General features: G+C 42.7%; 11 protein-coding genes and 1 long non-coding RNA gene across 21 annotated transcripts in view; 3 read left to right on the top strand and 9 right to left on the bottom strand.

Annotated features, from left to right (window-relative positions):
- The window catches only part of LOC128603201 (uncharacterized), a 9,284-nt gene extending 8,698 nt beyond the window's left edge, over nucleotides 1-586 (top strand). For all 4 annotated transcript variants that reach the window (XM_053617467.1, XM_053617469.1, XM_053617468.1 and 1 more), the window contains 2 exons: nucleotides 1-17; nucleotides 290-586. The exon at nucleotides 1-17 is cut by the window's left edge and continues 19 nt beyond it. In XM_053617467.1, coding sequence (XP_053473442.1) covers nucleotides 1-17; nucleotides 290-534 — 262 coding nt within the window. In that variant the 3' untranslated portion in view covers nucleotides 535-586. The remainder of the gene's footprint in view (nucleotides 18-289) is intronic.
- Nucleotides 587-2,704: 2,118 nt separating this feature from the next.
- LOC128603827 (immunoglobulin lambda-1 light chain) lies at nucleotides 2,705-5,488 on the bottom strand. Its single transcript, XM_053618552.1, has 4 exons — nucleotides 5,239-5,488; nucleotides 4,821-5,146; nucleotides 3,890-3,944; nucleotides 2,705-3,410 (listed from the first exon to the last, which is right to left on the bottom strand). The coding sequence occupies exons 1-4, from the start codon at nucleotides 5,276-5,278 to the stop codon at nucleotides 3,088-3,090; spliced, it is 744 nt and encodes a 247-aa protein (XP_053474527.1). The 5' UTR covers nucleotides 5,279-5,488; the 3' UTR covers nucleotides 2,705-3,087.
- An 8,869-nt stretch (nucleotides 5,489-14,357) lies between these two features.
- On the top strand, nucleotides 14,358-19,296 carry ckma (creatine kinase, muscle a). The gene is made up of 8 exons (XM_053618022.1): nucleotides 14,358-14,500; nucleotides 16,263-16,471; nucleotides 16,732-16,886; nucleotides 17,190-17,322; nucleotides 17,664-17,835; nucleotides 18,012-18,135; nucleotides 18,330-18,519; nucleotides 18,815-19,296. The coding sequence occupies exons 2-8, from the start codon at nucleotides 16,279-16,281 to the stop codon at nucleotides 18,991-18,993; spliced, it is 1,146 nt and encodes a 381-aa protein (XP_053473997.1). The 5' UTR covers nucleotides 14,358-14,500; nucleotides 16,263-16,278; the 3' UTR covers nucleotides 18,994-19,296.
- Nucleotides 19,297-19,936: 640 nt separating this feature from the next.
- mark4a (MAP/microtubule affinity-regulating kinase 4a) lies at nucleotides 19,937-41,616 on the bottom strand. 5 transcript variants are annotated; one of them, XM_053618020.1, is made up of 19 exons: nucleotides 39,262-40,283; nucleotides 38,719-38,898; nucleotides 37,422-37,541; nucleotides 36,095-36,289; nucleotides 34,557-34,610; nucleotides 29,837-29,885; nucleotides 29,348-29,413; nucleotides 29,115-29,185; nucleotides 28,916-28,972; nucleotides 28,276-28,512; nucleotides 28,004-28,123; nucleotides 27,797-27,896; nucleotides 27,354-27,484; nucleotides 27,050-27,257; nucleotides 26,326-26,537; nucleotides 25,848-25,951; nucleotides 25,480-25,761; nucleotides 24,332-24,376; nucleotides 19,937-24,092 (listed from the first exon to the last, which is right to left on the bottom strand). In XM_053618020.1, the coding sequence occupies exons 6-19, from the start codon at nucleotides 29,862-29,864 to the stop codon at nucleotides 23,819-23,821; spliced, it is 1,935 nt and encodes a 644-aa protein (XP_053473995.1). In that variant the 5' UTR covers nucleotides 29,865-29,885; nucleotides 34,557-34,610; nucleotides 36,095-36,289; nucleotides 37,422-37,541; nucleotides 38,719-38,898; nucleotides 39,262-40,283; the 3' UTR covers nucleotides 19,937-23,818. The 5 variants fall into 5 exon arrangements, with proteins under 5 accessions (XP_053473995.1, XP_053473996.1, XP_053473994.1 ...); XM_053618021.1 differs by lacking the exons at nucleotides 37,422-37,541; nucleotides 38,719-38,898; nucleotides 39,262-40,283 and adding exons at nucleotides 24,828-24,914; nucleotides 40,688-41,616 and having other exon boundaries at nucleotides 27,375-27,484; XM_053618019.1 differs by having other exon boundaries at nucleotides 38,719-40,283.
- A 243-nt stretch (nucleotides 41,617-41,859) lies between these two features.
- LOC128603947 (uncharacterized) lies at nucleotides 41,860-47,321 on the top strand. Its single transcript, XR_008385110.1, has 4 exons — nucleotides 41,860-43,803; nucleotides 43,885-46,313; nucleotides 46,430-46,477; nucleotides 46,575-47,321. It is a non-coding gene; the product is annotated as an uncharacterized LOC128603947 (long non-coding RNA).
- Nucleotides 47,322-56,245: 8,924 nt separating this feature from the next.
- On the bottom strand, nucleotides 56,246-71,909 carry exoc3l2a (exocyst complex component 3-like 2a). 2 transcript variants are annotated; one of them, XM_053618334.1, is made up of 13 exons: nucleotides 71,541-71,909; nucleotides 66,525-67,094; nucleotides 64,674-64,888; nucleotides 62,251-63,070; nucleotides 61,765-61,879; nucleotides 61,344-61,454; nucleotides 60,708-60,808; nucleotides 60,512-60,622; nucleotides 60,205-60,340; nucleotides 59,982-60,104; nucleotides 59,283-59,438; nucleotides 58,628-58,749; nucleotides 56,246-57,039 (listed from the first exon to the last, which is right to left on the bottom strand). In XM_053618334.1, exons 2-13 carry the CDS (start codon nucleotides 67,040-67,042, stop codon nucleotides 56,730-56,732), a joined length of 2,838 nt encoding a protein of 945 aa, XP_053474309.1. In that variant the 5' UTR covers nucleotides 67,043-67,094; nucleotides 71,541-71,909; the 3' UTR covers nucleotides 56,246-56,729. The 2 variants fall into 2 exon arrangements, with proteins under 2 accessions (XP_053474309.1, XP_053474310.1); XM_053618335.1 differs by having other exon boundaries at nucleotides 66,525-67,065.
- Nucleotides 71,910-73,530: 1,621 nt separating this feature from the next.
- Nucleotides 73,531-81,195, bottom strand: ppp1r14aa (protein phosphatase 1, regulatory (inhibitor) subunit 14Aa). Its single transcript, XM_053618578.1, has 4 exons — nucleotides 80,964-81,195; nucleotides 75,680-75,760; nucleotides 75,557-75,589; nucleotides 73,531-74,791 (listed from the first exon to the last, which is right to left on the bottom strand). Exons 1-4 carry the CDS (start codon nucleotides 81,147-81,149, stop codon nucleotides 74,618-74,620), a joined length of 474 nt encoding a protein of 157 aa, XP_053474553.1. The 5' UTR covers nucleotides 81,150-81,195; the 3' UTR covers nucleotides 73,531-74,617.
- Nucleotides 81,196-81,639: 444 nt separating this feature from the next.
- Nucleotides 81,640-91,018, bottom strand: dlb (deltaB). Its single transcript, XM_053618620.1, has 7 exons — nucleotides 89,982-91,018; nucleotides 89,562-89,801; nucleotides 88,556-88,622; nucleotides 88,194-88,451; nucleotides 86,784-87,145; nucleotides 84,141-84,357; nucleotides 81,640-84,000 (listed from the first exon to the last, which is right to left on the bottom strand). The coding sequence occupies exons 1-7, from the start codon at nucleotides 90,036-90,038 to the stop codon at nucleotides 83,315-83,317; spliced, it is 1,887 nt and encodes a 628-aa protein (XP_053474595.1). The 5' UTR covers nucleotides 90,039-91,018; the 3' UTR covers nucleotides 81,640-83,314.
- Nucleotides 91,019-95,369: 4,351 nt separating this feature from the next.
- On the bottom strand, nucleotides 95,370-103,719 carry zgc:153990 (uncharacterized protein LOC768125 homolog). Of its 2 annotated transcripts, XM_053618134.1 has the most exons (7): nucleotides 103,578-103,719; nucleotides 101,682-101,863; nucleotides 100,695-101,147; nucleotides 98,681-100,583; nucleotides 98,067-98,140; nucleotides 97,575-97,638; nucleotides 95,370-96,078 (listed from the first exon to the last, which is right to left on the bottom strand). In XM_053618134.1, exons 2-4 carry the CDS (start codon nucleotides 101,812-101,814, stop codon nucleotides 100,168-100,170), a joined length of 1,002 nt encoding a protein of 333 aa, XP_053474109.1. In that variant the 5' UTR covers nucleotides 101,815-101,863; nucleotides 103,578-103,719; the 3' UTR covers nucleotides 95,370-96,078; nucleotides 97,575-97,638; nucleotides 98,067-98,140; nucleotides 98,681-100,167. The 2 variants fall into 2 exon arrangements, with proteins under 2 accessions (XP_053474109.1, XP_053474110.1); XM_053618135.1 differs by lacking the exons at nucleotides 95,370-96,078; nucleotides 97,575-97,638; nucleotides 98,067-98,140; nucleotides 101,682-101,863; nucleotides 103,578-103,719 and adding an exon at nucleotides 101,398-101,464 and having other exon boundaries at nucleotides 98,701-100,583.
- A 1,066-nt stretch (nucleotides 103,720-104,785) lies between these two features.
- On the bottom strand, nucleotides 104,786-112,116 carry capns1a (calpain, small subunit 1 a). Its single transcript, XM_053618137.1, has 11 exons — nucleotides 112,034-112,116; nucleotides 110,703-110,773; nucleotides 110,302-110,338; nucleotides 108,917-109,009; nucleotides 108,772-108,829; nucleotides 108,366-108,430; nucleotides 108,140-108,208; nucleotides 106,229-106,307; nucleotides 105,963-106,079; nucleotides 105,344-105,402; nucleotides 104,786-105,160 (listed from the first exon to the last, which is right to left on the bottom strand). The coding sequence occupies exons 2-11, from the start codon at nucleotides 110,747-110,749 to the stop codon at nucleotides 105,134-105,136; spliced, it is 651 nt and encodes a 216-aa protein (XP_053474112.1). The 5' UTR covers nucleotides 110,750-110,773; nucleotides 112,034-112,116; the 3' UTR covers nucleotides 104,786-105,133.
- A 183-nt stretch (nucleotides 112,117-112,299) lies between these two features.
- On the bottom strand, nucleotides 112,300-116,890 carry alkbh6 (alkB homolog 6). Its single transcript, XM_053618136.1, has 6 exons — nucleotides 116,285-116,890; nucleotides 116,126-116,194; nucleotides 115,951-116,011; nucleotides 115,097-115,248; nucleotides 114,348-114,446; nucleotides 112,300-113,692 (listed from the first exon to the last, which is right to left on the bottom strand). Exons 1-6 carry the CDS (start codon nucleotides 116,336-116,338, stop codon nucleotides 113,423-113,425), a joined length of 705 nt encoding a protein of 234 aa, XP_053474111.1. The 5' UTR covers nucleotides 116,339-116,890; the 3' UTR covers nucleotides 112,300-113,422.
- A 12,672-nt stretch (nucleotides 116,891-129,562) lies between these two features.
- Nucleotides 129,563-132,500, bottom strand: part of nova1 (NOVA alternative splicing regulator 1) — a 29,426-nt gene continuing 26,488 nt past the window's right edge. The window contains exon 4 of the mRNA XM_053618072.1: nucleotides 129,563-132,272. Within this exon, the coding sequence (XP_053474047.1) occupies nucleotides 131,253-132,272 (1,020 nt within the window). The 3' untranslated portion in view covers nucleotides 129,563-131,252. The remainder of the gene's footprint in view (nucleotides 132,273-132,500) is intronic.

Here is a 132,500-nt window from a genome sequence, read left to right as displayed (position 1 = left end):
AAACACGGATACAGCAGGTAAGCCCGTCTGAATGAATTATCTGCTGGAACGAATACATACAATGTATTCAGAACTATTTCCTAACACGGACAAATGCAAACATTTTGGTTATTTAATTTTGTCTAGGAAAACCTAATGTTATATTAATCATTATATAAAATATTCCTACAAACCGAACGATTTACTGTAAATGTTAGCGGTGTGTGTTTGAAATACAGGGCCTTACAGGTTCATCATCCAATTAGACAGTTTAATGTTTACAGTCATTCGATGATCATTTGTATTTCAGGTGCTGACTTTGTGGACAAACACAGAGAAACGCTGATTCAGAGAGTTCCTTCAGTAATTGAGATCGCAGACGTTCTAAAAGGCAAGAAAATGATTAGTGATGAAATGTACTATAAGATCGAGACCAAGGAAATACAACAAGAACAAATGAGAGAGCTGTACAGATGTCTCACCTCAACAGCTGTGAAAGCAGAATTCTATAAAATTCTTCAAGAGAAACGTCAGTATATATTGGAGGATCTGTAACGGGTCAGGCTTAGTGAATGTTTAACTGAGTAACTCACACGCAGAAATCATAGCAGAAATTTTATATATATATATATATATATATATATATATATATATATATATATATATATATATATATATATATATTACATGTTTCATTGTTATAATTGTGTTTTTCGGTTGTATTACTGTGAAGGTTATATCAAAATAAAATCTTCTAACCATGTTTTCAAATCATTTCTGAATATCATTTGTGCCATGATATAATAAAACTTCCATTTCTTATTATTTGCGAATATTTCATTTAAACTCTAGATTTAGACCATGCAGTTTAGGTATACAGTATTTAGCTGTATTGTAACCAGTTGCTGGTTGAGAAGATAGAGGAACTGGTGTGTGTAAACAGAAGCTGTCAGAGCGCTGCCCACACCCGCATATGAACAATATTTGCATTTCTACTGCTTAGTATTGGGTCCTTCCGTCTTGGTGAAGAAAGGACTCAGGTTTTTCTTGTTGTTGTTGTTTTTCTTTCTGTTGCAAACCAAAATGATTGCTGTGGCCTGGAAGCAACACGGTACCATAGAGGATTAACCACAGCGTACACTGATTCTTGAATTTGTCATTTTTATAGAAGACTATCTACCAGTAGATGGCGCTGAACTCATTTGCAAAACAAAAAGAAAGTAAAGAAAGAACACACAGTTTAAATTGTTCTTCCTCAACAAGAGTAGCGAGAGAGTCGGGTAGGAATAATTTGTGCATTATTTCCAGCAATCTTATATCTATTCAATGCCTTTCATTTTCACAATCTGTTTTTACAGCAATTTACAGTATTATAGTTTATCTGAACTGCATTTCCAACGTTAATGCCCATTCTACATAAAAATCTTTTCATTCTCATGGTGCTTTTATTCATGGTGCTAATTCGATACTTGTACTACTGTACCTTCAGTATCTCTTTTACCCGGATACAGTCTACCTTTGGACCTTAGCCTGCTGATAGATCCAGCTTGGTCTGAAAGTCTAGCTGATAAAACTCAGGCCGAGCTGATCAAGCTGGTAGACGAGCTTGTTTTCTTTATTACTCAACTATATCCATCAATAAAGATTTGGGACTTTCTAATTGCCTTACTGTTGTGTTCTTTTCCTAAAAGTACATGTCTACCATGTCATTCATTCACAAACTATTTCCTTTTCCACCAGCAAACCTGTTCTACCAATCTGAGCCACTCAGCCTCTGTTTTTGTGCTGTACTGTAAAGTCCTGTACAGTAATGAGAAGTCATTGTTTTGCCAGCAGTCCATCGGCTTGTCCCATGATGCATTCTTTCCATCAGCATTATTTTTACTACATTAAAAAAAAAAAAAAAAATGTCACAGGACTGGTTTGACGTTTCATGTCTTCTTTACTCGTGCTCCAGCTCTACCTGTTCTGTCATCACGGCTTGTACTCAGTGATGCATCATGGTCATAATGTCTTGGACTGGACTTATTTACAACATTACTCTCATGGACAGGTTATTTATATTGAATTATTATTATCCGTGTATGTTATTTTCTCTCTGTTATTTTTAGCAGTCTACTGGAATGTTCATTTTATGGTCTCAAGAGCTATTGAGCTATAGTACACGTATGATATATGTCCCCTTTTCTGACATAGACATTTTTTCTGTCTTGTGACACTTCATTCACCCAGTACGTCATGGAACATTTACAGATTGTTATAGCTATATACAAAAAATGAGGACACTATGCATTTTTGAACATCTGCACACATCTACATAGGTTGGGGGAGGGGGGGGCACGTCAATGTTCAGTCTGGCCAACATGACAATAGAGTAAGTGTAACGTAACTCATTACCTAAGATAAGTTTGAACCTCTTGATTTAGATGGAATTTTTTAATGCATTGATGCATTCTTCCACTCAGAGAGAAGTGAAAGAGAGAAACCACATCATTTACATGGAGCTGAAATGACAGATCGGGGGCCAGCAGGTGTATCCTGAGTGAGAGACGACGTCCACACACTGATTAGGACTCGGAGTCGTCTCTTGGGGACAATTTCCACGTCAGTGCTCCTCTCTCTCTCTCTCTCTCTCTCTCTCTCTCTCTCTCTATATATATATATATATATATATATATATATATATATATATATATATACACCTTATTGCTGCTGTGTGCAGGTTTTCATTTCAATACTTTCTGTTCAGAATTTCTAGATGTTCACTGAAATGTCTGTGAAGTCACTAAATCTTCAGCAGGTTCCACATTAGTGTGAGCACGAACCCTGAATCTGATCCGTTCCTGCTGTAATTATCTGTTTTTGGTCTTTTTGATGTGATGTCTGTAAAATTCTCCCCCAGTTTGGACAATCATGGACAAGCGGAATTCTTTTTGCTGTTATGCACTTTATTAAACTTCGACTTATTTCTCAAACACAAAAAGCAAAACGATTGCATCATCAGGACATTATAGTCTCAATAACAAGGAATTATTTTCTACAGGTTAAACTACAGGTCTCAGTAAGATTTGCAACTGAACAACAAACATGTAAAAGCTGTAATCGGGTTCATTCGCTGCATTCAGACTTCTTGATCCTCACCGACGCGGCTTTTCCTCCAGCAGACACTTCACATGCTATGACTTTGTCATTTTCCCACTCGGAGCTGTCGATGGTCAAATAGCTGCTCAGTGTGAATTTCTTATTGGCTTGCTGCTGTGCAGAGCCGGTGATGACTCCACTGGTGACCGAGTTCTCGTTCACGAGCCAACGCACATCAGCAAAACCACCGGCCAGGTCGCTGGCCAAACACACTAGAGTGGCTTTGTTAGATTTCAGCTCTTCACTGGACGGAGGGAGAACGGTCAGAACAGGATCCGGGAGAGCAGCGTCTGAATCCACACACAGCGGGAGATATTCATTACACAAAATAACACTAATCTAATGTGCAGATAGGAATGGAATACAGTTTTAAATGAACGTTGGAACGTTTCCGTTATGAACGAAGCATTAAATCTGTCTGTATGGCAGAATATCAGAAAACAAAACTAATGTAAACACTAGAATGGATTTATACTTTGTGTTTTGAGAGATTCCATATAAAAGCTCTGAAATAACATTTAATTATTTCAATCAATTTCAAGCAAATTACACATCAAGAAAATAACTAAACAATCCTCTGTCTCTTCTGTTACACGTACAAAATATTCCAAACGGACCGAGACACAAACGAATAAAACAGATGAAATGTGTGTAAATAAGTTCCTCAAACTGGATAAAGAAATAAAAGTTGATGCTAGAACATGCCGTGTGAATCTGAAGCAGTGGAGAAGTCTAGTGTAGGAAAAAAGAGCTGAGAAGTTTTACTTACCGCTGACGATCAGCTTTGTTCCTTGGCCGAATACCACAGCGATTCGTTCAGCGTCCTCACCCGTACAAAAACCTCCTCAGATACAGAAGTGAAAGCAGAAGAACTGAAACGTCCTCCAGACTTCAGCTCAATCTTCTACTGTCTACGATCAGCACACACTCCTTTAAGATCCCATTCCAGTGTCAGTGAATCACACGTCTCTGTTCTACACGCTTCTGTTCACACGTCCTGTTAGGAGAATCAGAGCACATCATCAAACCTTTACTGGAGAATCAAGAAACATGAACAAGAACAAAAAAGAAGAAGATCCACATCCAGGAGATCTTCAGCTCTCATCGTTCCCTAACACAGACTGAGGATCTCCTTCTGGACAGCAGTGGCCTGTGACCATGGATTTCGGTGGTGCAGGACGACACTGATAACGACATAACCCCAAACTAGAATAATTCTGTAATAAGCAGTTGAGAGTGAATAAGACATGAACTTGACTTGAAGAAACTAACTGTACAATTCCATTAGCTGAGCAAAACATAACTTAAATAAAATTATATCTATTTGGCCATTCTGAAGAGTTCATTAGTATTTCAATGGAATTTAAAATGTATGGAGTTGTGAATGAGGACTTCATGAAGATGAACATTTGTTGAAAGTCTGATATACAGTATATGGTGGGGTTCTGCCTCTCCTGCCCCTATGGACGAGCTGCGACTGTTCACATTGTCGTCACTTATCTGTGTCACTAATCCCAAAAATCCCAAAAAAAAGTGTCTTCAGTGAACATCAAGTGAGTTTCCACTTCAGTTCCAGTGATTTGAAGTTCAGGTTTTTGTTGTTTCTCGTGTTGTGTGAAAGCAGAAGTGAGTGTGAGCAGTGAGGAGGTTTATGTCATGGTGTATACCTTATATATATATATGGTGTATAGCTGTGATACGTACTCTTTAGCAGAGGTGTCATATGTGTTACAGTAATACACTGCCGAGTCTCCCACCTCCACATTACTGATCACAAAATTGCAGTCTGATAGAGATGAACATCTTGATGTAAATTTAGGAGACGAGAAACCAGATACATATTTAGGAGAGCTCCAGGCCTTATGATTTCTTAACACATTCTGAGGAACTCCTCCAGGAACCTGTTTGTACCAGCGTGTACCCCAATGAAGGACAGTCCCCACATTACAGTCCATGATGGCCATCTGTCCTCGAGTCAGCGTGAGAACAGGAGGCTTCTGCGTCACCACAGTCACACCACTGACACCTGGAATAAAAACAGCACACATGTTACATGGCTTCATGCTCACATTAGATGGAGTTGAAATGCTGATGAGCTCCAGAGTTGTGAAATCCTACATGAGAGAGCAGTGAGGAGAGAGCAGAGCGCTGGCAGCATGGTGTCCGTGTGTGATGGGACTCTCGTGCTGAGTGAAGAGACGAGCAGCGTGAGGAGCAGATAAAGGAGAGACTGCAGGGACGTGCTATAAGAGAGACAGGAGGAGGGGCAGAGGGAGGAGACGCTCAACAACACACACCACAGCTGACGATCTCCACAGTGGTGTACTCCATACTGAACCCTCACCTTACTGTCATTATTAACACACCATCAACACTCTGATACACACCCTCTTCTTAAAAAGACTCTTCTTTAATGATCTGATCTTAAAGTAATTGTTCCAATCACACACTTTCTGTAAATGATTAAAGTCAGTAACATGCAGAACGTGTCCCTCTACATTTCAGAGAAGAAGCTCATCATTTACATAAAGTTAAAATGTCAGCGTGAGGACCAGCAGGTGTATCCTGAGTGTGTTTCTCCATCCGTGATGTACGATGAGTCAGTGTGAGTTCAACTATAGAGACTGACAGGACCATACAGTTCAGTGTCTGATCTGGACCAGGGGACGGACGGATGTTGATCCTCACATAGGGATGAATCACCTTGGATGAACAGCATTCAGTTTTGCTGGGATTAAGGTTCAGCTGATGAGATGTCTGCCAGACATGCTGAGATCTTAGCAGGAACAAGAGGGTCTGACGGAGGGAAGGAGAGGATGAGTTGAGTGTCGTCTGCATAACATTGGTATGAAAACCCGTGTGAGGATATGACCTCACCAAAAGATTGAGTATAGAGGGAGAACAGAAGAGGACCAAATACTGAGTCTTGTGGGACACCAGTGCAGAATCTGCGGGGAGCAGATGTAGACGTTTCCTCCCTTGTGTGTGGGAGGGCACCTGTTGTATGTCAAGGAGAAGGAATGCGAAAGAGGGAGAAAGCAAGAGGACTGGAGCTGGTTAGATGGGAGGTTGAAGTCTCCAAGGACAGTATGAGGGATGCGGTCAGTATGGAAAAGACAGAGGAGCATGTACATTTCTTAAGGGAGGTCACCTAGGGGACCAGGAGGGTGGTAGATGACAATGATGAGAAGGTTGATAGGGGAGGTAACTGTAACTGCATGGAATTCAAAGGTTGAGATGTTGAGATGAGACAGGGAGAGAGGTGTGAAGCTCCATCTCTGATACAACAGCAGTCCTGTACCACCACCCCTGCCAGTTTCTCCTGGAGTATGAGAGAAAACATAAACAGAGGCTAGAACAGCCAGTGTGGCTGAGTTCTGTAGAGGTATCCAGGTCTCTGTTAGTGCCAGAAAGTCAAGAGAGTAATGCGAAGCTAAAGCTGAGATCAAATCAGCCTTCTTTACAGCAGATTGGCAATTCTAGAGCCCACCTTCCACTACTGTTTGAGACTGAGACCAGAGAGGAGGGTCGATGAGGTTACTGGTAAATTTAAGATAGAACAACTTAAAGCAAACTTAATATCTACAAAAAATCATTAGAATGGATGGACAGTGGAAAGTCTGGCATTGGGGACAGAGAGCTCAGAAGGTAGTGTCTATGCAGATCTGATGTTAGAATATCTCACTGATCAGTTGGTACATTTCCCTCCAGGTATTTCCAATTTTATCAAACTTAAAGGTTACAATAATTTCAGACATCTTGTGCATAAGTTGAAGTCACTATGCAGTCATTGAACAGTTTAACAAATGGGAACCACACCGTACTTTTATGACAGGATGAGGCTACAACCTGGACAAATCATCCCAGGGTCCTAAATGGACTATAAAAACAAGACCCTCTGTCTGGCAGAGGAGTTCAAGAAGGTGTGGTAAGGATGATCAAAAAGCTGGGAATTGAACAGACCAGATGACTGATCTGCAGATATGTGTGTGTACATTGTTCATCATGAAATAAGGAATCAAATAATACCAGATATGTTCTGGTAAGGAATATATATTTCTTTTGAATTAAAATGACCAAATATAATGTACATGGTCTCTCTGATCCACATTCCTGATCACATTATTCTGAACAGTCCAGTTCCAAAGTACTGACACATCTTGTAAATCCACTAAATCCATTTGTCCAGAGATTGTGGAGAAAGCCTTCTGATTCAGTGTTCAAACTTCTTCAGTGGAGATCACAGTGAAGCAGTGTGGCCTGGAATCCTGGTGTTGTAAATGTCTGTTGGTCTGTTATATGGCAGATAACTTTAAGTTACTTCAAACATCTCATGGATTTTCTTTCTGGTAGTTTATGATCACAGCAGGTACTGTATCTGTAAGTAGGTGCGACTAATCACACAAATCAGAGGAGATCTTTGGTAAAGCTCTCATATGTGGATTACCTGATCATACTGAGATCATTACAGCCAAAGAACTGAACGGAGAACGTGGATGGAATCATGAACCATCTGTGACTGTTTTCATAAATGTGGAATAAAAGGTCATACCGTATCTGTGATCTTTAAATGTGAAGAATTCAAAGTGTCTTCAGTGAATCAAGTGAGTTTCCACTTCAGTTCCAGTGATTTGAAGTTCAGGTTTTTGTTGTTTCTCGTGTTGTGTGAAAGCTGAAGTGAGTGTGAGCAGTGAGGAGGTTTTTGTCATGGTGTATATCACTGTGATGCGTTCTCTTTAGCAGACCTGTCCCATGTCAAACAGTAATACACTGCCGAGTCTCCCACCTCCACATTACTGATAATCAGTTTGTAATCTGATTTAGAGGAGGATGTTGATGTGAATTTAGCAGATGAGAAACCAGATCTATAGGAAGGAGATCTCCAGCCATTTTGATAGAATAAAACATGCTGAGAAATTCTTCCAGGAACCTGTTTGAACCAGTCTGCACCACTATCAGTGACAGTTCCCAGATTACAGTCCATGGTGGCCGTCTGTCCTCGAGTCAGCGTGAGAACAGGAGGCTTCTGCGTCACCACAGTCACACCACTGACACCTGGAATAGAAACAGCACACATGTTACATGGCTTCATGCTCACATTAGATGGAGTTGAAATGCTGATGAGCTCCAGAGTTGTGAAATCCTACATGAGAGAGCAGTGAGGAGAGAGCAGAGCGCTGGCAGCATGGTGTCCGTGTGTGATGGGACTCTCGTGCCGAGTGAAGAGACGAGCAGCGTGAGGAGCAGATAAAGGAGAGACTGCAGGGACGTGCTATAAGAGAGACAGGAGGAGGGGCAGAGGGAGGAGACGCTCCACAACACACACCACAGCTGACCCACTACATTACTGTCATGTGCTATAGAATCCACGTCTTTACATCTTTACATCTTTACACCGAGTTATTTACAATCAAAGTTATCATGTTGTATCTATTTCAGTATTTCTTGTTGATAGGCTACTCCTGCTTTTTGTAATTCACAGCTATATGATCTCTTTAGAGAAATTTAGTCACTCAGTCACTTGGGAACATTTCCTCAACTTTATTTCTTAAATCACTGCCCTATATTCCCATGTCGATGCTGTATATTAATGACGTGCACTTTCATGTATCAGTCTGTAAATACACCATGAACTCACCACATATATCAGAATACTCTGTGCAAAATTATTATAATCAGAGTTTAGTTTGATTTAAATGGATTTCCATTAGAATGATTTTTTTCACCTAGAAGGACTTTTTTTAACGCATTAACATACAGAGTTCTCAGAAGTGAAAGCGAGAAACCACATCATTTACATGGAGCTAAAATGACACATCGGGGACTAGCAGGTGTATCCGGATTGAGAGAGAACGTCCACCCTAGAACACAAAAAAAAAAAAGTTGAACCACCTCTGCTATAGGGATCATGGAGTCATGACAGGAAGTGTCTCATTTTGTCTTCTCCATTCCTGGAACAATGCTGCCCCTAAGTGGTGCCTGATGGAATTCCGAAGGCTGTTTTGATATTTCTGATGATGGAGGCAGGCATTGGATGGACTGGCACCCTGTCCAGGGTGTACCCTGCCTTGTGCCTGATGCTCCCTGGTATAGGCTCCAGGTTCCCCGTGACCCTGAAAAGTAGTAAGCGGTAGAAGATGGATGGATGGATGGATGGATGGATGGAGGCAGGCATTCTCCAACAGTTTACACTACAGATACACACACACACATCCCTTCACACTGTTACACACATCCACTCTTACTGCACACCATGTTACACTGTTACACACAAATCCACCCTTGAATACTTGATTCTGATTGGTCAGAAGGCTGCGTTTTAATACGTTATCGTTCCTATAGTAATAGCTCATTCACGGGGAATTGTGCAGCACAAGCTCCAAATAATAGATGAAAAAAATGTGTGTGGTGATGTATATTGTATTATGAAAGGAGTCTCCAGTGTCAGCACCCACATTCAATTTACGCTTTTCGGGTTTCATACGTATCAAGCTGTGTTTTTTGCTTTGTTATCTTCTTCTTCTTCTTCTTCTTCTTCTTCTTCAAGAGAGAGAGAGAGAGAGAGAGAGAGAGAGAGAGAGAAATAAAACGAGGGCCATACTGTAAAAATAGTTCACATCTACTGTAAAAATAGTTCACATTTCGCTGCTTCGGATCCAAATTCAAATTCTCGAACCTTACTGTACACCCAAAAACCCCCAATTTGCTTCAGTATACAGTAGATTCAAGGGCCAGCTCTAGTGTATTAGCACTGCACACCATTGCACGCCACATGTTCCACAGTGCTGTTTGGGTGACCTCTCCTATCCTCTCACTCACACACACACACACACACACACACACATACACCTCCATACCTACATGCAGCGGGAGAATCCCAGAGCAATGCTCAGTGTTAGGATTAGAAAATTGTACGAAGCATTTACACCGACGCTGTCTGCTCTTCCAAAGGCCACGGGTATTATTAGCATTCACAGTTGGAGAGCGCTCCGCTCTCACATTACTCACACCATGTTCTCTTGCACGCCCACACGCGCACACACACACACACACACTTCATCTAGAAGTCTCCTTTCCACTTCCTCCTTCTAAAACTGTGTGTGTGTGTATTCCGTTCCCGTCTGAAGTATTCCCCAGTCACTATCAACTCTTAAACAGTCTTCAGAGACGCATTTGTTTCCCTGTTCGCTGATGGCACACGCCTTAGCACCATTTTCACAATTACACACACCGGTCTTGAAGATGCAGCAAAGTAATGAAAAGGCGCATTATTAAATAACATAACAGCAATGTTTGATTAAAGGCTCCTGTATTTTTTTTTTGGGGGGGGGGCCGCTTCCACTCATGATTATGATTTGGGCTGCAGATTCAGTTGAAGTAACATGTAGCTGAGACTTTGGGGCCTTGGAACATAACACCCTAAGAACGGGTTAGTCCTGAAATTACACAGATATAACACGATGCGCTAGACAAAATAAGGCCCTGGGTAAAAGGAGCCCTGGAGTCATTGGGTCCTAGAAGCATTGGGTTGGTCACAAAATGACAAAAAGCAAACATAAGGTGGTAGGAATATAGAGAAATTCATCATTTTTAATAATGCAATCCATTACTCTCTCTCTCTCTCTCTCTCTCTCTCCTGGGTTGTGTAAGTGTCTTAGCACATAATTTGGCAGGAGATACAGTGCTGTTAAATTAATACAGTCTCTAATTCAGGGAGAGAAAGCTAGCCGGCGTTACATAACCCACACAGATCAGATGCTGTGTCACACCACAACGCTCGGACATTCAAATTTATTATCTACATGCATTGGTGTATTAAATTGTCCTCTTTTTAAAAACAACAACAACAACAACAACAAAACTTTTGGCCATATAGAAATGGCGTTTGAGTGGATGAACTGAATCTGGTGTGTAGGTGAAGGGGGAGAAGGCTAAATTATGTAGCCATGTTGTACATATCATATTATCAGTATTTTTAGTGTGCACAATTGTCAATTTTTAGGCGAGTGAGTTATAAAACAGTGCTCAGCTCATACTGTGGTGAAACAACAGCAGCTCACTGAGCTCTACAGACACGTTAAAAACGTTTCAGTAAATCGAGAAAGAGGTCGTTTGTGTGTGTGTGAGAGAGAGAGAGAGAGAGAGGAGAAAGTAAGACACGGAGAGTGAAAGCGTTAAAGGTTGGACATTGACTTGATTAACTTTCTACGCAGGCTGTAGAATCAGGACGAGTAGAGAACAGCTGCGTGTGATTGTGCACGAGCGACATGAGCTGACTCTTTGAACCGACTCTTTTGGGAATCGTTTTTTTTTTTTTTTTTTTTTTTTGGAAAAGCATCCCGAGAAATGAATTAATACACACTTTTTAAAATGTATTTTATTTATTTAATTTTTTTTAGCACAGAATAACGATGTAGGTTAACATTAAGCACGATAATACCAACGCAGGAATGAACAGTGTTAGGGATGACGTTGCAAATATATACCATCTTCATGTTTTTACATTATAATGTAGTAATAATAATAATAATAATAATAATAATAATAATAATAATAATAATAAAACTCTAAGATTTCACCGAACAATTTAATAGGCAAGGACCAACAACTGTCTTCATGTTTGAAGAACGCAATGGCAATGAGCTGAAAGAGTCAAATCTGTGTCGCTAAGCAAGTGAATCCGTTTTCTCCCCAGCCGCCATGTTGGTCATTGTGCGTCATGACGTCATGACGCAAATGCTATAAAAATAACTAGAGGTCAATGGTTTACACAGCGATTATTCCAACGTTTAACAATCATTCGCCTCAGTTCTCTGCACTGACAATGTATTCGAATTGTCATGATTCATTATTATATATATTATTATTTATTACTTTTATTTTTATTCTGGTTGAGAGATGTTGGGTGATGTTATCACAGTCAAGTAAATATTAAAGCGTATCAAACGTGTCTTTGAGGAAATAGTAGATGAATTTATAGTTCATAGTTTTATTTCATGTCTTTATTTAATATAACATCGAAGCACATGAATACTCTGTAGACGAATTACACAACTAGCTCACTCACTCTCACGACCTAGCTAACATCAGCAAGTGACCTGACAAGCTTCACATAATTAAAAAATTGTGATAATGTTTATTGATTATTTTAAATAATACACGTAAAATGTTTCATTTTAGGATGTTCAGAGACAAAGTAGGAGATTTCAGCCTTTTGGAACACACATAAAACCTCCGCTGACTTTCTAGCCAGAATTACTAGCATAAAGTTGAGCTGTGCAGCTTTCACTGCTGCATGACAAGGCAGATTTAGATTACTATTATTATTTTTTTTTAAATTAGAGGTGAAATAACACACACATTCCTAAACCATGGGGTTCCAATACTAGGATTTGTGTGAGAAATGATCTTCACCTACATACACATTCACGCCCACCTAAGCTACATGTATATACAGACACCTGTGTGTGTGATCTGAGCCAGCAAGCTATTCACAGATAAAAGGAATCAGGAGCTTTATGAGTGTGTGTGTGTGTAAGAGTGAGAGATATATATTAACAGCTGTTTTGATTTGGTACATATTCTAGACTGCCATGGCAGCTGCCCCAGTATCAGCTGACCATCTCTTAGCCTGGCAGATTGACGCATCCCTACCCTCTTTTTCCATCTCCATCTCCTGCTCTCTCTTTCTCACCAGCACTTAGCTGAAGTCACCATCTCCGTAGCAAGCAAAGCAAACATTCCTCTCATATCCTGTTCACTACTTAGCACTAATCAGTTGAGTTAAACCAGGCCTTCTCTTTCGATGTAATATCAATTTTAAGGTAACGCAATTAACATTTTGAAGGTAATATAAAATAGTGCAAAAGTGAGAAAATTGAAAACGACACTGTTATATACACTAGTCTATGGAATAATATACTTCTCGCTAGCAGCACTATGGTATTAACATCAAAAAAGCTTTCCAAGCATCCTCTGTCTAAGTGTGCCTCTTCAGCCAGGTAGACAAACACGCAGTCTTCCCGAGCTGCCTTCTTTCTATTTATTTATTTATTTCAAGAAAAAAAAAATCTTTATCCTTTTTTGGCCTCTGAATAAAAACTAAATGTTAGCAACACGAACAAACCTAAAAAAAAAAAAAAAAAAAAAAAGCAGCATCAAGGCTGGCTAGTTACTGTAGCTAGCTAACATTTGTTTTAAAATAACAACAACAATAAAATCATGAACAGAATCCATGAGTGTCTTCATAATTATGTCAACTGGAGATGCTAGTTGAGAAGTTAAAACTACAGAGCTCCAAACCTTGGCAGCCTCATAGCTAGTTCGATCCATGACTGCCATTCTCTTGCCACCAAATAATGCCTCACTTCCAGCTATTGTTCCCTATTTTGAATCACATAATGTGCTCAATTAAAGTTTTGCATGGAAAATGATCTTGAGCCAGAGCAAGATGACTCAGGCCTATAGCATGAATGCCCAGACGAATGTCTCGAACACATGCAGTTTTTTAAGAAAAGTAGAAATCCGAGTTATTCATTTTTTTTAGAAGCCCTTAGGACTCGACATTAGATTTTTGCAAAAAAAAAAAAACAGGAATATGGAAATTTTTTCTCACATTTCACCAGATTCTGCTTCATCAGCTTTCAGTTTTAGGATCTTCATGGATGGATGACCTTACAGATTTATAACCATATGCCTGTGCAATATAAATCAAGTGAAATACACCCTCCTCCTCCTCCTCAAAGTACTTGCATACACACACACTGTGGTTAGCACACCTTCACAATCCTACCACATAGCTATACATCTTCAGAAATATGCTGTTTTTTACAGAACGCTCTATGTTTAATATATTAATATATGATTTTTTTTTCCATCCAAATGTTCAACACTGTACAATTCAAGAGTTACATTTCATTTTAATATACAAAAATTCCAATGAGAAGATAATGCAGTGATAGGCTCGGTTCATTCTTTTTCAAGGTCTTTGCTGGACGTGAGCGCTGCTGCGTTCCCTGGCACACATGGCAAAACTCTCACTCAGCCTTTTTAGCCTTCATAACCCCCCCAACTTTCAATCCTCCAGGCTTATATGGAAACCTATATATGGGGGAGGAGGAGGGGCTCTACGAGAGAGGGCCAGGCCACAGCTGCCACCCCATCTCAGATGACGGAAATGTAAATGCAGGACCTGTTTCGTAAGCTAAACTGGGTATCAGAGATGTGCCCTGTCCAATCGCAGTCCATCACGCTCTAAAATGGACCTCTGGAGTAAGCAGTATATAAAGCTGAACTGAACCCTTCTCTGCTGGGTGACCCCTATTTCGGCTTTGGTGAACAGGAACTGATCCCAAGGACTGTTTTGTTGATTCGTGCACAGGTAACGAAATCGAGAAGCATTTCACGTAACACCTGCATTCTGATAAGCAGAAGAGACTGTATTGCTGACCTAAGACAGGTCCTTGTAGGACCCCACGATTGCTCAGTGGTTGGATGCATAGGACTGACTTTTGTAAACTGCATATAATTTTCCCAAATGTTAGCATAAAATATTAGCAGAGATCATGCTTAATGCATGGATACATAGAGCAAATATGGTTAATCTATTTTATTATTATTTTTCTTCAAGAATGCACTGCAAACATGTTTGATTGTATATGATTTAGACATCCTTGACAAAATTGGTGCAGCTGGTGCATTTACTGAGTTTTCTGCTGAGCAGTTGTTCAGTCATGTCGTAGCTGACGAGGTGAAGTTTGACATGATGGCATGGACAGATGCATGTGTATTCATGAAGTGTGCTGACATGTGATCAGATTTCTGCTGTCCTCACAGTAGTATTCATTTTATCCATAACTGCCAAAAATGATCTTGAATCGGGATGATAAATATAGACCCGAGGGACTTGCCTACAACTGGTCTCAACAGGTCTCTTGCTTCAGCTATTTTTAGTCTGTGGTCATGTGCTGGTCGTATCAGAGAGGGCTGTGACACCGGTGTCACTCTACTTTATAAGATGGCTGGATACAATGGACAGGAGCAGTGGTCACCAGCACTGCTCCTGGAGATCTACCTTTCAGGAGAGTTCACTTTGCTTGTCCAGATCATAAATCCGCTTAATTAGCGGGATCAGCTGTGTTCAAATTCTGCAGGAAGGTAGATGCCCAGGAGCATGGTTGGTGACTACAGGTCTGGAGGTCCAAGAACAGTTTAAGAGGAATAACTAGTTCATAATTGGATGTTTTGGATTGATTTAACCATAACATAACAGATTACATAATGAACTCTGGACAGGAACCAACCGATTATGTGATTATTATTATCTACAGTTATGTAAGAATCCTGGCAAATGTTTAGACTCAAGGGAATGAAAAGGAACTCTTCTCATCTAAATCCCTTCAGGATACAGATCAGGTGTTAGATCCCTCTGGGCTTAAGTTTAGTCTTGGCTACTGCCTACAAAATCTGCAAGGGTGCAAATATATGTAGCATTGCTAATTCCTGTCACACATTTTAATAAGTATATGATAAATACGTGCATGTCGACAAGTAGGAGGCAACAGAGAGTATATATTTGTGAGCGATATGGGATAGAAAATTTCTCCTTGGCATGACTGAAGGTAATGTGAAGGTAACGTGAAGCTAAAGGAAAGGGGGTACGATCACCAAAATAAACACTTCTACATATAGACCCTGGAATGACCTCCCTTTACCGGCCATATCAGACATATGATATGACAGCTGAGGAGTGAAAGTCCTGCAGGTTAGCAGGGTCACCAGAATACCAAAGAACTTTGCAGCTGTCGTTATATATGTCCTGCTTGACTGGTGAAACACCATCCAGATCTTGTGACAGTCACTAATAGAGTCCAATTGGTTCTGAGTTAATACTAATTGACAAAAAAAATTGCATTCAGTAGTTTAAGCTGATAAAAAGTCACTGATATAGTGTAAAAATCAACACATTACATAAGATGAATCCATAAATTACTGGGGGGTAAGATAAAAAACAAAAAAAACAAAACAGGTCTAAAGAAAGTTGTATTTAATACTAAGCCTTGAGGACTATATCTGAAAACTGATAATGACTACATCACTTCTAACCTAACTAGTGTCATACCCACTTTATTCTCCTCCTACAGTGTCAGAAACGCAATCATGCCTTTCGGAAACACCCACAACAACTTCAAGCTGAACTACTCAGCTGATGAGGAGTATCCTGACCTTATCAAGCACAACAACCACATGGCCAAGGTGCTGACCAAGGAGGTTTATGCTAAGCTGAGGGACAAGCAGACCCCTACTGGCTTCACTTTGGATGACGCCATCCAGACTGGTGTGGACAATCCTGGTGAGTAAGGCTTTGTAACACTTATTCAATTTCACTGCACTTGAGACCTCTGAATTGGCTAGCAAATTGGCTGAATTGGCTACCTTGTTCAAACTTTTCCATTTGGTTGTCAGTGCATTAGTGTTCATCAGCTCCATGTGTCTCCACACAATGAACCCATAATTGTAGAAACATTTTAGACAGAGAGGTCCTTAGATTCCATTGACTTCCTAACACCAGTGTGCTAGGCATTGTTCTGATTGGTGCATGACTTCTTCCAGGTCACCCCTTCATCATGACTGTTGGCTGTGTAGCTGGTGATGAGGAATCCTATGAGGTGTTCAAGGACCTCTTCGACCCAGTCATCTGCGACCGCCATGGTGGATACAAGCCCACCGACAAGCACAAGACTGACCTGAACTTCGAGAATCTGAAGGTGAGCTCAAGAGGGACAAACCAAAGAAACTTTTAGGGTTCTAGTATTATGAAGTAATGAAACCAGAACCCAAGGGTACATGATCTTTTATATGTTACTAAGTGGTGGTTCACATGAACTAGCCAAGTAATGGCACATTGGTAAAGCTCAACCCAATGGCTCAAACTGGGGTCATTAGACTTAAGTATCAGTGATCTGCAGTGCATCTGCACTTGTCATTGTAAATCAACCTTGTCGCAGAACATATTAGACTCGTACATGCGTATACAAGTCTAAATAAAGACCAACTTTGGCTCTTCACAGGGTGGTGATGACCTGGACCCCAACTACGTCCTGAGCAGCAGAGTCCGTACCGGACGCAGCATCAAGGGATACGCTCTGCCCCCCCACAACAGCCGTGCTGAACGCAGAGCTGTGGAGAAGCTGTCTGTTGAAGGTGTGCCTCCAGTGCAAGCATAAATACATAAACATACTTCATCATAGGGCTCTAAATGACTCATTTTTGAGTGAAGACCACACCATCAACTGAATGACATGAAGAGTGATTGTGGATTTGTAAAAAAGTAGGAATAACTCTGAGAACTTGAGTTGAAGTTCTGGGAGGCTTCTGCTTTGTGAAAGAGAGACTGCCCCATTCTACACAACCCCCACACTCACACCCCCAAATGTCATTAAATTCAATGTTAGAGTACATTGTATAACTACCTGCCACTGTAATTGTTATATACACGTCTATATGTATAAATATCAAGTAACAATAGTAATGTTTTCCCCCAGCTCTGAACAGCCTGGATGGCGAGTTCAAGGGCAAGTACTACCCTCTGAAGTCCATGAGTGATGCCGAGCAGGAGCAGCTGATCGCTGACCACTTCCTGTTTGACAAGCCGGTCTCCCCCCTGCTGCTGGCTGCTGGTATGGCCCGCGACTGGCCTGACGCCAGAGGCATCTGGTGAGTTGGAGAAATGTCTAGGCATAGGGTATAGGGTACAGGATTATGGAGTTCAGTACAGGGAATAGGGTAACAAGATAGAGGATAGTGGTAAAGGATATAGGCTATAAATGATTAGAGATGTTTGGCCAGTCTTCTTAGTAGTGATTCGGGACACTGTTTTTTCCCTGCTTCAGGCACAACGATGAGAAGACCTTCCTGGTCTGGGTGAACGAGGAGGACCACCTCCGTGTCATCTCCATGCAGAAGGGTGGCAACATGAAAGAGGTCTTCAGGCGTTTCTGTGTTGGCCTGAACAAAGTACGTGCCACACACATACATATCCACTGCAATGCACTGATACTTACCAGCATTTTCCCCCATTTCAACCATTGTATGATACACTCCAAACTGGCTTGGTGGTTAAGATGAATGAAACATTCATACTTTTAAGATTTACCACGTTTTTCACGCATCCTGAGACCATTCTTGCTGTGTTTTCTTTCCAATGCCAGATTGAGGACGTGTTCAAGAAGCACAACCACGGCTTCATGTGGAATGAGCACCTGGGCTACATCCTCACTTGCCCCTCCAACCTGGGCACTGGCCTGCGTGGTGGTGTCCACGTAAAACTGCCCAAACTCAGCGTGCACCCCAAATTCGAGGAGATCCTGGGCAGACTGCGCCTGCAGAAGCGTGGCACAGGCACGTTAACCCACATTAATAAACACAGAACCCAAACGGCCATGTTACAGTGTTGGATGAGATAAGAATAACACCGGCGCTAGTGTCTTTCTTACGAGAATGGTTAGCTGAAAAGTTATATTTAGACCATTTCCCATTTACCTCAAATGTAGTAAATCAGCCAAGTTTAATTTTTTTTTAATTTTTATTAAGTTGTGGTGTAGTGTGCCTCAGTGTTATAATGATAAAGGTTTGAAGTTGTAAAATGGAAACATCTTACTGAAAATAAAACCAGTCTATTGCATTTCCTCCTCAGGTGGCGTGGACACCGCCTCCGTGGGTGGAGTGTTCGACATCTCCAACGCCGACCGTATCGGCTCTTCTGAGGTAGAGCAAGTGCAGTGCGTCGTGGATGGCGTCAAGCTCATGATCGAGATGGAGAAGAAGCTGGAGAAAGGCGAGGCCATCGACAGCATGATCCCCGCCCAGAAGTAAAGAAGCAAACTCCTGTTTCCTTTCCTTTTTTACACCAGTACATCATGCGGGCAGCACGCGGAGTGTCCTACTGCACTATGAGAGACTGCTTGACCCGGTCCTTTTCTCCTTTTGCTCTTCTTTTCCCGCTTCTTTCTTTCTTTCTTGACATCCGGTTCGTCTCTGCTGTCATCTTGGGATCAGATTCCTGGCGCTGGTGCAAAAACGCCTAGCGTCTCAGTTTCGCCTCAATTTGAACTTTGGTTGTAAAAAGTCAAATCAGTCAAATTGTGAATCAATAAAAGTGTACCCCATAAAACATAACCTGTCTGTCTTGTTCTTAACCATCGCTTCTACAGCCCAGTGTCTACGCCATCTATTGGTGTGGATACGCCATACAAGAAGTGTATTCTACGCCATCTATTGGTGTGGATACGCCATCCAAGAAGTGTATTCTACGCCATCTATTGGTGTGGATACACCATACAAGAAGTGTATTCTACGCCATCTATTGGTGTGGATACACCATACAAGAAGTGTATTCTACGCCATCTATTGGTGTGGATACACCATCCAAGAAGTGTATTCTACACCATCTATTGGTCCACACCTAAAGTTCACATCGCACTACCAAGAACTAGAGTAAAGGAGAAAAAAAAAAGTCCACAGGACACTTTGGATAGTTGTCTCAGTTCTAATAGAGTTTTCTGGAATAATAAACATCAGCTGATTACAAAATTTCACGTATAATAATGAGAATACATAATCAGAGTAATCGTTGATTCGGTAAGGGTTTTTCTTTCGGTAAGGAGATGTACTTAACGTTCATGGAAGGAGTCTCCAAGTCAAGACAAACCGGTCACCGAAGACACAAATGAAAAAACGTATAACTTTGACAAGTCTCGCTTGCTCTGCAATCCCGCAGTCGCTTTGCAAGAATAAATGCAAACTCAGACGCACAAGGGTCTCAACATCGGTGAAGTTTTATTTCTCTCCAGATCGTTTTTTTTTGTTTCCATTTCTCTCACTTTGGCCAGAGGCGCACAGACTTCTGGGGAACAGAAAAAAAAAGAAAGAGGAAAAAAAAAAAAGAAAAGAAAACCAAACCACAATCTCATTGCAAACTGCCTGAATCTCTTCTTTTTATCTTCTCCGTCTCCGTTTCTCCCGTCATATTGCATATTAGAATAATGCTTTATGAGAAATGCCATGCCGTCTCAGCACACACTCACACACACACTCACACAGCTCTCTCTCTCTCTCTCTCTGGTTGTTCATGCTCGCACACATGCACACACAGACGCATGCATGCACACACTCGCACCCCTGCAAACCCTATTCCGCAGACACACGCTAGCTCTCTCGTTGTCTTTCTAAAATGACTTTCCAATCTCCAATATTCCCTTTTCCCCCCCTCTCTCTTTCTCTCTCTCTGTCTTTCTCTCTTTCAGTGTCATGCAGGACTGCAGGTTACTTTTTTGTTTTGTTTTTTAATCTTCACCACACACAGAAGGTTCTGGAGAGCTAGCAGAGGATTTCTGCACTAGCTAGAAATTAACCTGGAGGTCTAAGATAAATACTATAGTCATATTAATATCGTCGTTATCGTTATCTTCGTATTTATACGCAGTCAGGGTCTGACTGATATAAACCTTGTATTTTCTTCTTTTTTTCTTTTTCTTCCCAAGATAATTATCCTAGAAAATAAATTAAGTAAGTACCTGTGCAAATATCCACAAATTGAAGTGTTCACATTTAAGACAGTAGTGCCCCCTGGTGGCAGGACCGTAGGATGCAGCTGATTCAAGTCAAAGCGAGTGAGTGAGTGAGCGAGTGAGTGCAGGGAGGTCTAAACACACACATTTAACAGATAACGACCCCGGGCTGTCCGGATCCGACCAGACCGAAGGCTTCTTTGCACACCACTTGGGTTTTCGACACCGAAAGCGTCTCCGCTACAGGAGTCCAATCACAGAGTGGACAGGACGATGACCCGAGGAGTTTCAGCGAGCGAGAATGGGTGCTTTTTTGTTCTGTTTGTTTTTTCTCTCTCCATTTTTTTCTTGCGCTCACATCGAATGCAATGTTCCAGAACGCAGATGTGAAAAACAAACAAACAAAAAAAAAAACGGAAGGATGGAAAGAACGAGTCGATCGATCGTGGCCGACGGAAAAGCTTACATATGGCACACGGTTTGGATCAAAGGTGCAGTTTGTAATTTTTTTCTAGAACACACTAAGGTCATTTCAACCTTAGAATCACTGCATTCTGCAATGTTGCCATGCGACTAATCACACTAGTTTATTCGTTAATGTTTAGGGCTGGTTGTTTTTCTGGCCCAGAAATAGGCTCCACCCTAAACCGAAGCTCAGCTTGAAGCATAACCCGGTGGGGCTGGTTGAAGGGAAAGAAAGGCTTGTCAAGGCTTTCATTGCAAATGCAGTTCACCTTACAGGTAGGAGACGATGCTGAAAACTACAAACTGCTCCTTTAACCGTTAGAGCTGCGGAGGCGGCAGGTTTCTCAGGCTGTGTTAAGGGTTCAACTCACGAGCACCATTTGTAAGGAAACGAGGCGAGTGTATCCTGACTCGTCATTTTCGTTCTGTGTTTGATTTGCTACAAGAAAACAAGAGGTATTTATCTGAATTATGGTCTACTTCCTCAAATGGGCGGGGTCTATTTGGTTCTGGCTCTTCTTCGGGTTGTTGCGTGGAATTCTGAACCTGATGCTGGACTTTGGTTGGGTTGAGTCTGGCTTGTTGGCGCAGAGGGAACCATGTAGTGCTGGGAAAAACGGGACGTTCCCATTTTAATGCTACACTCTGATCCGCTGACAACGACAAGAATGTTCATCATGGAAGGATAGCACTTCTTCCTTCTTTGTATTGGCAGGTTTCCCCCACAGGAACCTTTTCAGGAAGCCAGTAAGTGTATCAGGGAACTTTAGGGGCGTTTAAGGCCAGATAGCTCTCATGCCTTTTCAGTTCCTGTTCTAGAGTAGCCACTTTTGGGGCGGGGCTTACTGAATCAAGGTATGCTAACACATACTATGAAGTCGCCAGTAGGAGTTTCTACTACTGGTCGCCATAGTAACATTTATCATCATTCCAACATTAACTACCATTCCACTTTTGACAAACAAACCAGCTTTACTGCCATTAAAATGAAATTCTGTAGGGAGAGCGTTTGTATATAAAATTCACCAGTGTATACGTGCATCACTTCCTATGAGATGAAGGAGAAGCGCTCTTTGTTCATCTACCTGCCAACTGTCCGGGTCCATGAAACTATTCGGACTCGCACGGCACGGCACTCCCTTTGGTAGTCGCTGCACCACTTCGCTCCAAATTTGCATAAAGTGAAACTTTTCTCAACATTGTAGCGTCTCTGGACACGCCCCAATCTAGTCGCCAACAACCGCCGTCACTCACATCGCCGGAAGTCGACACCTCTTATCGAAAACAAATGGTCTCCGGTCCCTTTTGCCACTGTGCGTGTGAAATTCTTCATTTAAAAGCTGCATTAAGGGTAACATCGTATTCCTGCAACAACCTGCTTTAACAGCCATCGCACCGCACCACACCACACCACTCCGGAACTTTCCACATTGATGATGGTTTCTGTAGCGCGGACATTACGTAGGACAGGAACGTGTCCAGGAACCCTAGAGTTCTAATTCAGGAGAAAAGATTCCAGTGGAAATACCCCTTAAGTAAGCGATCAAATTGAGTCGAATTTCTAGAACCAAGCGCACCTTCCTTCTAGGCATGTCTGTTCAGCAAAGAACCGATGACACAACCCGATCCACCACCAGTGGGTGTTTCACTGCAAAGGCAATGAAACCGGAGAGGGAATTCTCAATGAATTGTTATTCCATGAGCTGTTCTGGAAAAAAGAAAAAAAAAGGGGGGGGGGGTAATCAACCAATCACATACTGTTTGAGCAGTGGAAAGGCTTTACAGTTGTACGTTTGTCTTTTAATGTCCTTGTAACATCAACATTGATCAGGTTTGAATATTTCGTTCGGTAATTTGTTAATGTTACTCAAAACGTCACGTTTGTGTAACGTTGTATATAACGTCAGCCAGCGAAGTTAATATTATTATCATTAATATGGCGCTTTACATTGCTGGAAAATTTAGTAAAATTGTTTTCTCCTACTAAATGAAACGATTAGAACCGCACTATGTAACAAATTAGCACCAGAACCGCTAAGCACATCAGAAATATTTCAGTATATCGTGTTTCAGGGTGGAGGTTCCTTTGACTTATCCAGCGGAACTCGGAGTATCAATCTGTGATCGGCTGAAGTAAAGGAATACGCCCGCAACACGCCTGCCGCTCGTGTGAGAAAGTTTGTGATCCTGGTCAGTCTTAGGGCAGATGTCGAATAAATGTTTAATTAGAAATGGGTTTTGTTTCTTGTTTTTTTGGTAGAAAGCTTTCGTGGGCAGAGGAAACAAAATAAGGGATGAGATGAAAAGTGCCCGGGCAACGAAATGTACAAACGAAATACAGCTCGAGAACAAACGAGGAAGCAGAATGACGCTGAGAATAGAATCGAAGTGTTTCATGAGTGGAACGAGATTTAAAAATACTACTCTGGAATCAATCCAGGTCCCGTGGATGAGGTTGCTTAGAGGAGGTGTGTGTGTGTGTGTGTACATTTGCACTGTTTTTGCACATCTGCGTGTCTCTGGATGTGCGTATCAGCTGGAGGGGGTGGGGGGAGGGCGTGGGGAGGGCGGTTTCCAGTTTATGCAGCCGGAAGTGGGTGGAGTCAAGTCGGTTCAGGACGGAGGTGGAAAGACGTGCCGCCGGTCCAGGCCCCTCCCCCATCCGCTCAGAGCTCCACCCCTTTGTAGATCCGAGATGCGATGTGAGTGAATGCTAGTGGAGCCTCCCAGAGGCGTGCGTGGTGCACGCTCAGCTGACACACCTCCCCCTGGAACGTGACCTTTGACCCCGGCGGCTCGTGGCTGCAGCCGCACCCCCTTGCTGCATCGCACACGGCCAGTACCAACTCGGCGGGAGCGCGTGGGGGGCGGGGCCTCACATCCCAGCCCCCTCCCCCGAGCCAGGGCTCGGCCTCTTTCTGATTCCCAAATAGATGGCAACTGGGGGAGAAAGAGAGACAGACAGACAGACACAGATAAACAGATTATTCATCCGTCTTTGTTCGGCTGTTCCGTGCAGCGTTCACTGTCTCGGGAAACGTAAATTAGTGAAAGCTTTTACACACACAAAAAAACACAAGTGTAAGAATAAAAGCATAATTTTATTTTTAAATAATGAATTTTCTATTCCTCTTCTTCTTCTTATTATTATTATGAACTCATGTGGCGGCGAGGCTCACCCTGAGAGCGAAGATCGGCTGACTCTCTCAGATTCATTTGCGACCCTGAAAAACCAAAAGGACACATTTAAGAATCGTGAACAATCCTCGCTGGGTCAGGAACGCACCGTGCCACAGGACTCGGGACAAAACCAGCCGCAATGCAGCGTCACGCCAGAGCGAAACGGGACGCGCGCGCACACACACACACACACACACACACACACACACACACACACATGTTTGTCTTCCTTCATCTTAGTAAAGGAAACCTTTCAGCTCTTTTAATTAGAAAAAATAATTAAAAATGTTTAAAGACCAGACAAACTTCCCAAAAGGCCATGTAACCCCCCCCACCCCCACCCACACATAAATCCAAACGCATGCACTGCTGTCTATGCACGCACACACACATGCACACACACACACACACACAGAAAGAGAGAAAGAGAGGTATGCTAGAGACAGACGGGCAGGCAGATGCGCAGGCAGACAGGAGAGAGCGAGACACAGGAACTTACTAACTGTTTTGGATCCCTGTGGAAGAGTGCAACCCGATACTGACTTATTAGAACCCTGCCTCTTAGAGGGGTCGAAATTGACCCTGAGAGAGAGAGAGAGAGAGATGTTAAAAAAGGAAAGAGAAGCAGAGACAGGAAGACAGAAGGAGCAGTAGGCTTTGAGGGATCGGAGCAGCAGCACTATAGACTAGCAGAGTGTTTTAGTGTAGAGTTCACACACACACACACACACAGCAAACACAATACTTTCCAGCACTGAAATGCTAGATAACGTACACACTTTTCCAGCGCTGCACCTTTCAGAAAGTACAAACAATCAGAGAAAAGAAAAAACATCCAACGTCACGACAACGATCAGTCACTATTTATTTATTTATTTATTTAACGTTTCCGCTGGCTCGGATCACGTCGGACCGCGGAAACAGAGCAGAGCACGTGAACGTAGCTTAGATGTAGCTAATGCGCTTAGCATACTGTACTGTAATTGTGAGAATAAACAGACGACGCAAAAATACGTGGACTTCGACTGTGACAATTCCAGTGGAGAAGTCACTGCTGCAACGGGAAGACAGAACGACAGCGGAAACAAATCGGCGTTTCTCTCAGGTACCATGGTAAATTATGAATAAATGTGTGTGTGTAGCGCACCTGCGTGTGAGTTTGGAGGTGATCTTGCTGAACAGGTTGGCCGTGGCGCGGGAGCGGCCGTGCGCCGGCAGCGTGGTGTCGTGGCTGAGCGTGGGCGAGGTGGGCGGCGGCCCGTAGGCGGAAGGCACGCGCTCTCGAATCTGCCCGCCGTGGAACGTGCTGCGTATGGTGGAGCCTCGTGTCAGCCTACACCGATCCGCCGTGGACGAGGAGGACGACGCGCCCGCTCCGGAAATACTGAGAGTGGAGGGAGAGGCGGGGGGGAGACGGTGGGAGAGAGAGCTGCACACAGAGAGAGAGAGAGAGAGATTACTTTATAGTGTTTTATTGTTCATGTCAAACGCTAAAATAGTGTGTGTGTGCATCACCTGTTCTCCTTGCCGTTCTGCAGTAGAGACTGCCGGTCCGTGCTGGGCCGATCTGTACACACGTATGTGTTCCTGCGTGCCATCGTACTGCCTGGGATGTTATTCTACACACACACACACACACACACACACACACACACACGCAGATTGTATCCAAGTTCACGTGTCTAGACTATGTGATTTACTCGTACAGAGTCGCAGGGACAACAGCAACATCTTCATCCGCCTCCCGCTTCGACCCCCCCCGTTTGATTGACAGCTTAGTTCCTACTACTTTTCTGTCCCTCGAAATGAAGCATGTCACTTTCTTTATTTCAACGTCACTCTATACACACAATAACAAGGAGATTTTCAGACGGCGTACAGGTTTACAAATAAAAACAAAAACAACAACAATCGACGACTGGAACGCCGCCATCTTTCTGACCCTAACCCCTCTCTCTCTCTCTCCCTGTCATTCCATCTCTGTCTGGCTTACGGTGGTGGCGGTTATGTCTTTCCGCCGCTCGGGGATCTCGGCTTTGTTTGGGTTGTTGGCCGTGCTGACCATGGGGCTGGAGGGCGGGAGGCTGCGGCTGCCCATCACACTGCAGCTGGCCTTGCGCGGGGGCATGCGGCTCTCGCGCAGCTCGCGGTCGGCCCCGCCCGTCGGACTGCGCTTAGGGTGCATCACCGGCATGCTTGGACCACCTGAAACACACACACACACACACACAGGTTCGAGCGATTAAAGTCTCTTGTAATTCACAGAAAGGAGTTTGTGAGTCAGGTGTTGTATGTAAACCACTGTGTGTGTGTGTGTGTGTGTGTGTGTGTGTGTGTGTGTGTCCTGCACTTTGCCTATTAATTACAGTCACTTCCAAAAGTTTTGGCACTCCCTTAAGAAAACAGTTTCACATAAAATATTCTAGAAAATACGGCGTTTGTTTTTTTCCCCACTCTGCATCTCCGTTTCGCCTTTTACCAAACGTACGTCCTCATCAACAATTTAATAATAATTTTCAAACCGCCAATTTTTGCATAAATTATCGAAAGAACCTTTTTAGGCTAAAAAAGAAATATATAAAAAAATATTGTGAGTTCAAAACATCACTACTTGTGATTTTTAAGGAAGGGTGCCAATAATTCCGGATTAAACATGAGTTGGGTTGAGTTAGGTGCGTTGGAGGACTGGGTTTGGGCGGGAGGGGCGCGTCTCTTACAGAAGTCGCTGTGCCGTCGCTGGCGGTGGTAGGTGGAGGCGCTGCGCTGCGTCTTGCTGTGAGAGGACGAAGAGGAGGACGAAGAAGCGGCAGCGGCCGTGGCGGCGGCGGCGGCGGTGGACGAGTGTTTGTTGGTTCCGTTGGCGACGGGGCTCGGCCTCACTCTCGGCAACGTCATGCTGCCACTCACGCGTGACTCCGCCCCATCCTGCGAACACAACCACAGACGGTAAGAAGAAAGAAGACACTAATGCTAAAACAGTGCTGGGAATCTAGTCTATAGTGTGCGTCTGAGCGTAAGTACGTGAGCGTCTGGTTGTTTAACCTCGGTCTTCAGGCCCAGCAGAAGGTACGTCGCGGTGACTTCGTTATATTTCTGATTGAGTAACGCGTCTTTGATGTTGTCTGTGGTGAAACCCATCCCGACCATCACCTCTGCAGAGAGAAAGAGAGAAGCAAAGAGGTTAAAGTGGCCGTAAATCCCTCGTCCACCGACTGAATCCCTCTTTCACACCCATACTGACTCTTAGAGATATTTGCTCTTCTATGGCCAGCGTATGGTCACAAAAACACATGCTCACATCTTCACAATGTCTACTTTCGGAGCAAACACGAACGTGAAAACAACCTCAGCCCAGCGGGGGGTTGCTGAGGCACCTCAAAATCATCCTGAACATCCTCTAGTGTGGCTCAGGTGTTAGTCTTCTCACTCTCTCTGTGTGTGTGTATGTGTGTGTGTGAGCTCACCAATGCGGCTCGGGTCACTGTAGTCCTCCGCCGGCTCCACGTGAGGCTTCAGATCGTCGCCTTCGTACCCTGTGTTCATCCACTTGTCCTTCATCACTTGCTGTGGAGTGACAGATAAGGGGTCCAAGCACTGAGCTGAAGGTAACCAGGATACTTGAACTCTTTGTGTGTGTGTGTGTGTGTGTGTGTGTGTGTGCACACGTGTACCTCCAGTGTGCACCGCTTGCTGGGGTTGAGCACGAGAAACCTGCGCAGAATCCCCTCACAGTCAGTGGACATGTAGAAGGGCACTCGATACTTCCCTCGGAGCACACGCTCACGCAGCTCCTGCAACACACACACACACACACACACAACAGAGCGCAGGGAGTTCTACAACCCGTTAGCAAAGGGTGGAAGGGAGCTCGGGAAAGAGTGTACGCAGATTTGCGAAGTGGGTCACAAGGAAGAACGGGGAAAATTAGGACTTGACCCCTGACCTTGAGGTTCTGTCCGTCGAAGGGCAACGAGCCGCTAACCAGCGTGTACAGGATGACCCCCAGACTCCAAATGTCCACCTCGGGCCCGTCGTATTTCTTGCCCTGGAAGAGCTCGGGCGCGGCGTAGGGCGGGCTGCCGCAGAACGTGTCCAGCTTGTTCCCCAACGTGAACTCGTTACTGAAGCCGAAATCCGCTATCTTTATGTTGGAGTCGGCGTCCAGCAGCAGGTTCTCCGCCTGCGCAGAGAGAGAGAGAGAGAGAGAGAGAGAGAGAAGCAGAAGGTGGCCAGAAAGTGAAATACTGAGTAAAATGAAAAGTAATTAGAGTGAAAGAGAGAAAAAAAAAAACTTAAAATGTTAAGTATATTATAACTGAGCTAGGCGTTGTTTTTAGCTAGCTCGTTAGATCCTTGTCGCATTAGCTGATACTAGCCATCTGTTTAAACGCAGTATCGTGTTAGCTGAGCTGCGGTACAGTACGCACACCTCGCTAAGTAAACCCCGCAGGCATGTTTTAGAGCTAGCTAGCTAATGTTACGTTAACGATCTTTCACAGCAGCCTTGTTAAAGCCTAGTTCAGCAAGCCAGCTAGCGTTATGCAAACTAGCCGACCGCACGTTCTCGTAAGCTAGTAGCTTACCTTCAGGTCCCTGTGAACGATGTTCTTCTGGTGACAGTAATGAACAGCCGAGACGATCTGCACACAAAAATACGAAACCAGGTCAGCGATGTGGAGTTCTGGATTCCGATTGGTCGCAGGACGTTATTTAAAGAACCACACGTCACATTAGGAACGTGCGGAAACCAGCAGCGGACGTGAAGGTCGAGCGCAGACTCACCTGTCTGAATTTGGCTCTCGCCTCGACCTCCTTCATTCTCCCATGAGACACCAGGTAGTCAAACACCTCGCCTAATGAAACAAGTCTGTTTTAATATCATCGACACTATCACGACACATTATGAAGATTATAATCCCCCGAAAGCTCTCCCCAGCGAGCACACGGACAGTGACAGGAAATAGAGACCAGAAAAGCATAGTGTTGAAGGTGTAAAATGTTTCTGATGGACTTACCTCCGCTAGCATACTCCATGACTAGATAAAGCGTTTTTTCTGTCTCGATCACCTCAAACAGTTGCACTGAAATATATACATATATATATATATATATATATATATAATATAATATAATATAATATAATACACCAATATTAACCTTTATATTAAAGTAGCACAAAAACTCAATTAAAGGAAAAATCTTCAAACTCAGATCACAACAGACAAACAGACAGACAGACAGGTAGACAGGTAGACAGATAGGCAGGCAGGCAGACAGTTAGATAGATAGAAAAATAGATAGATAGAGAGACAGACAGACAGTTAGATAGAGAGAGAGAGAGACAGTTAGATAGAGAGAGATAGATAGACACAGACAGACAGACAAATACAAATAGATGTTTAGATGTGTGTGTGCGTAAGTATGTCAGTTACACAATGAGCTTATGCACTAATCAAAGTAAGTGTGTGTGTGTGTGTGTGTGTGTGTGTGTGTGTGTGTGTTACCGATGTTGGGGTGACGAAGAGCCTTCATGATCCGCACCTCACGAAATAGCTGCAAAAAAATGACAGGAACATGGTGAGAACACACACACACACACACACACACACACATATATATATGCATACACACACACATACATACATACATACAGACTGACTGATACGCACACACACACACACTGACTGATACACACACACACACACACACACACACACACACATACACACACATACACACACATACACACACATACACACACATACACACAAAGTCACACTCAAGGAAGAAAACAGGAACATGAGGCTCTATTAGCATGGGTGCCCTACACAACTGCACTTTAGCTGTTTTACACACACACACACACACACACACACACACACACACGAACACATTCTGTTCCACTCCTCCTCTTTCCTCCTCTCTTATCCTCAGGCAGGATCCTATAGATCGGCCCTGTTGCCATGGAAACCCCTGTGAGGAGACCGAGTGCTGGTCCAGCTGAGCCGGGGGGGATGATGGGATACGTGCGCAGCAGTCAGGAAGCCACAACACAAACACGGTGGGAACTAACCTACCAGCTACGCCACGCTTCAGCAGTCAGTTAGCGTAGCTTTAATTAAATGGTTCCTGCTCCCGAAGGATTCTGGGAAATGTAGTTAACAATTCGCTGCTTGGTTAATAATATCTCAGCTGCGCCCCAGACAGCGAATATAACAGAGGCCACGCCTACTTCAATGTGACTGACAAACAAAAAAGGAAACACCTCCCACTCTGAGACTGACAGGCACGGTAAAAACCTGCCTCACATCGTAACCATAGTAACGGCAAAGCTAAGCGCAGGTAGCTCTGTTTTAAACCCATAAGCTACACAAATAGAAACAGGACTAAATATAATAAAACCACAAACTGTGTGTTACTACATACCTATGTGGAGGGATTTATTTAGGAATGTGACTGAGTGACACATTTGTGATTTATAAATCAGTCCGCTGAGGTAAATTAGCTCGCTAGTTACCTCACACATCATTCGTAGCTTTTATAGCGTATGTATGTAAAAGAAACACACACACACACACACACACACACACACAATAGTTATCTATGTTACACCTTTGATTTGACTATGATTTATTAACAATATGAAAAAGATTAACCACTACATGTTTTCACATTTTCTGCTTCTCTATCAAGTAAGATTGCTAACCACCGTTAGCAAGGTAGCTAGCTAGGAATGTTGGCTGAGGTGATATCTGGATGCTTCTTTGAGCATTATCTCTTACTCATACACCAAAATGACGCAGGCAGAAACAGTTCCACTCCAGAGAAATGCGGTATGTGGTTAAGAGATTAATGGCGTGTGAATAAGAACAGGCGGAGGGGGAATAATCAGGGTCTCGTGTTTGTTAAATTATTCGTCTAAATGTAAGCCGACGTTGTTTGCGTAACGAAATACCGTTCAGGAACGGCCGTCGCCATTCAGTCATAAACAATTCAGCAGCTCAGGATGTTCTGCCGAGAGTAAAGATATTGTTTAATTAATAATTCACTCATCATTTGATGGATTAGCCTTGCTTATTCATTTCAGAAGCTGCAGCCTCACAGCAGTCAGATCACAGCGGCCATCTTGGTTTCAGTGCTACACGCCAATATGCTAATCTGCACCAACTAATCTATAGGCCTGCATATCAATGTATCAGCAAAAATACATGACGTGGTTACAGAAGTGCGGTGTGTGTGTGTGTGTGTGTGTGTGTGTGTGTGTGTGTGTGTGCTACACAGGGCTCAGATTGAGACACTGGGGGGTGGGGGGGTAGGAGGTGGGGTTAGTTGGGGCCTGTGGAGGACCGCAGCTGTCGACCTCGACATCTCCAACACGCACACACACACACACACACACATGCAAGGCCACCATATTGGTCCTTCCTCGACACACTCCCAGTGCATCAGTAACTTGAACACAAAAAGGAACATCTGAAAAATAACCGCTAGTTCTGCTAGAAGGGGGTTTCTTCAAAACGACAACATTCTTGTACAAGTGCTAACTGATATCTTCTGTACACTTTTCTGGCCACGAGCTTCAGAATGCTGAAGGAAGCAATCTGATTGGCTCTCAGCACTTCCTGCTTCGATCGGAACGTCCTCCATAATGACTCAACACACGTTTGGTTTTCATTACACGTTCATTAGTACATACAACCACGTGCCACAAGAAATTCCTGCAAAGGGTCCATACTAAACAGACTAGCTGATCGCACCGTAACGTCAGGAGAGTGCTCACGGTGCGTGCATGCTGCTGCGTGAGGCGTTCACGGCTTGCACTCGTTCATCATCAGTAACCGATTTATTCTGTTCGCGCTCACCGTGGTTATTATTTTATATTCCAAGAATCGGAAAATCTCACAAGTAGGTGCAAACTTGGGGATAGGTATAAATTTATTTATTTATTTTTAAACAGTCACACGCACACCTTTACTTTACGATACGTTTGGGACAGTAACTAGTATGAATGCAGGTGTTCAGGAAGATTCTGGCATGGTTTCAGTTCGCTAATCATAAATGCTCGACGTGCGCTTCGCTGTCCGCCGCCTCGGAAAAATCAGGAGACGTGCGTCACAGAGCCTGCCGGCAACCTTCCAAGAGTCCCGAACTGGCATAAAAGCTGATTTATTAGCGCTGAGTCTTGCAGCGGAGACGCACTCACAGGGGATAAATCAGGGCTGTGCAAACATGATGCGATCATGATGGAATCTTCCAGCAAGGTTAGCGCAGCTGTGCTGCGGCTGATTGCTGCTGTGCATTAGCGCCGTGCTCAGTGCAGAAGCAGCATTGCGTCAACTCTCTCTCTCTCTCTGTGTGTGTGTGTGTGTGTGTGTGTGTGAAGTCCTCTCTCTGGACTGTCCTACACTAAGGAGAAACGACAGGTCAGCAGGTTGTCAGGAGTGTGTCTAATGACAAGCATGGCACGGTGGAAAGACAGTCATTTGTGTGCTGTAATTTGTAGCAGAAACGTTTTGACTCTCTCACATACACACACACACACACACTTCCAGCACCAGTCCTAAAGCTCAAAAAGTCTCTATTACCGTTAACTTGGTTGACTTAGTGCTAACTACGACTTAGCAACTAGCTAGAAATGAACTAGCTGAAACAGAGAGAACATGGAGTGGTTAGTTCAGCATTAGCTCAGTGTGAATGGATCACGGCAAAGCTTCTGATCCCCGTCATTGGCTGTGTGTGTGTGTGTGTGTGCGTGTGTGTGTGTGTGTGTTTACACACCCATCTGTTGGGGAAGAGATGAGTCACAGAGCAAACTTACAATGAACAGAGCAACGATTGACTAGAATATTACGCCATGCATCCATCCATCCACCCATTCATGCATCCATCCATATATCCGACTGTCAGTCCCTTCATCTGTCCATCCAACTGTCCATTAATTTGTCCATCAATTCTAGTGTTCGTTTGGCTGTCTGTCCATTCATCTATCCATGCATCCATCGATGTCCAAATATCCATCCTTTCATCTGTCAATCAGTCTGTCCAGCTGTCCATCCATCTGTCTATCCATTCATTCATCCATCCAACTGTCCATTCATCCATCCATCCATCCGTCATGTCTATCCATTCATTCATCCATCCAACTGTCCATCCATCCGTCCATCATGTGTCTATCCATTCATTCATCCATCCAACTGTCCATTCATCCATCCATCCATCCATCTGTCATCTGTCTATCCATTCATTCATCCTTCCAACTTTCCATCCACCTGTCCGTCATCTGTCTATCCATTCATTCATCCATCCAACTGTCCATTCATCCATCCATCCATCTGTCATCTGTCTATCCATTCATTCATCCATCCAACTGTCCATCCATCCATCTGTCATCTGTCTATCCATTCATTCATCCATCCATCCATCCAACTGTCCATCCATCTATCCATCTGTCCGTCATCTGTCTATCCATTCATTCATCCATCCATCCGTCATCTGTAGGTTCCACTTGTGCCACCAAAACAGCTCTGACCCGTCGAGGCATGGACTCCACAAGACCTCTGGAGGCACCAAGACGTTAGCAGCAGATCCTTTAAGTCCTGTAAGATCCATGGATCGGACTTGTTTGTCCAGCACATCCCACACACGCTCGCTTGAGATCTGGGGAATTCGGAGGCCGAGTCAACACCTTGAACTCTGTCATGTTCCTCAAACCGTTCCTGAACAATTTTTGCAGTGTCTCAGGGCGCATCATCCTGCTGAGGGAATACCGTTGCCATGAAGGGGTGTACTCGGTCTGGAACAATGTTTAGGTAGGTGATACGTGTCAAAGTAACATCCACATGAAGGTCAGGACCCGAGGTTTCCCAGATGCTCTGACCAAGAGGTCTAGCCATCACAATTTTGCCCTTGTCGAAGTCACTCAGATCGTTACGCTTGCCCATTTTCCCTGTTTCCAACACATCAACTTCGAGAACTGACTGTTCACTTGCTACCTAACAAATAAATCCCACCCCCTTAACAGCTGGCACTTCACCTGTCCATGGTTTAATGTTAAGACTGATCGATGTATGTGTATACAATATATGTATCTGCAGATCTCCAGAAAAACACTGTAACAAAGCTGTATTAAATGAACACCCACTGCGGCGTTTACGGTAGGGGCTAATTATTCAGTTAGCTTCATGTCGTAAAAGCCGACACGGAGCACAACAGCGACTCGCTTACCTTTTGCAGGCTGGTTGGGTTCAGCTGAGTTTTGTCGATTATCTTTATTGCAACCTGAAACATGTACAAATAAGTACGATTAGTTCCTGAAGATGCTAAAAGTAATCAAACCGCCCTTTACTCCAAATATACTGGGTCAGCCATGATTGGTGTCTATCTGACCCGGAATCTTGCGTAAATATTCGCCTCAAAACACATCAAGTGGGATTTTAATGTCGACTACAACCATGAGCAAATCTTCATCATGTAGCTGAACCCAGGAATGTTACAGATTTAAAATTGGCAGTAAATATTGTTCAACATGTTTTGTACAATATAAATATGTATATATTAAGTCATAATTTTCTCTGTATGCGAAGAATCCTCCAAAAACTCGTAATTCCGACTCGAAAGTTGACGTTGATGGTTTTTCCTGGAAAAAGGTGGGAATTATATTCCAACACTCCCCCTCCCCAAGACAAGTTCGTATCCCCGCCCCCTTACCAGGCCCCACCTCCTCAACGTTAAAGTTAGAAGTGAAATTCACACATTTAAATATAAAATATCACTGTTATTTTTTAAAACCGTGGACATTAATGACGTCTTTTAGCGTCGCCGCTTAACTAAAGACGTACACGTGTACGACGACACCCAAACACGTCTCGGTTCATCGGCTATATTTGTATTAAACAGGATCTCGTCTAAATTAGATTTTAATGCCAGCTCTCCTGTTAAAGGATGCTAATTTAGACTTAGCGCGCACTGTAGGAATTTAAGCGCTTGCCAACAGGCTGCAGATAAATATGGCATTGTTCTAAAATCCGCATATGATTCATACAATAAGGGCAACATGCCCAAAAGTAAGCGCGTCCTCTTGCTTTAACGGCTCGTCACGGTTTTACAGATGAACGACACGTTTGATCTTGACACTCGGGAAGTCTGTGCGTACTGAGACTTCACACGCTGGCATCCGGCAACAAATCTGTCAGACTGTGAAGTCAGTCGCACGTGTGAAAGGTCTGAGTCCGACTCATTCAGCTTTCTCGCTATCTTGCTGTACTGACCAGCTTTTACTGCAACTCCATGCAAAGCTGAACTGCTTAATAGCTGTATTATCTATAAGCTAGTCAGATACTAGCTAGTGCTAATAATACTTCTGCGGCAGGTATCTAAACATTGCGTAAGTAACGAGCCAGCTAATATCATGTAAATTTGTTTATTCTGTAAATAAAACCACTAACCGGATTACCTAGAATGCTAGTCAATGCTAGGTTAACTCAATTCAATTCAGTAACCGATTTAACTATCATGCTAGCTGGGTTGAATTTTACTTAATAATTTAGTACATTAGCTAAATTAAAACTACTAGCAACCAAGCTAATGCTAGGTGAACTATCAACATGATATGGTCACTGTTTGACCGACTTACACAGGCAAAAATCAGGACGTGTTCTCGGCTGACGAAGCCTCACATTAGAGAGTAAGACCGTGGAGTACAATTGCTCATGCGAATTGGGCGTGGTTATGCGATGTGAATCAGAACGGAGCCATGCTCTCACCTCTCGGCCGGTGAGGACGTGGCGAGCCAGTTTCACTTTAGCGAAGTTGCCCTTGCCGATGGTTTTGAGGAGCCGGTAGTTGCCGATGTGGGGTTCATCCGGGCACGAGGGCACGGAGTTGCGGCAGCGCGCGCCGAGGGAACGACTCGACACGCTGGTGCCCTTCTCCGAACGGCTCGCCGCCAGAGACGCATGCTACACGGGGATGAAGGGACAAAATGAGAATTATAATCAGAGTTATAGCTACTTTTTAGTATAAAACAGTGACTTCAATTACACAATGTATGAAACTAGCCTAAAGCTATCTAGCCTGCTATCACACTGCTAGTCACTCTCTTTAATTAGCCAGTTTCGCTAATGTTAACTAGCTTGCTAACAAACTTGGATGCTTTAAATCCGCATAAAAGTTAATCTAATGGTGTTAGCTACCTTCCTACCAAACCTGGCTTTCGGTATCAACTACAAAAGAAAAGAACTGATCTAACATTAGCAAGCTTGCTAGTTATATAACGCCAGATTGCTACTGATATTGATACTGAGATTAGCTAATGTTTAAGCGCAGTGGTGCATTTAGGTCACCTGTTCGCTTAGTTTATGCTGTTAAAAATCATTTTAGTTTGCAAATAAAAATATTTTTCATGCTAAATTTACGATTTGCTGACGATTTGCCTTACAGACCACAGGCATCTGTCAGTCAGCAAAATCTGAATGTACACGTTTAAAATAGGACAAAGCCAAGGAGCTTGTTGGAAACACACTCACACACACACACACACACACAGGGCCTGATATGTTAATGCATTATTCCATTCAGGCTAAGTGATATTGATAATCCGATTAATTATCATATTGATTAGCCTGGCTGTGGCAAAAAGCATGAACACACAGAGATGGACCGTCTTCCATTAAGGGTAAAGAGTGATAAACAAAAGACATGTTCCTGATTTTTCCTCTAAAGGTTTCCTCTAAAATACACCACATTAAACCTGAAATGTGAAACTCAGCCACAGAAAAAGACTGGAAATTGTTAACAACATATACATAATTATACGGTACATAACTCATAAAACTATAAATAACTAATATCACATTACATACACTGTTGGTTGAGTTTCTTTTTAAAAATAACACAAAACTAAGTAAATGTGTGAAACTATACTATTTGTATGGTTATTTATTCAGAGCCTTGTCCTAGATCAAGTGACTCAATGCTCTTTTAACATTTGTGATTTTTTTTTTTTTTATGCCTCTGAAAACAGAAACATTATGTAAATTCGAATAGTAGTGAAATTAGTGAAATGCATTCTGGCAGCAGAACAACACATACTCAATGTTTCTAAATTCACTCCACTGCGACGCCATGGGGGTGAGGGGAGCTCTCTCTCGCGTTCTCTCTCTCTCTCTCTCTCACACACACACACACACAATACCCACCATCTGTGCCATGCTACACACGATCACATGATCACAGAATAACAACATAGAGAGAGAGAGAGTGAGAGAGAGAGTGAGAGAGATAGAATTTAATTATCTAATATCTGGATGAATATCATTAGATCATGTTGTCTATGCTTATTGTGTCTATGCTTATCCACTCACTCTGGTTACACTCACCCTGTAGCCTGGCCCAATATTACTAACCCCTAAAATACTACACACTACAACACTAAGTAGGGGGTTAGCCCCTACTTTATTATCACTAACCCCTCCTGCAATATCACTAACCCCTATCACACTATCAGCAACCGGTCCTGCACTTACACTAAACCCAACCACAATATCAATAAACAGTGCACCACACTACACTAACCCCTACACTACTATCACTAACCCCTACCAGACTATCACTAACCCCTACTACACAATCACTAACCCCTACTGCAATATCACTAACCCCTTCCACGATATCACTAACCCCTATCACACTATGACTAACTCCCTAAAACACTTTCACTAGCCTCTACTAGACTATCTCTAACCCCTACTACACAATCACTAACCCGTGATATATACTGCTATATAATGAACTATGACTAACCCCTATTAGACGATCACTAATCCCTGGCAACACTAAGCCCCATCACACTATCCTGTTCCACACAAACACTAACCCCTTTCACACTATCAGTAATCAGTGCTGCACTTACACTAAACCCAAGCACGATATCAATAAGCAGTGCACCACACTACACTTTCCCAACTACATTAACACTGATCCTAAAACACTAATCCCACCACACCATCAACAAACCCTAAAACACTAATGCTAACTCCAACCACAGTACCACTGAGCAAGAAAACACCAAACCTAATACCTACCACACTACCACTAACCCCTACCATTACTATTACTGACCCCTAAAACACTAGCCCTCTCACACCATCACTAACTAGTTCCACACTAACACCTATCACTTTTCTACTAACCCTTATCTCACTATCACTAACCAGTACTGCACTAACAATCATCTCAACCACACTATAACTAACCACTATCCCCTATCACACTACCACTAAACCAAACCCACACTATCACTCACCACTAAAACACTAACACTAACCCCTACCATCTTCCCATATAACGTGCTGGCTTCTATGCTAACCCCACACACAACTTCACTAACCTTGTTATAATACCGAGAAGCCTCTGAAAATCAGGCTCAGGTGTGTAAGACGAGGGCTTAGCAAGCTAATCTGCAGTCGTTAATCATTCATACGAGCAAAGTCACAGGCTTGGAACACACCTGACTCAGCTCATGGTAAGCTGTTACAGCAGGACCGAGAGCCAGAGGCTTCCCCTATTACTAATTCACCACATGTGTAGCCAGCAATCATGAAATATGTATTTAATCACAACTAATCACAGATTAATATTCCATAAATCAACCGAACAAAGCACAAATGGACAGTCACATACCGCTAATTGATTTCTGTTAGTTAAAATCAAACCCCATTGTACTTTATGACACCGTCAGTATGATGCTAAATAGTAGTACAGTATGTCACCGTATATATTCAATAGAGGACACTTCACAATGTATATGGTACTAGTATATGCATTATGGTATATGCTAACTCACACAATGCCACTATTTGTATCTGCTTAGTGTGACAAATATTCATATCTGTAGCAAAATTAAATTGATCAAATGAAATATGAACCCTACCACTATGCCACCAGTCATGGTGTGTGAATTCTGACTCTGATAGCACCTCAACCTCAGCTACATCACTCGAGTTAATTGGTCTCAGGCGTGTGCGGGACTATTTTTAAAAAAATCATGATTATGATTTTTTTGTTTTGTTTTTGTATCTGCCTGCAGATCAAATTAGTAGCTTGATTTAAATAACATCCACCCTGACCAGGCAGTTACTAAGGATGAACGAATGCGCATATCTTTGTTTCTCCCACGTGCGTTATACCGGTTAATATAGTATGCATTAAAGTAAAAACCTCCCTGCTCGTGCAACACTTTTCTCGCGTCCTGTTTCTGGTCTGGAAAGAAAAATAAAACCCAAAAACAAATAGTGCACCTCCTATTTGTATCCGTGTTTAGATTATATATTCATCCCAAATAACATATTCATGTTTGGTTACATCCATATTACATATCTTTTACAAGTCAAAACAGTTTGTTAGCTCAGAGTACACACAACACGGACCAGGTCGCTTATTATCAAATATTAATCATTTCCTCAAGTGTATTTTTTTTTTTAATCCCAATTGGCTGTGACACCTTGCTAGCTACAAACGATTTATGCTAGCTAGCTAACTAGTCACGCCATTGGTGTAGTGTATTTACATTGCTGTTCTGTTCCAAAATGAAAGCTAAAGAGGTTTTTAACTGCTTTAAAGCCCATATCAAACGACTTTGGACATCTTTTTTTTTTTTTTTGGCTTCAAACCTCAAGTTAGCCATTTTTTCAAAACACCCTGCATGAAAAAAATGAAGCAGTCTGAGGTAATTCTGACAGGAGTGAATTTGATTGACAGCTAGTCACGTGTGTGTGTGTGAGAGCGAGAGAGAGATAGAGGCTAGCTGGGATCATTCTGGGAATACTGAGCACTACCGTACTGCTTATTAGTATTAGTATGTAGTATTAGTATGTAGTATGCTAGTGCAGCACGTAGCGTATAAACATGACAAACGGTTCAGCACCGACGGCCGCGTTCTAATCGGTCACCATGGCTACGTTCCAAAACCGCATACGTGTAGCCTCCTATATTGACATACTACTTAGTAGGCTAGTATGCACTAACTGCACAGGCGTCTGAACAGCACTAGCATACTGTTTAGTAGGAGAGGAGCCTCTGCGGTTTTGGAGCGTAGCCCGGATGAAAACGGGGACCGCTCCTCGAGTATCTCGTGCAGCTCCGTTCTTTTTTTCTTTTTCTTTTTGTCGTTCACACACATTCAAGGATGCCCCCCCCCCCGCCGACTCTCTCTCTCTATCTCTCCCCCTCCACCTCCCCTTCTCCCTTTAGCCATGTAAGCTAACGAAGGCCTGCTAACTCGCGAGGTAGAATAAAGCAGGGAAATAAACACTGTTACGCGAGTGCGCACCTGGGGGATGATATGAACGTGCACTTACGTGATCCGAGCTCCGGTCGGTGGCAGACGGCAAAGCAGACCGAGAGGACATTTCGCTTCCTCTTCTTCTTCTTCTTCTTTTGTTTTTTTTTTTTTTGTTAATTGTTTTCTCTGTTGTTTATTTATTTATTTTTAATCCCTGAGATTTTAAGCGATTAGAGATGCGCGCGCTGTCCCGCTCCGACACCGGGGCCGCGGTGCAGGCCGCTAACCGGCCCGAGTGGAGCCCACCGGAGAGCAGCCCGTCATGGCACCGCGCACAGATCCGTCCGTTACCTTCTCAAAGCAGCCGCATCTGAAAAAGCCGGTGTACTGAAACGCAAAATGGTGGTGGTGGTGGTGGTGGTGGGGGGGAGGTATGGAGGGGGGGAGGCTGATGATGATGATGAGGAGGATGAAGAGGATGAAGAGGATGAAGAGGGGGTGGAGGGGGGGTCCGTTAAAACACAACGACGTTCGGCCAGAGAGCAGCAACGATTCCGGAGCACCTCACCACCACCACCACCGCCGCCCCCCGCCTCATCTCCGCGCGCGACGCAAACAACCCGCTCCCTTTTCTCATAATCCCGCTTCCGGTTTAACCCTCCTCTCCCTTTTACACCGGGGCCCTGACAGTCGTAGCTGATAACAATATAGAAATAAACCGGAAGCTTTGTATTTTGTCTCAGGGATCGAAATTCAGTCACATTTCCGTGATGGATTGAAGCGCGCGGCTGGTGAAGGTGATGATGATGATGCTCGGTCCGGGAGTGCCGCCGCCGACTGACGCTCTGCGCGCGCGAGCGGTGCGTGCGCGCGCGCACACACGCACACCTGCTCACACGGTATCTCTATATGTTTGGATGTACATTTTGGCTCAGTATCTTAGTTAAATGATCCATCAATTCTACAGCCAAGTCTTAACCTCTTGGCAGAGGCAACCACCTCCAGTTGCTGAAAGATCCACCACCATATTTTACAGTGCACTCGGTTCAGCTTATCCATAGGAGCCGATTCATTCAGCTCCCAAAGGACTCCACCCCCCCCCCCCCAAAAAAAAAACAGCCAGTATGTATGTGTGTGTGTGTGTATATATATATATATATATATATATATATATTTGTGTGTGTGTGTGTGTGTGTGTGTGTGTGTGTATGCTCATACTATCTTCATCGGCGGATTCGATTGTTCAAGTTTGTCGTATGTAAGAACAATGACAAAAAAGTGTGCTTATCATATTCGCGAAGCAAGCTGACGCTGCATTCGACTCACGACGGTGATGGTAATTCGCAGGTCGGAATATATTTTCCTCTGCAAAATGTAGCGTCAGTGGTCTAGATTTAACGTTCACCTCGCCAACCTTCGGGGTCGGGGGTTCGAATCCAGCCTCCGCCCTGCGTGCTCGGAGTTTGCACGGTCTCCCCGTGCTCTCAGGGGTTTTCTCCAGGTACTCCGGTTTCCTCCCCCGGTCCAAACACATGCGCTGCAGGCTGTTTGGCATTTCTAAATCGTCCGTATCGTTTGAACGGGTGTGCGATTGCACCCCGCCTTGTGTCCCGAGTTCCCCTGGGATAGCCTCCGGGTTCCCCCGCAACCCTGTGTAGCATAAGTGGTACGGAAAAATGGATGGATGGACGCAAGCGCTGCTTTGTTTCGTTCTGATGATGTGAGTTTCAACAGTATCAAACAAACAAGCAAAACAGTCTGGCACGTCAACTAAGCAAAAGGTAGCTGAGGCTTGAATTAAGAGGTATTTTAGGTATTTAGAACATTCTGGTGTCCGGAAATTACTAAACTGCTGGCCCTTCATGCTGTTAAAATATGCAAAGTGAATGATAAACCAAGCACAGGTGAGTGCACTACCTGCTCTCGGCCACACGAGGGCGCCAGTGTCACACGTTACAGGCCGCATCCCAACCCGCACACCCTACATACACAGTGTCAATAACGTCTGCCCTGACACATTATTTAGTGCGCTAATTTGTGGTTATACATTTATTTCACATCACTGCGTCGGTTATGTTCCTAAAATCTCCACACAGAATACATAAGCCATTATTTCATACGCTACGTAGTGCACTTATATAAATATCACAGAGTTATTTGGGATACAGCCCATGTGTACGTGAAAATCATAACAGGGATAACATAAGAGTAACAAAAGTGACATAAGACGTGATGATAACAGGGTCGACATCAGAGTAACAGGGTTGTCATAAGGGTAACAGCACAAGATAACAGTTGAGAAAGGGGTAATGGGATTGGCATGAGGGTAACATAGTTGTCTTAAGGGTAACGGATGATATAAGGGTAACAGGGATGATATAAGGGTAACAGGGTTTACATGAGAGTAATAGTGTTGAGAAATGGATAATTGACATGAGGGTAAAAGTGTTGTCATAAAGGTAACAGGGTTACACGAAATAACCTTTTTTCTCTAAACTTCACTTATCATATATTCCTGAATTAAAAAGAATAAAAATTCTAAAGGAAAAATTCCAGAATCTGGTGTAAAACCATCACATTAATTTGAATTTCTTTCCTTTTCTGCTTTTAATCGCTTTCTCGTCATTGAGTCGTATCACTTACGTCAATCTGTTACTACGAGCCAAATAAAATATCACTCATAGACACACTAATGCCCATAAAAGAGCCGAATTGGAACTCAGAAACTCCGGGAACTGCGTGTACCGAATCCTGGAGCACTGACAGTTGCAGAAAAATATTCCTGAGAGAGAGAGAGGGGGGAATTATGGGATGGGATGTGAATTATGGGTAGAATGAGTTCATTGTGTTGTGCCGTACGCGTGTATAGGCTTGTTGTCTTGAGCTTGCCCCGTGTCAGACCTTTGCCGCCTCTTTGCCTTTTCCTGCGACGCCTCTTCCTGATTGGCCGGTGCATGAAGCGGGGCCCCGTTTACGTAAACAGGCGGTGCTGGGCGCTTCTGAGGGCCAAAGGTCGGCCTCCCGCTGCTGTTCATCAGACTCTGCGCTATTGTTTCGTTCTCTCTCTCTGCGTTGTGCGAATCCTCCCCTCAGCAGCCGCGCTGACACGCTTCCCTCCAAGCGCTGCCCAAGAGACGCCGTAAATTATCTGAATCTCAGCACACGGCGACGTGTTCTTGGAGTGGACACGGGGTACAGTACATAGTGTCAGTGTTAGTGTTAGTAGTTTGTTTGTTTGAGGACCCGGCTCTAACCTTCCTCCTACACCTTCAGGTTAAGGTTGGGGTCAGAAACTTGTCACGATGTGAGTGGGATCTCAAAGGAAGAACATCGTGGAAAACATCATGAACGCATGTGATTGACAGGTTCCAACTACCTGTTTCAGTTAAAGACACTCCATCACTATTCACTCAACGTACATTGTTGAACTTACATACTTTACACAAGTGGAAATTCTGCCCTTAATTTAAATACAGTGGTGCATGAAAGGTAGAATTTTCTATTTACAGTGCCCTCCATTAATATTGGCACCCTTGGTAAATATAAGCAAAGAAGGCTTTTGATCTTTTGTTCAGAAAATTCACAAAAACACTCATGGATATCACTGGCGCTCATGGATATCAAACACAACACAACACAGGTTTATAAAAAAAAAAAATAAAAAAAACCTTTTAGAATACAGGGTAAATATAGGTGTGCAACAATTATTGGCCGAGTATTTTTGTGATTTTTCTTTTTTATCAAAATATCAAAAGGTTAAACAATATAGACAATTTTTCACGGCCGTCTTTGCTCATATTTACCAAGGATGCCAATATTAATGGAGGGCTCTGTATCTGTATAAATATGACCTAAAACATCATCAGAATGAGACAAAAATATTTTTTGAGGAAAATGATCCAATATTGCATATCTGTGAACGGCAAAAGTATGTGCACCTGTAGGATTATCAGGTTAATTTGAAGGTGAAATTAGAGTCAGGTGTTTTCAATCAATGGGCAGATGATCAGGTGTGAGTGAGTGAGCGCTTAGTTTTATTTAAAGAACAGGGATTTATCAAGGTCAGATCTTCCCAACACGTGTTTGTGGAAGTGTATCACGGCACGAACAAAAGGAGATTTCTGAGGACTTCAGAAAAAGAGTTGTTGAAGCTCATCAGGCTGGAAAAGGTTACAAAACCATCTCTAAAGAATTTGGACTCCACCAATCTACAGTCAGACAGATTTTGTACAAATGGAGAAAATTCAAGACCATTGTTCCCCTCCCCAGGAGTTGAGACCAACAAAGATCTCTCCAAGAACAAGACGTGTAATAGTCCACGAGGTCACAAAGGAACCCGGAGGAACTTCTAAGCAACTAAAGGCCTCTCTCACATTGGCTAATGTTAATGTTCATGAGTCCACCGTCAGGAGAACACTGAACAACAATGGTGTGCATGGCAGGGTTGCAAGGAGAAAGACACTGCTCTCCAAAAAGAACATTACTGCTCTTCTGCAGTTTGCTAAAGATCATGTGGACAAGCCAGAAGGCTATTGGAAACATTTTATGTGGATGGATTAGACCAAAATAGATTTTTGGCTTAAATGAAAGCGTTATGTTTGGAGAAATGAAAACACTGCATTCCAGCATAAGAACCTTTTCCCATCTGTGAAACATGGTGGTGGTGTTATCAATGTTTGGGCCTGTTTTGCTGCATCTCGGCCAGGACGACTCACCATCATTGATGGAACAATGAATTGTGAATGATACCAGCGAACTCTAAAGGAAAATATCAGGACATCTGTCCATGAACTGAATCTGAAGAGAAACTTCAGCAAGACAATGATCCTAAACACATGAGTCGTTCTACCAAAGAATTCTTAAAGAAGAATAAAGTGAATGTTTTGGAACGGCCAAGTCAAAGTTCTGATCTTAATCAAATAGAAATGTTGTGGAAGGACCTGAAGCAAGCAGTTCATGTGAGGAAACACACCAACATCCCAGAGTTGAAGCTGTTCTGTACTGAGGAACGGGATAAAATTCCTCCAAGCCGATGTGCAGGACTGATCAACAGTTACCCCAAACGTTTATCTGCAGTTATTACTGCACAAGGGGGTCACACCACATACTGAAAACAAACGTTCACAGATATGTAATCTTAGATCATTTCCTTCAATAAATAAACAACTAAGTATAATATTTTTGTCTCATTTGTTTAATTGGGTTCTCTTTATCTCCTTTTAGGACTTGCATGAAAATATGATGATGTTTTAGGTCAAATTTATGCAGAAAATTCGAAAGCGTTCATAGACTTTCCAGCAACACTGTACTGTAGATTGGTATTACTTTGATTTCTTGTAGAAAGGGCCAGCATATAAAAGACGCAAATTCAATGCTAGGTGGGAGAAATTAGCGAAGCGGGCAGCTCAGAGGCCGCCGTGTTCCAGCTGGACGCAGGATGAAAGAATCAAACGCAGGGTTATGATTCTGTCAGTGGGTCTGAGGAAACTCAGCCACATCCTTACTGACGTGCTGCGACCTTCTGAAGTCCCGGCGCTGTATACCGATGATCGTTAACACACATCAAATAGCTGGGAGTCGGAAAAACCGAGCTAAACGGAGTGAAGCTGTCACCCACTTACACTATCACATGAGAAATTAAAAAAAAACAACAAAAAAAAACACCTAAATGTTACAGGATTTGTTTAGGCTTTGCTGTTGAGGTATGTTCGTTCTGTCTATGAGATAAAAACAAGAAATTAAATAAAGTGATTTATGAACACGTCTGAGAAAATAAATAAACGTTGACATAATAAAAAAAATGTCCCTTTGTTTCCAGACTGAAGTAGTCCAGATGATTTCTCTATGAAAATCTTGGAATTATAAGGTGTCTAATCACTAATGAAATAAACTGTTTAACAAAATACATCGCTCGTTCCAAACAATATATAAAATTCAGGATTTTTTTTCTGTTTTTTTCCCAGAAAGATTTTCTTTGGATGAGCGTTTGTGTGTTTTCAGAGCGTGTTCACTTCAAGACAGAGAAGAAAGCTGAGGCTGGTGAAGGAACTACCGTTTACAGCTGCCATAACGTGGGTTAGGGTTAGGGGTTAGGGTTCGGGTTAGTGAGAACTTGTTCCACAGATGTCCCAAAACATAACATGTCTCTAGCCTACAATATAAATGGATAAAAAGTCTGACGTGTTCTTTAATAAATAAAACATTGTCATTGTAATTGCTGTGGTATAAAGGAATAGCACACTTCGCCATGGAAACATGATCAATTTCAAGAGTAACAAGAGCTCCACTCCATCACATTATTTTTGTTTTTATTCCCGATATAGCATGTTGTTTTTTTTAACACCTGCACAATCGTTTTATATGGAGACGTCGCCAGGTCGTGATGGATGTTCTCAGGATCTCCGAAAGGTGCTGATGAAGTGCGCCGAGCTTCCTCCTACGGGTTTGGTGGGAAAACTCACACTTCGTGCAAACACAAGGTGTTTTCTCTCTCTCTCTCTCTCTCCCTCTCAGTCTGCGCAGAACCGAGATCGGAGGAGAGGAAATGTAGATGGGGAAAATAAGAACAGGGGACAAGTGCAGAGAGGTGAAGTGTGGGACTTGAGCCTGTACACTGAAGAATTAACTTGATAGTGAGCTGACATTAAAACAATAGAGCTCAATAGTGCTCACCTGGCAGTGTATATATATAGTGTGTGTGTGTGTGTGTGTGTGTGTGTGTGTGTGTGTGTAGTGGGGTCTTCACCTTGTCTCTCTGTTACTCTTATTGAGGATGTCCGCTTGTCCACCCTGTACAGATCAAATGTACCCTCACACACACACACACACACACACACTCCACCCATGCCACCTATTATTAAGTACAGAGTATTTTTTCCTAAAGCTGCTCCAGTTGTTTCGTTGTCTTAAGGAGATATTAATACTCTTGACTGCTTATGTGGAAAAAACAGAACAAATAAATACACCCAAACCATGGGAAGCGTGTGTGTCTGTGTGTGTGTGTGTGTGTACATGTGTTCTTAAAAGAAACACGGTACTTTCCTTTCGTCCTGGTTTGCCAAATCTGATGTTGTTGTTGTGGAGATGTTAAAGATAACGATTGTTAAGTGTGTGTGTGTGTGGTACGTCCGAGTGTGAAGGCCCTGTATATTGAACCCTCATTGTGTAGAAGGTCATGTAATTTGGGTACAACTGTGGTACAGTGTGTTTGGTTTCTTGCAATTCTGCCGTCTAATTCACGTTGACGTAGTTAAACGTTGTTGTAGCTGAGGTTCGTTTGGGGTCTAAAGTTTGTCAGGTCATCAGTCGGTCTCCTAAACAGACGTGTTTTGTCACACCAGCACGATTTATACACACACAGCTTCTTTTTTTTTTTTTAAACAAAACAAAAAAAAAAACAGCACTGTAAATCTTTTGACGTCCAATTACACGTTCACACTTCACCTACCTGAAACTGGCTTTACGCTGTACGATTTTCGTCCCGATTTTGCTGTTGCAGAGAAGAATCACACATGGTAGAGGAATTCTTTGGCCATCAGTCGAAATCGGCGGTCTTAGAACTCATAATGTGGCGTGCTCAGATTGTTGGTAGCCGATTTAGTGCTACCAATCAAAAATGGCAGACGACATAGCTGGAGTTGTGTCATCGTGAGAGTGCTACTATGACGCTCTATCAGAATCCATCAATAGAGGATGCTAAACTCACAGGACAAGCTACAAATACAATGTTGATGATAGCGTAAACGAAACATGCTAATGGACAGAAAGAATCTCTTTATTACCTCAAGAATGTTTGTGTTTATGCTTTTTCTGCATGAGCTTCAGGGTGGAGCTTTGGGAAATTTCCCAAATCCAGCCCTTGAGAGCCTAAGCTCTCCTAACAGTGGAAAAAAACAGATATAATTAAAGCTGCAAGCAGCATTTTTGGGGGCCAAGCACCCAGATTTGGTGAGCTGTACATTCACAGATGCGCTATAATTGTTGCATAAGCAATCACAGGAAAGCGGAGACAAAACTATAGGCAAAGGGATTCAAGAATGATTTGTAGTTCCATGCATTTGCCATTATGTCCATTATGGGAGAGTTCCTTTGATAATTTCTGTTCAGACAAGTCTCAAGATGATGTAAGCCAAATTTGGTGAAGATTGGACAAAATTTGGTGGAGTAGAAAAAAACAGCCCTTAGATGGAAGCATGTTATGGTAACTTTTGTCCAGTAGGTGGTGGCCTCAGTTCATGATCTTGAGAACTTGGTACATAAAATTTTGTGTCAGTGCGCAGTCATTGACGAGATACAACCTCAAAATTTGTAGGAGGAGTAGCGAAAAAACAGTTTCGGACAAAATCCAAGATGGCGGAAATTGACATCATAGGATGTGTTAAACTCGTCCCGACCCAGGGAATCCAGTGATGCCTGGCTTAAATTTTGAACACATGGTTGAAAAGTTATGATCATAAATGTACTTCCAACTTTGACCCAATGGTGGCGCTAGATCAATGGCAGCACTTGGCCCAAATTTGGTCCGAATATTCCTTAGACCCTCCCCAACCAGTTTGTCGAATTTCACAACTTTTCACTAGACGGTTCTATGGGATGCCATAGACATCCTAGCCTAGAAAAAGAAGAAGAAGAAGAAAAAAGGGTAGAATAACAATAGGGTGCCTACGCACCTTCTGTGCTTGGCCCCCTAATTAACACTTAACAGCAGACACATGTGTATATAAACAATGATTAAAATCCACTTTAAGCAAAGGGTTAAATCAGAAGCTGCCCGTTTTCCTGCCAACAGGAAACACATTTAAAACAGATCAAGGTGGAAACAATTAATCACCCAAGCCTTGTGGACGTTATTATTCAGGTTTATCAGCGTCAAATATAAACTTGTAATAAGAATAATAATAATAACACTGCTATTAAAAGCATTTCAATTGTATTGTGGTGGAAACTGACACAGAGAACATTCTAGCTCGGTGTTTGCAAAGCGGTTGTTTTGTCTGGATAAAAAAAAAAACGTACCGAAAGCAAAAAAAAGTACTCATCGATCAGTGACATGAACAAGAGAGAAAAAGAAGAGCGAAGGAAAAGCAGATTTTGTGTGGGTTTATTTTTTATTCGAAGTTGCCTGGTGGACAAGTAGGTTCAACAAAACAGAGAAGAAGGAAAAGAATTCGTATTGCTTAAGTTTTCATTTGGCTTGCGTTTGGTGGATCGATGTGCTAAATGTGTGTGAGATATCTAGACAACTTAGCAAGTTCTATTACAATCTTTGCCTAGTTAGGTAGCTAGCTAATACGCATTAATATTGAGTAGCTGTCCATGATAAGTGGAATTGCAGTTTAATTTTAGTTATACAGAGTCTTTTATTAGTAATCTACCAACAGATCTGAGGAAAATGTGGACGTTCCCTATGGGTTTCTCTCCTTTCTGCTGTCATTGGGCCTTCACATTGTTCGCATTCGATTTAATGGCTACCTACTGTAGCAAAACCCTTAATCGGTATCATATTGCCCAGTTGTCTAGAAACTTTCTTTTTTCCAGAATATTACCCACCTTTCCATTGGTGTTAGCACATAATCACAAGTTCCATTTGTACGTACAATACAGATTTAACCGAATACGAATATGAATAGTACGAGATGGAAGAGGAGAAGCACTATTCAACATTTTGTTGTTGTCGTTATTGTTGTTGTTATTGTTATTTTTTTGAAAGATTGCCAGAAAGGATCACAGGGCATGTATATCGGGACTGGGATCCCATGTGGGCATGAGGAAGCAGTCAGATATGAAGGTTGGTTCAAACAAAAACAATAACAGAGCGAGCAGGATTAAAGAAAACAGTCCTATTAAGAACTGGAGAGATGTAGCTGAGGTTGAGGAACTGTCACAGATGGAATTCACACACCATGCTGACATTTCTACCTCCATTTTGGTGTAGTCCACGCCCAGTTCGGGTTCCGAATACAGATACAGATATGAATATTGGGAGCAATTGATTGATACAGATACAGAGATTGAAACAATATTATTGTGTGTACAATATACAGTAGCGATAAGGAAATAAAGAAAGTAAAGGAAATCTGGAATCCAGCTCGGTACTTAATTTCTCAGACCCAGATTGTCCTGCTTTAACATTTTATTCATTGTAGTCTTATGCCTGCACATAAATGAAAAATGTGTATTGTTATAGTTAAATGTGACGTGTGTGTGTGTGTGTGGTTGATGCCTGCGAAGTTGGCTAGACAGCAGGATGCGCCATTATAAATAATACATTTTGTGTATACGCAGACATAAAATGCGTGTGTTGTTCTCACGACTGTTGAAACCTTAAGAATGTTTACCCGCAGGAAACAGCGTGTCACTCACCCCCCAATGACTGTTTACAAAGTGTGACATCATCAACCGTATTTATAACTACCACCAGTGTCCTAAAGAAGCCGGAGGAAGGCAGGTACCGCTCCTCACCCTCTTGGACACAATGGAAAAATAAACGGATATGATTATCGCTCGACTGCAGACGCAGGTATATTTACGCAATCGACAAAAATCCTGTGTGAGATGATTAAGATCCACCACAACTGAATCAGAGGCTGCCTACTTTCCTGACAACAGGAAACACATTTAAAAGAGATCAAGGAGAAAATGATTAATCATCCCAGCCAAACCTAGAAGCCATTACTGTGATACTGAGCTATTCAGTAAGGAATAATGCTATAATTAAACCGTTAGCTGGAAATTTTGTGCCGGAGAATGACACATCATGAAGTGACAGGGTCAACAAGCTAAGTCAGCAAACTTGGATACTGGTTTAACGACAGAATTGTTTACATGACCTTCGCTAGTGAATCTTGTTAGTCATTGAATTGCACACAAAAAAATACAAAGATTAGCTTTCATGTCTAGCTAGTGTCAAACTGCTACAATACTAGTAGAGATGTCACACGATAAAATCTCTCACTGGCTGATTACATTTTTACGTAAGCTCTCCCCGTATTACGTAACAGACATGTCTCCCAACTCTACCAGAACACAATCCACTGTTTAGCTGTCAACCAGTGGCACTCTGTAGCGAACTAGTGATCAGAAAGTACTACCAAACATTTGTGATCATAGCTAAGTAGCTAGGACATTGGAGAGTTTTATTAGCTAGCAAAAGAACTTAACTAGCCAACAATTCCCAGCAAATGTAGCATAACAACCTAGCTAGGTTTCATAGACTAACAAGTTAATGCTAGCAACTGGTGAAATGTAAGCAAAACATGCTAATGGACAGAAAGGAAAAAAATGAGCCCATTTTCTGAGCCAGCTGATTTCTGGATCATGCTGATGGATGACGTAAACAGAACATGGTCATTTTCATTAATCACTTATCATTAGAGGATCCTCAGCATATAATATGACATGGAGGACATACATTTATCCGTCTGTTATAGATTTTATTGGGATCATCTCTAAAGTATGACAAGTAATCATCTTAAAGGACTGCTGAAATCACAGGCTTAAAAAGAGAGCGAAACAAGACTGAGCAAGACAGAGGAAGAGAGAGGGTGAGAGAGAGAGCAAGAGAGAGAGTTAATAAAAAAGACCAGATGTTGAAAAGTTCCTCCTTGACGTTCCTGCCTCGAAGGTGCCGATGGTTTGAGATCCATAATGACAGGAAGCCTGGAACCCGGCTTCTGGGAATTCTTCCGCAGCCGTCGGAGGCGTCCCAATTTCCCGTCTTCCATCAGGTTTCACTGATTGGAGTATCTGATGAATCCATTACCCACAGTGCTCCCCGTCGGAACAACAGGCCGCTGGAGGAAGAGTGTACAAGATGGTGGGACTTGATGTTTAAGAACCATGGGCCAGGGCCAACTTAAAGAATACATGTAGGAGTGTGTGCTCAGTATCACCCTGTACGCAAATCTTTAGCATATATATATATATATATATATATATATATATATATATATATATATATATGTATATATCTCTTTAATATGTATATATTATAATATAATGCTAATATAATGAGAAGTAGTCAACACCAGAGCTGATGAAGAACCACCCATGAGCAATATCACACACGGCTGCTGAATACATAATGAAAAATAAAGCAGAATGCATCATCTCGATGTGCTGATATCTGTGCTTACACACTGTGAGTTTGTGTTTGTGGATACCAAGGACTGTGTGTGGATGTGTGTGTGTTTGTGTGCTATTCCAGGACAGCGCTTTGTCACAGATGAAAGCGGATTGCTGTGTGAGAGAGAGGATGTGGCCGCCTGCGCTGGTTTGTAAACTTGGCTCTGATCGGAGGATCCGTTTGGCACCTCACAGCACAACAGGAAACGCTCGTTTACCCCCTAAAACCCTTTCACTTCCCAAACCTCCTCCTACACACAAAACATAAACTAAACAAAAACTCTTTACCCCAAACACCCTGTTTACCCTAACAATGAACTTTCACCCAAAGAAACACACCATGTTCATCCTAACGTCATCTCTTTTACTCAAAATACCCATTTCATCTAAAGAATCCTACAATTTTATTAATTTAATTAATTTTTTTTGGTACTCCAAACACATCGTTTCCCCATAACAATATCCCTCTATGTCTCCATAACAACCCACAGGCCTAAAACCCCTTGCTTGGCCAGAACACCTCTTATATATAATAATAATAATAATAATAATAATAATAATAATAATAATAATAATAATAATAATAAATGTCCCAAACACCAAGCCAAAATAACACATTTGGTCAGAGTAAAGATGTGGATAACAAATACCATGTTTGGACAAATGACCTTATCTATTTTCATAAACACTGTCTGTACCAAACACATAGGTTGAGCAAAATACCACATTTCCCACAATAACTATCTGGCAAAAAACTTTTCTTTCTGGCACCATTTCCCCATAATAATCCCCATAATAATCCAAATACAGTCTTTAGGTGAAATTCCCCATTTCTTCATAAAGTCCTTGATTCTGAACCACTAGTTTGGCCTAAAAACCCCATTTACTGTATCTATCACAAATGTCCAGCCCAAAGACTTTAACCATTTTCCATAATAACTGTTCGGCCGAAACACTTCGTTTGGCCTAAATACCCCATTTTATCTATTATAACTGCCTTTCTTGCAATAAGCACCATTTCCCCATAATACCCATATGGTCCAAACACAGCATTTATCAACAATTCCCCTCCTCTTCATAAAAAACTTGAACCTGAACTACTTGTTTGATCTAATTATGCGATTTATATCTGGCCAAAACAATTTGTTTGGCCTAAATACCCCATTTATTTCAGTTTGGCCCAAACTCCCTTTCCTGGCAACACACCATATTTCTTTATAATAACACTCAAACCTTATTTAGCCAAAATACCACATCTGCTCATAGTAAACATCTGGAATAAAGACCATGTTTAAATGTTTAAAGTTACCTCATTTTTTTTAATGAATTCTGTCTGGCCCAAACACCTTGTTTGATCAAAATACCACATAACTCTTTAGCCAAAACTCTTTGGACTAAATACCCCATTTATGCATCAAAACTACCTGGCCTAAAATATATTTTCCGGCAAAATACACCATTTCCCCATAATAACCATATGACCATGGTGTTTAACCAAAATTCACCATTTCTTCATTTAAAAAAAAAAAACAAAAAAACTTTAGAACTGGGACTACTTGTTTGGTGTAGACACCCCAATTATCTATCAAAACTATATGGCCAAACCATTTGGTTTGGTATAAATACCCAATTTATCTACAGTATCATAATTTTCTACCCAAAACACCTAGAAAATTAAGAACACTTAAAGACTCCTTGGTTGTCCCTCTGACGGAACTCGTAAATGTCCCGTGTAGAAGTTTACAACAGAGTGTTTCGCTATCCAAAAAGATTCAGAGTAGAACCCTTTACAGGAAACTAAGAACCCTTAATTATCCAAAGAACCCTTGAATGTATCTGCCCCAAACACCTCCCCCTTATAACCACCCGAACACCCAAGAGCCTCAAAACTACACTCTGTGCAAGACTAATCTAGGATCACGTCCGTTCAGATCCCAGTCAATACAGCAAGACTAATAGAGGAACCAAAATAAAGACACTCCCATACTTGTTTGCTTCGATACCCAGTCAATGGGTTTTTATTACCACTGAAATTCTTTAACGTTAGAATAATTCCCATTTATGTTTCACATCACTTCAGTTCATATCTTTCAATTGATTTCACAAGAATTTCACAAAGAAAACCGCACAAATAATTGAATAGATACAGTTCAAGACCAGCTATTTAGAAGGACGCGCATAACTAATATGATTAAGTACGGTCGAAATGGAAAATATTACTTTAATAATAAACTCTTTCTTTTTGGACTATTGATTATTGTCATTGTGTATAAAAAAATTAGGCCTGAATGCACTTAATTCTTTCATCTCAGTTGGCACTATAAACATTTGTTCTTTAAGATTGGATAAGCCGTATTTCTGATTTATGAGTTGTTGCAGCGTTAATCGCAATGAGATTAAAACGATGACTGAAATGTGAAAGATAGACAGTAGTTGAACCTCCTACACTCATAGAACCTAACCAAGCCTAGCCTAGAGAGCTCTAAGGCCTCTTTTACTAACCACACTTGCTCTCAAGAACAGTATTACTACATCCTGTTTACTCTGATTTCTCACTCATGAAGCTATCACCTTCCGTATCAGCAATTCTTATACCATCCTTATCCAGTAAAGCAGAAGAAGATCCAGTCAGACCGAATTACTTCTGCTCCAATCTAACTGGTCGCTAAGGTTCTTCACATTCACTCCAGGCTACCGTAATGTACAATTCGAATATCCCATCGTAAAAGTGCGCACACATTAGCATCCAAAGCTAAATGACAACAATGTCACCGGTCGCCTGAGTTTTATGTGTTAAATCTTCAAAGATATAAGAATAAGAACATGAAGACCTAGGACACTGTTACCACGGTTTATTCTCTCAGACTGTGCGACTCGCACGTCATTTAAACATCCAGTTCACAAAAGGTTTCCGCCAAGACTCCAAAAATGATTGTTGACAGCAAAATAGGGTCTAAAGCCGGCTTTACGCCATCGCCGAACGACCAGTTGAGAGAGATAAGCACGTGACGACTCAGAAAAATTCGATTTTTGAACCAGTTCATACGGAAATCCTTTGACACGTCCTATCTCTGAGAAGGATTAGGCGTTTCTCTTGTTGATGTTTTTAGAGGTTATTTCTAAGCACACGAGCGTAAGTTCGATTAAAAAAACGTGACAGGTCCCTGCGTCTTTACTCACGAGCACACTCCATTGTTTTTTGAGTGAACTGGAATTGGGCTGTTTCCACCAGAGGAACCATTAGCTGTGTCAGACGGACGGACTGATGACTCGGCGGTCATTAAGTCTACTTCCTGTTCGCTGTGTGAATAATGGAGAGTACTTCCTGTTTGAATCCTCATGCCGCAAAGAAACTTGAGGGTCACATTTTTTTTTTTTGCGATTTCTTCCTGCACTTGTCTTGTGGAACGCACAGATTCGACCAATCTGGGTCGATCTGCGTCTCATGTAGACGTCGTGTTTTTAACATGTTCGGTTGCTCCGTTCGGAAGGTAGGGCATTATTAGCAAAATTATTATTTTGCCTTTTAACTTTTAGCACGCTGCCTGTACACTACATTTCTGTATTTCTCGCTAGTTTATTGGCGTACCTGAGGATGGATCCTGAAATGCTTTTTAAAAAAATTTTCTACCAAACAAGATAACTGAGGCTAACTAGCAGGTTAACGCCTTATGCTAAAGTTTTACATTAGTTACTAATATATAACTAGGGAATGACTTTTGGCAATCTACAAACACGAATCCGATTTTTAGCTAGCTATGAAACTTACATTTGGAGTGTTGATACGGTTTGGTCTCCCTCGTAGGTTGAAACTTTTTAAAGAAGTTCAGTGAACAGAATTATGGGATCAGAATGCGTTTGGAAATGATTTGGTTACTGGTTAAGCTAGTCATTATGGGTTTTTTTTTTCTAGGCTAATTTCTGACTTGCCGACTTCTTACGTATCGTCTTGTGTCACTGGTTATGATCTACCGTCTTGACTGGTTAGTGAGATGTTATTGGTTGTCTTGTGCGACGTGTTCGTTAGCATCATCTGCTCTTCGACTCGCGCTCCTTATGAGGCGCCTCCTGCGAGGTCGGACGCTCGACACCCACGATGACACTCTCAGTCCAAAACGGATCAGAACCAGTCCCAGGCAGGGCATGTCCGTCGCCACGGTGATCTCAGAGAACAAGGCGCGGTCTCTGGAAACATGGGTGGGGTTGTCGCTGGTCTCGAAGTCCCGGACGACGGCGAGAATCTCCTGACGCTCCGCCTGCTGGACCATCCCTCTGACGTTCAGTACAGCCGAGACATGCTTCCTCCTGAGACAATGAAAAAAGAATACAGATAATTTGTCTTTATCTTTATCTCACGCCATCAATTCATCGAAGGAGGCGTGTGCATGTGCAAGTCAGTCAGCATGAAGGAGGCGTGGCTGAAGGTCAGCTTGTAGTATCAGCATCTTAGAAGTACTGATCGGAGATTGATACTGAGGACTGAGCTGATCCGAGATCAGTGTTATCACCCTGAGATGCTCACTGGATTTGAACTGACAGAGACGGTCAATAACAGGAAGTGGTGATCATATGCAGGGGCACGGGAATGACTTTGATCTGTTTACACAGAACTGCCAAGTGTGTGTGTGTGTGTGTGTGTGTGTGTGTGTTGGTGTGTGTGTGTGTGGGTGTGTGTGGGTGTGTGTGGGTGTGTGGGTGTGTCTGTATAGACCCAGTGTCTTCACTGGAATGTTTTAGCATGTATGTGTGTGTATCTTTTTTGAGTGATGGCACCGGCGAGTCTCCTGCGACCTGGCAAGTACAGGAAGTAGTCCACAGCGACTTCCTGTTGGCTGAGCCGGGTCGTGCGTCAGCGAGCAGGAGCACTGCCAGCCAATGACAACTCGCGCACACACACACACACACACACACATACACATTTATACACACACATACGAGGTTTTGTTCCGTCAGAATGGCCTGTTAGAAAGATTTACGGTGCATGTCAATCAAAGTGTCCCCGCGACCCTGTACGCCAAATAACAGGATCACGGAAGCGTGAATCTCTCTCTCTCTTTCTCTCTCTCTCTCTCTCTCTCTCTCTCACACACACACACACACACAAACAATCCTTGATTCATGTTATTTTCCATTTTTAATCAATTTAAATTGAATTTTCCAAATTAAACACACATACTCTTCAGAATACATAAGCCTGACATCAGACGTACGTCTTTTAGCATTTTTAATGTGAATATTGCATAAAAATAGCTCATGATCTGCTGTGATGACGATTTATTGCACGTTTTCCTGGAGTCTTATATTTTGCTCACTCTCTCCTGTCTCAGGTCTAATGCTATTTTATAGACTTACAGGAAGCATTTATTTCTTTCTTGTTTCTTTTGTTTTTTACAGGTGTTCAGTCTCATTTTGACCAAAACATGAAAGCACACATTGGATTTAAGTCGCTCGAGTGCCCCGTCTTTTCCTGCCGCGCCGCCCTGTCTCGTCTCGTGCCGACCGAGTCTCTGCACTATTCGCAGGGAAGCTGGCACCGAGGCACCTCACAAACCTCCGTCTCCATGGGGACTATTTTCGGCGAGACATTCTTAAGAGTTCAGGAAGGTGAAGGGTGTTGTGAAAAATAGCTGTTCTGCAGAGACAGGAAGAGGCCGGGGTCGAGAGGGTCACTTATTCCCGAGCGAAGTGCGTCTGTGACGGACAGAGTTCAGATCCGCTTGCTTCCGTCCGCCAGCTCTGCACTTATAATAATGATGAAACGCTCAGGGTGTTGAAGGTCCGAAGAGATAATGCTGAGTAACGGGCCGTGTTTCTGCTGCACCTTGCAGAGAAACATCCGGTTCTGTGTGTGTGTGTGTGTGTGTGTGTGTGTCTGTGAGAGAGTATTTCATACCGAATATCTGGGAACTCCTTCACCAGCACTCCCACCTCCATCTGAATAGAGGGTGTGTCCTCCAGGAGGATGATGTCAGCCACGTGACCAATCACATTATCCAGCCAGGAACAGGTAGACTCCTGAGAGAGAGAGAGAGAGAGAGTGAGAGAGAGCTGTATCTTGTATGTTGGGAGATTGGAGTTCTGCGTTCCCCTACAGAGCTCCTCCGTGTCCGATTCTGACCCCTTTAAGCTCCCCAGAGGAGTTTCACATAAGCATGAGCTATAAATATCCTCCGACACTCTCTCTCTCTCTATCTCTCTATCTATCTCGCCCACACACTAAATATCCTCTGTGGAAGTAAAAGCCTGTTTGGGCATTTCCACGGAAACAGCCCTAGCGACAGAAAGCTTACAAAGACAGCCAGCAGGAAGTGCCCGAGCGGCCCACTTCCTGTTTTCTGTTAAGATGATGGACGGGTGATTTAAGTGAAGCGCCGGACAGATAAGAATGGCGCTGCTCATGCACATAGGAAAAAAAATAACGGTTTAGCGTCCATGCTGAGGTTCTTCTTAAATTAATGTTTGATTGTACAACAGGGTCAAGGGAACACAATGATCTGTATATTTATATGTATTTGTGTGTGTGTGTGTGTGTGTGTGTGTGTGTGTACCAGGTCTTTAAAAAGTGCTTTAAGCTGTCTGGCCTCGTCCTGCAGCCGGAATGCGAGTCTCTTCCTCATTTTGAGTGACGTGCAGATGACCCGCCCCCTCATGATGGCACGCACGTATTCCACCATGAGCCGCCTGTGCACCTCGTTCACCAGAGTCTGCCGATCAATCAGTTACGAGTCAATGAATCATAAAGTCAACGGATCAACGATTCAAGAAGTCAATTATGCAATGAGTCAATACGTCAATGAGTCAACAGGTCAACAAGTCCATGAGTCAATAGGTCAATAAGTCAATATGTCTACGAGTCAATAGGTCAATGAGTCAACAAGATAATAAGTCAACAAGTCAATACGTCAACGTCAATAAGTCAATGATTCAACAAGTCAATAAATCAATGAGTCGATACGTCAATAAGTCAATGATTCAATAAGTCAATGAGTCAATAGGGCAGTGAGTCAATGACACAAAAAGTCACTAAACAAGTCAGTAATTCAATAAGTCAATGAGTCAATTCATCATGAGTCTGTTTGATTTGAGTAACTGAATCAATGAATCAATCAAACAGATACAGTACATTAGAATTTTAGTGAAATATCCAGTTTGTTGTCAGATGTTTTTTCTATACATGTATACTATGTATATATTACAATAAGAAAAATCTGTGTGTGTGTGTGTGTGTGTGTGTGTGTGTGTGGTACCTGATAGGGAGGACAGTCCATCCTGCGGAACTTTTTAAAGTGCTGTTTGATGGAGGCCTCGATGCTCTCATACGCCTCTGTGTTGTTCAGCCATTTCTTTCTGAGCAGTTTATCAAAGAAGGGCTACAGGGCAGAGAACACACACTGCTAGACAACACTCACAAGGGCATGCACAAAATCATATTCACATGTGTGTGTGTGTGTGTGTGTGTTTATATCTTACCCTAATGCTTTCGAACAGTCTTTCGGTGAGAACCCGTACAGACTGGTTGATGATGCGGTCGAGTGACGAGTGCGCTCTGTGGGAGGAGTCTTCACTGCCGAGGGGGTCACACTGCCGACAGCGCTCCACAAAGCTCCTACACACACACAAACACACACACACACACACACACACACATACACACACAAGTCACAGATTACACTACATTTGAAATCACTTGCAGTGACGGTGTGTGTGTGTGTGTGTGTGTGTTTGGTTTAGTTTATAGATAACAGAGGTGTGTAATCAGGAGAGCTCCTGAACTGACCTGAAGGGAGGGACGCAGTTGGCCAGCGCGATGGTGCGGGACACGTAACCATCAGCTCGATCCCCGAACTCCGCCTGAGTCTCGTGAAACATCTCTACCTTTCTCTGGAAACTAAACACACACAAAGATGATCGTCAAAAATAACACACACTATAACCATCATCATCATCATCATCATCATCATCATCATCCTCACCTGTGGAGGAAGTCGGCTAACCCTTTGAGAGTGCACCGGGCCACTCGAGCTCCCAAAGGCTGACTGACACCTGTCGATCTGTCCAGGTCCACCTTCAGCCTCTGACAACACACACACACACACACACACACACACACACACAGAATAGCTAGTCTTTATCTACGAGTGATTATGTACATTAAAAATAATGTCCAATCACTCATGCTAATAGCAATGTCTGATCACTCATGGCAATAATACAGTCTGATCACTCACGGTGATAGCAATGTCCCATCATTCATGGTAATAATAATGTCCGATCACTCACGCAAATAATAATATCCGATCACTCAGGGCAATAATAAAGTCTGATCACTCACAGTGATAACAGTGTCCCATCATTGACTGTAATAACAATGTCCGATTGCTCATGCTAATAGCAATGTCTGATTACTCACGGTAATAATAATGTCCAAACACTCAAGCAAATAATAAAGTCTAATCACTCACTGCAATAATAATATCTGATCATAAGAATATAAAGAATATAAACACTAACAAATGGGCAAATTTCACACACACTAATGAGATCGTCTGCATAAAAACGTTTAGCTAGACACTCACACATTCACACACATGTATATGTGTTTGTGTTACCTGTATGATTGACCGTGCGAGGCCAGACTGGTACTCTTCAATGTGTAACGTCTGAGTCCATCGCTTCTCCTCATCCTCCAGAACGTGAGAGAGCTCCATAGTTACCTTATCCTACACACACACACACACACACACACACACAGTAATTTACTGTAATTAATTACAATCTCTACATAATTGCTATAAAGCTCCCGGCAGTTAATGTTAACCTCGTAATGCACCATGGAGACTGTAATTACATATTAGCAGGAGCTTTAGCACTATGTTTCCTCTCATTAACTTAAACTACTTATCACACTGTCCATGGTACTGAACTGAAATTCCACTTCTACTTTGGATTTGTGTCTATATACAGTGGGTTAGTGTGTGTATACTGAATGGGTCTCGCTGTGTGTGGGTGTGTGTGTGTGTGTGTGTATACCCAGATGGTGTCAAGACACTCTTGTTCCAGTCTGTCCATGACCTCGGCAGGAAGCAGTGGCTCGAGAGCTCCACAGTCTACAGACCCCATAGCACCCACCGTGCCCAGCACGTCCCTGCAACACACCCCTACAGTCAGCCGGAATGGTACAGACCAGGATTGACAAAGTGTGTAAATGTGTAGGTGTGCGTACACTCTGGTTATATAGTACTCAGTGTAAACATAGGGAACCTGATTGCGTGTAATATTTGAAATGTCATGACATTTTCTATCTCCACTAAAAGACCCAAACCCAAAGACCCAGGGCTTATTTCCAGACCAGAAAAATGTAAACATAAGTCTGAAATGAAGGAAGTAGGCTCATCCACTGCAAATTAATATTGCAAACCTTTTTAAAAAAACAAACAACCACTTTAGTCATAGACTAAAGATCTGTAATATGTTGTTAGCAATCGATTCACAGAGAAATGGTAGGTGAAGGTCTACCTGTTGTAGATGTTGTAGACCCAGTCGAGCAGTGAGTAGATATCGGTGATCTGCACTTGCCCCGCAGTGATGGTTCGGAGACGTTTGGCCACGCCTCTGTGGTAGCTCTGCATGTACACCTGAAACACAGAGAACTCCTTTGGATACACTCCTACCACGTTCCTCCTCACCGCGTCCATGTCTTCCACCACTCGGCCTCTTAGCCGATCCAGGAACGTGCCCATCTGTCCTGCTGTGATACCCCCAGGCTGTGGCAGTGACCAATCAGCAGCCTCTCCTACTGCCTCCGCCCACTTTTGCCTCATCCTCCGGGGACGCTTGCTGGAACGGACCCCCTCAAACAGGTTGGACTGGGCCTCCTGGCACTGGTCAGAGTGCGCCCTCTCATGCAGGTCAGGCTGGGCCCCATCACGGCGCTCAGATTGAGCCTCCTGGCGCAGGGCCCAGATGCGGTCGGCGTGCTCCTCCTGCTGGATCACAAGCACGACTAGGCCAAGCTGGGGGCCGGCACATGGTTGCCGTAGGGACTCGCGCACCACATCCCACATCTCTCTCTGCAGTGCCTCATAGAGCAACTCGACATCTTTAACTTTCCTCAAGCTTGCGTCCCAGGCGCTTGGAGTCTCGTCATCACACTGGCCCACCAGGGAGAGCCACAGAGGGGAGGACGGAGCGGGAGGGGTTGTAGCAATGGTTGTGGGGGTGGTGGGCGGGGTTTGAAAAAGTGTGGGGTCGAGTTCGCACTCTCTCTCCAACTCTTGGATGTGGGTGTCGGCCAGCAGGAGGTCTCGCTGATTCACCAGCTGCAGGATTTCGAGGACTGAAAAAGAAGAGAAATGATTTTAGAAATTTCTATAAAACTTTTTTTTTTTATATCAAAACGACCTGTGAAAAGTTTATACTATACAGTTGGGTCTATATATTTCTCAGAACTGTTGACGGTGGGCATATTATTGAGTGGGACGTCCATATATGATCTCAAACTCATGCCCTTCAACCATTTCTCCAACCAGAAATCATGGGAGGATAAAACAGTATGAATCGCGGTGAATGCGCGTACGGCCGTATACAATGCAGGGCTCATGTCGGGGAATATGAGCAAGTACAATGCAGCATTGGAGGGTTCTGAAGCGTGTGAACATCAGGAAAGCAGTCGGCCCTGACTGAGATCCTGTGCTGATCAGCTAGCTGGGTTGTTCAACTCCATCTTCAACGAGTCTCTGTTGTTATTCCTGTGCCAAAGAACAATAAGTCCTCTACCCTAAATAACTATTGTCCTGTAGTCCTCACATCACTTGACATGAATGTTTTTGAGAGGCTTATCAAAAACTCCATCTGCTCCTCCATCCCTGTCACCATCGACCCACTCCAGTTCGCCTACCGCCCCAATAGGTCTACCGAGGAGGCCATCTCTCAAATCCTACACACCACCCTCACCTACACCAACAGCAACAATGTGAGGCTGCTGTTTATAGATTATAGTTCAGCTTTCAATACTATAGTCCACACAGGCTGGCCTCCAAGCTCAGGGACCTCGGACTTGATGCCCTGTCAGTGACTGGGTCCTGGATTTTCTCACAGGCAGACCCCAGGTAGTCAGAGTGGGCCAGTTTACCTCCAACACCATCACCCTGTGCACTGTGCACTGGTTAAAACCTAGCAGTGAGGAGTATGAAAATTGAATAGTGTGATTTTAAAATTGTGTCCGGCGTGTGAGAAATACATTATGTACTGTGTGAAAGTGTGTTGTTTTGTCATTAAGGGTGTTCTCGCAATTAGAACACTCTGAGTGTTGACGCAGCTTCTGGCGAGAGTCTTATCTGGATATGCAACTCCGCAGCGCAGTGAACGTACGTCGTTTCCTGGTTTTCGCGAGTTGATTGCCAATGACTCAGAAGGACCTTAAGACCTCAAGCTACTTATTAGGAGCAAAGCATTGTGGGTGAGGCGATGAAGTCTCCAGCTGTAGACGGAACAGACTTCCGGCTTGTTAGCGATCCAAGCACACATCGATGGGCTGCCAATAAAGAGCTCAGGGTTCACAGGTGTACAAACTTCTGCTCATGCAATTCGGTTCCGTTTAAGCATTCCGGTCAACGCTCTTTCTGTCTCACTTGGACGAGGAAGAAAAGAAGGCGTCAGTCGGGTCAGGTTCTTGTGCTTGTTCATTCTGATGTGCTGACTACAGAACAGCAAGGTAAACATGCTGAGGAAAGACGGGGGTCAGGTCAGATGCATGTTCTCGCTCCTGGCCTTCTCTCTCTCTCTCTCTCTCTCTCTCTCTCTCTCTCAGTTTCCCACTCTCAATATCCTTGTTTGTTTTCTTGCCTGAAGTCATTATTCAGAATCCGTTCATAAATTACACGTTGTGCACGCTAACCCCATTGTAGTCGAGCACGTACAATCCTTCTGAAGGTTCTCACCTGAGAGCGGCTCTCGACGTTTGATGGGCGTCTCTTCCTCTGGGCTCTCCCGCTCTGCCTCCTGGGAGTCGCGGCTGGTGAGAGAGTCTCCACGGAGTTTGCTCAGGCTTCGCAGGAACGAGGGTCGACGGTCAGCATCCTCGTCATCCTCACCGTTCACCTCCCCCTCAGGTAGACTCTTCCTCCGCTCGCTCTTCTTCCTCCGCCCGGCCAGCCTGGACAGAGGGAACAGACGGAGGGACAGATGAGGTGAAGACAGCAGTATAACAAGTACGACAAGCACAACAGCACAATTGTGAGACGTCGCGTTATCTTCGTACAGATTTTCCAAGACAATGACGTTAAATGTGATAGAACACTCCAGTGCCAGGGTTCAGTTCTCTATGGGAAAGTGGAATTGTTTGGCCAAAGATCACACTTACATACACAATGTTCCCCTTTCCCCTAAATGTAAACGAGCAGCCAAGGCATATTTGGTGTCCTGAGTGTGTTTCTTTTGTTATGTACTGGAGCAATAAGTAATGAAAGTGTGTCTCACCCCAAATCCTTAATTTTTGCCTCAAACCCTTCAATTTCTTCACCGTGTAGTAAAGTGTTGTAACATTATGAAGACCGCCATCTTGGACATCTTGGACTTAGTTATCATTCCACCCTCCTAACTCACTCCCCCCTCCCTTTCAGAAGGCATGATAATAGAATTGCACTTTGAACTTTCAACTTAAAGGTGCAGTTTGTAATTATTTTTTTTTTGCATTGGATCTTGACCTCTAACATATCATATCACTGAACAGAGACCTTACAAAAACGGTGATGTGCAACATCTGATTTTTTTATTATTTTTTTTAAATGTAAGCTTCCGTTTAAAATTTTCAGGGCCAGAAAGGAGCTCAGCCACCTTAGCAAAAAAACAGCTGCTGGCCGCTTCCTCATTTTGCGTAAAACCAACTCATTAGGAATATACTGTTTAAGCAACGCGGGTGGGGCCAGTCGAGTGTTTTTATTGTAATTGCAATTCACCTCGCAGGTAACAGAGGGCACTAAACATTACAAACTGCTGCTTTAATTTGGTAGAAATTTGCTATTTTGTCAAATCCTTGACTGGGGTTGATTCATGTACGTTTAATTCGAGCCTGATCGGACACATTCGTTAGTTAGTTTGAAGAAAGAATCGCTGTATAAACACTGCTATTAAAGAAGGAGGAAGGAGCGTTGGAAGAGTAAAAATGGAGCCGCATTCTTTCTCATTACATCAGCACTCCTAAACATAGCCCTCTCTCCATTTACACAGATCTATAACTTTATAGTTAAATATTTCATCTGCTCTCTCCAGGAGTGTTTCCCGAGGCGTGTGTTCTTTAGCCAGTTTCCTGAATAACTCCATAAGAATTAATTAAGCAGCGGTAGGGGTGAACGGACATGACCTGAGCGTTTCATTGTGTCCCTCCTGCGAAACGGTTTTCTGTGTATTATAAATAAACAAACGGATGTGTGTTTGTGTGTTTACGATGGGAGAGAGACACAGCCCACCGCACCAGGGGAAACAATGTACCTGGTATTAATAGAGACAATCTTTCCACACAGACCTACCACACACACAATCAGCGCTAATTATAAAAAAAAGCCATGTTACTGACAGTGTGGTGCTAATGAGGGCGCCGTTTTAAGACAGCGTGAAAAACAAAATGTACATTATCAAGCAATTCCACCTGGTCAGGCAGGTGGTTGATCAGCTATGACACTTATGGTGTCTGAAGTTTGCTTCTTTAGTTTTCAACTATAATACGAAGCTAACGATCTTCTTGCAATCGCTTATGTGATCTTGGTTTTTTGATATATGAATAATTCACTGACCTCAGCAAGGTCATGATCTCCTCGGATGGTCTCCTATGATTCTTCTTCTTCTTCTTCTTCTCCTTCCCGGTAGTGGGCGTGGCCGGCAGGGTGTTGCTCCACACGTTTCGTCCAGTCAGGCGCAGCCCCTTGCTCAGTTTTCCCAACGTCTTCAGCGGTGACGAGCCACATATGCGCTCCAGGGTCCCTCTCAGAGGAGAGCTACCCTTCGACCTGTCCGTGACCTTCAACCCTCCATGCAGTTCCGCATTCAGCTCATTCTCCAGTGCCTCACCATCATGTGAAGACCTCGTCAGGCCCCGCCCTCTCTCCCATACCCCGCCTTCTTCCTCGTTCCAACCTACGTCTAGGTCCACGTCGTCGAAGGGGTTGAGGCTGGATGGTGGAAGTATGAGTTCGCCGTTGCCGGGGTTACTCTGTAGCGCTGTTTCGCTATTGCCATGGTTATTCTTAAGCATCACGTCACCGTTGCTGAGGTTACTCCGGGACCTCCCAGGGAGCTTCTTCAGGATGGGCATGTTGGCTCCGGAAGGGTTCGACACTAGGAAACAAAATGGCAGTGGGACCGTCCTGTCAACAGAGCATAATCACAGGATTTAGAAATCTAGCATTTAAGTCAAACGCAACCTTTTGTTGTCGTTGATACCTAAACACGGGACAAGTGCATTTTATTGGAAATCATGAATCCGTGCTCTGAAAATGCGAACACAAACACTTTTAATACTGTTCAAGTGGTTCAAGCCAGGACAACAATGTTTCTAGGCACCTTTAATCTACGGATTCCCAGCATTCAAGCTAGCTAACAACTCTGATAGCACATAGCTACATAGCTAAAGACCCAGGGACAGAACGAACAGTAGGACAAAATGATCAGAAACGTCAACATTTACCTCAGAAATATTAGTTATTTATGAATATAAGGCTCCGTATTGCTAAAGTTACACTCCAAGTATATTTAGCATTAACTGCTAACTAACCTTCCATAGCCATTAACACTGTCTCACGACTGTGTGTTTGAAGCGATCATAAACATGTTTGATTTATTTAAGATTAAAGTCACGAACAGCACAAGGATGAAACATGGAATTCATGTGGAATCTTCTAGCAAACACGGTGAAAACATGACCATGTCTGAATGTAGCATGATAGCAGAACTAGCAGTTGCTAATTTACTGTTCGAATGTTTACCTGAACAATTTGTATATTATAAAGAGAGACTGAGACTTGGTAAGAATAAGCAGTCGTCTGTGTGTGTGTGTGTTTGCTTTGCTTGGCTTGAACACTTGTGTTTGTTGAATTAGTGCCGTGTTTTCACTCCGGGGTCTGGAGGTGTATCCTCTTCCAATATTTTTATCTCGAATAGGAAACTGGATTCATAAATATTGTACGCCTGAGAGGAAAGCGCTGTTTATTTCTCTGGTAATGTGTGTGTTTTAAAGACAGTTTTTATGTAAACAGCAAATGGGAAAAACTGTGTTTTGTTTGGCCCGGCTGCTGAGCAAGTTCTTCGGGTCAACCCATAAAGCTGAACAATTACAGAGGAGAACTTGTAAAGCTAGGTAATATAGAAATAGGGAACACTGTTAGCATTACGCTAACAGAGTAGAGATTAGACACGAAGGTTCGTTAATGCTACTTAGCCTGCTAGCGTGTAATTAAACTACACGAGCTAAGCTTTAAAACAAGCAGCTGGTTCAGAGCTAGCTATCAAAGGGCGCCATAAAATAAGAACTTGAATGATGTTTGAAAATAAAGTTAATAAAATGCTACATTCATTCATTTCTTGCATTAGCAGGCTGACTAGCACAGAGAGATTCTGATGAATGCCTGGGTGTATGTTTAGCATTAGCTTTCGGCTTTAAGGTTTTTTTGAAGGGAACAATTGAGGGGGAAAATCTTTCTAGTTTAGAAGTAAAAATAAGCATTTTAATAACAAGTATTATAATTCATTTTAACCCACAATCCTGCCCAAATTTGACCACTGTTTGTATTGTTGAACAGGACTAACTAACTAGCTAGCTAGCTAGTTCACTGCTATAAAAAATAAAGTTTATTTATGCGGTTTTATGTGGGTTTGAAGATTAGCTTCCAACTAGCTAGCTTCCTAGCTAAAGTAAAAGTTGTAAAAAATTGTAGCTAAATTAATCATTTTAAGCTACCACCCTCCTTGAAAATTTGAACACTGACTGACTTTGATAACTAACTAAGCTAGCTAGCGTGCTAGTTAGATGCTATCACTCAAAATAAACTTTTAAATAGGGTATAAATGTACAAAATGTAAACTGGGTGGAGGTTTTAAGGGGGTACATCATGGTACATTTAGACATGCTGTGTGTTAGTACATTTCCACACAAAGATGTGTTAAAAAATAACACAAAGTAACACAGAGGCGTGTTGTTCATACTTTTTTCCCTACAGTTATCCTAAAATGCAATTTGTTTGCGTGCTAAAATTCTACCAGCATGCTCAGAAAATAAACAAACAGTTGCATGAAAGTCAGGTGACATTTATTAAAATCCTTCAAACTTTTGACAGATTGTAAGAATTGGAGTTGATGCATCTTCTTACAAATCTCCCTGCCATCTGGGAAGACAGGAGTCCCGCTCGCTCTCATTTCAAAAGCTGTAAAAGAGCAAAAAAGAGAGTGTTGGTTAGTTGTTAGCTACAAAAAATATGGATAAATGCCTATGGGCTTGAACTGAAAAAATGCGTTACAGAATCCCAAATTTTCGAGCACTCCTTGCCTAAATATCACAAACTCGACCAGGCATTTTCTGCAGCGTTAACGCTAAATAGTGATGAACGCTAACTTACCGGTGGTCATTTGGTTTCCTCGCCTCAGGACTCCGACTCGATCACGATCGAAAGCTCAAAGCGGCGAACGTTCGCTTTGAGGCGAGTTCAGAGTTGGATGATCACGTCGCCAGCGCAGTCCACGACGTGATTGGACAATAATTGAACCCGTGTTGTGTTGGTCACTCGTGTGAGGTTTTTTTTCTTTCTTTCTTTTGTTAACATGTTTATTGGATAATGTAACACATGTTGTGTTGAAATAGTAATAAGGGGCAGTGGTGGTTAAGGTTGATGGTTAAGGCTCTGGGTTACTGATCAGAAGGTCGGGGGTTCAAGCCCCACCACTGCCATGCTACCACTGTTGGGCCTTTGAGCAAGGCCCTTAACCCTCTCTGCTCCAGGGGGCGCTGTATCATGGCTGACCCTGCACTCTGACCCCAACTTCCTGACATGCTGGGGTATGCGTAGAAAAAAATGCTAACATTAACATGCCCTAATGCTGGACTTGGACACACGTTTCCCTCCATCCAGTCCCCTAGAGCCTAAGAAATAAAACACCTATGACGTGTGTGTGCATGCGTGTCAGGACATCTGCGACAATTAAAACATGTTCTACGAATACTATATTAACACCGACACACACTCTGTAACACACACACACACACACATATTCCTTCGCACACCTGTTCCTGCAGGAAGGTCTCTGTGTGTGTCAGCATATGGATGATCATACATGTGTCAACACCCACACACTCCATCACACACACTCAGACAGACACAGGGCATGGTTCTGACTGGTTTATGGTCTGCAGCTCACAGAGTGTGCGACTTCAGGAAGCGCACAGCGGGTCGGGACACGTACGGAGTCATAGCCACAGAGCTTATATAACCAACACGACATGACATAAAAGGGACAAGAGGATGGACATAACCTCACGCACGTTTAACGATGCAGCGTGTGTTCGTGAGAGCAACAACAACAAAAACACAAGTCATGACCCAAAGCGATCTCCGTTATATATCTTATATTCCTGCTAAACTCATACTTTTAGTACTACTCTTCTACTGGTTTATGATAAATATAAATTCACACTGTTTTGTTGTGTTGAGAATATCGAAATATCAAAACTTTGCCCCCCCCCCCCCCCTTCTCCATGTGGGTTCTAGGTGCAGTATTTTCTGAGTGTTAGAGCAGATTATTACTAAACCTGAGCCGAATCATAACTGTATACTGCACGTATACCTGCGATATATTCATTTGTTAACTTTAGCAATTTTACATGTTAATAAACCACTGTTTGTTTGTTTGTTTGTTTGTTTTACACAGATCCAGGATCCGCAACGTTGACCTAACTCTTAGTTTTAACTCTATAAGAGTTCAGTTAAACCTCTAAGAGTTCAATTCAGTTGTTCTATAAGAGCAGTGGCACTGACTGAAACTCGGGAGCACCTGGCAGTTTTCTTCGAAACGAGCGAAAGCGATTCGACCAATCAGAATCATTGTAGCGGCAGATAAATTTAAGATAAGATAAGATAATACTTTATTAATCCCCAGACGTAGAAATTAGGGAAATTTCACCTAAATCCAACTTTAACAATCTGAAATATCAGCGTTCCTCAGAAACCTAGTGCTGATCTTCTGTATTTCAGGAACATTCCGGTGCTTTTGTAAGTCGTGGTGTGGTTTCTGTTCATCCGTTAGAATTAGAAGGTATTTTGAGCTCAAGTAATTTGATTACCTTTGAGAATTTCCGGTAAATATATGCGATTCTACCCTTGTGTGTGTGTGTGTTTTTCCAATAGTTTTCCACAATATCGTCATGTTATCCATGCAGTGTTTTTGTTCTTCTCGGTTTGGAGGATGGAGAACGTTGCTCTTTACAGATTAACTAACGATCCAAAGAGTTTTCTTAAGACTAAGATTATTAAATACTCTACACAGGATCGTTCTTGAGAGTGTAACCGAGGCAAAGGTTCGACTTAAAGTGCTTCAGTGACACTGAACAATTCGTTATGGTTGAAAGTAGATGCTCGCAGTGAAACACATTTAATGAAATACTATGGAGCAAAAGTTTACACACCTGCGTGGCCATTTGAGAGTTTCCACTCTGCAGCTTCGGGTATTCAAACACTTTCGTCAGTCGGAGTTCAATTATTGATGAAAAATTTGTCATCTTGTATACACACACACACACACACACACACACACACATACGGTCTTACCTTCAGCTCCAGTGGACAGGCGCTTCACTGCTGTGCCATTCCCATGTGTGAGGGTCCACAGAAGCGTCGAGTGTGTGTGTGGGTGTGTGTGTGTGTGTGGGTGTGTGTGCGTTTCTTCTTCAGAGATGCCAGACAGGTCTGATGGAATGTCGGCCACCGGCACTTCATTTGCTACCAGATGCTGATGTGTTATCCTGAGGAAACAGAAGCACCCTCCCTAAAAAACACACACGTACATAATACACACACACACACACACACACACACACACAAACAGCCTCGGAGAAATGAACAGCGCCGGTGTGAACTTCACGTTCAATTCTGAATTTTTTTTCCAGTTTTCTTTCTGTCATCTTCTCACTGAATTCTGGGTTCTGGTTGGTCAGAACGAGCTTTGCGCTCATTAATTCGAGCATGTTATCGTTTCCATAGTAAGAACGTACCCAGGAACTCCCATGATGAACACTCCAAATAATCTATGGCTAGTAATAAACAGATTTGACAAAAAAAAAAATCGATTTCTGTTGTTATTTAACAAAAGACGACACATAATTGTTGCTATGGTGACATTGTCTGTAAGGAGATGTTTATTCGACATTTATGGAAGGAGTCTCCAGTGTCAGAAATCAAGCTGAAAGTGCTTTTTTTTTTGTCTTACTAACATCAAGAGAGAGAAAACCACTTTTTAGTGAGGGAACTGAAGTGAGAACAAGAGCTAACTCGTTTCTCGATGTTCCACGTTATTAAATGTAACTATAAATGGATAAATTTAATTTTAATAAGTGAGAAAATTGTAACTGTTGGCAAATTGCTGAGCTATAAGAGGAACAAAGCACATTGGGACGTTCTGTTATAGGATAACAAGAACGTATTGAAATCATTCTCATGGCTGGACCGGGAAGCTGTCGCAAGGTTGCGATGGACTTTAACAGGAAACATGGTGAGCACACACACACACACACACACACACACACACGACTCAAAAATCACAACCGACATGATTCTGGCAAATATATTCCCCTATGTATGGAGACGTTCGAGACCTGCTGTATTTCGTATTTAGCTCTACGTGCAGTGAAACAGTCTTCCAGTTTTATAATACACTTTTTTTTAACATCAAAACATCATGCAGGACATTCGGCGTTTCACATGTTCTCCACGTGGTTCCTCCAGGTTCTCCGGTTTCCTTCCACCTGCATGATGGCGTTTGATTCTGTCCAATCCAAGGTGTCTAGACTCCGGATCCACAGCAACCCTGACCAGGACAAAGCTCGTACTGAAGCTGAAAGACGAACAGCATGTGAAGTTAGTTTCTTAGTCCTATTCTGCCCTCTGGTGGTCATCAGGACACAGTGCAGGAAGTAAAACAGCTTCAAGAGTCCAAGTACTGCGATTGTGTCTCTCATAAACATTAACATCAACATCACACTCTAACTACATTTACTACACTTCCCAGTGTTCAATCAAAACCTGCTCGATAGTCAACGTCAAAACTGTGGCTTCGTGGTTCGCACGTTCGCCTCACACCTCCAGAGCTGGGGGTTCGATTCACGCCGCTGCTCTGTGTGCGCAGAGTTTGCATGTTCTCCCCGTGCTGCAGGGGTTTCCTCCATGTATTCCGGTTTCCTCCCGAAGTCCAAATGCATGCATGGTAGTCTGACTGGCGTGTTCGTAATGTATGAATGGGTGTGTGAGTGTGCCCTACGATGGATTAACACCCTGTCCAGGGTGTACCCCGCCTTGTGCCTGATGCTCACTGGGATGGACTCCAGGTTCCCTGTGACCCTGTAGGATAAGCGGTACAGAAAATAGATGGATGGATGAATGGAATCTTATAATATAGTTTTGTTTTTTTGTAAACAAAGCATTATTAAAGCACCACGGCTCGTGTAAACACATTCCCAAACAACACCGAACGAAAACGCTTTTGTTTGGAAACAAATCCCAATTTAACCACGGTGGGCGAATTTGAACTCGTGTAGATATGTGTAACAGTTTCACATAACTTCACTTTATTCACACACATTATTTTGTTAACATTCGTAAGCAGACTTAACACGTTTATTGAGTCACATTGATTTATTAGCGTTATTAGAATGGCTCTTAGTCACACAAGAACTGTAACACAGTGGAACACTGATATAGTCTTGTGAGTAAATTGAGCTATTTACAGGTGATTTATAAAAGGTCAGTTTGAAAAGGCATTTAATTAAAAAACAAAAACAACAACAAAACACCACACGGTCCATCCCTGCTAAAAAAAACAACAGCAACAAAAGAAACATCACAGAAATTGTAATGGTTTCCACTACAGATATTGTTACAAACCATCAGCCAACCATTATAACCATTACTGGTCCATAATGGTATCCACTAGACATAACATGCCACCAACAGAAGGTAACAAATTACAGTTTCCATTAAATCCAATACAACTCCCATTATAACCATTACAAATTCTATTGTTTTGTTGATGTTTTTCCAGCAGGGATATGAATCCATTTTCACTATTATTCCACTCGTCCTGGATGGAACTGATGCCCAAAAATCTACACCATATTTCCTTTACTCTAAATGCAGGACGTGGTTGGTGTAAGCACCATTAAAGTCTTGACTGATCCACAACATTTAGTGTAAAGGGAAAACTGTGTCGTAGCCGAACTACACCTTTAACACTATTTTATGTGTAATGTTGGTGCTTTGTCTGTGCTGTATTTTGTGTAGCTCGTGACTAGGTGATGCTGCCCCCTCGTGGCTGGCTGGCTACATTTCAGGTAAGAGAAACTTTTTGTAAATTAGACTTTTAGCAGTTATAATCATACAGTACATCACTGTCTGCTTCATACAGGACGATATTAATACTGTGTCAGAGGTGTAATGGTTCGGTGTGGTTAGGAAAACTTCTAGAATAACCCTTGACATGTTAAGAGTGTGATGATAGGAAATCGCTCAGTGTGGAAACATTAGGTTAGTGATGATGTCATGATCAGTCCGTGGATGAGGGACGTGTCCGGTGGGGGGCGGGGGGGTTAGGGCGGTTGGCATAGCCAGCTGCTGCAGTGCATTATGGGATATGGCTAGAGAGTCTGATGGGTTCGCTGCTGATGGTGCTGTTGTTGGCCTCTGTGGTTGTGCACATTGCCATGGTGATGGGGGTAGCCATGGAGACTGGGATGGCCGAGACCCTCTTTCTGGAGATCTTCCTGTTTGTGAAGGCCATGCAACATCTGGAGGAGCTCACTGATGAATGGCTGGGTGGAGAACACACACACACACAGTGCTCAAGTTCTAGTTAAAGAATGTCTTTGTGCTGCTAAAAGACGAGCAGAGCAGAGAAGAGAGAGTATGAGGATGTGGAAAAATGAACACTGGAAAACTTTTATTATTCACGCACGAGTTCAAACTGAACCAACACACACCCTCTTCCTTTAACACCACCGAGCTGCTGCAGGAGGCGAGTGAATAATGACTGAAATACACGCGTGATAAATGAAGGAACGAACACTGATCGTTATCAAACTACCACACATGAACCGGTCAAACCTACAGCCCTACCTCCCGTCTTCTGGAGATAAAATTCTACCGTCACTTCAAAGTAAAACTCGCCGTATTCAACACTGGAAACAGACGAGAGCGAGCGAGTGAGAGAGAGAGCGAGTGTGTGTATGTAGAGAACAAATGATCGTTGTTGGAAACGTACAAGTGAGTGTCAGTCAGTGCAGGTTCCTTTAGAAAGACGGGAGGGACAAGAAAGATGATAGGAACAATACAGATGAAATAATAATAATAATAATAATAATATCATTACTATTGTGTTTACATCAGTATAGTTGTTATTCATCTTCTTCGCTGTTATCTTTGTTCTTGTTTTGTTGTTCTTGTTCTCCTGGTGCGTTGGCAACACTGTACGGTATACAGTCGAAATAACGATTGAAGAGAGTGAGAGAGTACAGAGAGAAGAGGATGGGAAGAGAGAGAGAGAGAGCGAGAGAGAGCGCGAGAGAGAGAGATTATACCTGTGTGTTATTCCTGCAGGTCTGCAGCAGCTCCTGCAGCACAGAATGAATAATAATAGTAATATTATCTGAAAGTGAATCCTTTTGTTTTTGATTTCAATTTTGTTAGTGTGTTAATTCCACCTGGAGTTTCTGCATTCTTTCTTCGTCACTCTGCAGAACGAGTAAGTCATCAATGTCAATCTCTTCTGGCATTTCATCCTCCTACAAACACACACACACACACACACCCACACACACACCCACACCAGATTATATCAGTGTGTATCAGGCTGCATGTGAACACTGGAACACTTCACATACTGTTAGTCTAAGGCCTCTTTGTTTACAGTTTAAATCATATTTAATAATATCTACAGTTTTTGGAACATGTACCACTGTTTTACATTTAATCCAAAGCAGAATTAATAAATGAGTTTTTATGTATGAGAGATCATTAGTTTGTTTTTTTCTGGCCCCGAGCTGATATTTGTTCCAGAAGTGAGACAAACCTGCAGTTCCCACTGAGGAGTATTTGATCCTATTTTAGTAATTAGACTTCTTTTTTTTTTTAATTATTAAATATACAATATTGTGATAATATCAGAAACTGATTAAAAATATATAGTTACACATCAGTGCACAGTTCAGACTGGACAACTGAAAGAATGAAAGGAATGTACTAAGAACACATGGCGGGAGCTGCTGATAAAACACCAGCATTTACAGGAAAGTAATTACCACACACACACACACACACACACACTCACACTCACACTCACACACTCACACACTCACACACTCACTCTCCCTCTCTCTCTCACACACTGTTCCATACATACTACACCAGCGCAAACTTGTGCTTTTCCTTCTCTTGTACATATAATTATATTTAGAAAATATAATATATAAAATAATATTTAGTAATATTAACTAATATCCAAATAATATAAATAGTTGGCATTTGTACGGCGGACGCTGCACATAAATGTACTCGTTGACATGGCGACGTTTTCTGCAAAGAGATGTTTATTGAACATTTAGGGAAGGAGTCTCCAGTGTCAGAGCTTTTGTAACAGTCAGAGGTGAAGCCGGAACTTGTTTTCCGACATGGGAAAGTCTTCCGTACAGAGGAGTCCTTGTGTCTGCGAAATGTCCCATTGGTCCGGTGTTTGGTTTGGTTTTGTTTAGATGGTCAGTCGCGCAGAAATTCCTCATCGCACACAAAGTTTTTCTCACAGCTGCACACAGTCTATGTGTAAGCATACGATTGTATACATGTACACACAAACACACAACACTGTCCATGTAAGGCATCTGGTAAGTCTCTAGAATCACACATATTTGTGTGGCTGTATGTTGTTGTTTGTCTTTTTGTGGAACAGGAAGTCTGGGATCCCCCATGAGGAAGCGAGCACCTCTCCTTATAAGGCCCTGGCCCACTGCCTCTGTGCGTGTGTGCGTGAGAGATACGCAGTGTGTGTGTGGGGGTTGTATACAGTGTTTAAGGGCAGACAGAAATAATGAGACAAAGGCCACGGGTTCACCATCCATTATGTACTTGTCGCGCACTCTAACTGTTCACTGTGTTTATCTGTAAAACTCTACAGAGATCACACACACACACACCTACCTGCTGAACACCCACACACACACTTAAACTGTGACTCCATATAAAGCCCTGTGAGAGTGGCGACGCACCCCTGCACCATCACAAATCACCCCGAATGGAAGAAGAACGAGTATTTCAGCTTCTCACGAAAGACCAGAAACTAGAAATATCGCAAGTGATTCATAAAGCACACACCATCCATGATTATTACATTACAAAAATAAAGTTACAAAGCTAATGCTGATAAATACGGAAAGCTTACAGACTACTCCTCTGGGAACTAGCTTGTTTTTTTGTGGCTGTTGTACATCATTAATATTAACGTGAAGGTCTGGTGATTGACTTGTCCAGTCTAAAACCTTCCACTCCCCCCCCCCCGATGAAGTCCTGTGTTGAGGTGGAAGTGTGTTTTGGATCGTTGTCTTGCTGCATGATGAAGTTCCTTCTGATTCATTCGATGCATTTCTCTGTAAATTGGTAAACAGATTGTACCGGACAACTTCTGAATTCATTCTGCTGCTACCATCATGAGTTCCATCATCAATAAAGATTAGTGAGACTGTTCCGGAAGCAGCCATGCAAGCCCAAGCCATGACACTACCTCCACCATGTTTCACAGATCAGCTTGTATGTTTTGGATCATGAGCAGATCCTTTCTTTCTGCACACTTTGGCCTTTCCATCAATTCGGTAGCGGTTCATCTCGGTTCCAGAACTTTTGTGGATCATCTCTGTGTTTCTTTGTGAATTCCAATCTGGCTTTCTGATTCTTAATGCTGCTGAGTGGTTTTCATCGTGTGGTACGGCCTCTAAATTTCTGCTCTCAAAGTCTTCGAACAGTGGATTGTGAGACCTTCACCCTGCCCTGTGGAGGTTGTTGGTGATGTCACTGACTGTAGAAAAACCTTTTTGGGTTTTTCTTCACAGCTCTCACAATGTGTCTGTCATCAACTGCTGTAGTTTTCCTTGGCTGACCTGTTTGGTGTCTTTTACTCAGTACACCAGTGTTTACTTCCTTTTTCAGGACGCTCCAAATCATTATATTGCTACGCCCAATGTTTGTGCAATGCCTCAGATCGATTTTCCCTCTGTTCTCAGCTTCAAAATGGCTCTTTTTTCTCCCGTAGACAGCTCTCTGATCTTCATGTTGGTTTATCCTTTTTAACAACAAACACAGTCTTCACAGGTGAAACTGAAAACTAAAACCAAGAGTAGATGTTCAGAGTTATTTATTGTTTAAACAGGTCTAACAGGACACACCTGGGAAACGAGAAACACCTGTCAGCCACATGTTCCAATATTTTTGCTCGCCTACAAATTTGGTGGTCTGATACAAAATGTGCTAGGTTCTACATCGTTTAACACGCCTTACATATAAATACCAGGAAATAAAAAGCTGCAATCCTAAACTCGCTTCTCATTTTCATCTTTTGATCTCAAACCCAAATGTCTTCAGTCTACAGCAAAAAATAAATGAATTGGTTTCCGTGGGGACTGCATATTATGCCTCATATACATTCGTACAGCTTTTCTGAAGTGAAATTCAAGCCTTTTCCCAGCATGCATCGTACTTTTTAAAACTGTTTATAGTTACATTTAATGTCGTGGAACATCTGTGAAACAAGTTAGTTCCTGTTGTCCCTTACGTTTATAGCAGCGATAAACAGTGGTTCCCTCACCAACCTCTCTTTATTCTCTCTCTTGAAGTGAAGAAGATAAAAACCACAGAGAACTTCACAAAACCATAAAGTCCTCTACTGTCAGAGACGAGGCATTACTGCAAATCACAGTTTTTCTAATGTTTCTTTAACACTGTATTATCAGCAAAGGTCTAGAACCAATTTTTAAAAAAATATTACAGACTGCCCCTTTAATTATGGCACGACTGTAGCGCGTTTTAGCCGAAGCGGGTGTAAAGGAATTAAAGGAATGTGACGGGAGCGTTCTTGCATCTTCCCACAGATAACTCACTGACAAACTTTTCTCAAGTAATTTATAATGTTTATAAGGTTTTATCTGTAGAGCTGTGCAGAAACACACACTCCTACTCGCTAATCACTCAAGCACACACAAAAACACACACCACAGCTCCATATAAAGCCCAGAGAGAGAGAGAGAGCACGAGCGAGTACACCACCATGCCGCCATAAATTCTTTCAAACCAAACCAGAAATGCATCATCTACCCCATTACATCTCAGTGGTGATGATTTATCAGCATTTTAAATGTTCTGTGCTGCAAAAAGTGGTTAGTCAGCGACACATACGCAGCAATGAGCTATCATAATCCTAGCCAATGCAAGAATTCTCTAGAAAATATTTTAGCTAATGTTACCTAGCTAGCTCTTATAGCGCTTGACAAAACGGTACAGTACTATCTAGACAAGATAACAAGCTAGTTAGCCGTCTGAAACAATAGTATTGCTACTTCTCCATAATTAGGACAAACTGTACAAGTAGCAGTCTAGTATTTTTACCTCAGAAAAAAAAAAATACAGGACAGCATTTTGAGGTAATCTAGCCACATTATCAGTCAGGAGGGATAGAAAAAAAAATTGGACATAAATTCTTGTGAAAATGAAGATGCTGGCTAAATTGCTAGCTAGCTACTGACACAACAAATAAAGATCTATAATTCTTGCAAAATAATTTCCAGGATTCTCCCATATTGCTGTGAAACTGTGAAATAAATTAGCTAATATAAGCTAGCTAGCTCGCTAGTAATGCTCCACAAACATAGCTGTAACAACCTCTTGCTACCTAGCTAAGTTAAGAATTCAAGTAGCTGGCTATTGAAAAGCAATAGTCTCTCACACTTCAGATTTTTCCTCACCGTCTTTCTTTCTTAATTTTGAATTCTTTATTCAACTCCTCGTGCTTTGCTGATATACAGATGTACAGACAAAGCTTGTACAGGCTAAAACTTTCCTTTTATCTTTCTTTCTCACTCAAGTGTTTGCCCTTTAACCCTTAAATCTAAGTGTTTAGAAACCACTGACGAGCACATTCTTGAGTAATGCCAATCTGGTGGTGTTACTTAGGTAAGAGGCAGACTGAGATCTCTCCAGGTCACATGGTCTGGATATTGACCACAATTTTGTTTTCTATGACCAAAGATAAGGAAGGTTCTTTGGTGTCTCATCATTGATTTGGTGACGTTTTCTGTAAGGAGATGTTTGTGGAACATCTTTGGAAGGAATCTCCAGTTTCAGTGCTGTTGTAACAGTTTTTTTTTGTCTTCTTAACTTCAAAAGAGAGAGGAAAAAAAGAGAGGGCTGGTGAGGGAACGAGTCTTTATAGCTGCTATAATGTAAGAGAGAACAGGGAAGTAGCCTGTTTCATGGATGTTCCCCCACAATAAATATAAGTATAAATGGATGAATAGTGCGATGTGCCTTTCTTTAATAAATATATGCATAGTAGTATTCACATACTGCTGTGGTAAGAGGAATAAAAACAATTCCATGCTATTATAGGAAAGTTTGGGTTAAGAGTAACTCCGTTTCATCACGCCACAAAGTAACAAAGTCTTTTATTGTTTAAAAAAAAAAAAATTAGCTGGGAAAAGAAATGACCACTTTTTTAAAAAAAGGGAATCATTTTGTCTGGTTTTACTTTATTTTCTCACTTTTTAAAAATTTTATTCCTTCAAAGTTATGTACAAGTAGGTTAACTTGGCTCAATAAGATTTATTATTATTATTATTATTATTATTAAAAATCCAGCGTGTATTTATTACTATTACAGTTTTAAAGCTCTGACTATAAAGCTGTTTTGAAACTTCTAAAAGTAACTACCCCACCGCCACCGTGCCTCACCGTGCCGGCGTACAGCTCCTCCAGCGCGCGCTCGATCCAATTCTCGGCGTTCAGGCGCTTCTGCAGCTCCGTGCGGTTGTACTTCACCGTCACGCGCGCCTGCCGCTTCTGCAGGGTCGGGCCGTGTGCGCGCGCGGGCCCCAGCGCTTGCGGGTAACAAGGGCGATCCTGCTGCTCCTCGGCCATAGCGCGCGCGTGAGAGACTGAGAAAGGTCTGTGCTGAGGGATTGAAGGGAAAATGTATGCGCGCGTGCGCGCTCCCCAGACGCACAGCTATCTGTGCGCGCGCGCGCCCCCTACCGCTGATAAACACAGTGCTCTCCGCGGTCCTAACTTTCACACTTAACTTCTCACAAGCATTTCGCATGTGTTCTACTTTGCTTACGCTCTCGCACATTGTAGCTCCAGTCCATACATAAAGAAGCAAACTTAACACACTGAACATGTTTTTGTTGATCAGGTGCAATTGTAAGTACAAGTCAATTTTTAATGCATTTAATTTTTGGTTGTATTATTTCTCTTTATTTACTACCAAAAAAAAAAGAGAATAATAATCAGTAGGATGTCATTTTTATTGTGTTCCACTAGGGGGAGCAAAGCCCCTGCTGAAAAATCGCTTATTTTGCAGTTATTTATTTATTTTTTAAAACTTAAACACCACTAATGCATTGTTCAGCAGGGCAAATTTCACATATTCATACTTAATCGATAAACCTCTCTGTTAATGGCTAATCCGGTCAGTGTAATAATTAGATCAGTGAAATAAAGCACATCGTTATCGCTTTTTATCGCCGAACTTTTCCATTTCCCCAAAAGCTCAACTCTGATTGGTTGTTGGAGATTACTGGTAAACCAATCCCTTGACCTTCTGTAAATTTATGCCGGATTAATGAATGATGCGGGATTACATTACACATTTTATTATTAACTTGACAAAGAAATAGACATACAAAATAAATTAACATAAAATATTGTCTCACAAGAAAAATGATTGAAATTAAAAGTACAAAAATGCAAAACAGGAACTTAAAGCAGGCATTAAACTCAGGTTTAAGGGTCATGAAAGGTGAAATGGCTACAGAAATCTTTTTTTTTTTTTTTTTACGAGTCAGAAACATCACATTCAGAAAACCTCAAGTTCTACGTATCAAAATGACAACAAATGACTTCCCGCTTACACATAGGGAAAGAGCTCGCTGCTACATAGCAATACAACGCTGGGCTAACAATATCCCCATTTTGGTTTAGGAAAATATTTATAAATATATTTCTGACTTTGTAACAATGAAAGTACAGATCTAATACACTCCATTTTGTGGATCATACAAGTAGAACGAACATCCGTACAGGATGTCAGGAGGAGTCGGAGAGAACTTTAGCCGTCATTTGGGACTTCGTTACAATCGAACGTCGGCGGAAATGCAGACTTCGAACTTTCCCAGTTCGAGATCTAGAGAGTTTATATATATATATTTTTAAAAAAGCAGGAATTTACAATTAGCTGGATAACTTAAACCAGAACTATAAAAGAATTAAGTTATCCAGCTAACCCAGACATCTCATTGTTTACATATCATTATAATGGATATAAAAAAGTATATAGTATAGAGGTTAAAAGTGTTTTTAAAAAAAACCCCAAAAAACACACCATTCACCATAATGTTGAAAAGATAAATCAGAATTAAAAGGAGGAATGATGTTCGACTCATTCTTCGATAAAAAATAAACTGAAAGGCTGAACATCAGTTTTCTAGAAGCCAGTCAGGATTTGGCCTAACCTACCATAATAATCCCAAACTATGGGATGGGTCATGTGGTTTTTTCTTTCTTTCCTGCAGGTATTTTGTGACGTATTCTTTCAAATAATTTGTACATTTTCATTTTTTGCTTACATATACTGTATATTGTGAATTTTCTTTAATCATACAGAATTTCATTCATGCCTTATAATACAGAAATGACTAGTCACATACTGTTTATGTTGAGTTCTGTAGTAATCACCATCTATACCAAATCTAACACTTTAAAGTAGCTTAATTTTTTATATATTTTTTTTGGTTTCAGGAGCCTAAACTCCATCGGTCCGACAGAAAAGGTCCTGTTCAACACTTTATTCTGTCATGTTTTTTTTTTTTTAAATGAAAAAGAAGTGCTTAAATCATTTTCATTCTTCACTCAGTTTGTGCGCGCGCGTGTGTCATACACACACACATATATACATATATATATATATATATATACACATATATACATATATACATATACATATATATATATATATATATATATATATATATATATGCGCGCGCATGTGTGGTGTTTGAAACTTGTTTCCTGAACCTATGCGCCTGTTATCTAATCCCCGCCCCTCCGGCGCTCCACAGGAAGTCCCTCCCGGCAGGAAGCGTGTGCCCGGGAGCCAATGAGCAGCCGAGCCTGGCCTCTGTGTTGCTCGGCTTCACCTGACTGACAGCTCTGGACAGGAATTCGTGTTCATATGGGTAGTGCTGCCGGTCGAGATTGTTGACTGTCTCGAGGTCATTGAAAACAGAGTCGCAGAGCTGCTGTCTGCGCAGCCGCTGCCTCCTGCGCCTCAGGAACACCACAGCCACGCACACGCCCAGGCATGCTGCCAGCACGCCCAGCACGCACAGCGCCGCCACCGTGGAAGGGGAGGAACCTCGAGAGGTGCGTGACGCTGCCCGCTCCAGTCCGGCCCTATCCAGCACGGGGAACTCACAGCTGGGACCCATGAATCCAGGCACACACTGGCACACGGGGCCTGAGAAGTGTGTGTAGCAGGTACCGCCATGCAGGCAAGCGTGTGAGAGGCAGGCATCGGCACGCACACTGCAGTTCTTCCCCGTGAATCCAAGTGTGCACGAGCATGTGTAGTCGTTCACTCCATCTACACATGTTCCCGAGTTCTGACAAGGAGAACGTGCGCAGTCGTCCACGTTAACGGCGCAGCGTGGCCCGGCGAACCCCGGGCGACACCGACACAGCACCCCGGAGCCCACATCCACACACTCACCACCTACACAGAGAACATTTTACACACTTCAACCACTAAAGTAGATTTACAACATCCTCCACAGTTAATTATGGAATTGTCTACATTTGTTTTGTTTTTTTAATGCTGTCATCATGATGGAGGATAAAAACTGTAACACGCACCGTTGGCACAGGGTTTATGGCTGCAGCGGTCCAGTTTCTTCTCACAGTTGGAGCCAGTGTAGGCTGGGGGGCAGCGGCACACGTAGCCTCCAGTGAAACGTTCCTCACATGTTCCTCCGTTAAAGCACGGATCATCTGCACACGTCATTGCTATGATCTCACAGTTTTTCCCGTAGAAGCCCTGAGGGCATGTGCACGAGTAATCGTTCTCCAGATCCTGCACCATGACAGAGAGACAGAGAGAGAGAGAGAGAGAGTATTTATACGATCTATCGGGTGTGTTAGAGTAAAGATGTGTTGGGGTGTTAGTGTGCTAAAGTGTTAATGTTGAACTTAGATAATTGTAGACTCACATTGCAGAGGACTCCGGTCTTGCAGGGGTTACAGCGTGTTAGAGTGTTAAAGTTACCATGTATTGGAGAATTAGTGGTAAGGTTAGGCTGTGTTACAGTGTTAAGTTTAGAGTTTATTAGAGTGTTAAAGTTAGTATGTGTTAGCGTATTAGTGTAAAGAGTAGAGTGTGTTAGAGTGTTAGTTTTAAGGTTAGAGTGTGTTAGTTATTGTTAGGCTGTGTTAGGTGTTAGTTTTGAGAGCAGGCTTAGGTTTGTTAAGGTTAGAGTGTGTCATCGTGTTAATGTTTATATTAGGCTATGTTAGATTGTTAGTGTTAATGTTAGACTGACGTTGAGGTTGTATTAAGGTTTTAGGGTTACAGTGTTAAGCTGAGGTTGTATTGAAGTGTTAGGGCTACAGTGTTAAGGTGAGGTTGTATTGAAGTGTTAGGGCTACAGTGTTAAGGTGAGGTTGTATTGCAGTGTTAGGGTAACAGTGTTAAGCTGAGGTTGTATTGCACTGTTAGGGCTACAGTGTTAAGGTGAGGTTGTATTGAAGTGTTAGGGCTACAGTGTTAAGGTGAGGTTGTATTGCAGTGTTAGGGTAACAGTGTTAAGCTGAGGTTGTATTGCAGTGTTAAGGTGAGGTTGTATTGAAGTGTTAGGGCTACAGTGTTAAGGTGAGGTTGTATTGCAGTGTTAGGGTAACAGTGTTAAGCTGAGGTTGTATTGCAGTGTTAGGGTAACAGTGTTAAGCTGAGGTTGTATTGCAGTGTTAAGCTGAGGTTGTATTGCAGTGTTAGGGTTACAGTGTTAAGCTGAGGTTGTATTGCAGTGTTAAGGTGAGGTTGTATTGAAGTGTTAGGGCTACAGTGTTAAGGTGAGGTTGTATTGCAGTGTTAGGGTAACAGTGTTAAGCTGAGGTTGTATTGCAGTGTTAGGGTAACAGTGTTAAGCTGAGGTTGTATTGCAGTGTTAGGGTTACAGTGTTAAGCTGAGGTTGTATTGCAGTGTTAAGGTGAGGTTGTATTGAAGTGTTAGGGCTACAGTGTTAAGGTGAGGTTGTATTGCAGTGTTAGGGTAACAGTGTTAAGCTGAGGTTGTATTGCAGTGTTAGGGTAACAGTGTTAAGCTGAGGTTGTATTGCAGTGTTAGGGTTACAGTGTTAAGCTGAGGTTGTATTGCAGTGTTAGGGCTACAGTGTTAAGGTGAGGTTGTATTGAAGTGTTAGGGTAACAGTGTTAAGCTGAGGTTGTATTGCAGTGTTAAGCTGAGGTTGTATTGCAGTGTTAGGGTTACAGTGTTAAGCTGAGGTTGTATTGAAGTGTTAGGGTTACAGTGTTAAGCTGAGGTTGTATTGCAGTGTTAGGGTTACAGTGTTAAGCTGAGGTTGTATTGAAGTGTTAGGGTTACAGTGTTAAGCTGAGCTTGTATTGCAGTGTTAAGCTGAGGTTGTATTGCAGTGTTAGGGTTACAGTGTTAAGCTGAGGTTGTATTGCAGTGTTAGGGTTACAGTGTTAAGCTGAGGTTGTATTGCAGTGTTAGGGTTACAGTGTTATGTTAGTGTTCAGTTGAGGTAAACAACATTGCTCTTGCAGGGACTTGTAAAGGTTATAGGTGTTAGTGTTAAGTTCAGGTGTTGAGTTGGAAACCCACATTCCAGCTATCTCTTCTCTTGAAGGCATTGCAGTACATGATAACAGGGTGCGTTCGAGTAGAGGTGTGTTAGGGTGTTAGTGTTCAGTTCAGGACTTGAGGTACAGCTGTCGGTGTTCTTGCAGGTATTGGGGTTAGTGATCGTGTTAAGTTTAGGGTGCGTCAGTAAATATGTGTTATGATGTTAGTGTTAAGGTTAAGGCGTGATCAGGTTCGAGACTCTTGTTGCAGCTGCTGTTGTTCTTGCAGAGGTCAGGGTGAGTGAGTTAAGTTTACGAGTAAAGGTGTGTTAAAGTGTTAGGGTTATGGTGTTAGTGTTCAGTCAGAGACATGCACTCCGTTGTTCTTGCAGTTAGAAACGATGTCATAACAGGTTTGAGTTCACGTAAAGGTGTGCTATGGGGACTCACGTTGAAGTTGTTGGTGTTTTGGGGTTAGTGGTAGTGTTAAGCTTAGGGTGTGTTGGGGTGTTAAGGTTATGGTGTTAGTGTTCTTGCAGTTAGTGAGAGTGGTTAGTGTTTAGGGTGTGTTAAAGTATTGGTGCATTATGGGGACTCGACCTGTGGTCCTTGCAAGGGTTGCAGTAAGTGAAATTGTGTAAAGGTGGAGTGTTGAGGGCGGTGGTGTTCAGGTTAAGGCGTGTTAAGTAACTCACGTTGCAGCTGCCGCCGTTCTTACAGGGGTTGCAGTCGCACTCGTTGATCTCGAGCTCGCAGTCGGTGCCTCCGTACCCCGGCCGGCAGGTGCAGGTGTAGCTGCCCTGGCCCGTGTTGGTGCAGGTGGCTCCGTTAGCGCAGGGCCGGTGGTTGGTGCAGTAGTTCAGGTCCTGGTTGCAGAAAAGACCTCCCCAGCCTTCTTTACACACACACTGCCAAGGCTGCGTGCAGGTGCCGTGCAGACAGCCGGGGTGGCGCACACACTCGCTGCAGGACGGGCCCTGCCACCCCAGACGACACTTACACTCGCCGGGGGCCTCGCAGTAACCGTGACGATCGCTGCAGTCCGCCGAGCAGATGGCTGTGAGGGGAGGGGAAGGGGAGAGAGGTTACACACACGCTGGCCACGCCCAGCTAAACGAGAACAGATGAATGGGAGTGTTAAGTGTTGAGGCCAGCAGCTGGTGAGCTGACACACGCACGCACACACACACACACACACACACACACACACACACACGCACACTGAATGAGTCCACAGCATGTGTCTGCTCTGTGCTCCTATTGTTCTGATGAACAAAAGAACTGAATGAGATGCTCACACACACACACAGACACGCACAGACACAGACACACACACACACACACACACAGATGTTAGATGTAGATAAGCTTTATGGCTACAGCTCAGATTTCTGCACGCACACACACTCGTTAACTCATTCATACACAACCAGACTTTCACAAAACCACACGTCGAGACGCTTCCAGACCAGACGTAGTTGTCCCAAGGGTCCGAACAGACATCTGGCCCTCTGACATATCATATACACTCCTTCTCTTTGTGTTTCTCTCTCTCTCTCTCTCTCACACACACACAAGACTATGTAACAAAAATGAGAGATGTAGCTTCTATAAATAAACAGCTGAACAGGTCACATGGGTAAGGGTAATATTTTAGTGTGGTGATTTGGAACAAGGCCCAGTATCACAACCATCGCATCACTATGAGAATGTAGTTCCCTTTGGTAGGCGTGACTTTCTGGATGGCATTAGTGTGCTTTCATGAGGCGCTGGTCCTTTCAGTTCTCTGATTTAGGATCAGTGTCGCATACATCCCACAATCCTGTTCCACCCAGGTTTTTAAAAACAGCACCGGCGTAGCCGTTACTCGATGTTCCATTGTCAAAATCTACGTCAATTAATACTTTGCTAACAGTCTGGAGTTCATAGATTCCCAGAAAGTGTATCGATGTGTGGATATGATAACAAGCTAATGTAGCTTTAAGGTCGCTCAAGCTGCTGGCTAGCTGTTGTTCGGGATCCGTAAAAATGCTACTAAATCAGACAGACAGTGTGTGTGTGTGTGTGTGTGTGTGTGTGTGTGAGAGAGAGAGAGAGAGACTCACGATCGGAGCAGTATTCCCCCTGCCAGCCGTCCAGACACTGTTTATTTCCATTCTCGTCGCACGTGTAGTGGCCGAGTGTGTCGTCGCGTGGTCGGCAGTAATCTGAACACGCATCTCCATAGTAGAACTCATCACAGAACACGTGGTACGAGTAGCGGAGCTCGCTCTGCTCGCCGAAGTGCACATCCTGAGACCAGTCCTCCCCGATGGATAAACGCCGCCGCGTCGCTAAACGGCTGATCAGGTTGTTCTGGTTCTCTGTGGATGGAAAAAAAAAACACAACATAACACGGGAGGATCAGGGGTCATGTGCACCTGCTGAAGCGTGGGGACGGCTCGCTAACGAGCTAGTGGGCACATACCTGTGTGGTCAGCGTGCTCTTTGGGTGACTCGGCGTTCCAGGCTTCAATAACCAGAGAAAACGTTCCCTAAAAAACGATGAGAAATGCAGCAGAGTTCAAATACTGGCTAATGATGTAAATGACACTGGACTTGAACTCCTTGGGCCAAGATATAAGGGTAAAACTCAACAAAACGCAGAGGGCTTAATGTCTCAAATCCTCGCTTTGCTCCAAATCACTCGTTTTGCACTTACACTTTTACGAAATGGATTTATTGCAATTCATGATTTTAAACACATAGAAAGCAACGTTATCTTTTGAACGTATAAGAGTGGTGCTAAATGAACTTTACCATTTTAAACAAATACATGCATACATTCGTAAATAAATACAACGTTTCAGTAAATAAGTAAATACAATTTCAACAGATAAATAAGTAAACAAACACAAATACATACATAATTAAACAATTAATTGGTTAATTAATTAACTAAACAAACTAACTAAAAAAAGTTCCAATTAAGAAATAGTTTCAGAAATAAATAAATAAATAAATATCCTGCTGGGGGAAAAACAAACAATAGAAACCCTCATAGAATTGTAATGATTTTAATGGTTAAAATGGGAATTCTATTGGTTTTAATGGAAACTGTAATGGTCCCTGTGGGTCTCTACTGATAATTTGCTGCCTTCTATTGCTGGCATGTCATGTCTAGTGGATACCATTAAGGACCAATCATGGTAATGGTTTTAATGGTTAGCTGATTGTCTGTAGTGGAAACAAATTGGAATTTCAGTGATGGTTTCTATTGTTTTGGGGTTTTTTTTAATACAATAATTCTCACCAAAAATTCAATTCAAACACTAATTTGTTTTCGAATTCGTGCAATTTAATGCAGCAAATCCAACAGAAATTGGTGTTAGTTAAACCTACATGGCGCCATGGCCAAACCCTTTCCGATTACGCACACTATTTGAGCATGCAGTAGTGTGAGACTGTATCATCATGGGTGAAGTTGACTTTACCGGCCACTTGAAGTGGAAGGGTACTCGGATGGCGGCGCTGTTGGAGATGGCTCCCGGTTCGGCCCGCATCACTCCGGTCTGCCCGGTTCCGAAGGTGCAGGGCGGCTCGGCGGAGATCACGTCCTCCGAGTGCTTGAGGCAGATGCGGAAAAAGATGTTGCAGTCGCGAGTTCTCCTGCAGAAGCGACGTGTGGTGCTGAAAGAGTGCACCTTCAGCTCAAACAGTCCCGAGGAGGCAGCCTACAGATGGGACAAGTCACAAATAAATAAACAAATAAATAAATACTAATCCTAAAACACCTATGATGTGTTAATTCACGAGTATAACAATCTCCCTACAATAATTCTGTCTCTTAAAAAAAATAATTAAAAAAATGATTAAATCATTATACACATCCCCTGAGAGAGTGTGAAACTGACCAGGGGCAGCAGGAGAGACAGAGCCAGCAGGAGGAAACGGAGATGGAGACGCGCCATGGCCAAAACTTTTCCAATTACGCACAGGTGCTCGCATCCGGTATGCAAACAAAATCACCAATCCAAACACAAAAAAACAAAAATGCATTCAATCCAATGCCGAGTTGGTTAAAATACAGCTCCTCAGACACACAACCTCAACCTCAGACAGGGTGGGAAAATCCTGATCCTGATCCTGATGCGCGTCTCTTCTGCGTCTTCATTCAAGAACCACGCGCAGGGGGCGGGTTTATATACTCCCTGACTCCTCCCCCTGAGTCTGACGTCAGAAGGAGAGTCGGGGCAAAGGTGGCACTACCATATGGAGGGATGTTAATGATTGAGTTTGTTTTGTGCCTGGAGGCACATCACTAACACTAATGTATTTTAATTAAGGATTTGACTTAAACTATATTTTATTTCATGTCTTTGTCTTTTAATGGTCCCACTTGTTTATTTACAGATTGTGAGACTAATCAGAAAAGTGCTATAGAAATAAATAAATACAAATACTTTCACTGTTACTGCTGTTAATACAGTTCTTAAAACTAAAAATAAAGCATGAACAAAATAATATTAAGGAGTAGTACGTCCTTCATCTTTGTCGCTATCATTTCTTTCTTCACGAAAGAAGGAAAGAAGGAAGAAAAAAATGTCATTATAGCCTATTTGGCTGATTTGTTCCCCTATAAAAAGCCCCAGCACTCATTAATATTTAAATGACAAATTCATCTTTCCTTCACAGCAGCCTGGACCAACAGAATAGCAAGTCACGTGTAGGAAGGACGAGTAGATTACACCACTTTCGCTGAATAGGCTGAGCTGAAATGAGATAATAAGTGAAGGGTCAGGTGCCCCTTATTCTTTTGTTTTTAAAAAATATATATATTTGATAGGTTCTGTGTGAGAAATGTTGAATAATCCGACTTGGATTGTAGACGAGAACTAGGTCACATCTTCTTTGTAGCGCTTATGTGACAAATTAAATGTGTGTAAAGGAAAGTAGCCTAGTAAACACTTCAACGTAATTTCTCCAGAGCAAACTTGCTTTAATGTGTATAGTAAGGTATGACAAAAAAAACTGCCTACGGTTCACCATTTATCTACTCTCAGAAAAATGGTACTGAATGGTACTTTTCCTTGTTGCTGGGGTGGTACCATCAAGGGTACCATCATTTATACCTTTAGTGTGTATCTTTTACCTAGAAAGATGCATGTACAGTAGTATAACGCTTTAAAGGAAAATATGTACATGAAATATTTTTTTCACTGTACACTATAACCACATTTTGTACCACATAAAATGTACACAAGACCAGTAACAAGGAAAAGTACAGTTTAGTACCCTTTTGTTTCTGAAGTTGTACACTAGGCTAATTGATATCTTTTTCAGTTTTTGTGTAAGAATATAGGCCCAAACAATGCTTTAGTGTGTATACAAAACTATGGGGGGAAATGTTTAGCAGTCTACGCCTTAGCTTTTAGCTACAGATGGTTAAAAAGCGGATGTATTAATTAGCCTGGGCTAATACCGGAAGTACCTCATAACGTTACTTAAAGAGTAAAACAGTATCACGAATGTAATAGTAATCGTCATATTTGAATCTAAAAGTCATTAAATTATTTGTTATTATTTAGTTTTTCGCATGCTATTTAGTAGGACAGTGTGCACTTGTGGAACTCGGCCATTGTTTGAAACCGCGCGCGCGAGGGGAGCAGGCTAGAAAATGACAGTTGTTGAGGGGCGCGAGCAGCCCCGCCTCCTCCTCCCATACACCCCGCCCCCTCCCTTCCCCCTTTTTTCTATTCAGCTTTTGGTGAGGGGAATAATGACCCCGGCGCGTGCGGGGTGGATTGGGTTTCCAGAAGCAGTCTGCTGTGTGTCTTCGTGTGTGTGTGTGTGTGTGTGTGTGTGTGTTTTTTTTTTTGGGGGGGGGGGGGGGGTTTGATGTCGGGCGTGTGTATCGCGTCGACGACGCTTTTGTCAGGCTCCACGCGCACACAGCTGTATGATAAATAGGCGGCACATGGTCACGTGACGATGTCGTCAGCCATTGTCCCGCTCCACAGCATCTGTGCACGCGCGCTCCTAATAACTGCACCTATTAGCAGGGTTGCCAGATTTCAGAGAATCTGTTTTTAAACCAAACAAGAAGTGCAAAAGGCAACTACAAATATATGTTCTTACATCTGTATGTGTGTTATATCACATTTATAAGCCTAATACTAATTCTAATAATCTAGTTAAACTCGAATACCTGGTTAATTCTGTGCCAAACTGTTACATATATATTTTTTTAAAAACAACATACATGACCCTATATAGTATAACCTACTAATATCCCTAAAATAGGTGTAGTAAAATAAAATAAAAAGATAATAATGAAGAATAATGGAAGCAAAGGCTGGGAAATGAATGCAAAAAAGGAAACTAGTCGACTGAGTGGCAAAGGAACCTTTTTTTAACCATTTTATCTGGCAACCCTGTAGCACTAATGTTTCTGAACCTCCATTGTTTCTCTATATTTAATCTAGGCTAAAACAATTAAATAAATAACTGGTCAAATACTCCTCACATTACTCATGTTAACGATTGAAACTCTACCATTTATATTTGTGCAACATTGGCCTACAAGCTGTTCGAACTAAAGCAGGAATTCATTAATTCGGATAACTTAATTTCAGAATACACAAGCGGGTATTAAAACTTTTTAAATGATGGTGAAAATTACATGCTTTTCATTTCAGTGTGTGTGTGAGAGAGAGAGAGAGTGAGAGAGAGAGAGATTATTATTACCCTCATACCCTCTTTGCCGTATTGTTATTTTAATAAGTGACGCGTGCCTCTGAGATCTCTTTCATACTGAATCACAATACATGTCAGATTACACACACACACACACACACACACACACACACACAAATACATGTTCTGTACAACATTTGAAAAGTGTGAACAAATCCTGAGAAAAGACCAGAACTAACCAAGACTCAAAGCATTAAAACTGGAACAAACCAAACGTTCGCTAAAGATGGAAACGAATCAAGCGAGAGCTTTTAAAACAGGAAGGAAGTTAAAGAGGTAGTAGTTGAAGAGCTCTCCAAGGACAGGAAGTTAGCCAAAGGACTCAAAAGCACGAGGAAGACTTAAATCGTAACGAAACGGCCGTGATTTGATTCCGTATGTTGACGTATTTTCTTGTGAAACAAAGTGTTTCAGAGTGAAGTGTTGGACAACAGCCTTGTACACAAACACCTGTGTAGATCTCCACATGGTGATGTTTTCTGTAAGGAGACGTTTGTTTAGCATTTATGGAAGGAGTCTCCAGTGTCAGATCATAACATAAGTGAGAACAGGATTTTCCACAACATTTCTGTCACTTTAAACAGATAGAAAAGTGAGATTTGTTGTTCTGTTATGAATAAACATTGTACTCATTGGTAAATCACCATGATATAAAAAGGAATAAAACATTTTGGGAGGTAAAACAAAATCCCTGGTTTGTGTGTGTTGAAGGCTTTTTTTTTGTGTATTTCCTGAGTCACTGTAGCTGTGTGTGTGTGTATGTGTAGAGCAGATGGATAATGACTCTGATTTCTGGCCTGCAGTGGAGGAAGGGGGCTGCCCCTTGGGGCGTGACACAAGCGTGGCAGGAGCATGGGAAAGACAAACCTATGTTCCACACACACACACGCACACATATGATTACACCATGCATGATCGCTGACAACAGCCTGTAACACATCCTCATATGCATGGATTCTTCACGCACACACACACACACACACACATGTACGTCATGGCATCTGCTTCCTCCATGTGGATCAACTCCCTCAGGATACGGATGTGCACACACCCTCCATCTGGTTGCCCCAGGGATGTACGTAAGACCAGCTTCCTCAGCACACACATTCACACACACATTCACACACACACTACATCCATGGCATCCCCACATACATTATCATACATGCACAAATTGACACACACCACACACATTTTCATCACCACATCTCCAGACAAGACATGATGCTACGTCTGACACTGCAACCCAAACTCTGCCCAAACACACATGCACACACACACACACACACACACACACACACACACACACACACACACACACACACACACACACACTCAGATCTGCTTAGAAATCAACACTGCATTGTCTTTACAGCAGTGACAAAAGGCTCAGCCCTACACACACACACACACAGAGACGGCTGCCATTGGCCCTCGGGGGAAATGCTGACCCTCACCTCATAATCAAACCACTTAAGGATCAGGGCAGGGGCCACACTGGACCATGTGCTCGGTCTGCATGTGTGTGTGTGGGGGGGTGGGGTGTGTAATGAACTTTCCATGCAGCTGCTTAAAGTCCCAGGTGTGTGTGTGTCTGTGTGTGTGTGAAACAAAGCCACAGGTCAGCACATCCCCCAGAGAATAAATACAGACATAACAATCCAAAACTACACACACCTTCTTTACTGCGCATTATAGTGTGCATGCAGAACATTTCAGGTTTGAGACTTATAATGTTTTTTGTTTTTATGGGTGTGAGAAAGTGCCATTTTTCTGGTTGAATATCTCTGGTGGGGGACCAGATGTAAACCTGAAATTTCCACAGAAACAAGTCCTCTATAGTAGCATTCTGCTGTAAAAAATTTGTGTTTGCGATTCCACTGGTTACAGAGCTACAGTAGGGCTGGTGGAAATCTGGGGAAAAGCCTACTTTATTCATGTATTTAGAAAAATGAACAGATGTAATATAAGCAGAACAAATAATAAAAATGAACAGTATTTTACAGTAATTATGTTTTTGATTGACATACAATAGCTTATGCTTGTCAATGAGGTTTAAAATATTACTACATTTGATATTGGCAAGACTGAAGCATGATCTATCCTAGGCTTGATCAAAGTTTAGCTCCAACCTCCAAACTCACCTGCCTGTAATTTTCTAGTAAGCTGTTGTGGTTCAACCAAGTAAAATAACTTTTTTTTTTAATTAAAAACTGGTGGTTTTGCAATGCCAATACATAAAAGTAATCACTCAAAAAAAAAAAGAAAAAGAAAAATTGAAAACGGTCAAGCAACCGACTTTACAATTATTAGACCACTTGAGATGGACTGACCCATAAATGTTACATAAACATCTCCTTACAAAAACATACACACAGTTACGCACAAATTCTTTGTTAAATAACAAATTTTCATCTTTAACATTTAATATTAGTGTTAGATTCTCATGGTAGATGAGATTATCCTGGTCATTATGTACACACATTAATCAGCTTCAATAGTACTATCTTAGATGGGGGGGGGGGGGGGGGAGTTGGTTCTTTAATGGTTCTGGATTTCTACAGAGGTTCTACTTCGGAAGAGAAATCCTCTGTTCATAAAAATCATAAAAGGTTTCCTCCAGAGGGACAAAACAACTCGTTTGGGGGAGAGAATTGAACTTTTTTTTTCTAGCAAAATGATGCGTGTGATCTGAGATCAGTGGCTTTTGTTTGTAGGATAAATAAGCTGTATTTTGTCTGGTTAGTCAGTGTGTTTATACCAAACATCTGCTCTGTGTACTTCGTTTTCAAGGTTTCTTGCTTCAGAGCTTTTCTGAATTTCCCAGTTTCTTCACTTCACAGCTCCTTGCTGTGTTTTACGAGACACTTGTTTCTCTCGGTTAGTGTTTGGGAGCTTATCTGAATAATTTGAGATCTGACTGCAATCAAGCAACTGATAGGAAACGAGAAGAGAAGAGAAAAGACGAGAAGAGAAGGGGCCGTCTGAAGGGGCATGTAGGTGCTGTTCAGGAGATGGGGACGGGGCCCCCGGGCCAATGCTGCACTCCTCCGGAGCGACAGATGTGAGATGAAAGAGTGAACGAGGCGCACGGCGGGGGAGGACAGATCAGGAGAAAAGACGAGGTCAGGAGGTCAGCGGAGACACACAGCGGAGTGAGTGGTCCAGGGAGGAGAACGATCGATAACGCCATCCCTCGCTTTTCTCCTCCTTAATCCTTCTCTCTTTTGTCACTCCGGCAGGTGACAGTTGGCACTGAACAGACGTGGACGTCGAAACACACACACACACACACACACACAAAACTCAACAATGGACAAATTACACACCCAGAATATCACAAATAACTTCAAAGCCCTGACTTCCTTCTTTTTCTTTACATTGACAGTGCCCAAAGAATTAAAAATTACAATAAGGAAACTGGATGCAGATTTTTTTCTAATGAACAGAAATGGATTAAATTTGGTGTCAGGTCAGTTCGTGCCGCTGTCTGAACTTTTAAATGTTCCACACTTCTTAGCTTAATGATTTTGAAAGAAAATTACAGGGGAAAAAAACTGCTTCAATCAAAAACATACTGAATATTTAACAATGTACTACTGTAGTCTGATTTCTTCTAAATAAAATAGGGACTATTTAAAAAATATATATTCTTATAGTTTTCATGTCTTCCATTTATTTCATGTAATTTTGTTAATGTTATTGTAGTATATTAGTTTTCATCTCAAAATGTTTACTTAAAAATATCACTGTAGTCACACTTTAAATTTTTTAAGTTTAAAAAAAAAACTTTTTTTGAGTTTGGTTATGAAATAGCTGTAAAAAAAAAAAAAAGAAAAAGAAAAAAGAAAGAAATTTAGCACAAATGGGTAATAAGTTATAAGTAAAGTCTTCACAATTCAATACTATCAGGTTCATGAGGTATGTTTTATGTAGCACCTTTTTAAAGGATCTGTGACAAAAAAAATACAAACGTACAAAGATGGATAAAAAAAACAGCAAAAAAGGCGGATAATATTTTCTACACTTAGAAGAAGTGTAGAAGTCTACAACATCTAAAAAGAATCATAAAATATAAAATTATCAACAAAAAAAAAAAAACCCAACTAATTATTATTATTGGCCTTTGGATGTAAAGCTATAAATTCTCTCAGGTTTAAAAGTGTGATCTATTACTTAATGTTACTTTTTTTTTAAAAAAAAAAACATTATACACATTTTTCTGTAAAATTGAATAAAAAAATTAATAAAAGTTAATGTTTGGACATTCTGCCGTCTGTTTAATCTACTTTACTTTTGTTAGCCCGTGGTCCAACAACGTTACTTTCTGCAAATAAAAAAACACGTTTACTTTTTTAAAACTCACATGTAGTAACATAAAATAGCAATAAAAGTAATAAAAGAATTGGAAAATGTACAGTAAGATATATTTTCATTTCTGAAAGGATTTTTAAAAGGAATTTTTCACTTTTAAAAAGAAAATCTGAGAGTAAAAATTCTAATATAAACACAAACTGAAATCGTAAAAGTTATCTGTAATAAACATCGACGATGAGGTTTATGACGCAAAAGCTATAGTCGACTTTTCCAAAATCTGAGGATTAAATAACGGGCAATTCAAGCAGCTGAAGATGAATGTAATCCAACACACGTGCGATGATGTTACGTGTTTAAAGCGTCTGCGTGAACGGAGAGAATCCAGATTTACTGTGATTTTATCAGCACTGAATCTTTCTGAGGGCAGAACGAACCTGAGCTCCTTCCAGCAGCTGCGCTGTTCGTGTTGAATAGATATTAATGACCTGCAGAACACAGCTGAGTTATGACAGCAGAGAGAGAGAGAGAGAGAGAGAGAGAGAGAGAGAGAGAGAGAGAGAGAGAGTAATAAATGGTGGATGGATAACAGACACGCAGATGCAGACAGAAACACAATGCAGGAGCTGCGCACTGGAGACCCAATGTGATGACAGAGTGAGCAGCTGCTGTAACACACACACACACATACATACACACACACAACTACACAGCCACAGTCACACACACACATCTACACATGTGCCTGCACACACACACACACACACACCACATACAAACACATAACTACATAGTCACAGACACACACTAATACACAATCACAAACATGCACATAAGCCACTGTTCTGCATCAGGGGACACACACACAACTACACAGCGCCACACACACACACCAATATTACCTACCCCATTCAATTATGTTTACTGACCTCAGTCTGCCTGCCACCACATGCATGCTTGCTCTTGCTCTCTCTCTCTCTTTTTCTCTCTCACACACCAGCAGCTGTGTATGCACAATGAGTTAATGAACAATGCATTCAGACACAGGGATGTGGGAAGGTGTTTTACCTGTGGTGTGCTCCATGACATACGACACTCAAAGCATTTTTCTTGATTGTGACAGAGATTGTGAGATTAGATTAATATACACCACGAAATGAATATACACCAATTCCCTGGATGCTGTTAATATGAATGTGTTACCACTACAACATAATAAACAGCTTTATATTAATGAGCCCATTCTAAATCATTACCGTTTCTATAGTAACAGCACATTCACAGATAGCACACCAAGCAAATTAGGAGAGAGAGAGACAGAGAAAGAGAGAGAGAGAGAAAGTGGCCGTCCACTGGTTTTATGTGGCGCTCATCTGCGCTCTGCTGCCCTCTGGTGGACGCATGCGTCTTGGGTCGCGTTTCCTCGCACTGTCCAACTGTTACTATAGAAACGATAACGTATAAAACCGAGCACATTAATATAAAACTTTGATTTGCAGCTGAACTAACGTCAGAGCTGCTGTTACAGAAAACTAACCAACACCTTCAGAGCAACCAGAATCCAACAGTGCTGTGGTAAAATATATATATATATATAAACATAAGCTGTAAGTCAACAGTTAGCACAAGGTCAGTGCACAAAGCTAAAGATGAACGCGGCCGCCATTTTGTTTTCTGCTCCTGATCAATCCAGAATGTTCCATGTTACATAAAGGTCATTAGAAACGCGGATTTTTCTCCAAACCATTTCCCCAAAAGATCAGCAGGGCCTTTATTTCACTTCCTTTAGACACATTTACATGATGTATGGCATCCAGAAGAATAATACCTTTTCCTCTTTTTTTTTGACGGAAGAACTTTTCAGTGGAGGCAATTTTTTACAGGTTAAAAAAAAGGATAACAATTCCCATAATATAAATGTCTTCACTGTTACAGACAATGATATTTATGATTTTATGAGTATAGTGTGAACATGGACACACAATATTTTCATCGTGGACCTTTCAGAATGGCGTCAGTCTTTTCCTCGCTGCATTTCCCTAAGTACCTCACAAACTCTGCAGGCAGGACGAGGGCATGAAACCAAGCCTATAATTACGCTCACCAGACGAGATTTACAACAATAACAGAAGAAAAAAGTATAAAAACATGGCAGCTCAGACTGAGGAACTGTGTTTTAGCAGTGTGTGGTGTGGTGATAATATCGTAAACTAACGAGAATGCAAGAATTTGAATCTTTTTTGTTTCCTTGAGTGTGAAAAATGCATGAACGAAACGGGAGTGTATTGTTATCATCGCACAATCACAACGGATTCTAAGCCCCGCCCATCACTGCTTAGCAACCATAGCTATCATCTGTTACCTCAGTCGAGCTTTCAGCGCTTAAAAAGATGTCTTTTTGAATAGGCGTAAAAGTCATAAAAGTGACACCTGGCGTACGAGTATTTAAAAATAAAGAAAACAAGCTTTTTAAAAATAATAATAATAATAATAATAATAATAATAATAATAATAAAGTCAATAACACTACTGTTGCTATGGATGTTTAAAACACCGTCACACACAAAACTCGACTCGCAACAGCGTGTGGAATATTTTCACCCGACTCAGTGATGTAAAAAGGCAGCTTTAGAGTCGTATAAGTAATATCTGAGATCAATCTCAGGACATGGAGACTGCGGTGTTTCCTCCCTGCTAGAGCTGTGCTGATATTTCACGATATTTAACGCGCATTGTCCACATTATCATCATGAACGCTTCAAAACGTCATCATTAACGCTGCCGTGTTTCCAGAAGCAGGCTGCCTAATTAGCGTTTGTGCTCGTTCAAAAGGACACTGTTTTGTTTAGTTTTTTTTTATAGGCAATTCCATAATTCTGCTCACCACGCAAGAATAACACGTAAGACTGAACAGAATCTCCTCTTGGATTTATGATATAGTGATTAAAAGGTTAGTGTGATTTGCATGAGCGCAGTCCTGGTGCTGCGGTAAAGTTTTTGGCAGTGACGCTGTTGAAACTTCGCTGGAGTCTAAATGAGCGGCGGTTTGCCGTTGACCCTTTCGTGCAGAAGCGTCAGCGCCCCGGAGGCGAACTCTCGCAGCACCTGCACCGTCTCCCTCTGCAGCCGCAGCGACTCGCGCACAAACTCCTGCTGCGTCTCCGCCAGCTGCTGCACCGACTCGGCCAGGAGCTCGAGCGAGCGCGACACCGTGCCCAGCAGCGCGTTCGTCACATGCTGCTCCTGCACACTAAGGCTAGCGCTTTGCGCTAACTGCTCGCGTGCGCTCTCTGACTCCGCCCCCGCCTGAGCGTGACCGGCGGACGAGGAGGAGACGTGCGCGGCGCTGCTGAGATTTCCGTCGTCCTCCGTGTACGAGTTATTCAGAGACGAGGGGAACATGTCGTGGTGGTCGTCGTCCGAGTCCATCCCGCGAGAGTCTGCATCTAAAAGTGCAACGACAGCTTCATGTACTCTTTACGCAGAACGCTTTCATGAATACAAGTAGCCGAGGCACGCATTTCCATTAGCTAAAAACTGAGAGAATCATTTCTTACCTGTGGTAACCGAGGGGTCAAATTTCATCTCGGACCCCCCCACTCCTGCAGCAGGTGGCGGCATCGGCCTCGTCTCGATTCCCGATCTGGGAGAATCCTGAACCGATCCCGGCCCCATGAAGGCGATGTCATCGTCCTCGTCTGCTACGGTCGTGTCCTGATCCTCACTCCTGCTGCGTCCCCGCGACGAGCGCGCCGCCTCCCACGGCTTCTTGTCCAGCTCCAGAATGGAGCCCACGATGTTTTCGGTCTGAGTGAGGTCTGATGAGTGGGGCAGGGCCACGCCCGAGTGCAGCGCCGCGATTTTACGCTTGGTGTCGCATTTGAGGTCGGACCACTTCTTAATGACCTCACCGACTTCGCGGTCGCACTCGCCGATCTCGTTAATGCGCTGTGTGATCTCCGTCCACTTCCTCCTCTTCACGTCACTGGGAATGCCAGAATTGAACTTACCTAAACGCCCCACACACACACACACACACACACACACACACACAGTGTTTATAATATTATTATCTCAAGACTGGACACATTTTATTAGCTAGCCCACCAGGCAGAATAAAATCTCCAGTGTGCTGCCCAGTCCATTATTTTGTTTGCTCTGTAAATTACTACCCCGAAAAGTTGTCTTCCCTCGACACTGACTTGCCCATTCCTGGCAGAGTATTTTATTTGACTTGCTGACTATGGATATTAAATGTACCTGCAGGTTCTTGAATAACTTTGTCCTCCATTTCTGAACAGAAATACGGCATTGCTTTGTCCTTCACGGCGATGAACAGAAGTACAGTATTACTGTATCATTACATTTACGGCTCAGAGCGTCTATTATAATCTCTTATATGGGAGCTTTGTAACTCATATTTACACATACAGTATTTTATTAGAATACGCATGACCTGACAGGTTGCATGTTTCGTGACGTCGGTGTTTAAAGCTGTATTTCGACATCACAGAGGTGCTCCGCACGTCATGTCAGAGACTCACCCACAACGATGTGGCGGTTTTTGCGCACTTCATCCAACAGGATGTGCACTTCGCTGAAAGTGAAATTGGCTTTGCGCTTCTTGTAGCGCACCGCGCCGTCCTGGCCGAGCTGCAGCGAAGACGCCGCCGACATTCTGATCTCACTTCCGAGTCTCTCAGGCCCTCTCCTCCTCGCTCACTTCCTGTCACGGGTGTAAAACACGGATCGATACCATTGATGAGAGTGCTTTGTTAATAATACATCTTCATAATGCAACACCAGTATTAAGATAATATCAGGATACTGTATTAAACCTTGCCGAGTCATTCTCTATACCCGGATGTAAAGGTTTTTTTTTTTTTTTTAATATTATAATCGCATTATCGACTGCTCAACTCTCGGCTTTGGGTGGGTTTATAGTCTTAAGTCGCTTTGGACCTCAAATAGCTGTAAATGTACAATTACAATTTGACCTCAAAATACAACGCTAAAGTTTGCATCCCTCACAGTTCCTGGGTGAAAAGAGAAAAATGGACGATCGACTTCGAAAACAACCATCACTACTGAGATCCAAACGCTATTACACAGACGTGAAAGAGGTTGGAGGCAATTGCAACCTTAGCATCCTAACAGCTTTGTGATAATGAAGAAGATATCTCTAAATATCTTGTAAATCAGTGATTCTCAAAGTGGGGGCCATGATTTAAAAAAAAAAAAAGAAAGAAAGAAAATAGTTACAGCTATAATAGTTAAATCCAAACCATCCATTACCGAAGTTATGGAAAGTTCAGGTATATCTTTGATAAGCAGACAGTAATATTATTGTGTACACTTAAATAACAAGCCTAATCTCTGAATAGATGGATTTTGTTAATAATTTAAGTATGGTTTTTTTTAAGAGTCAAATGCATAGCATTTGAGAACTGTTGTAAATGAGAGAACTATAAATCATTATTGGGGAAATGGTGGCAAAATGGTTAAGGTGCTCGGTTATTGATAAGACGGTCGGCGATTAAAAGCCCTACCACCGCTTGGCCCTTGAGAAAGGCCCTTTAACCGTCTCGTCTCGGCTCTAGCTGAGCTGTATCATGGCCGGCCTTGATCTCCACCTTGACCCCAACGTCCCAACAAGCTGGGATATGCCAAGCTCTACATCCTAAGGGTGTGCAAACTTTCACACACGACTGTAAACCTCCTTAAATCAAACAATGTGATTTTCTTTAACATTATTACATTTCGATTAGTGTGTGTTTATTTAACGTGTGATTTACTTACACACACACGCACAGTGAATTACGTGAACCTGGTTAAAAAGTTACTGCGAGTGACGTATAATTAACGCGACTGACCTTTCAAGTAGGAGGCGAGAAACTGGAATATAAAAATAACTCGGGCTTTGTGAATATCAAGCAGGACTTTTGATTCATGACTTCATAAAGACTTGTTGACACAGATAAGTGTTTATATATATTTGACACAGTTTAGTGTATTAATATTCGTTTCAGTACAGCGCGCTCGACTAGTAACTATGGAAACACCTCCCTCCCCCTCAGGTCTTCAATCCGGAAGTAGGTTTTTTTTTTTAATAACGAAAGTGAGGCTGCAGCGCCATCATGCTTAGCTAGCCAAATAATTTAGCTATCTAGACACGCTCTTTAAAAACGTCTCTAGCCCAGTGTTCAGCGAATATAGGAATTATTATGATGTGTTTACACGTTACGGGTGCAATAGGAATCAAACGCCAAACGCCGGTTTTAACATTACTGCCAGAGGAGCAGGTCAGACGCGGTTGGATTTTAACAATAGCTAGCTACTGAGCAGCTACACGGTGTTGTTTATTCACTTCCACCGCGGACACTTCGCGAAACTATTGTCCGCGCACAGTTAATACACAAATCACGCGGTGCAAAGATTACCTTCAAAATACCAGATTTTCCCAGCGAATGTTTCCGCGTTTGCGTCCAGAAAGTTCGTACAGGAGCAGAAGAAGCAGCAGCAGCAGCAGCGCCGCGCAAACTCAGTCTCCTCCTCTTCGTAGCCTGCAGTTCATCACTTCGGCCACAACGGGCGAGCAGTGGCGCTGTTGAGCACCTAACCTCACACTGCCTGGCCTGCTGTAGCTACAGCACCAAGATCTCAGGAAGAAAAGCTCAGCATCATCCCACTTGTGAATTGATCAGTCTGTATTTATGTCAGACTTAAACATAACTCCACATATACAAATCCTAAAGCATTGCTTCATGATTTCATATTTCAAAATTAGTCCAACATCCTAAAGGAACAAACATTAGTTGGGATGTGTTTGGCCTGGCCTTCTAAGACTTCTGATCATTTCTTATTTTGATCATGTTAAACGTGTAAGTGTAATGTTTCTTTACAACAACAAAAAAATGATTACAAAAGCATTCCCAGGAGAAACAGTACACTCAGCAGTGAAACAGTCGACTGAATTCGAATTGGGAACCACGATGATGTGGTGAAGAATATTTTCCCCTTGCACTTCCACATGTCCTTTTTTTTATTATTTTTATGTAGCTGATACTGATGGTGATTTGTGCGCTATACTGTATGAGCTGGGGGGAGGGAGAAAAAAAAACTAACAAGGTTTAAAGAAGTCGTTCAGAGTTTTAGATCGGACTTTGCGAGGTCAACGAGAAACTCGCTGAGGGGCATGGCTTATAAGATTGGCTAGCTGTCGAAACAAGTCGCCGCGCTTGTGTTTTGGATTACGATATCATTGGTCGTTCTAGTGGTGTGGAGGAAATGCGAAACTTACGAAATTCCATAAATTGTGATTTCTTTTCAAATGCAGCAGTAGAAAGGTTTTAATGTCTTCACATTAAAACCTCTCTATACTGCGGCATTTGAAAAGAAATCTTGATTTAATCTCAAGGGGAAGCCCTTGACTCATAGTAGTGGTATTTTTTTATTTTATTTCCCCAGGATGCAGAGTTCAGCACAAGGTATAAAGTGATGACTGGCTGTTTGGGATCAGCTCACTAGCTTCTAGCGGTAAGTACAGACGTTATCGTAGCACATCTCTGCCTTGGGGTGTCGCATCAGGAAAGGAAGTCCGCTGCTGTTCAAACATAATTCATTTAAATAAATAATCGGAAGCATCACATTCTTTCTTTTTCTTGTATATACTTTATTTCCTATAAAATTTAAGCGTGTACATTTAACTTTCCTTCTGTACAGAGGCGCCCCCTTTTGGCTTCATGCAGATTTTATTCATGCCGTACAGATTAAAAAAGCACGCCACTGGGCGAGAATCACGTTGAAAACGCTTTCTAGGCTTATTTCTTCACGTAAATGACTCTAGCGGACAAAAGGAATCAGTAACGCATGATGAAATAAAAACCAATAATAATAATAATAATCAGAGCCACGTTGGGTTGTGTGTAAATTTGCTTTGGCTAGCGTTGTGGTGAATACGATGCGTGGAATTAGTGATCCAGGCACGGCGAGTCGCTCAGGAGTACATGGTCAGCTGCAGCCACTGTGGAGGAACAGAACGAATACGTTACTCAGTGCGAATCACTCTCGTTCTCATTGTCAGTTCATAACAGGCGATCAGGAACGTTCCACTTACAGACACCATGCACCTTTAACTAGATATGAATCGATTTAATATGAAATAATAGTAAAGACATTCTCAATCAAACTTCATGAAAGTTCTCACCTCTTTGATGTTGACTTTGATGGTGCCGTTGCCGTCTTTGTCCAGCGTCTTAAAAGCACCTGTTACAACGAAGATATAAACGCAATCAATCATCACACACACACACAAAATCATCGAACCCCACGCTTCCAGTGTTACCCCAAGTTTCTCGTATGTTGATGCACTCCAGCTGTCTGAGGCTGAGGTGTGAATACTTTAGCTACCTAGCTACACAGATAGATTTCTGCATGAGGAACAACGCAGGTCTGAGAAGTTTAGAAGCGCTAAGCATTTGGATGCGCACATTTAATACCCAGAAATGGACTTCTGTGTATAAAATTTATTTTATTTTATTTTTTTAAATATGGGACACTTCCTTTGCTCAAGATAACAGAAAGGGCGGGGCCACCAGAGGTGTCTTCTGCATTGTGAATTTTCCAACTGTCACTTGTAGAACTTTACTTTTAAATCTGTACAACTAATGATAATTTTTTTTTTACCCCCAGCACCAATACTGATATTCGTTTATCCAATTCATTTTATTGCCTTTTCAGAGAGGTTTCGTAACTCGTTATCGAGCACCGATTGTTTGCAGGAATCAGAACACATCCATGCATTCACTGTAAGAGAATACACTCACGGCACATCGCGTCCAGCCGGACCAGGCAGCCGATGTAGTTATCGAAGTCCATGTTGCCCTTCTCATCGCTGTACCTGCGGATGATCAGCTGGAAGAGCTGGTCGTTCAGGGGGAAGCCTGCAAATACACATGCAAATACACACACACACACACACACACACACACACACACACACACACACACGTCATGTTGCTTTCATGAAATTCCCGTCAGGATCAGTACACCTAATGAAGGGTTAGGAAGTGGTCATGTGACTGGAGCTTCACCTGCAGCTTGGAATGCTTTGGGCAGCTCGTCTGCGCCGATCATGCCGGACTGATCGGCATCAAACTGCTTATAGATGCCCTAGAGAGAAAAACACACACAGCTTATTCACTACAGTCCCATCACACACTTGCCAAGAAATCACAAAAGGCACATCCTGTGTATTATATACATATACATACACACATACACACACACACACACATACACACACACACATACACACACACACAGTGCATCCGGAAAGTATTCCCAGCACTTCACTTTTCCCACATTTTGTTATGTTACAGGCTTATTCCAAAATGGATTAAATTCATTATTTTCCTCAAAATTCTACAAACAATACCCCATAATGACAGCGTGAAAGAAGTTTGTTTGAAATCTTTGCAAATTTACTAAAAATAAAAAACAAAAAAAAAGAACATGTACATAAGTATTCACAGCCTTTGCTCAGTACTTTGTTGAAGCACCTTTGGCACCAGTTACAGCCTCAAGTCTTTTTGAGTATGATGCTACAAGCTTGGCACTCCTATTTTTGGGCAGTTTCTCCCATTCTTCTTTGCAGGACTTCTCAAGCTCCATCAGGTTGGATGGGGAGCGTCGGTGCACAGCCATTTTCAGATCTCTCCAGAGATGTTCAATCGGGTTCAAGTCTGGGCTCTGGCTGGGCCACTCAAGGACATTCACAGAGTTGTCCTGTAGCCACTCCTTTGTTATCTTGGCTGTGTGATTAGGGTCGTTGTCCTGTTGGAAGATGAACCTTCACCCCAGTCTGAGGTCCAAAGCACTCTGGAGCAGGTTTTCATCAAGGATGTCTCTGTACATTGCTGCATTCATCATTCCCTCGATCCTGACTAGTCTCTCAGTTCCTGCCACTGAAAAACATCCCCACAGCATGATGCTGCCACCACCATGCTTCACTGTAGGGATGGTATTGGCCAGGTGATGAGTGGTGCCTGGTTTCCTCCAGACATGATGCTTGCCATTCAGGCCAAAGAGTTCAATCTTTGTTTCATCAGACCAGAGAATTTTGTTTCTCATGGTCTGAGAGTCCTCCAGGTGGGCTGTCATGTGCCTTTTACTGAGGAGTAGCTTCCGTCTGGCCACTCTACCATACAGGCCTGATTGGTGGAGTGCTGCAGAGATGGTTGTTCTCCTCTCTCCACAGAGACACGCTGGAGCTCTGTCAGAGTGACCATCGGGTTTTTGGTCACCTCCCCGTCTAAGGCCCTTCTCCCCCGATCGCTCAGTTTGGCCGGGCGGCCAGCTCTAGGAAGAGTCCTGCTGGTTCCAGACTTCTTCCATTTACGGATGATGGAGGCCACTGTGCTCATTGGGACCTTCAAGGCTGCAGAAATGTTTCTGTACCCTTCCCGAGATCTGTGCCTCGATATAATCCTGTCTCGGTCTACAGACAATTCCTTGGTCTTCATGGCTTGGTTGTGCTCTGACATGCATTGTTAACTGTGGGATCTTATATAGACAGGTGTGTGCCTTTCCAAATCATGTCCAATCAACTGAATTTACCACAGGTGGACTCCAATCAAGTTGTAGAAACATCTCAAGGATGACCAGTGGAAACAGGATGCACCTGAGCTCAATTTTCAGTGTCATGGCATTTATAAAATATAAATGTACTTTTTTTGTTTTTTATTTTTAATAAATTTGCAAAGATTTCAAACAAACTTCTTTCATGTTGTCATTATGGGGTATTGTTTGTAGAATTTTGAGGAAAATAATGAATTTAATCCATTTTGGAATAAGGCTGTAACATAAGAAAATGTGGAGAAAGTGAAGCGCTGTGAATACTTTCCGAATGCACTGTGAGATATATATTTTTTAAATCACAAACACTAACACACTTGTACTTAAGAATGTCACGGTCTTATACACACTTATGTAGTGAGACCTACCTGCCACTTCTTGATGTTGTTCCAGAGGTATTTGAACTCTTCGAACCCCAGTCTGCCCGTGCTGTCGCTCTGCATGACGTCATTAAGGTCCAATACACAGCAATATGGGTGGGTGTCACAATCACACAAACATAAGCTGTCTGGTGCTAATATACAGGAAAATGAGTGTGGAGAAGGTGTGTTTGTGTATATGTATACTGTGTGTGTCTTGAGTAGAGAAGGATACGTCCATGACGGCCACCATACTCCTGCAGGACTCGATAGAGAAGCCATCTGTCTTCAGGTCGCCACCTACAGACACAGAGCACACATCAGCTAATATAAAACACACACACACACACACACACACACACATCATTTACTCCTTAATACTTCCTTTCTGGGTCTTTTTTCCTCATTAAAGCTAGTACAACCGTACAGCTGCGCATATTTTCGGCAAATATGTCCTCCAAGGAACACCACGATGCTGATAAAGCGCCACCAGTAACGTAAACATATAGATCGATATCTAATGTTCGAACAATCAGTCCCATCCGAGCAAAAGGTCACGTGACCCAGCCAGTCCAAAGAACTTGAACATCGCGAGGACGTCATAAACCACAAGGAGAAATGGTGAGAGGTTGAACACTAACGTTTGGAGATGATTTTGTTGAGGATGTTCATCAGCTCAGTGGGGCTCACCTCCATGTCCTGTAACAGCAACACACACACACATTCAGGTTCTGTTGTGGTGAGATTGCTTATGGATGTGTGTGTGTGAGAGAGAGAGTGACTCACATCGCCAGCGAGCTGCTGGAACACTTTACGGAACTGTCGCTCCTCATCGTTCTCGTTAGCCTGGACGTACGCCAATGGTCTGCGAGCAGAAGGCTACACACACACACACACACACACACACTCAACATAAAATAAACATACAACCTGCTTTATTCAGCAGGTCAGATAGTGTTTAATTTTCTTTAACAGCATCTCTGACAGCAGTGCAGGTTTATATTATTTATATATTGGCGAGGGAACGACTGGAATAGCTGCTATAACGTAAATGAGAACAGGAACCGACTTGTTCGAACATTCCACCACATTAAACATAACTATAGACGGATAAACACGATGTACGACGTGTCGTTCTTTAACAGATGCACAACTGTTACTCGGCGAATCGCTATGGCGTAAAAAGCAATGAGAGACTCTGGGACGTGTCTTTTGTAAAGTAGGGACCTTTGGCGTGGCAACAGGAAATCTGCTAAACAAAACAAAGCAATTATTATTTAACGGCAGGGAGTGCGTTGTTCATTAACATATGGTAATAACAGAATAGAGGCGAGATAGTTTCAGGTGAAACTAGCTGGAAAACTTCTCCTGGGCACACCTGCATGAGGAGACGCACCCTGTGATGGAACTGTAACGTCTACTTTTCTACTGTATAATCCAGTTCTGCAACTCCGACCAGGCTGCACATGCTGCGAAACCGGCTACGCAGGACAACGCCAGAGTGACGAAAGGAAAAATGCACTCTGAAAGATTTGCATGTTAAAGCTCACACCCTGAAGCCTGTATCACGCTCAAAGAAACCGAAACCCTCATTATTCTTCTGTACTCATTTTTACAACCGAGGTCTGAGGTGGAGAGTACGAGAGATCAAACGTTACACCACTTTCGCACCATAGTGTGTCTGGTTTCTTCAGCTCTCACTCATCTCTCTCACCTCCTCATCTGTACGCTCTGCTCACTCAGATGGTTCAGCTTCCCAAAGCATCAACCTACACGCTAATCAACGCTGACGCGCTCACCTGCATCGCGTTCCGGGGCTGCAGCGTTTGCACCAGCGTTCTCCACTACTCCTACACTGGATTTCTCATGAACATGAAATTAACCAGACCTTCTTCTTTTTTGTTGTTGCTGTTTTAGTCGGATTTGAGTACCTGTGTGCAATTACGCAAATATTTACGTCGAAATCAAGGTTTCGATTCCAACTCGGCAAATAACACACTCACAAATCAGACAAACGCCAGCTAGTATCCTCAGTTGCAGTAATTAATAACAAAACACATTTGAGATAATCAGTGGAACATTTAGTGGAACAGGTTAAAAAAAAAAAAACAGTTGGAAAAAAAAATGTTTTTATCTGCATGTGACATCATGAAGAATTAAGCGTCACTCACAGGTTCGGAGGGCACGAACTGGCCGGGATCGATGTTGCTATGGAAACAGAAAACAGCGTTAAATTAAACAGTGCTTTTTCACATAAATACAGAGGACTTTCACTGTTCAGGTGAGTTAAACTGTAAAAAATGACTAGGCAAATGAGAAACATGGACCCTGAGTAAGTACAAGCTAGCAATCGGACGAGACTAGGAGCATTTCTAGCAGAAATGATCGCGAACAGTAAATAAGTCAATAAAAGTGTGACTGAACACACAGCTTTAGAGTAAACAGTTCGTGACTGAGCGGAATAAGTCTCTAGCCCAATAATTACTCGTACCAAGCATTCTCGGGGTGTGTAAACTAACGCACAAGGCTCCACACATCAAACTGGGATTTATGTCAAAAAATGTGGTTGTACCTGACCACATCGATGAGTCCACCAATCAGCTTCTTCGCCAGAAACATCTTCAGCGTTGAGTCACTTCAATCCTGTGAAGTTGTTAAAAAAGAATAAATAATAAACAACAAAAGCATCGGCTATAACTTTTACTTCAGTTTATAACTTCAGTTTATTCATTAATATACCTTTAGTTAACAACTTGTTAGTAAACCCGTTCTGCATTGTAACAACAGTGTAGAATAATAATAATAATGATGATAATAATAATAATAATAATAAGTCACGTGGGTGGTGTTTATTAAATGAACCTTGGAACTCTCTTCCAGTCAGATTTATTACATTTTCAGGGCATAAAAACACATTAAGGCAAAAAAAGTTTTTAATAAATAAATAAAGAAACAAATCGAGAGTAATAGAACTCCCTACAGGCCAATTTGTGGTTAAATCCTTCCTCATTTGGTCCACTACACTGAACACTCAACATGAATCACCACGGGTTTTTTTTTGTTTTTTTGGGAAACACAACCCTCAAGGGATGAGACTTCGTAAAAGACGAGGCCGAATTCCAAACCGCATACATAGTGGACTAGATAGGGTGTAGAACGCCGTTATTTCACACCCCTTGTAGCGCGCTGTGTGCAGGGGGCAGCGAGTGGTTTGGAATACGGCCCGGCCGAACAGCCATCCAGCTCCGTTTTCATGTTGACAGAGGACACACCTAACTCCAGCGTTTCCACTCCCTTCTCAGACACAACAACCTTATTGTATCGACTTTATTCTCATCCAAAATTATAATTATCCTCTTTTTTTGTTGTTTTGACATTTTTAGGAACAGTAACAGGCAAAAAAAATCTTAGTTATTAGCAATGTAGTCGAGTCAGCTAATGTTATACATCCTTTCCGGTTCAAAGGACAATCTTCCAAGCCTTCCAAACGAACATTTACATCGAATATCGATTTATATACGTTATATGAGAGTAATAAAAGCTTATAATCGGCAACTATTGTCTCCTAATTCCACTGTTTTTCATGTACAACGCTAATATGTAGGTTGTTATTTAGTACATTCCCCAATCATTTTCGACAAACCCCGCCTCCTACGCTAGGATTGGCTGCAAATTGACACTCCTGCAAAAGGAATGCCGTATTAGCCAATCCGACAGCGCGTCAACAGGATACTAATGAGAATACGGCTTCGGCCAAACAACGCAGAAAATATACTTAACTTGCTCTTTTTAATGCGCTCATAAAGTGCTCTTTTTAATGCGCTTTGTGATAACGTAATTAACAACCAAAAATCAGCATTATGACACGCAGCTTCTTTGCATAAAAAATAAATAAAAACTTACCGAGGTACTACAGCTGCTCGTGCCTCTGAATGCGGTAAGCTGCGTGCGGATAAGTTATACTCGAAGCACCATGGGGCGTGGCTACGTCATTACGTTACTCATAGGGGGCGTGGTCATGAGTCAGTATTCTCCGAATGTAGTACATACCGTAAGAAATAGTACGACTATGGCATGGGTGAAGGGAGATAAATTAAATATAAATATAAATATTTGAAATTATTTTATATATAAAGCTTCAGTTTAAGGCTTAAATTTTGAAGTGGACATGTATTAACAATGTAATTTAATTTGTGTTATTATACTGAGCCTTCAACATCATAGGAAAGTGATTTAGAACAAGCTTTACATGTTTAAAAAAAAAAAAAAAGATGAAAAAAAGAAAAGATGCACGACAAACTGATACAGCAAAGCCTAAACATCAACACAAACATTCGGTAATAAAAGACATTTCTCCATATAGCATGGATTGTTTTCCATCACCACCACCACACTGTCCCATCAGCAATTATTTAGTGTACAAAATACATTAAATTAATTACATGACCACTCAACACTGTTATACTAGTGTGTATTTGTGTCATTTTCTTTCCAGGGCAGAAGAGGAAGATCTTGGAGAAGGATGAAGCTGGAAAGACAGCGAGATTATTAAAGGAGCAATTTGTAATGTTGATCTAATGTCCTCTGCTGTCTTGCAACAACAACACCTTGAAATTGCATAAGTGTTCTGAATCATCTTCTGAATTAAAAAAAAAAAGTGTGTAAAAGTGATGAATTCTATTTCAGCTGGGGGCGGAGCTAATTGCAAGGCCAGAAAAATGTTAACAGAATGTCAACAGAAGCCTGAAATAAAAGACATTTGTCTTAAAAACTACTGCATGGAAATGTTGCGAACCAGTTTTTCTAGGAAGAAATGTGAAATTATGACTATTCCAGGCTGAGAAACCAGTACAGTACACCTTTAATTGCTGACAAACGTGAGGAGGATAATGAACTGAATGGGGGGAGTGATGATTTTGGAGCAGAGGTGTAGTACGGTGTCAGGATTCGGATGTCGGTAAGAAGACGGGTAGCTGAAATCTGGACAATCTGAAACTTGTGTGTGTGTGAATGGATCTGGAGAGAAGAAGCTGAACTGCACCAGAAATCTCATTGTCATGTTCAAAACTGTTTATTTGGAACTTAGCAGCTTAATGTAATCTGTAGCAAGTAGATGAACGTTCGGGCAGTTCCTGAAATTTGAGTCTTGTCATGTCACTTCCTCCTTGCAAGCCTTCATGCTAATCATTTCCTGCTTGATATCTCTGGGTGTGTCACTTCCTAGTTGGCCATCTGTTGCCCGCTGATTCACCTGTGTCACCTCCTGGTTTGCTTGGCTCGGTGGTGATCGTGTCACTTCCTGGCGAGCAGCAGGTTGGCGCGGCAGACTTTGGGCACGTGACGGATGGTGAGGGAGACTCTGGTTCCGCGTGAAAGCGTCTCACCCACCCGCCCTCCTGCCACCGACAGGTTCACCACACGCTCCGACAGCGTATCCACGGCGACGCCGCTAATCCCATGAAGGTAGCACTTGTACATCTCGTCCTGCAGGATCAGCAGGCTGCGACGCCGCAGCAACAACGACAGCACGTAGCGGCTCTCCTCCGTCTGAGGAACTTCAGTCTACAGAGAGACAGAGAGAGAGAGAATTGCATGACCGACCAGGTGTTCCTAATAAAGTGAACAACGAGTGTATGTATATATAATAAAGGACAAAAAAGTACTCTTACTTTGTTACGTTCTTCCATGTTTTCCTGCTACATTTTCCCTCCTCTTTTTTCATTCCCTTATTGTTTACTTTGTTTATTTTTGGTTCTGTGGCATATTTGGTTCTCCATTTCCAGTCACACCCTCACACTGATCTCTCTCACTTCACCAATCATATGCTGTCAAGTTTGACTCAACTGCAGATGGGAAATGATTTTATAAAACAAAGCGGTGACTCAGCGGAGGAGAAGAAAAAGCCACAAACTGAAGGGAAAAAAAAAAAACTATTTTCCCAAAAAGACTGTCAGAACTAATAATCACAAAACTCAGTTTAAAAAGAACAAGCTGGCAGTGGATGCGTGTATAATAACGCTAACTGCTAACATTGGCCATGTATTAACTGGGTAAGTGTGTAGTAGAAACTCCTATTGCTCATTATTTTCTTTTAAATCCCTGTCAAGTGCTTAACAGCTAGCTATCTTTGTACACTTTTCGAAAACAGCGTTCTTCAGAGGTTCTTTAAAAGGTTCATCTGTTTATTGATGGTCTCAGCGAGCTGTCAGGACTTTACCTGTGTTTGATCGACGGGTCTGTAGAAGTCAAGCAGCGTGTGAGAACCCAGAGTGATGGTTGTTACTGTGGGGTGATACAGAGGCCCGTCCTCATGAGGCTAATACACACACACACACACACACACACACACACAATTAGATATGAAACGCGTGCAATAAAAGACAGAACAGGACATCCAGTCCAGAACGTTGTTCTCAGTACACTGAGGTCAAACACCAGTGCAGGCAGACTCCAACATTTCCAGATTACAGTTTACAACATTATCACATGAATGAATGAATAAATGAAAACGGGGGTTGGGGGGGTTCACATGGAATTCATTATTCATCTTTTCCCCCTGACGACTCCATCTGTAAAATACATGTACTCAATTTAATGTCTACTCTATTACATGGCTTTTGCTGTTAAGAACTGAAACTAATTGCATTTTGTGGTAAAAAGAAAGAAAAGGGAAAAAAATAGAAAAGAAAGAATAGAAGAAAGACGGGCAGAGTTGAATCGGGTCTGACTCCACCCCCCTGGGTGTCAGGATCTCATAAGGAGAATGTTGTGTGAGTCTAACTATTCTGTAGTGTATTACTTGTGAGTATTACTGCAGTAGAATACTTGTGGTGTGTGTACGATGGTGTGAGTATTGTATTGTGGTGCGAGTATTGTATTGTGGTGTGAGTATTGTATTGTGGTGCGAGTATTGTATTGTGGTGCGAGTATTGGTATTCTGAGTAAAAAGGTCACTGCGTGATGTACCATGATGCCCTCCTCTGGCTTGTACTCGTTCACCAGCACATGATTAGCGCTTTTCCCAGCGAATGCTCCGAGGCCTGATATCTTCTCTGTGTAGCTCATCAACCACTCAGGGAGCTTCTCTGCAATCATCCCCTTTGGATGAGGAAGCCCTCCTGATTTCACACAGAAAACACATCAACAACATGATGACTTGGACGCGCAGTTTGCATGACGCCAAAATGTCCTTTTTCTACCAGAAATGTAGACGATCCGCCGAGACGTGGCTGGCGTGCCATTCGCCTCTCGAGTTTAGGACTGGAGTACAAGGCTAATGTCGCTAACAAACAGGAGTCGCTTACAGCTACCGTGTCTGAATCAACGCAAATGAGAAACTGACACTCACTGCTGTTTCTACACACATGATTTAAACAGGATTTGCTTTGTAGAAGTTTATCCTAACCATGACAACTTGCAAAAGTCAGAAGCACGAGGGAACAGAAAGCATGATAGTCGGCTTACTGTGTTTAATTATAAAAAATATGTATGAATAACTCATAATTAAAATGCAGCTACATCGGCTACGTGTTATCTCTCACTGACACGAAATCATTATTTCTACCGCTACGCTCTCACACAAGCGAGACTGATAACCTCTTTTACGTCTCGTCTAGAACTTTGCTGCTTTATTAAACTGTTCAAACTGAGGCGTTGGAAGATTCAGACATGCAGTTCGAACAACTGAAGGGTTTCATTTCTCTGCAGCAACAACGAAGAGAAAAACTAAAGAAGCAAATGGGTTGGACAATTTTATTTTTGGATAAACTAATAAATAAATAAATAAATAAATAAATAAATCTCATGAGAGGAACACAGACCCCAGTTCTGCAGTCTCCTTCCTGACAACTGTGTCCATTTGGGTTTGGGGGCTTTGTACACCTGAAATACACACACACACACACACACACACACACACACACACACACAGAGGTGAGGAAGTATACCGTGTATTATAATTAATAAACACTTAATAAACACTTAATAAACATTCACCTGCTGTAGAAGATACTCCTCTTCTGCCTCTGTTATAAAGTCTGGAATGTAGTAAACAGTCGGGGGAGCCTGTTTCAACACCATAACGACAAAAGTTTATTTTCTTTCATTTATTTTAATGATAAAATAAAAGTATAAAATAGTCATCTTTTCACGTACATCTTTCACAGTGTATGCTTTAAACTCTTCAGAAATCGCTTCAGGTTTGGCCATTCTAACAGCGTTCGACTGAAGCAGCGGCCGAATCCCGATTAGCAACAGTTTCTTCACATAGTGCACTATTTAGTGCGTAAACGCCGCTTCCTTCTTCGTTGATGTAGTGCGCTTACGTAGGGCGTATAATGATATTTGAGATTCGGCCATGTATCTAGGGTTTATCTCGTATCCAAGTCACCTAGCGACAAACACACGAGATAACATGCCTCTAAACGCACACGCTATACAACTTTAGGGCCATTTCTACAAGCGTGAAGATCGAATAATTAGATTAAAATGAAAAAGCACAAATTTCGTTGTGGTTAAATTTGTTTCGGTGGTTAAATACAAGTAATGGTACTTCCTGTTCAACCTCTTCTTCTCTTCTTCTGTAGGTCAAGGCAAGCTCGCACGCGCCGTATAATTCGCCACCTACTGGATTAAAATAAATACATGAAAACAATATCGTCAATATACTACGAGATTCTGCTAAAATATAATAAAATGACTTTGGTACATTATCTAAAATCGTACTATTATGTATACATAAACAAAAAATTAGCCTGCGCTATTGGAGGATAAATCTTCTACAGCGCCACCTGCAGGTTTGGAGGAGTTGCGTTTTACACAGTGATGGCGCTATGAGTGGTCAAGTCCAGCGCCGCTGTATGAACGTTCACTGTAATTACAACATTTTAAAATTTAATTTGTTGAATATATATCGATTTTTGACAAATAAATAAACAAATAAATAAAATTAGGAGCTCCACCTGCTTAGAAGAGACTTCATCAGCTTATAAGAGTGCAACTAATTAATTCATTCTTTAGTTTATGTTCCAAAGGGAGCTTCCTGCTTACCAATAATTAAACCAAGGTAATATTAATATATAGTTTTTGGCTTATAATTGCTGTCAAGTTACAGAAAAATTAAGGACGCATTGAAGGTTTCGTGGAGGCTTCGTAAATTCTTCAGTTTAGATTGCTGGGATGTGTGTGGAAACTGGAGAACCCAGGAAAAAAAACCCCCACGCAGACACATGGAGAACATGCTAAGCTTTATAGACAGTAACTCGAGCTCAGTATCAAACCAGGGACCATGACGTTGTGAGGCAGCAACGCCACCCTACACCACCATATCATGCCATAGGCCTACAATCAACCAAAAATACATCCTAGTCTTAATGAGATCATATTTTACCACTATGGCTTCATATGGGCCAGAATGCTGGTTGTTTTGGGCTGTAAATCTGCACAAATCTCAAAAGTCAGTAAAATCTTACATGTAACTGTGTACATTTTGGTCCATAATACACTTCCCACTTGCGTAAACGACCCCTACGTGCCTAGCCTCGACCATATTTGGTGCAGAATCCTTTGCTGTCTTGGTGCACTGTTGATCTTTCAGCAGGATCAACAAGAATGGATCTTTCTAGAAATGAAAAGTAGCTGATAGAAGAAGCCCGTTGAAATAAAGCTCGGCACAATGGGACGTCCGTCAAACACCTGGATTAATGAGCTAATGAGTTCGTTCAGGCGTAGCTTCATCAAATCGAATCTCGAATCGTCCTTCCTTTGTGTTAATCACATGCATGGCTGTTTGAGTGATGAGTTGTCAGGCAAGAGAAATCAGAGAGAAACCATCAAGTGATTGTCTCCCTGTGTCTCTTCCTCCCTCTCATTTCATCTACCTATCCCACCTGTATTGCTTGCCCCTCACTCCCCTCGCTCCTTCACCCCACCCTCCCTCATCCCCCCCTCCTTCCCCTCCATCTCCCAATTTCAGCCCGCAGCACTGCAGCGGTGGTTTCCACGGCAACGGCAGGGCGAGAGCTGCATCCTGAATCAGTGCTGGTGTGTCGTCGCAAATAGTTATTGATCAGCTCTGATTGCAGCTGCGGCGCTGTCCGACGCCGGGCTCTGCTGAAATCAGTTCAAAGAACAAAGAGAAGGGGAAAAGAAAAAAAAAAAACACCCCAAGAGATAAGCTATAATGCAATGTTATTAATTATCACATTGCTGCAGTGGGAGCTGTCTTCATCTCTTCATGCACTACCCATAGTGACGTGCGATATTAATTTGTTCGTTGGGAATGTGCCAGATCCATGTGGTCTAAGGGCCAAATCACATTAAGTGATAGGGGGGTGGGGGTTGGGGGGAGGTGTGATATCACAATGTTCCGCCGCAGTGCATTTTGGGACTCTTTGCATTTAGAAAATCACAAGATAAATACGTGGGTCAAACAGGACAAACTGAACACAACATTGTGTTATGCCTCGAACTGTCCTGCAATAATGTAAATGTAACGTCATTTATACCGCTGCGCTGTCGAATTCTGGATTCTGATTGGGCAGGAGGTGTCGATTACGTGCAGCAGTGCGGCTGCGAAAATCAGAGGTTTTATCCTAATTACTGCGCTCGCTCTAATCGCTTTTCTATGAGGAAACGTTTTATTTAAAAAAAAAAAAAACATTTATGGAAGGAGTCTCCAGCGTCAGTGCTCAGTAAGTTTTCCGACACGTCTGGGTGGGGGTTTGGGGTTTGTTTGTTTTTTCGTCTTGACAGGGAAAACAGAAAGGCTGGTGAGGGAACGACGGTTTACAGCCGCTGTAACGTAAGTGACAACAGGAACTGACTTGTTTTGTGGACAAACAACCATAACGTGTCACTTCTTGATAAATGAAAAAGCGTGTATATGCTGTCAAATTGCTGTGTATAAGCAGTAATAAGTAATAAGAGGAATACGTTTCCGGTGGTAACAGTAACTCATCACACCACACCGTCGTGTTTTATTCTTTTATTAACCAACACAATAGAAATAAAGTGTGTTACCTTTTTTTTTAAGACTTGAGCGGTGGGTGTCTTCACAGTTTCCAGTTTTCCTCGTGACTGAACAGCGATGAGTTCCTGAACCCTCACAGGTTCCTGCTGATAGTAACAAACTGGTGACGTGGTTAAAGTTAACATAAAAACCCCATTACTTGGCGGCTGGAACATGTTGGACCGAGTATAAACTAGTTAAAGAATGAGGTTAAACATCGACCTAGCGAACCAGTAGCTGATCGTTCGTTTTTTCCCCCCATCAGGAACATTTCCCTCAGATCTGTCAGTAAATTTGCTCATGAAAGACTTCGTAGGAAATAATATTACACTCTAATTACACTTAGCGCTCACTGCTAGGCGAGTTTTGTTTGTAATTTTTTGAATATGCATACTGTTTTCTTTAACGTTATTGTCGCTGAAGTTGAGATCTACCATAATTGTTGGTTCTCTGCGGGATCTCTTTCTGGCCGTGCGTCGTCATTGTCGGTGTTATTGTTCTCATTACTGTTGCTTTTCTTTTCCTTTTTTGCTAACATGCTCTGCGAGAGCTCTGCGAGATCCCTGATTGGACAGGAAGATGAGAAGATTTTACACACCGAGGAGGTGGTGAGGTGAAATTATGCCTCTAATCATACGTGTGTGTGTGTGCGTGAGACACTGCAAAGATATTTAGCCGTACTTACCTGGTCCTTTTGGAGCGGGGCTCAGGAGCACCAGGTTGCCATGGTTACGGTGGCATAGCGATGCATCCGTGACCGGAATATCCCAGCATTCTGTCAGAAAAGCACCCCGCCACCACCACCACCACCATACCCCCCCGCCCTCCCCCCATCCTCCACGAACCTGTCGCCTTGACAACATGATTTTACCATCAAATCCTCTCCTACTACTATCTTAAAAGAAAAGAGCGACACACACACACACACACACACACACACGTACATGTATATGTTCTACGTACACATATATGCTCCACACTGATTAAATATCCGAGCGCATTATTCAGCACTTGTGTCGTCCGATCTCATCGTATAAGGTCTAACAGGAAATCAGCACGGTGCCGTCAAAGGGATAGGATACATGCGCTACGCTCGGAGACGTATGACCTTGGAACGTTATTGACGGATGGCGGAACTGAGGTGGAGGCAGAGGCAGAGTGAGGATGTCCAGCCGGACCGTAGCACTCGTCTGAGATCGTGATCGGACCGACCGGGCCATGGTTGCGGATCTGAGATGGTTACTGATTGCTGAAGAGTGTTGGAGTGTCGTCTGTGTGATGTCACCGCTGGGAGAAGGCTGAGCTGTGTGTGTGTAGGAGTGTAGGGGTAGTGGGTCTTAATTAATATCATTAGAAATATGGTTGTCTCTCTACTGTGGCAAGATTTGTGTGTGTGTGTGTGTGTAAATGAAAACCAAGGTTGTTGCAATATTAGATGAATAGTCTTCCATAAAGCTTAAGGGGACGTCTCTCTCTCTCTCTCTCTCTCTCTCTCTCTCTCTCTCTGTGTGTGTGTGTGTGTGTGTGTGTGTGTGTGTGTGGTTGGTGGGGGGTGGTTTTTGGTGAGAGAGGGAGAAAAAAAACAGAGAACGGTTGAACAAAACATTCATTTCTGCAATAATTCTCAGCATATTAAGGTCATTCTGTATATTTTGGGACAGCGGGCGAAGAAGAGAAGAGGGAGGAAGAGAGAAAGAAAGATAAACGAGGAAAGAAAGAAAGAAAGAAAGGAGTGACGAGAAGGAAGGACAGAGAGTGTAATAAAACTATAGCTCGATGATAAGATTAAAAATACGTCCGAATGCAGAGGCAGCCGAAGGGAACTTTTTTTTTCTTTTCTTTTCTTTTCTTTTTTTACAACAATGCATTTTGTGGTTTTAACGTCTTAAACAAACCACTTAATAGTCGCAAGACGTACTAATACAGTTGTTAAATTTTTAACACACGACACCACGGCAACATGAGATATTACAGCAGTAACCCTGCATTTAATCAACAGCAATGAAAGAAAGAAAAAACAGAAATTGTTTAAAAAAAATAAATAAATAAAATTTGTGCGTCGGCTACCACCGTACTTTTATAGCGCGCCATTACTTTTGTCCTAATCGAACGACTGGTCTTTTTTTTTTTACCGATTTGTTTGAGAATCGTTTTCTTTCACGTCGTCAGTGCGACACGATGGAGTTGTACAGAACGGTTTGGAAATCGCTGTGCGATTGACACGAGTGTGCGATTTGGACGTGACGGCGTGATCCGTACGTGAAATCGCAGTAACGTCGCCAAATACACCGTATGAATCTGATCACAAACACAAGCTCGGGAGCGCAACGCAGGACACGACCTCGTTTCCCAATTACAAACAAATCTGTCCGTATCTGGTTTGACAAATACTGCCGGAACATTCTTCCTTCTCGAGTCATAAAATCGATGGTCTGCGCTTATACAGAGCTGCTTTAACCGTAGCGGTTCTACAAAGCGCTCTACCACCTGATCCACAGCCGCCCTCAATGCAGCAGGGCTTTCCCCACCCCCTTGCCCCGCTTTCTTTTACCAATGAACTGTTTTGCTTGGAAACTTGATCAGTAAGCAGGAACTACCGATGGAACCGACGGAGATGTGCCACAGATCCTCACACAGATCACTCAACGTTCGTGACGTGAAGGTCAAACGCCACGACCGGATCCATGACGTCGGTGTGAGTGGAGTGCGCGATGCGGACGTTGTTACTGTGAGGCGCTGCTACTGTTAGCTTTACTGTTAACTCAGCAGCCTTTATTCTAGCGCACGGTAGCTTGCAAATCTGTTCCAGACCAGCCTGCGGTTCTCCTAATCATGAACGATGGCTTCGTGGGGCGTACGATTGGCGAAGGGAGCTCTAGAAATAGCCGCGCTCTACTTTAGGCCTGCGAGCAGAGCAGAAAATAGGACAGTAGACCAGACTGCGGAGGAGGATACGTCGTGGTCCACGTGTGACGTTCTGTTTTGACCAAAAATCCAGTGAGCTGTTTTCATCGAATAATTTGAAACATGGCCTTCGGGATTTAATCGGTCAGGTGCGTTATGAGCTGCAATCACGTAACGCTACCCTGTAATAATAATAATAATAATAATAATAATAATAATATCAATATCTACAGTATATTTAACACCTGTATCGTTCTCGTAAGCCCTGAATAGTAATCGGTACGCACTGTGCTGTAGTATGGTACGTGAGTAAAATGAAAGTATCAGTACCAGACTATTAATAGGGGCTATTGTGTGTGTATTCTCCATGCTTAGACGCAGATCAGACGTCTCACACTTGCTTTTTGTCTCACACACGGCGTCTGAGAAAGCATGGCACACACTTCCGACTATCACACATCTGTTCATTCATCATAATTAAACTGTAAGCACACGGTCACACTGCAGTGCGGCAGTGTCACCTCTGTGTGTGTGTGTGTGTGTGTGTGTTGTGTTGTGTTGTCTTGTGTGAGACAGAGTGAGAGAGAGAGAGAGATCTGGTCTAGCGGGTTTCCTATAAGTGCGAAGCCGACATCATCCGTATTTCCTCACCACGCTGAATTGATCACAACCTCCAAATGTGTAAAGATTGAGAGATTCCACCAGTTAGAGTGAAGGAGGCGTGGCCTCTGTGCCGGTCAGTCCCCGTGAAGAGTGAAGGAGGCGTGGCCTCTGTGCCGGTCAGTCCCCGTGAAGAGTGAAGGAGGCGTGGCCTCTGTGCCGGTCAGTCCCCGTGAAGAGTGAAGGAGGCGTGGCCTCTGTGTGAGTCAGTCAGTCCCCCCCTTCCTGTTTTTGAGGCTTACCACTGGTTTACATCTTGAAGTCTTCTCTTGGTTGTTGGCTTTGACACAGATACACCTACCTCCTGGAGGCTGTTCTAGACCTGGATGCAAAGGGGGCGGGGTGTTCTTCATTAGGGAATGAACTCTTCTACAGTTGTTTTCTGTAGTCTCCTGGGCCTTTGGGTTCACCAGTGCATTCTTTAAAGTGCACCTATTATGGTTTTTCAAATATTTCCTTTCATGTAGCGTGTGATATACGTAGCTGTTTGTGAACGTAAAAAACGTCTGCAAACTTTCAAAAAATCAAAGCACACGACAAACGGAGTTATCGACTCCCAAAAGAAGGATCCGATTCTGAACAGCTGAATCGAGTCGTTAGTGATTCCAGACTTTAGTTCCTGTACTAACCTACGTAGGTTTGTAACGTAAAGCCCCGCCTCTGGTCTTCATCACCTGCTCGCTGACAGACGGAGCTGTAACTCGTTAAAGGTAGTGGGCGTTTCCTTTCCGACACACGCTGACAGCGCTAGACCAATCACGACAGACTGGGACGTCTGACCAATCAGAGCAGAGTATGCTCTCTGAAAGGAGGAGTTTAGAACAAATCGTTTAGAATGAATCATTTAAGGAGTCGTTTGTGACACTGGAGGAAAAAAAGGTAACGCTGCAGATTAAATTAAATTATGAGCACGTTAAAGTGTTTTTTGACCTCGGATGCGTGTAAATCTATCGTACGAGACCTCAGACAAAATTAGGTACGTTTCAAAACCATAATAAATGCGCTTTAATTTTTGTTGTTGGGGTTTGTTTTTTTTGTTTTTTTTTAGGAATGTACCAAATAGTTGATTTAGCCACACCTAATGTTTTTGCGATGTCTTTCATGGGTTTGTTTTGCTTTTATTTTTCACTGGCAGTGAAGCTCTTTGGACTTGATATCGAGAGTTAACTCTCTACGTCTATGACATCACCTTTCATCCACCAAACTGTCGACCGTGTATCGAGGTGTACGCCTCCCTGCCCGTTACCGTGGCTTTACGTTTCCGTCCATCCACCGTGCAGAAATTGCGTGTGTCTCTGTGGGTGTGATACACGAACGGGGATAAAGCTTTTATTTAATTTTTTTAAAAGATGTTAAAAGACGAGTCACACCAAAGAAAAGCGTTCCTGTCTGAGAGCGCGGAGACATTTTCGAGGTTTCTGTGTTTTATTTACCATTCCTCTTCAACGAACATAACTTACAGATTTCAAATCAAAAAACACTTTTCACATTCAAAGCATTGGGAAGAAAAAAAAACCAACAAAAAAAAAACAAACAGTAACAAGCGCTTGTGTGTCAGTAAATTACAGACACAAAACTCACACACACACTCTCACACGTACACACACTCTCACACGTACACACACACACACACACACACACACAAAAGGGAATGCAGTAAGGGAGATGGGAGGAATGCTGGAATCTCGTACGCACTCCTTCGGATCTCCCCCCGAAAACAAAAATTACAACAAGAAAAGTACAGCTCGAATCATAAACAAGACAATAAACAAAAACAAACAATAAACAAAACGAGAGCAAGAGGAAAACCGCACTGTGTGAAGGTTAAGAACAGGTTGCTTGGTTTCGGTTTGCATCCAGGAGATTTCCACTGTGTGTGTGTGTGTGTGTGTGTGTGTGTGTGTATATATGTATGTATATGTGTGTGTGTGTGTGTGTGTGTGTGTTGACATGGGGACCTAATGCTCAGTAAAGTGCATTCGATGACGAGAGAGGAAGGAGAAATGGCATCAGAAGATAAAAACACAGGCGCTAATGCGGCGTTCGCACACTTACACACACACGCACGCGCACGCACGCAACATGAGTTTCAACAGCCTCCACCTACGGACACGACGGAACACGGAAATAACATTCTGTTATCATTTTATGTAAAAATGCAAATACATTCAGAAAAATTACAGCCGGGGTTAGGAGAATCAAGTTACGACATCCAACCGATTCACGTGAATATGACTTACAAGGTAACGCAATGTAACCTAACGTAACGTAGCGGACGTTTCGCATGCATGGGCTTTTTTTTTTTCCTTTTTTTTTTTTTTAAATTAGACTTTTTTTTAAATCCTCTAAACGACAGACAGACCGGATTTCTGTCCCCGCACTGTACATGTACACAATATTACAATTAGCTATTATCGACCTTAAACGAAAGTAGCTCGATGGCCGAACGTTCGCACCGTCGTATCGGGTGCGTTTCCCGAGCATCGCTCTTGGTAGGGGGCGTGGCCTGTCCAGGGTTTCTTTTTCCAGCGAGAAAACATTAGTAGGTATTACACACCGTATACACGTTCTAAAAGCGAATGGGTCTCCTGTGGCGAATGGGGAAGCGACGAAACGTCGGACCGCGCGCGAGACGCGACCGGTCCGAGGAGTCATCTGGATTCGGTGCGTCCTGAGGAGTCGTACCTAATTTGCGTAGAAAGTCTCGACGATCGTCCGTCGCCGTGCTAGTGCGAACGCGGAGGATCGAAGATCAGCACGCGCTTTGGTCTGAACGAGAATACTGTAGAGCCGATCGATCTGATTACACTCTCGTACGTCTCGAGGTGAAAAAAATCCCTGCTTCGTTCTCAGCACTTCGTTTTAACCAGCACTTTCGCAGTCCTTTTCGAACTTGAACGTGTTCACGGCGAGGTCCTTATCCTGCCCCGCGTGTGGTACCGCGCTTTACCCCAGGAGCACAGAAAGTGGCCTAACCGCCGACTTTTGACCAGAAACGGCTTCATTAATCTTTATCGAACCGCTTTAAACCCCTTAGCCACGAGATCTCCTTGTTGATCCGACGTTTCATTCATTTATTTATTTATTTATTACAGTGCAGGGCCAGTTCCCATGGTTACCGTCGCAGTCTATAAACCATAAGAGCTCTTCCGATATCTGTCTTAAAAAAAAAAAGAAAGAAAAAAAAGAAAAGCGAAAGGAATAAAAATTTAAGCTGTTAAACTGAAAAGGTGTTCGATCTGCGCCACGTGCAAAACCGTGCCTCAGAATGACTCTAGACACTCAACGAAAGGTTTTCATTTTCTTTATTATTATTATTTTTTTTTTAAAGTTAATTTTTGATTCCCCGCCCCCCCCCTGATAATTCACTTGGATATCATGCAATAGAGACGTGCAAAAAAGATAAACACCTAACTCCACGAAACACACTTTCATAAATGGGACATGTTTATGGGTGCTTAGTAACGCGTTTTTACGACATGATTATAACATGTTTATGCCTACTCCATGCCGACCTACAGAGAGAATATGAAGGAAGAGCTGCGTGGAAGCCACAAGTCAAACGAACGCACAGGATGCTTTCTCGACCGAGCGTATAAAAAACCATGTTTTTATGCATAAAAGAACTATCGTTATTATTCTCTATGCAACTATGGAGTTAAAAACAACACTGACATTGCTCTTTGTTCGTGTTTTTGTTTTTTGTTGTTTTTTTTTTCTGCGTGTTTTTTTTTCCTCAAAGTTTTGCTCTTTTGATTATCTTTTCCTCCTCGAAATAAAAAGGTTTTCGATTCGATTGGCACTTAGATCGATGCGTCTAAATAGTCGGCGGCGTCTAAAACGCTCGATCGCACGTCTACGTGTTAAGAAGCTGCGCGGGGGGTCACAGGTTTTATTTCACGGCTATGTTATCTGTATATCGACACACCTCGTTTGTGCTCCTGCCAAAAACGAGCGTAACGCTAATAAACGGATCAGACATCTTTTCAACTAAAATATTTCTCGTATATTTATCAAATAGCAGCATTTTTTAGATTTTTTTTTTCGATTTATTTTTAAATTTTTTTTTTTTGATCTCTTTACTTTCTTTACAGTATTACAAAAAAAGTACATGTAAACCTATTCATTCAAAAGTGTATTAAATCCAAAGGTTCGTACGACGGACATAACAAAAACACAAAAACTGGACGACATGCTACAATATTGCTTCCAATATTTCTTTACATTTTTATTTATGTAGATCGAAAAAACAAAAACAAACGGAAAAACAAAAACATCGTCAGGGACGTCGATTATGGACACCGGCACTCCGATTAGAGCGAATTCTAATGCACGAACAAATGGCAAAAGCTAATCTTAATCTGGCTCGATTGGCACTGTCGTCATACACACGAGTATAACGGAGTTCACACACTGAAACCCACGGCGCAAGACAACTGCATTTAGACTACAAACTAGAGAACGACACTAAAAAGTTCCACGAAGACCATGGGACAGGACGGAATCCACAGTTTCATCTTTAAAAAAGGGGGGAAAGGGAGAGGAAAAGAATGACCTCAGACCGTTCTCCGAGAGAGAGAGAGAGAGAGAGAGAGAGAGAGAGAGAGAGAGAGAGAGGATAGAGAGCACAGGATACGAACGACGGTCATCGTTCGAGCTTGAGGTGGGTTATCGTCCCCCTTTCCCAGAGTTCCTTGCTCTGGAATCTTTCAGGCGTCCGGCACTCCTTTTTAAGCGCCAGTTCCCTGTGTTTGAGGGTGTTGGAGCGAGTCTATTTACACTCTCGTAACGGTTTAGGGCAAACTCATCTTAGGTCAGGTGTGAAAATGGATTCGAGTCGAGGTACAGAACTGTTTCCAGGTCAGGGTTCACGGCGAGAAGACAAACTTGTGGAGCAGCAGCGCGGTCTAACAGCATGGTGCTCGTGGGGTAGCCGCTGCCCCGTAGAGGAAAGAGGAGAGGGGGCAGGAAGGCCTGAACATACTTCAAGCCAAGGAATGTACTCGAACACACTCATCAACTGCCACCATTAACCAGAGACGAGAGCAAGAACGCAGGAAGCTAGGAGATACTCTGGTGCTAAGGTGATCCCCCTGTGGAGCTGATCCCTTCTGACATCATCCTCGCAAAAGAACCCTGTTCAAGTTACAGTGTTGAGGTAGTTACCAATTTTTTAAGTGATTAACCCAAACACCCCTTCCCCCCCCTTCCCGATCCATTTCAATCTGGCACACGAGTACAATGACCAAGTGACCTTCATGGAAGAAACACGGCTAACCACGTGGGACGAGTTTAGCCAACGGAACAGTACCAAGGACGTCAGGAAGGAACGCTACCTTCGTTAAAGGGTCTGGTGCCTTTCAATAAACGTGCTCAAGAAGACTCGTCTTGCTCTGAAGAGTCTCTCTATTCAAAAGTTTGTTTTCCAGCTGAAAAACAGCGCACAGAAGTCAATCAGCCAGAATAAGCGTACGAAATCCGTGTCGAGACTGCGAGCAGGACGGACGAACTCGGCTGGGGGACCACCAGAGTTACCAAGTTCGAAAAACAAACCACGCAACTGACGGATGAAAGCGGAACGGAGAGGACAGGAGGAGGAAATAATAAATAAAGAATACATTCAGAATTTTTCAAAAGCCTGAAAAGAGAAGGAAACAGGGACTACGAGACTGCGGAGATATGCAGCGGATATGCAGAGGCAGAGAGTCCATGGCTAATGAAGTTGCAATTTCATTTGAAGTCTTTTCATTTTCACCATATTAAATTTCCACAACAAAAAACGCACAGAGACGCTCGTGCATGCGGTTGTGCTGGGCTTGTGCTTCTGAAATTGCATATGCACCGTTATCTCGAATCTCAAAAAAAATAAACGATTTAGCCCTGAAACCGGCAGCGTGCCGTAATTGCTCCTCGGCAGCCGCAATGCTTGAGATGGATGAATTTCGTAAAACGGTCTGTCGATAAACTTCCTGCCGAAAACAGCGCACGAAACAGATTTCTTAAGGCGATGTTTTGTCGCGATAATTCCAGACATATAAACGGATCGCCGTGTCTCTCGTTCTTGCTCTCTCCCTCTCTCTCTCTCTCCCTCCCTCTAACTCCTGGTTCCTGTTCCCCCTGGTTCCAAAGCAGATTACGGTCTGGGAATTGGAGGCAGATGATGAATGTCTTTTGCGAGTGTGTATTTAGGTCAGTAGAAGATCGGGCATCGCCACGCGGTTATATATAGACGGCTGCGGTTCAAACGGAGATCTGCTAATTAATGGCTGGTGTGAATTCCGAGCCGTTAGAGCCGACCCAGAGTATGTCTCGACTGGCGGAACCGAAGGGTCCACTGCGTCCAGCCCCGCCGTGCCGTGCGCTAGCGGACGCCGCGACGTGTACAGTACATTCCCGAGCTTACGATGGTGTCGGCTGCTTGATTCACAGTGTGGTTGAAAAGAGATCCCCTTCTTATCAATCTGTACGAGTTCTGTACCTCATACCTCCCTCGCTGGATTTAAAAATGCAGTTAGCAGCAGAGACGACGATGCTAAGTGTATGGCCTTGGAAAAAAAACTCCAAAAAAACCATGCTATTTATTACTCTGCCATGCTGTTTTCCAAAGAACGCATCCCACAACACAATGGATACAGGGGCATTACGGGCAAAGCACCCAAAGAAAACCAGAGAACCGCACAGGAGCCTCAGCCTTAATGTTAGAAGATGAGCAGGTTCTTTGAGACGAGCGCTCTCTCGGCAAGTTTGTGTCTCACTACGACATGGGATTCCTTCACGCCAGATAACTCACACCAGCATCAGAGTGGAAAACAGTGTACTATTAATATATATATGCATTTTTTATTTATTATTTTTTTTACAAAGGCTGCGTTGCATTGTATGCGCTCCTTTCTTTCCGCTGCCAGACCTCCGGCAGCCTGACATCGAGGCTAGTCTGCGCAGGAGTGAACTAGGTGCCAAGTGGAACTCAATCGAGGACTTTGTTGCTCTGCATACAAACTGGAAAATTTCATTTCTTTTTTCCCATTCTGTCCAAACATGAGGTATATCAGCTTGAGCTCTATTCATACAAAAAAAACAAAACAAAAAACCCCAACCCCCACACATTTTAAAAATCACCAGTGTTTACTGGAGCGCTATAGTGGATATTTTAGTTTGGCATAACACTCAAGGTACTTATTTCTTAATGGTAATGTTAGTGTGACTATCTGTCCCCAGTCCTTAATCAGTAGGACGATTGGTTTCGAGATGTTCCCGATGCAGAATTCTGAAGTTCTCGCATCAGTTCTTTCAGTCGAAGTCAGCAATCCCAAATAACCGAGTTAGCAGCTGAAAAGTGTTTTTCGTTTTCTCCGATGTCTCGTTTGTAACGATGTGATGACCGAATCGCAAAATTGCTTCTGATTAATAAATGACGGGAAGGAAAATTCAACCCCAAAGTGCTCGAATCTAGCTAAGGAAGAGGTTTCTTAAATCTCTGATGTTTTCTCATTAGCGATTAGCACCAAAGATCGATCAATTGACTAAACTGCACTCGCAGTGTGTGTGGGTGTATGTGTGTGTTTACATTCCTGTCCTCTCAAAGGGACCTTTTTAACCTTTGAAGTTTTGTTTTGTTTTGTCTGCCTGCCTTTCTGTTGCTGAGAACCCGAGTCAGGTTCGGCTGCTGATGCCAAACAAAGACTCAGTTTGGAACTTCCTGACATATATTTAAAAAAAAAAAAAAAAAACAACAAAAAAAACAAGACCAGGAAGTCCTTTATACATTCAGGTCAACCTGAAATCACAGGTTTAAGTAAAATCTAAATCTGCTGTGACCGGAGTAATCTGCTGTCCGATTAACAGGAGAAAGACGGTAACGTGGATCTGAAACGTGGGTAGCGAGAGTAGACCCAAAAAAAAAAAATTTCTGCCTCGCTTGTGTTAATTTGGAAAACCCTACAAGACTGCTTCACATCTAAATCTGTAAAGGGCCAAACCTTTGATATTGAATTGACCCCAAAGAGGGGCTGTTGCGAAACCCATTGCCTATGTGGAGGCCATAATTTTTGGACTAACCTGTACAGGCTACACCAATGACAGAAAAATATAATGGAACCTATCTGGTCCCTGGCTGTGTGAGAAACAGAGGAGGTGAGGCCTGAGTCTCCTCCCTCCCAGAGCGCCACAGGGTTCAGTACTGAGCCCCTCATAATCTACACCGCTTAGCTCGAGTTTAAAAAATAATAATAATAATACAAATTAAAAAAAGGAACAGCAGAATTTCAGTCCCAAATTCGTACACACCTCTGCCCCCAGGTCCACAGCTGAACATCATTCTTTCCTCACATTTTTTGTTTTGTTTTGTTTCTTTCCTCCGAAACGTGAACATGGACACGTACTCTTTTTTTTTCTTCTGTTCCCCTTACCGACTTCTTTCCTTCATTTTTGTCTCTCGTTCGTTCGTCCGTCTCAGTCATTGTCTGCGCTCTTGTCTCGGTCCTCTTTCAAATCCCTTTCCTCGCTGCCCTCCCTCCCTCCTCCCTCCCCCCCATCGCTTGCGTTCCCTCTCTAGCCCACTTTCTGAGGGTTTGTGGCACGGACGCCTTGCTCGTACGTGATCCGCTGGCTGATGAGATACTGCGCGGCCTGCGTTGCTGCCGGCGACCCTGTGATGGTCACTTTGCGGTTGCGCGTGCCCGGGATGAATTCGCCCTTCTTGGAGATCTGGATGCGAGCCCCTGTCAGCTCCTGGTACTCCACCAGCGTCTTCCCCCCTTTCCCTAAAATGGCGCCTACCAGGTTCTCGGGCACGGCAATCTCCAGCACCTCCTTTCCACCCTCGGCAAGTTTCTCAGTCCCCAGCAGTGAGGAGGCCACCAGCGGGGAGGTTGCCGGGTTCAGGTAGCCGTTGGAAGCTCCCGTGGCAGCTGCCAGAGAACCCAGTGAGAAGCCGGCAAGCCCAGGTGCAGCCGGGTGAGCCGCTCCTCCGGATGCCTCGCTGGCGTACGATGCTAAGAGGTTAGCTGCAGCAGCGGCTGCAGGGTTAGCACTAGCAGCAACGGCGGCTAACACTCCAGAGGCGGCTGCTGGGTTCAGGCCAAGCCCCAGAGTGTTGGTGTTGTAGCCATAACTGGCGAGCGTGTTCAGGGCAGAGGTGATGGCCAGCAGGTCATTGCCGGAAAAGCCAGACATTGCAGAGGGGAAGCTGGCAAGGCCCGCCTGGCCCAGCAGCGTGGACGCAGTGGCAGCGGCAGCAGCAGCAGCACTAGGCAGAACCTCTGCACTGTTGGCATATGGTGAGCCTGTGGGGTTGGAATTGGCCACAGGTCCTGTGACATTGGAGTAGCTGATGTTGAGACAGCTACTGCTCTGTGGGTCCTCCTGGATCTTCTGCACAATAATCTCTACAGCCTTGCGGTTCTGCTCGGGCTCGCCGCTCACGGTCACCACTCTCTCCTGCAGGTTGATGCCCTCAGGCTTCTGTGAGAGCTGCACCCACGCGCCCGACTGCTCCATCACTGACTTCACCGTTGCTCCACCCTTACCAATGATCAGCCCAGCTGTGCTGTTGGGCACGATCAGTTTAGCCTGCATCAGAGAAGGTTAGAAGCCTTAAGGAACAGCATCGAGTTTCTTAACAATAACACAAATGTTGAAGAATCTGCACTCTCCAAACTGAAGATAGAAACGATTTATATTTATCAAGGATTTATTGTCGTTAAAAGTTTGTTAGAATGAAAATCCAAAGCTAAACACAAGTAAAAGCAAACATTCTGAGAGGAGAGAATGAGCGAGAGTCATATTACCTGCACTATT

The sequence above is a fragment of the Ictalurus furcatus genome, chromosome 28 (genome assembly GCF_023375685.1).
Source record: "Ictalurus furcatus strain D&B chromosome 28, Billie_1.0, whole genome shotgun sequence".
NCBI classification, from domain to species: domain Eukaryota; kingdom Metazoa; phylum Chordata; class Actinopteri; order Siluriformes; family Ictaluridae; genus Ictalurus; species Ictalurus furcatus.
The sequence above is the reverse complement of the archived record's forward strand: the minus strand, read 5'-3'. Positions and strand labels throughout refer to the sequence as shown.

What these genes read in the sequence shown, in the direction of transcription:
- LOC128603827 (XM_053618552.1), bottom strand. Translation starts at nt 5,278, where the DNA reads ATGCTGCCAGCGCTCTGCTCTCTCCTCACTGCTCTCTCAT. An exon ending in TCTCCTCACTGCTCTCTCAT is followed by an intron (nt 5,147 to 5,238) that starts GTAGGATTTCAC and finishes TTTTTATTCCAG; the next exon opens with GTGTCAGTGGTGTGACTGTG. An exon ending in ACACCTCTGCTAAAGAGTAC is followed by an intron (nt 3,945 to 4,820) that starts GTATCACAGCTA and finishes TGTACGGGTGAG; the next exon opens with GACGCTGAACGAATCGCTGT.
- ckma (XM_053618022.1), top strand. Translation starts at nt 16,279, where the DNA reads ATGCCTTTCGGAAACACCCACAACAACTTCAAGCTGAACTACTCAGCT. An exon ending in GACTGGTGTGGACAATCCTG is followed by an intron (nt 16,472 to 16,731) that starts GTGAGTAAGGCT and finishes GACTTCTTCCAG; the next exon opens with GTCACCCCTTCATCATGACT. An exon ending in CCTGACGCCAGAGGCATCTG is followed by an intron (nt 17,836 to 18,011) that starts GTGAGTTGGAGA and finishes TCCCTGCTTCAG; the next exon opens with GCACAACGATGAGAAGACCT.
- mark4a (XM_053618021.1), bottom strand. Translation starts at nt 40,738, where the DNA reads ATGTCCTCTCGGTCTGCTTTGCCGTCTGCCACCGACCGGAGCTCGGAT. An exon ending in ACGTCCTCACCGGCCGAGAG is followed by an intron (nt 34,611 to 36,094) that starts GTGAGAGCATGG and finishes TACATGTTTCAG; the next exon opens with GTTGCAATAAAGATAATCGA. An exon ending in GCGACGGCACAGCGACTTCT is followed by an intron (nt 26,538 to 27,049) that starts GTAAGAGACGCG and finishes TGTGTGTTTCAG; the next exon opens with GTGGTCCAAGCATGCCGGTG.
- exoc3l2a (XM_053618334.1), bottom strand. Translation starts at nt 67,042, where the DNA reads ATGCCCATCCTGAAGAAGCTCCCTGGGAGGTCCCGGAGTAACCTCAGC. An exon ending in GAGATCATGACCTTGCTGAG is followed by an intron (nt 64,889 to 66,524) that starts GTCAGTGAATTA and finishes CCCTCTGTCCAG; the next exon opens with GCTGGCCGGGCGGAGGAAGA. An exon ending in TTAGCCGACTTCCTCCACAG is followed by an intron (nt 60,623 to 60,707) that starts GTGAGGATGATG and finishes GTGTGTGTTTAG; the next exon opens with TTTCCAGAGAAAGGTAGAGA.
- ppp1r14aa (XM_053618578.1), bottom strand. Translation starts at nt 81,149, where the DNA reads ATGGCCGAGGAGCAGCAGGATCGCCCTTGTTACCCGCAAGCGCTGGGG. An exon ending in AGGAGCTGTACGCCGGCACG is followed by an intron (nt 75,761 to 80,963) that starts GTGAGGCACGGT and finishes GTGTGTTTGTAG; the next exon opens with GAGGATGAAATGCCAGAAGA. An exon ending in CCTGCAGGAATAACACACAG is followed by an intron (nt 74,792 to 75,556) that starts GTATAATCTCTC and finishes TTCTCCACCCAG; the next exon opens with CCATTCATCAGTGAGCTCCT.
- dlb (XM_053618620.1), bottom strand. Translation starts at nt 90,038, where the DNA reads ATGGCGCGTCTCCATCTCCGTTTCCTCCTGCTGGCTCTGTCTCTCCTG. An exon ending in GGGGGAATACTGCTCCGATC is followed by an intron (nt 87,146 to 88,193) that starts GTGAGTCTCTCT and finishes CTCCCCTCACAG; the next exon opens with CCATCTGCTCGGCGGACTGC. An exon ending in CCATAAACCCTGTGCCAACG is followed by an intron (nt 84,001 to 84,140) that starts GTGCGTGTTACA and finishes TTCTCTGTGTAG; the next exon opens with GTGGTGAGTGTGTGGATGTG.
- zgc:153990 (XM_053618134.1), bottom strand. Translation starts at nt 101,814, where the DNA reads ATGTCGGCGGCGTCTTCGCTGCAGCTCGGCCAGGACGGCGCGGTGCGC. An exon ending in AAACCGCCACATCGTTGTGG is followed by an intron (nt 101,148 to 101,681) that starts GTGAGTCTCTGA and finishes TGGGGCGTTTAG; the next exon opens with GTAAGTTCAATTCTGGCATT. An exon ending in TGACCCCTCGGTTACCACAG is followed by an intron (nt 100,584 to 100,694) that starts GTAAGAAATGAT and finishes TTGCACTTTTAG; the next exon opens with ATGCAGACTCTCGCGGGATG.
- capns1a (XM_053618137.1), bottom strand. Translation starts at nt 110,749, where the DNA reads ATGTTTCTGGCGAAGAAGCTGATTGGTGGACTCATCGATGTGGTCAG. An exon ending in GGACTCATCGATGTGGTCAG is followed by an intron (nt 110,339 to 110,702) that starts GTACAACCACAT and finishes CTGTTTCCATAG; the next exon opens with CAACATCGATCCCGGCCAGT. An exon ending in CCGGCTGGACGCGATGTGCC is followed by an intron (nt 105,403 to 105,962) that starts GTGAGTGTATTC and finishes TCGTTGTAACAG; the next exon opens with GTGCTTTTAAGACGCTGGAC.
- alkbh6 (XM_053618136.1), bottom strand. Translation starts at nt 116,338, where the DNA reads ATGGCCAAACCTGAAGCGATTTCTGAAGAGTTTAAAGCATACACTGTG. An exon ending in AAGGAGACTGCAGAACTGGG is followed by an intron (nt 115,249 to 115,950) that starts GTCTGTGTTCCT and finishes GTGTGAAATCAG; the next exon opens with GAGGGCTTCCTCATCCAAAG. An exon ending in GACCCGTCGATCAAACACAG is followed by an intron (nt 113,693 to 114,347) that starts GTAAAGTCCTGA and finishes GTCTCTCTGTAG; the next exon opens with ACTGAAGTTCCTCAGACGGA.